Below are 144179 nucleotides of genomic sequence, written 5' to 3' on the forward strand. Positions count from 1 at the left end.
TACACATTTATTATCAATCCTCCCTCAGTTTGTTATTTACTGCCTGCTCACAGGTCAGGTCAACCAATTAAATTTTTTAATGGCCGATCATGTTCTTAGGTCATTTAATTTAGGGCAATTAAGTAAGTTGCTAGAAATTCCAGCACATTCCAGGTCAATTCATTTAGTTTTATAATTCTTCTGAAGTTTAAATTTAACACTTTTCTGCTGAATTACAACTCTAATTAATTATCTTCTATGGTATGCATCAAAAGGACTCTTCTCCTATCTTTACCTGCTAGTAAATGACGGTGTTTATGAAGAGGAATGTGCCAGATTTTTCGTTTGCACTAAGGGTCTTCTCAAGAAATGACAGTAAAAGAGGCCTAATGGGGGTGTGAGGTGTTTTGTCTCCAGTTCTAAGGACCCTTCTCTACTGGTATAATGGACAGTTATTTTGACAGCAACGATGTAAGATTTTGTGAGAGGCGAATAGGCAATGAATGACAAATGTTCTGGCATTTAGAACCCATTATATATGTACACACACCGTTTTTTGTTTGATACACTGTTCATATATTACAACAGGAAGAGATCTTTCCTCAGTCTTCCTAGGGACATGCCTAACTCTCTCCCTGTTCATAAGACTTTTTAGAGGTTCATATTGTTTTCTTCTACCAGCTCCATTGTTTTTAAAAGCCAGTTACATAAATTGAAGGGGGGGGGTGTGTGCGCGCAAAGAATGGGATTATTTTTTTGTGTTTCTCTGACAAACAGGTATTTCCAGAAGCATGTTGACATTTCATCATCCTCTGGACTCTTCTGGTCTATGTTTTGTGGGTGATTGCTTCCAGTCCACAGAGTCACAGCTCCATTCCTGTCCTGTATTAGTTTAAGCACATAACCTTCTTGTCCTGCATGAAATTAGGATGAGCTGTTTCAATTGCAAGGACGGGGAAATGAGCAGTGAGCAGAACTGTCCGAGGCAGGTATTTGCGCAGCTTCTACTCCTTGACCTGTAAAACACAAAAAAAAATTACAGGAAAGTGATTACTTCTAATCAACTACAATTGTAACATGACAGAGGCATTGCTGCTGCTCCTGCATTTTTGTCACTATTTTTTTTTTCTTTTTTACTTTAGTATTCTAGTCTTATTTTTCTTCCTAAGAATTTATCCAGTTGAACAGCCCCTGCGTGCACAGACGCTGCCGGGGTGGCAGGGGCTGCCTGGGGGGCAGCAGGGCAGGGGCTGGCAGCCAGGGACGGTCCCACCGCCCCAGCCAGGGAGCGGGGCAGCCCCGGCCACAGTGTGCACCTCCCTGGGGAGAGGGACAGCCAGAGGCCAGGACGTCAGTCCATGGGTGGGGGTTCCTAAAGAGGCAGACTGGCAGCTTTGCTCACAGTCCAGGCATCCCAGATGTTTTCAAACTGCAACTCATCTGCTGCCTGAACCTCCAGGTGTCTGTCCATCCATCATCACCTAACTACCCAAACGCCTGCAACCTGAGGTTCCACCCCAGGGCTTGTACCCAGGAACAATCCCCAGCTCATCCAGCAGAACATCTGGGCAGCCACATCTGCCACCTCCCAGAATGCCTTTGCTGCTCTGGCTTTCTCCAAAAGCCTAATTTTTTTTTAATGAGGTGAGGGACACACCTGTCCTGCTGTCGGGGACGGCTCAGGTAGTGATGCTGGAGTTGAGCAGTCATTCCCCCTACACAGATCCGTGTCCGAAATGCAGCACTGCTGCAATGAGGTCAGTCGAAAGGCAGCTGGTGAAGAAGAAGGTACGGTGAGCGGCTGGGGAAGGAGGGGGAAGGGGTGGTCTGCACTGGGAGGTGATTATCAGTTCAGTGAAAGGGTGGAGTAATCAGAGAGAAAGTTTTCGGGGCCAGACAAGTTTGGCAAAACTCTTAATTTCTCCTCTATTGAATTTAGCTTCCTTCTGGAGGCATGTTTCTACCCTCTGTGGCTTGCAAGGGAAGAAATTACGGTTTGTTTCCCATCCCACCCCCACCATTCACCTACTGAGCAGCTGCTGCTTATTTTCGTGCCCTTGACTCCAGCCGCAAGCCCTCTCTCACTACCTCTCCCAAACGGCACAGAGATGCTGCTGGCTTCTCCCCAGTGAATCCATTGGTGGTTCCCACCTCAGCCCGGGAACATCACGCTCTCTGAGCACACGGAACCTCCTTCTGCTCCCTCCACGACCCTCCACCCGGGTGTAAGCCCTCTCCTCCTGCAGCTCTGGGCCCTGCAAGTCCAGGAGAAGCTGAGATCAGCTCATCACCGTCACCACCTGGGCTCTGCTCAGCGAGGTGCCTCTGCAGGTGCCTCTCTGTCCATACGGGTGTTGTTTAAGGCTCCTTCTCGGGGGCAGCACCTCGCTGCAGCTTGGGCAAGCGTCATGTGGTTGGCACAAGTTGCTGTGTGATCTTCTGCTGCCCTCTCTGCACTTCCCACTAGCTCCGTCTTATTTTTATTCAAAGAGAGATGAAGTTGGCTGCCGGCCCAGGTTTGCAGCTGGTGTCTCTAGAAGAAAGCTTACAGAGGGGAAAAAAAACAAACAACAAAAGAATCCCACAAACCAATAAACAAAATAACCCAAATTCCATGCTGAATCTGCAGACTATGCAGTTGGCATTGTCCAGCCATGTAAGACATTGGAGACTGAGGAGGAGGTTAAGGCTATAATGACTTTCTCCTGTGGTGGGGAGAGCAGCAGTAGTCCCTCTCTGTCCTCTGGTGGTGTCCAATAAACTGGGAGTCCCAGGTGGGAGCAACGCTTTTAGTTACATGGCTCTGCTGTGCAGTGCAGGAGTTAGAGCCTGAAAAAAAGGAAGAAAAAAGGATTTTGCTGATGGTGGCTTACAGAGAACACGCTACGCCAGTGCCAGAAAATATCCCCGCTGCCAGAAATAAATAGCTCAGTCTTCCAAAAAAATGTCAAAAAAAGCATCTTGTTTTCCAAACCAGCAGAGCACAGAAGGTACAGAAAGGGTGAGAACACACCTTTCCTACCACTCAGCATGGCACTTAGGTAATACAAGTGGACTTGCAAATGATAAGCGTTGCAACAGTTAAAGGCAGTGATGGGCCAGCAAATTGTTTCAGGCAAGTACCTTCCACAGAGGCTTGGCAGCCCCTTTTCAGGGTTGCCTTTGAGGAACTTTGGGTGGAATGTTCTATGCAGTCAGTGAGCAGAAACGTGCCCTGCGGCCACCTATCCCAGTACTTCTGCCCAGTGGATGGGGTTATTTGGAGAATTCATCTGTGTGGCATTAAGCCAGAGAGACTCTGCCTTGAGTCTCTGGAAAGGTCTGTGTCTCCGTTCTTACAGGTAGCAGAGCTTGCAAAACTGTTAAGTGTTCATTTTTTTTAATCATTTCACCAGTCTTTCTGAGGAACATGATGCTTTTCCAGCTATCCCTCTTCCATGAGGTAAGATTTCATGGCTACCAGCTGCGTCAGAATACTCCTCTGCGCTGCTAGGACTTGAACAGATGGGAAGCTTAAGAAATCAATTTTAAGTCATTAATCCTGCGATTGGATACCCACAGGAAGAACCTCATTCATACCAACAGACCTTTGCCCAACCATATGGTCTTGCTTAGACGTTAGGCTGCAGGACTGGGGCCTGTGAAGAACTACCCTCATCCATTGAAGAGCTTTCCTGCTTAGCGACACATGAAAAAACTTCTCAGCTACCACACACCCACCAGAATGTTCAGCAGGGGAAAAGGTTGTACGTAATTTCTTTTTTCCTCTATTTTGCATTCACGTGACACAATTTCTAAGTTAGTGGCTCGCACAGTTGATGAGCAAACAATAGAGCAAAGTAATTTGATAAGTCTTAAAAATATGAAAGTGTCAAAGAGGAAGATAGGTAATTAATTAGGAAGATTTGGTGCAGAAAAGCATAGTCTAGACACGACTTGATTTAACTCACATGGAGTTTCGTTGATTTAAAAACAATATGAAGAGATTGTGATCTTACCCCACACTGTAATAAAGTTTAAACAGAACCATTCTAAGGAATACCAATAGAAATTACAGAGAACAACCAATCTCTTTGCATTTATGTTACATTAATTTCAACAGTCCCAGTTCCTGTTTTGTCATTTTCAATTGTCTAGGGGCAGGAGAGAAGTCTTTATGCTTAACTGTAAAGCACTAACCATGCATCTCATGGAAAATAAATAAAAAATGAATCATGATAGGCATTCTGGTATATTAAGTAAATCAGCACATGCCTACTGCATCAATAATCATTCTTACTGAATATCCTTGGGTGACTGAGGCACCAGCGGGGAAGAAGAAAAAGCAATAACAGATCTTCAGAACTGGGAGGAAGCATCAACCAGATAATTGCATAAGCACGTGTACAGCTTAAAACCCTGGTATCTTACGAGCTGAAAATAATCCTTTAATAGTTACAGTAAAAACAAGCTATGGTAATCTGAACATGAGTCCTGCACATTATGGCCGTTTTTCTGAGATCTTCTGAAGTCAAGATCATGATGGGATCCAAAACCTTAATTCCTAGGAGTAGTATATTGCTCTTGCACCACTCTTAAGGTACGATTGGTGAAATTACATCTGTGTTTTCTAAGGTGGGGTATCGATGGTGTTCTGGAGATGAGGCCCATGATGGCTGCAATGAAGTCAAGCAGGATCTCAGCCCCTGAGCACCAGTTAGGAACTATGCAATAATCTGGGGGCCCCAGCCCACAGGACGTCCATCAGCAGACAACCAAGGTAATCACGTGGGGAGGATGAATTCAAAGTACCTAAAGACCTCACTGCTCCCCAGGTCCTTGGAGACAGGGGAAACACACTCAAATTACTTTCAAAGCCATGGAGAAGATTTTTGTCCTGTTCTTGATATGATTTCCCTCTCTTCCCTCCATGACAGCTTCATTGTGTGTAGACGTACAGAGGGACACAGAAGCCTCTGGAAAACTTCTGTAGATTTTCAGAAACACTGATGTACAGCTAATTTCGCGGAAGCTTGAATGCGTAAGAGTTGTTCTCATTTCTGTACCCCACAGAGCAGCACCATCACTTGCCTCCTGCTGAGATGCCCATCACAGGCTGGCTCAGGCAGTTGCTGTTTACCACAGCGTGAGAATGAGACAGACTCACAAGGAGTATTAAAACATAGCTCTTGTCAGACTAACTTGATTATTCCTTTCAGTAAGCACTACAGAATAAGTGGATGAAGGGAATGGGACAGTATAGTAATTCCTGATTTCGATTTCAAGAAACTTTGCTTGTAAAATTAATTCAATAGACTTGGAGTGGAAGTGGGAAGCTGCAGTTAGAGATGATTGACAGGTCCTATTGAGATGAGGAGAAGGGCATAGGGATCACTGCAGAGACAACATGAGTTTTTCAGAGACAGAAAATAAAAAAAAAAAGAATTACGTGCCCAAGTCTCAGTAAAGGCCACAGGGAATTAGGAATCTCTCACCTGTGCCTTTGAAAAATCTCTCTCATATGTTTTATTTGCCATCTTCTCTAATTATCTAAGATAAAGTAAGTGGGGTGTTCATGAAATTCAGTTAGAAAAAAAGAAAAGAGACTCATGAGTAATTAGTAACATAGAGAAGGTAAAATGTGACTGAACTTTTGAAGAAAGTGGTCTGGTTAGAAATAATTGAAAAATCTGTGCTGCATATTTCCAGAGGGCTGAAGTAACCAGGAGAAAGATGTAAAAAAAAAAATAATAAAAAGAGTCAAGAAAAGTGACATAAGCTTGCAGCATAAGGAGGCAGTGAAAAAGATCATGCAATAATGAATTCTATATATGGAAACATCCCATCACAGTGCAGGAAGGGAATAACCTTTTTTTTCTACCTCTGTCCTTCCATTACTGATGAAAACTAGAATATGTGCGTTTGCGAGTATCTCTTTCCCAAAAGAGTATTGAACAGTTGGAATAAGTTCACAGAGAGTAACAAGACGTGTTTGAAAAGACAGACCTACACTTTCCAGGGCTCCTCTGGAGCTTTCCAGGTAGTCATTCACACAATGACTTAGCGACTAGTCACAAAAACAGAAGCCAAGCCTACTTTCTCTTCAGGGACCAAGAGGATGCTGCTTCATTTTTCCAAGAGGACATTCAGGACTAGCATCATAAAACCTGAGCAACCGTTTCTTTTTCCCAAAGACTGGGCTTAGCTCTGCAAGATGGTGAAACCAAGCTTTCCCTTGGGAAGGGCACGCAAAGGGCTCCCTATCCGGAGATGGAAGCACCACATGCCATGTCCTGGAGGGGCTGGGGCTTCTAACCCTTTGGGATGCCTCCGAAACCACACGGAGGACTAATTTTAACCCCATCTTCTTTAAGCCCATTTTTTGACTGTATGGCAGGTGTTCAATCACTCAGTCGTCTCAGCTGTTGGTGTCAGAAGCTTACCAATATAATTTAAATCAAGGGTAGGTATAAATCAGAACACTTCAGGGCCAAAGTGTCAGCGATTGTTTTGTGCTGCATTGAATCTAATTCTACCTTCAACAGAAAAATGACACCACATGAAACACACAATTCACCTAAATAGGAAGAGAAACAGAAAAAAAGCTTTTTAGGGTCATTGATTGATGATTTTCCACACTTCATCCTAGGCCAAACTAGCAATCTAGTAGAGATGAGAAATTTTCCATCAGGTGTTGCCTGCTATCAAAATTTACATTTACTATGTACAGTATACATTTATGAAGAAAACAATCTTTCAGAAATTTATCATGAGGAATCTAAACTTTGAGCATATTATGAATTAATCAATATTAAACTAATGAATTGCACGCGTGTTAAGCAGATAGTAGATGAAGTGACAGTATTTCAGCATCAAACGTTGCTTTGGAATCTGGAAAGATTATTTATTGCCTATTTGTGACCTCCCTTCCTTTTATGTTAATTTAATTTACTTCTTGTTACTGGTACTCATCTGGTCTGGGGTGACTTCTTGCTAAAAATTACACTGCATGTAATTGAAGACCTCAGCATGCTCAATACTAGAACTTCATCTAATATGTGTGTGAAAGATTATCCAATCCAGGATCTCAGAACTAATCCCATCAAGCTATTTCTACATTCCCTTTTTCTGTCCATAAAGGAACATAAAATAACATTGTGAGGAAATAAAGTCATTTTTAAAAGTAATGCAACACAGAGACACAGAAATGCCCGCTACCTCCACCTGGTCTATTATCATTTTTCACAATCCCTTTTCCTTTCTCATTGTCCGAGGAGAAGAGATGGCCCAGCAAGAAGGGGAGGAGCCCTTAGGGAAGGAGAAAAATCTCAAATATTTATTCTCTTGTATTCATCACCAACTGCACTGACTCCATTTGTGCTTCTCTGCAGTGTGTCTTACCCAATCTAACGCCTGGGGCTGAGGAGTGCCACGGTGCCGGGCTCCGAACAGAGGGGAGCACGGTTGGCGCCCAGTTTATCTTCTGGGAACCAGTTGTACTCTGCTTTCTCGGCACCCTGTTCCACGCTGGCACGAGGGCAGTTTCAAAGAAGGAACAGTGTGCTAAAGCAGCACAGATCGCCACCTTCTGCTGTGGACCCACATGTAAGGACACCGGGATTTAGTCCCACGGGACAGCTGTTTTCTGCGCAAGCAGTGATGATCCAGCAGAATAAAACAATCCCAGCTCAGGTGCAGCGATGCAGGATGTGCCCATGTGAAGGCAGGTATCCACTACAGCAGCCTGCAATAAGCAGTATACCCTTGTGAATCCCAGCATCACCATTTCTGAACTGGGATGGCCACTTCAGCTGCAGCACCAACACACAGCAGGCGTGGATGGCGACCGGGACGCCGACAGCGACAGCGGCGCATTTATCGGTGAATAACGTCTTTGTGGCTCGCTTTGTCAGATGTCTGGGCAGCGCTAAAGGTGTTGGATGCCCGACAGTCTGAGGGAGAGGACGAGCCGTAGAGTGACGTGACTTTGCCATCCAGCTTCTGCTTTTGAAGGTTGTTCAAACCAGCAACATTCCCAGTATGCCCAGCTTCCCCCTGTCATTTTCCAGTGTGAAGACTGTGGTAGTCCCTTATGAATTTGGGTAGGTGCCTCCAAGCAAGGAACAGACAAGCTCTTAAACACAAGTGATTGTACGAATGTCCACAGTAACAATGGAAAAGAGGGGGTAGAGCGGAAAATATGAAACAGGTTGAAAATTACTTCTAGATAACAGATCCTGGAAAAGTAGAAACTGCTTGAAGGCCTGTAATATCCAAGGTGACGTAACGAAGCTATTTTTACGGTGAGCCATACCAGTGGTGCGATCCTGCAAAAAGCTCAGGGTTCCTTGGGGATTTCTGAGCATCCCAAAGAGCTTGGTTCAGGACATGAGTCACTTGTAGAGGGAACACAACATTGCCCTCTCGTTACCAAGTACGCTAAATTGGGTTTTCCACCTCCAGTAGGAAGTATATTTTTAAATATCATTACTCAAACAAAGACAGCATTAGCAAGTCAAATGATTTTGCATAAGCACTTTTTTTTTAAAGGAGGACACAAAATTATGCTTTTTATACAATTTAGCATTTTTTTTAGTTCCTTCAAAGTGAATTCTAAAATTCTACTTCAGAATTAATTCCAATTATTCTAAGACTTGTAAATTTTTGTTAGTGGAAGAAGGTCTGAGAAGTATTCCTTCAGTAAAAGACATATTAGTCCACCATGTAATTCTGATCTTTGTTCACACATTTTAAAGGTGTAAACATCACCGAATGGCAAAACCGTGTCTCTATTCCCCATCTGTTCAGTTAGAACAATAAAGTCTATAAAAATTGGTGCACATAATACCCATTATGAGGTCTTAAAATTAACTTTTACGGTGAATAAATGTGGGCAACGATAACAGCATTTTTGCAGCAGATTCTGATACACTAGTCTTGTGAAATATTAGCTTAACTGGGAGACTACTTGTAAAGGAAGATTTGTTTTATTTTTATCAGCTGCAAATCTTTAAATACAATCTAGAATATCGCATTCTATATTGCTGAACATGTTAAAAATTTAGAATTAAACTTGTCTGGAAAACATAAAGAGATGGTATTCCATGTTGAATTCCCAATACGACCGCGATTTAAGGGGTTGTGTTGGTTTAGAAAAAAAAATTTGAAAAAGAAATAATTCAGTTTCTCATCAGAATTACTTTCCTTCCAGAAATATGCTTCATTTTCATGTTATATTACTTCTTTGTATTTTACCTTTTTATTATTATTTTTTATATATTTTATCAAAGCAATTATTAATTACAATTTATAATAACAACTGCTGAATAAAATCTACTCAGTCTTTGATGACACTAAACTAAATAGTTCAGAATTATAACTGTAAAATATAACCCTATAAAACTTGAAATTAATATAAAAATCATAATTGAAATATTGAAAGAAAAATAAAAACTGTATTTATTATTTAGATTCCTTTTTAAATTTAAGATTGACAACTGTCAGTAATTTGATCTTTCTTTCCTTTCCATAAAAATGCTATGTTTTAAAATCATAAAATTCATATGAAGTGGAATTTTAATGTACTGACCACCTCCGTTGAAGTCCCACAAAAGGCACAGATTCCCACGGTAGATTATTCCTGTGTGTAACAAAGCGAATAGCTGGAAAGAAGAGGAAAAAGAAGACTGAAATGGAAAAAGAAAAAGCAGCTATCAGAGGAAAGTAAGAAAAATTGAAGACAAAGGGAAACAATGAAATCCCCCAGCTCTTATCCCTTCTGTTTCTAATACGCCGTTCTCCTGTAACACCTGGGAATTTCCCACCAACCTCACCCATCTACCTGCCCACAAGCTCCTCTGTTCCACCGAACGTCTCAGCTTGCTTCCTCCCTAATTACAGGCCGGAATCTGAAAAGTGTAGATTAATAACCATACAGATAGGGTTGGAGCTGGAACTGGGTGAACTGGGTGAAAAGCGTGATGGGAATTAGAAAATACGACTGAATGGATTCTCGGGAGACGTTGTTTTCTCCCACTCTCCCTCTGACTATAACACATCCCAATTTTTCACTCTGAAAGGAGGAGGACAGTGTCCACTGTGCAATTTCAAACCCAAAATCTTAAGATGCTGGGGTGGTTGCTAAGGAACAGCAATGCAGTTTATCTATCTATCTATCTGCCACATCGCTCACACGCCCTGTGAGCACATGGGAAGCGGTTAAGGTTATCATAAATCTTACGCTGCCCATGCGTTAAGATACGTATTAAGATGATATTCTCTTCTCCTCAAGAATGAATTAAAAATGCTCTGAGAAATTTCAGGTGGTTTGATAAAAGAAAAAGAAAAATTAAAAGCTTACAAAAACGTCTATATACGGACAAATTACAATAGATGGCAGGTCAAACAATCACCTAAGCATGCAGTGTCCTGGTTTCAGTGGGACAGAGTTAAATTTTTTCTAGTCGCAGCTGTGCTTTGGATTTAGTGTGAGAATAATGTTGATAACACATATTGTTGTAGTTGTTGCTAAGTGACGTTTACATTAGTCCAGGACTTTTTCAGCATCCCATAGAAGCTGAGAGGGAGCATAGACAGGACAAGCTGGCCAAAGGAATATTCCAAACCACAGGTGTCATGCTCGGTGTATGAATGGGGGTCAGGAATCCACAATCGCTGCTCAGGATGGGATGGGCAACCGATCATCGGGTGGCGAGAGCGACTTCTCTAGTATCACTTTATTTTGTATATTCTTTTACCATTATTATTATGGTTCTTATTATTATTACTATTATTATTAATATTACTACTACTCTTATTATTATTTTCCTCTTCCATAACTCTTCTATTTAACTGTCTTTATCTCAACCCATGAGGTTCTTTTCCCCCTCCTTTACTCCCTCTTCTCCCCTACGCTACGGTGGAGGAGTGAGTGAGGAGCCATGTGGTCCTAGTTGCCACCGGGGCTTAAACCACGACAGGCAGGTACCGCCTAAAATCCTGAGAATAACCAGGAAGGCAAAATAAATCTCCAAACTCAATGGTAAGGTTTAACGGGAAGGTTCAAGATGCTGTCTGAACCTAAAAGCTATCATCCCAGACGGAAAGCTAGCCTAAACAAAGGTAACAGAACACAGCGTAAGGTGTGAGAAGTGCAATGAAGACAGACTAAAAAGGCTAGCAGAAAACTCAGTGTGAGAGTTTCAAAAGCTCTCAATAACAGTCTAACTTTAGACTAAATAAAACAGAATTGTATCCACTGGAGGTTAGTACGTCATGGTTAAATAGTCGGAAATTTCATCAGGTAGAGACTAGGAAGCCGAAGATAGAAAACGAGAGAGAATGAGAAAAAGGAGTCCAAGAAGCAAGAAACTTTCAAAAGAAGGAATGGGTCTTTTGGACCTGAGAGAATGAAGCAACCAAGGACCATAAGGGCAGAGCCGAGAAGCTCTGTGTATGTGTATGTTTATGTGGGTGCACACAGTAATAATTTCAAGGCTGTGAGAACTCAGCAGCTCTCGCAAACTCCAGCGGTCCTTTCCCATTCCAGCTCTGGCTGGCTGAACCACAGTCGTCTTCTTGCCGTTGCTGTAATGAGAAAGGCATTGATTTTCCTCTGTCTGGGCTGAGAAAATAGGTTTGTCATATAAAGTTGACTATTCATAGAAAACTTCTCATTTATAAATGTAGTGCACACTGCTGCGATATTTTAAATCTTCTATTTCTAAGCTGATTTTTGTGAACTTGTCAAATCGGAACTGCTTTCAGCTCTGTTAGTAAAACCACTCAGTTCTTTAGTTCATTCCCTGCTGCTTCTTATCGTCTTGAAGAGTCTGTATGGTGGTTCCAACTAAATGGCAATACCCTAAATATTTTTCACCCACTCTTGAAACATGTTTTTTATTTTGTTTTTTTTTTTTAGCATAGTTATGAAAACAGTAAACAAAAAGTAACAATTTGCTTGATTCAATTTTTAAAAAAGAGAGGAGATAAGATAGCCAAGAAAATCTACCAGATGGTTCTTTTAATAAATACATTAAAGTCTCTTTTATTTTTCTCCAATTTGAGCGACTAACATAACAGAAACTTTCAGACCATCAAACCAGTTTTCACAATCTGCCATAAATTTGCATTTCACAGAAATAATCCTGACAAGCACTAATAGATGAACGTTGTTGGTGCAATAATAAAACAGTATAAGGCATATTTACACCATCCTTACATACAGAACACTGTACACACAAAAAAATCACAGATCCAGAACAAAGTAAATTCAATCCCTTAGACGTTTTACGTTTATAGGCTTGGTATCAAACAAACAATTCTCCAAGCAACAGACAACCTCTTGTTCTTGTGTGATTTATTTGTAACATTGTGCTCATGCAAAATAGGTATTTGCTTTATTGCATTAACATTGAAAGAACACTGGGAATTAGTTCTGAAACCAGTTCGATCCAATTTTAAACCCTGTTTCTCTTCATCCATAGCAAGTCTGAGTCATTTTTATTGGTGACATAAAACGAGGCGTTAACTGATGATTGAGATTTTTATTCGGTAAGTTCCAAAACGATAATGAATCTCAACGGATTACAGTTCGAAAACCATCTTTCTTGACCATGCACACTTTTCTTTGCTATTACGAGGTGGTTTAGATGAGACGCCTTTTGTATTTTTTAAGTTTCTACCTTTTTATATATATTTTTAAAGAGACCGTGTACTATCCAACATCCACTGTTCACAGAAAGAAAAAAGCAGCAGGAATAGCTCTGGTGGCAGAGTTGGCCAGAAGGACATCAGTAAGTTAGTGGCAACTTAATAAACATCAAATGCCCCAGAGACACATCATGAAAGAGTTGATTACTATAACCCATATTTCTGTAAGAGTTCAGACTGCCAGGGACGTTTGCGCTCTGGAAAGTAATCTGGAATGTGGATTTTTTTAAAATCTTGGATACATTTTCTCATTTCTTCTTCAACGCTCAGCTTCTCGCATACCTTCTTTTTGGAAAGGTTTGTTTCTCTGGACTTGCTAATGAGAGTTTGAAAGAGTTCACTGTTCCTGCGTTTGTCTGGTGGTGGCATCCACTGCACCGGGGCCTTCTTAGATGGACGATCCAAAGTCAGAGTATTTGGCTGGTGGGCTGTGGATGGCTGAGTGCTGGTGGCGTTTTCTTGGGGGGTGCTCGCTTCCGAGTGGCTGTCACAGCTTGAGGTGGACAACTCATTACAGGAAGTCCCACTTTCACTGCCCTTGTCCAAGACTTTGTCATGCTTCCTTTCTTCGTGGTCTTGCTTGGGGGAAACGGTGCGCTGCGGGGGTCCTAATACAAGGCAGGAAAGAAAAAGTATTAAACAAGCACTGGTTTACATAGAAAACCGATCAGCTACCATTTAGAAAAACACAACTCAAGAGTCTCGGCCGGCATAAATTGGTGGTGTTTCCTTTCAGTTGAAAGAACTATATATACCAGACTGGTACACAGTTTGAAGTTTTCTGGTCCTACACGTGTGTTCAGTTGTCAAAATTCTCACTCCTGAAAATGTTTGTGGCGAGAATAACTTCACTGCCTGCCTAACAATCCAGGTAATGAGATGTGCACAATGCTCACAGATTATCTGCACTGGAAATCCCTGCAGGCAAATTTAAATGAGCTAATTTGCCATTACACCTCAAGAAGTTTTTTATGAGAGATTAGATTTTGTAGTATTAGGAAAATGCTACCATAAAATTTGCAAACTCTTTGCTCAAATAAAAATATTCCTAGGTCTCAGATATTTTTTGGAAGCTCTACCTCACCTTCCCAGAACAGCCTACTGATATCATGCTCTGCAGATGTCAACTCTGCAGAAGCCCTAGACAGAAAAAGGAGTATTAATCCAAGAATAACAGAGATATCGCTCACTGCTGACAGTCTTTATGCTTTTTTTTACTTTTATCCCCTAGTGATTTCACTGCACTTCTTACTGTCAGTTATTATCCCAGACTTGCCTCAGTGCAAGCTCAGAATTCAGTCGTACACCTCTTACTGCTCAGGATGGCAGGGAAAAGAAGGTTATGAAGTTATCAGCGAAGAGGCACTCTGCAGCGGCAGGGAGAGCGGCCTGATGGCCCATCAGCCGGCACCGCTCGGCGCTCCACACGCCTGAAAATCAGATCTAGGCTGGTATTCTCTCCAGATATCACTTGTGCTTTGAAGTCTTAAGCAGAGTATGAACGTGAAAATTAGGTGGTAGCCACTAAATCTGTACAAGCGTTTTCATTTCTGAAGCCTTATTTCAAAACTCCAGCTGTGAAGTGAAACGATGCTACGCTGACATTGTATAAACGTCACGATCTTAATTTAGGACACTATCTACAGCTCACAGAAATATCTACAGAGTTCAACAGGCGTTGGATCAGACCAAAGGGAAAATTTGCAAAAATGTTTAAACACCTAAATAAAAACGAAGCATGGGACTTCAGTGGCAGTTGTCTGCTACAAATCCCAAAAGAGCCCAAACAGTTTAGGTATCTAAATGTCTTACAAATACTAGATTATCCTTGCGGTTTACCCAAACATCACCAGCACCAACCACCTTTGCTGGTACCAAAACTCAGGGTATGACAGCTCAACCTTGAGTTACTGAGACAGAGTTTCAAGGAGATTTTTGAGTCCCTTAGTATTCTGTTTTTCAGAACTACAAGCTAGAAATGTAATTACAATTATAAAGAATACAGGAGCAATATGAACACTCTAGTGTCTTTTTGACAGTGCAGTTTTATGATTCAAAGGAATCTAAGAAAACTGCAATATTTTACATAACACACAGGGGAAAACAAAACAAAACAAAACACAAAAGCAAATAAATAATAATCTAACAACACCAGAACTCCACAACCTGTTCTTTTGTTTTAGCCAGCATCCCAGGATGAGGTGTCCCATTTCTGTAGTCCACCTACAGAAACCCATGGATAATCAAGATCCAAAGAGTAGAGGCAACAATCCATCATGGCTTGCACTTGCATTATTCCCAGTGAAAAACACAAGTGATTTTTCTACTTCATTATATTCAAGCCGAATATTTAGTGCATGGATGCAGCACTTTCCTCCTCTTTCTCTTCCAGAAATACGTTCACCTTCTTAAATAGATTTACATGCCTGCCTTCCGTTGTTGTATCTGGCATTTCATTTCATACCTCAAACCATTATATGAATATGCTACATCTAGAGTCACTTGGCGTTATGGATTTACTCTGTCTTTGCGGCATGTGGTTATAAAACTGAGTAGTTAATCAGACAGTGATTTCAGTATTGTTACTCTGATTTTCAATAACATGGTTAATATTATCTAATCTAGTTTATGACCTTACCTTCTTCAAATGTAACAACGCACTCTATGACTAAGCAGCTAAAGTTTTCTGCTAGGAACACCCTGTAGTCTTCAACTCTGTCTTTCCTGCCCAGTTTTTTTCTGTAACTTCATAAATCAAGAGATTATTTCTAGTTGGCCTATTTATACTTACTTCTTTATTGGTAATCCTTGCTTCTCAAGGGCTCAAACCTGCAATGTACTAAGGATCTATTTCAAAAAAGCCCTGAAATACACCTTCAAGAATATAAAAAATTCCATTTCCTGCTACAAGATTATTCAGGAACCTGACAATAGGCAGGTGTTTAAATACTTTTTTGGATCAGAGCCCCAAGGTTCAGTACCTTACAGCACTGAGCTCTGCATGCTTCACCGAATCGCCTAAATCCACAATGACTTTAATCCAAACACAGGTTTCTCCCACACCTCTCCTTTGAAAAATTAACAAATCCTCCCTCACAAAGAATTCTTTATATGCTCCTGCACTTCTTTCTCAATAATGTGTTATTAACAGAAGCAACAGCTCTGCTAGAGAGGAGATTTTCTCACAGTATTTTCTGCCTGCTGAAACCCAAAAGAATTTATAAATACATAAGGACGGATCCTCAAAAGAAATTTTTTTTAATTGTCAACATCAGGGATTTTCAGATAAATTTAGCTATATCTCTAATTCAGAAAACATCTCCTTATTGCCCTCTATGCTGGCACACTCATTTGTGGCTGGGATTGTGTGATTAGATACTGTCTCCGCTGCACCTTTCAGAATTAACACCAAAGACCTCCAAATAGCTCAGTCTAATTTTTCAGGAGTGCAGAATAGTTCTTAAAAACTCCGAGAAAGTATATTTGGTCTACCATGCACATAACTCTAAAAAACGACATGTACTTACAATCTGTCCCTCCTGCTCCTGCCCTTTCTAGCATCTCCCACCTGCTGCTGGTTCTCCAACTTCTCCTCCAGGCAGTTCCCATAGACACTGAACTTCCCACTTCTTTTTCGCTTATTGCTCTTAAATGACTTCCTTTCTCTTAGAAAGTAATCGCTCCCTTTACTCACCAGCTCTACCACAGCAGCTACTAGACTCCTAAGTCTAGTAGAGTTGAGACAGTATCTCAGACACATTTCTCTGATCAGGAAGGCATAGTACATTTACTTGGACTGTATTTATTTCTCATCTATGTTGCCCTCTGCACACATTTTAGGCAACGTTTCCTGGCAGAACTGACTGATAAAAGAATCACTTTCAAGCAACTGCTACAAAATATTAATGGAAAATGAACTTGAAACTTATAAACCTAATTCTCTGCAGTGAAAATCTGCTTCTACTGGTTACAACAATCTAAACAGGAACCAGAAGTTTCCTTTGGCTTCCCTGTTGAACAATAACTGGGCAACAGAGCTCCAGTCAAGAACACAACATGACAAACAGCACAGCAAGCCATCCACTGGCCAATATCTATTGGCTCAAAATTGTAATCGAGTATGTCAGGAAGTAAAAAAACCAGCTTAGATAGGTCTAAATTGCTTGTGGATATTCATAAAGTACAATCTGAATAACTACTTGAAGATTTCTTTAGCTCTGTCTCCTGCAACAGAGAAGAATACCACACTGGAAACATTAAAAGCATAAAATAACAGTATTCTGTTTATCTATATTTCCATTTTTGTGTACACTTATTTTATTAAATACTAATACAACAGGCTTAAAATAAAGGAAATCACACTCAAACCCAATTAACCTGACTGCTCCATTCTCCTCTCTCTCTGTAGGTCAAATGCCCAGTTTATTTTATGTGCAGTGGCAGATGCATGAATTAACTTCTTCCTCATTCACCTACTTGATTCTTACAGTGTCTCGAAGATCGTTTTTTGTTTATAAATCAGTTTATTTTCACTGCAGAAGGTAGAAGAGGTTGTGAACATATGCATAGATTGCTGAGGTTAGCTATTTTAATAACAATTGTATTGACATGAGGAACGGAAAATCTTAGCTGTGGCATACAACAGTTATAGCTGGATGTAAGATAAGAGTTGAAGCTGATAAAAACATAGTAATTTATAAACAAAACATAACCAACATTTTAAATGTGTTCATTATGCAGTACCTCAGGCAGAATGGGATCTGTTAAAGAGATGCTGTCTTTTACTGTTGGTTCAGACAATATACATGAAAAAAGAGAAATTAATTGAGTTTTATTAATGCCCTTGACAGCACTATAAAATTAAGCCTGTTTGTTGACTTAAATAAAAAACTAACCCAGTTAAGAAAACCCCAAGTTAACAAACCCAAAATCTTGAGGTTTTCTATGATGAAATTTTAGTGAAAACTAAGTTCTTGGAGGTATTTCATCTTCATAATTTTCTGTTTCTTCAAATGTACTTAAAAAAAAAATGTTCTACTAGATATAATCTATTGAATTAATCAAATAATCCAATTAAGAGTTCCTTTGAACTGATAATAGCTATAAACAGAACTAACTCTTGCATAAACTGTAAATTTTTAGCGAATACTTTATGTTTATTGAGAACGCATTTTAAAAATATTGAAGCAAAACTGTTAATAAAATTATGATGTAAAAAAATCCATGCTTTTAACTGAATTAATCAAAATTAAAACGGGAGGGCAAGATGGTTTTAAACTGACAGATTACATTGGAAGGCTCATAAACATAATAGCAAAGAGAACAAAAGTTATTTTTATTTGTATCTGTAAAAGAAATGGTATCTAATCCAACTAAATCCAAAATACTATTTACAGTTCAATTCATAATTTTTACATGGTTGAAAATATTGGCAGTATGTGATTTGGAAATGATTTTGCATGAAATGCGATTTTTTTCATAGGCAAAAAAATCCTTATTTTTATAGGCTACACAGGACTTTCAGTCTGGTACACAGCTATGTTAAACTCCTGAATGAACATTTCTTCCACCTACTATCTCAAAATTACGTTATATTCAGAGTGAACATAAAATGAATCCTATTCTGGTTTACGTTTTAATGTTAAGAATCTAAGTAAAATTAACTATAACTAATATACAGTCATAGAAAAAATACTCATCAAATCTCACATTATGACGGACTTATCCATCTTGCATATCCAGGGGTTTTTATTACCTTTCACCAACATTCAAAGTATTACACTACACCGAATGCTTAGAGAGAAGTCAGCTGTGAAATCTGATGACAGGTTACGGCTACTGTGGGAACATTTTCATTACCAGACTTTTGAGTACTTAATATCACACTTCAATGGTAAATGATTATCTTTTATGTCTAATTTCACTTTGATTTTATTTTTTAAAGAGATTATTTTTAAGAGCTATGAAAGGACAGCTCTAAACCCCTGACATTTCCTGTGGCGTATTAATGGTATTTCCAGTTTTAGAAGAAAATCCTGTTCTTAGAGCCCAGCTGAACACCTGAATTCTCTCCCTGAGACCAGCAAGGGATCCAGCTTGCCTCGTAGCACTACAGCTGTCGGTTAAAACTAACTTTATGGCAAGCAAACGTACAAGGGACTTCCTGACCCCTGCACTCTGTCCTCTTTAATGCACTACAAAATCAAGATAAACCCACTGCTTGCATTTAGCAGCCAGAGTTTAAATGTTGTTTTTTTAACTTCATACGGTTTGTCAAGGAAATGTTTCTACTTATTTTAGGTATTGCAATTTACACCTAACTTAGTCTTGTTGGGAGCAGGGGCAGAGGGAAGGCCATGCCCCACTCACTTTCTAATTTAAGGCTAATATGCAGGCCTACACAGGAATTAAGTGCCACGCAGTCCTTAGCTGCCCCTCTGCCTATGGATGAATTTTATGCATTATGAACATCCCAAGCAAACAATACTAATAACTAAGTATATAATGTGAGAAATATCTAAGTGCTCTTGACAAGCTCTGCTCTTGACAGCTCGCACTCCTGGGAAAAACTGAAGAGTTCAGTGTAGAGATTTCGGTGGAACAAAACTTTGTGTGGGTGTCTTTATGCTGTGTGGTTTCAAATCACTTCTAGCAAAAAAAATAAAATATATATATTCAGTTTCCAATTTGGGTCTCATCTGGCACAAAATTTCCAGCCACATTTTGGATTAAAGGCTTGATCCAAAGCATGCTTAGTATATAATGGTGAAGCATTTTTCAGAAAGGAGGATTGAAACTCAGCGTTTCCTATTTTTCTTCCTCCTTCCAGATGAGTGATGAATGACTATGGATAGCCAGATGCTCACACTTTCATGTTCTTTGACCCAACTGAAGCTCGGCTTTAGTCAATGCAAAGTAGAATAGCTTCAATAAAATGAAGAGAATGTTCCCTTCACCTTTGATTACTTCAGGGCAACATATTCATTTGGAAGAAGCGACTTAACTTCCCTCAGGCACAAGAGAGAATTAGTATCTGGGAAGCTTTGATTTATTAATGTGCTAAGCCCTGAACTGTTGGGTAAAAGGCCAGCACTGTTGACATATCAACTTCAGTACTTCGAGCGGAACCTGAATTTTATGTGATTTAGGAAAGCCAAACAAGGCAGCTTGCAGATGAGACTGCCACAGAGAGGTCTTGTGAATCTCAGCAGGGCTTCCCTGACATGAAGAATAGCACTTAGGTTACTCACATTTTATCAAAACAGTTTTGTAAATATGCCCAATGTTCTGGTGAAGCTTCAAATTTCTATCTACAGGGCATGTAAATTGGTTTGGGTTCACTAACAAACTGATTCTGAGCTGTGAGTCTGGGTCCAAAACTGCATTCACTTAAGAAAAAGTTTCGGACTTAAATGTTGACCCCATTCAAGTCAAAGACAACACACTCTGTGACCTTAAGTCACAAAAAATTAATTCAAAAATAGTGCCTGTTCATTCTAGTGAGAACGCAAAAGATCTTAGAAGGAAAGCAATTTAATGGTGAAAGCAGAAAGGGTGAAAAAATAGTCTCCTCTTACAGGGGAAAGAAAAAGAAAAAGAAGTTAGAATGATTTCTGTAACTTTTCAGTACTTTACTCAGAAAGCATACTTTTACTGGCACTCCTGGAAAATTCATCTTTAGGTGAAACCACGAAAATTATTGCAGATAATCATTTACCCCCAATATATTTGAGCAAGAACATGTGAAAATACTATGTTCTAAAGAAAACATGACCATAGACTTAATTGTTGTCTTTGCTAGAATATAGAACCTATTGCAATAGCATGTTCAATGAGTCATTGTAGAGAAACTAAAGAAATGATGGGAAATAAGAAAAATAAATTATGGCGATGATGAGAGATAAAGGCAAAATATTGATTATTCTGAAACGTTTTACTACATTCAGAATTTAATAGGAAATGCAGATTTTCCCATAATATTTCCTGTCCTCTACTGCCAAGCCCATGAGGCATCTCACATGCTTTGATTCCAACACAAAATTCCAAAGTGGGAACTGTACGCTGAAGCCTTCTTGGTAATGTTTAGGAGCATTACGATTTTTGGGAGTGTTTATTTGCTGTTTCACCGGGGGAGGGGTGGGGGGGGGCGGTATTTCAATAGGAAGAATATGTCTGTGATTGCACTCCTGATGAAGCCTTTTATTTAAATCTCCTTACCTGCCATGGAAAGATAAAAAGACACTGTGTAGAGATTGCGGCTGTATTGGGCATAGCTCCCACAGGGGAAATTACCCTTTAACAGTGTTAAACTCGATGGTGTGTGAATGGTTACGTGGTACTTGAAGTGAATGAACCAATTCATCTTTCAGATTAGGACCACATGCCTGTAAGTGATAAGTGCTTTGTCTCAGAAGAAAAAGAAAAAAAGAACACAACAACATAAAAATATTTTTCTGTCACATTTACTACCACCTGATGTTAAACTACCTTCAAGAAAGGGTAGCACAGAATGAGTTAAATAAATCAATGAGGAAAATTTCTTTGCTTATTTCCAGTCAGGCTGTATTTTAAATATTACCATTATTTACAATATAAAAAGACCAATTAATATATATAGAGGGAACTATTTTTGTTATTGGAAATGACAGAAGATATACAATAAACAGTCCTGTGTCCAACTTGAATTCATTAGATTCTTCGCCCTAGTCTTGTTTTGAACAAATAACAAAACCAACAAACAACCAAAACCAACATGCCTTCCACTTGTTACTGGTCCAACTGGGTTTCGTGGTAGGCAAAACAGTACTTAATCAGGAGAGACGCAGTGAAATCCTGACAGAGACAATTTGTTGTATTTCAGTAATACCAATGGAGAGTCCACAGGTTTTTATTAAATATATTAATCTTTCAATTAATCTAATCAAAATTTTGTAGTCACTCTGAGAAGTGTCTTTTCTTGGCAGGTAAGCAGATAGGCTAAAGGTAACAGGAAAGATCACTAATTTTTCATATCCAACTACAGAGTCAAATATTGAAGAGGATGTTTTTATTTTGTGGAGCTAGAGATGATGATGATGATGATGATGATGATGATGATGATGATGATGATGATGATGATGACGACGATGTGGAGCTTTCGCATTGATGCTATGCCAGAGATACATAAAGAAAATGAAACGTTTTAAACAGATAAGATACAAATTGAAACAACATTAAAAGACTGAAAGTCAGAAAACCACCAATATCTGTTTCAAGACTCTATCTCCAGATCAATACGTTACAGACAGAGATGTCAACCCTCCTAATTATCCTTGAAGACACCACTGTTTAGCAAACAGATTGCAAGACCTTCTGCAAAATCCCAGAAGCAAATTTTAACAAGTCTCCACAAGGCTCACAGCAAAAGGAATATTGTAAAGTTATCTGACAAGCTCCTAGCAGACAACACAAACTTCCAGAGTCAACCAGATGCTCCACATTTTGTATGTGAGTTATTCAGAGAGAGGACTCACTGAAGCAGTATAGAATTTTCTTCCTGAAGGAAGCTCCGGGTAAGTCATCACATTTTCCAGTGATGGCCACATGCCGTATTAATCTTCGCTAACAGCAGAGTAATAGCAAAAAATATACAAATATTATACTAGCTGCAGTAAGACTGAGCTTGATCTTGAGACTGAAGGGCTTTGGTTATTTTAGAATGAAAGCAATTTGACGCAAATGCATTTTACATGTAGGATGCTTGGTTTGTCGTCTCTCCATCCATAGAAATATTTCACCCTGGCCCCACATCTGAAAATGTAGGTACTTAAAATAATTTTGATGCTTGAAGGAAATCTCAGAAATGAATGCATTGGTATACATAACAAATGAGAACAACTTTCATAAAAAACATGCCTCTCCCATAGCTTCACTTGCTACAGTAAGCAGTTCAAACTGTTTGTGTATCTCAGCAACACCTGGTATATGAGCTTGTCTGTCATTTCCAAACTGTCAAGTAGGTTCAGGCTCATTTCTGTGTGCTAATATCATTTGCCCTTTTTTGACTGGTTATTTTGCAGTGCCTATCAGTTAAGAGCTAAAAACTTTTATTTTGCCCATGAAAAGTGCTTATTGGTTGCTTATTAGATGTAATATTTTCCCTTAAAGAAATAGTTAGTTGATATTAAACTCTACCAAATTATCTTCAAATTATTAACGTGGTGCCTGAAAGTTAATTAGAATTATCTAGAGCGATATTCTCAATTTACGACAGAAAGGAGTCAGGAGAATGGTGTCAAAAGCAGGACATTTTATCATGTTGCTCCCTTAAGACTTTGGTGCTTCTTTCCCCTAACTGGTGCTGGCAGAAAGTTTACTTCGTTAACACTGATCACTGGAAGAGCGACCCAGATGCCAGGCTTCCAGCTCCCACTCTAGCCCTTGCAGCTAAACCGACGAGTACATTCTTATTCTTTCAACACCAGGATACCGGGCACTACTAGAGAATGTCAGGGTCAAGGATGCAAATGGCTTTAAGTTGTTCTTTCTTAGCCATTTCCTTGAAATCACCTCTAACACAGGCTTAAAGTTACAGGAGGAAAAAAAAACCAGACAACATATTTACAATCGCTTTATAAGGGCATAAGTAACGAAAAAGACAGACAACTGCTCCATCTTCGCATTGCAGAAACACACCCTAGATGCATGTCCCTCCCAGGATTCACAGGACAAACTATAAATGACTGCCTGACCTGTGGGTCTAGAGACTCATTTCTATTTCCATACTGCATTCAGAGAAAACAGCTGTTGGGCTGGGGAAGGATGCTGACTTTTATATCCTTGTTTATCCCTGATACAGCCCCCCGATCCTTGGGGGTCCCTCTGAGGTTACCAGATGGTATCATTCCCCTTCCTCCCTCCCTTCCCCTTTCTTCTAAGGACATATTTATTTGTAAGTCATTCAGGAATTTCAGTCTGTTGTCAACCACATTGCTGGCAGCTGCCTTCTGCTTTGTAAATATTAATATTGGTTGGGCATCTGCTCAACTGTGAAATAGTCTTTTAGCCACCAGGTCTGTGTTTGGCAAAGCCCTAATCAGAGTTTTAGGCAACGTGAAGCTGACTCTCTTTCCACCCAGATAAGCAACGCTCGTCTTTGAACCACTCGCATTTTGTTTTTCCTAAATTAGTTTTAACTTCTCAGCTGTCAGATGTGGCTCCCTATGTGGCCACATAAATGCTTGTGCCAGAAAAAAAGGCATCAGAGGGAAGGGAAAGAGTATTCAAGGGAAGGGATTGCACTTTTCAGCGATGGCTTATGGCAATTTGAAACACACCTGAGGCAATTACTTGCCTTCTCGTGACACACACATCTGTTAAATACACTGACTTAATAATGTCCTCGTCAAAATATACTTTACTTTCAATAAAAGTATACATTGAATGTAAAAAAATGCCACCTCAAATAAGATCGAGTAGTCAGAAACGTTATTTTAGTGGGACTGTCCTGGTTTCACCTGGGACAGAGTTAATTTTCTTTCTAGTGGAAGAAAAAAACCTGAACAATAAAAAAGGGACAGAATCAACCACCACCTTTGTGCCTTGCTTCACCATTCAATTTCAGATACAAAACCAAAACTTTTCCTTGATAATTCTTATATCTGTTTGTCTAGTATCATCTCACATTACTTTGCTTTGTCAATTACTTTGTCAATCGCTTTAGGTAAAATGTGTAATCTTCATTTCTTCCTGCCAGCTCTTTCAGTTTTACAGGTTTCCTTCCTACCGGCATGCAAAATAAATTAATGTGAATTTACAGAATATGTATAAAACATGCTAGCAGAAAGTTGTCAAAATACCATGCACTGGCTTTGGCACTAGAAGAAGTCTCCCATTAAAGAAATATTTCAGACACCAGCAATCTTGGCAGGGTTACATGATACTTATGATAGCACTTTAGGCAATAAGCAAGTGTGAAACAATGGGAAATGCACACTTGAATCAAGTCTGCATTCTGCTTTTGATTACTGAGAACTAGCAGTGAATGATATGGACTGGGTAAGAGTCCACAATGAATTATCCTAAGGGTTCAAGCATAAGAGGGCAGCAATTTTTAGTATACTCAGACTATATTTGTATAGTTTTATGCCTTTCCTTGCTGGTCCCTGGGATAATAGAAACTTCTCAATCTGCAAGAATTCTGTGAAAAGACCAGAAATGTTTGCTGAAAGCTTTCCCTAAGTAACAGTGATGGTCATCAATGAGGTCTTTCTCACTTCTGTGTACCTAGCATGAAGTACATTTTAGACTAACATTCCAACTGTAGCAGTGCCATTCATCTATTTTATCATTAAGGTCTGGTACATGAAAAATAAAGTAAAACAATAAGAAATTAATGGGGCATTGCATCCTAAACTATGTAAACACATGCTGATAAGAACACGCTATCTTTAGATCCAAATTCCTAGATCAGCCTTATGGAGCATTCAAAGCATTCACTCCATGTAAATAGCTACAGAAAATATGAAAATATATGTAGAAAACCAATCTTATTTATATGGTAAAGATTTAAGTAAAATAACAATAATTGCATATGTAAAGGATAATGAATTTGCCACACACACAACATCTTGTCTTCTGCAAAAAGCAAAATAGCTTGCAAATCATTTGCATGTAAAAATATTATATATCCATACTTACACAAACAAACTATTATGACTTTATGACATAAACCCACAAACAGATAAAAAAACTGAAGGTTGAATTCATTAAATGAATTCTCCTTGGGAAACAGAGATTACAACTACAGTATAGTAAAAACAATGTGAAGTTCTTAACAGAAATCCTAAGTATTTGCAGAACAAACTAAATTTTTGACACGACAGAACCAACAGCATTTAAGGGACAGGACTACACTGGTTACTCTTAGAAATTCAAAACATACAGGGATTCCTAACAGCGATATTTGAAATATTGCAAAATTTCTTCAGACACTTCTCAGGTAATACTGAAGATAAAAGCGATGTTAAGTATCTTGAACTAACCTAAATGTTTCCTCTTCACTTAATCCTGTAAGAGTAATAAAAAGGAAAGTCTAACAAGGATTCACTGCTATTACTGAGGTGGCCGTTGTTATTAATATTCATTCTATTTCTCTCGCAGTCTATATGTTCCAGTAACAGGCTGCATTGTGCAGAATGTAGTTGGGCTGCATCATCATTAATTAATAGATGACCTTTGCCCTGACCAGGTTAAAATCTAAGAAAAAGACATGAAACAACAGATGGGAAGAGACAGACAGATGGGAAAGTACCAAAAAGTGCAGTGCTGGTCAGCATGATAGGCTGGTTGTCTCAGACCGCCAGCTGTCTAATCTTTTGTCAAAATTTGTAAGAGCAGCAGAAAATCAGAGAGTTTTAAGGAGGATTTTGAAAGATAATATAACACAATAGCTTTGCAGTTGTTAGTGGTGTCTTTTCCCTCACGTAAGAAGCAGCACCAGAGGTGACATGAACATGAGCAATAGAGAAAGTCACCATAGTCTGGTTGGGGCTAAGAGTTAACATTGCAACAACAAAAGACAGGGGCTTCACACTCAACCGAAGGCCTTGAGTGTGAAGATAGGCAACCCCTGTTTGACATAAAACTGAGAGATTTAACGTAAGGACTGAGAAACAAGGGTCAAAACAATAAACTACAAAATTTTAAATTTTTTTCATCAACAAAATGCAGATGCTCTGGAAGGAGACAAAGTACTATTTTCCACAGCTCGATACATAAAGTCTGGGTGGAAGAGGTGGAAAATGAAGACCCATTCTTAGAAATACAATTTAACTCTTCATATTTCCAAGCAACCCCATTTAAGACTCAAAAATCCACGTTGCTTCCAATATACACAGAAGGGCCCATGAGCAATTTCCATTCAAACACAAGACCCTGCTTCTTCAGTGTATCAGAGTGTCATCTGGATATAGTTGAAAACACCATTTTCCGGAAGACTTTTCCATGTTCTTGGTCATGCAGCTACACAGGTCTATGGAGCAACCAGGTCCTGGTTGGCTTTTCCATGCTTTCCTCACCACTTCTTCTAACACTTTCTTGCCTCACCCTAGCTCTTCCCAACTAACTCCTCCTATCTTCTTGCAGCAGAAATCACGGGACAACTGACACCAGTTTGAGCAACTTTAGGCTTGTAAGATTAGTCCTGCAAATACTATATACCCTTCTGATTCAAATTTGCTTACACATGCAATGCATAATTTGTGAGCGGAGAGACCTTGCCGACAATACTTATTTCTTAAATCCCCCATCAGGAATATTTTCAGCAAGGTGACTTCTAGTTGTGTTCAATAGCTGCATTTACATGTGATGTTTCCATCCCTGATCAAGTAATAAAGACTCTGGTTGCTAGTCCAGGTGAAACCAGCATTACAAAAGGTAAGATGAAGAGGAATTAATCCTCCTCTTATTCCAAATGTTTCAGATATCTATCAGGAAACACAATCAATACACATAACTGAGATATTTAATCACTTACCACAGTTTGCAATGAATAAATTATGCCCTGTTCAGGCTGAAATTTGTTTGTTTAAACTCATTCTTTCTTGAAATATTAACTACATTTGCAAAGTTTTTAAATAATAAAAATGTTAAATAATAAAATATGGACTGATTTTTTACTGTCCTGCAAATTGAATATCAAATGAGTACAGAAGGCTATCTAAAGAAGGTGACAGTGTTCTTTAGGGAAAATTTCATTTCTTACATTGTTCTTATAATTTTTTTTAACAAAATATACCAAATCTTGAGATACTCACAAAACATGTCTTAGCAATACTGAAATATAGGTACTATCAGTTGATATCTAATTTAGCCCCCATGGAGACAATGAAAACAACAAAAAAAAGCCCTACAAGAAAAAGTAGGAGATTTTAGAGGAGAAATACACATTTATTTATATATTTCACCACAATCCTACATTTCAGTAAATTATCTGAAGAATGTTTCAATTAGGAGCTGAGTGGCTTTTGTCGATTTGCATAGTAATAAAAAGAATGAGAGCAGGAAGGAAAAATACATTAAAATTCATCTTGGGAGAGTGAACAGACAGTACTATTGAAAATTTTTACATCAAATTTCATTTGCCAAACAAACCTGCACAATTTTCATTTCAACATAATAACCTACCCTATAGTAAAAATACTACACAGAAAGGAATAACCTCACTCTGATAATCACTAATAGTTCTACCTCAGTTTGACCAAAGGCACAGTCAATAATTGTTTTACTAGTGTTTCATTAAAGCTAATTTACTTTTTCTTATTTTCTTTTCCCACCTTTGACTGGCTCAACAGAGCATTGACCAGCAGATGGAATAATTATTTTGAAATATCGCACAAAAAAAGTCACTGTGTTAGAAAAGCAGCATTTGATGAATTTTAGTAAGTGATCATTTATAAGGAATATAATCTTATTTTGTGTTAATTGGCATTTTCGTTCCATTCATGTAAGAGCTATCATATCTTAGTTGTACAAAAAACTAAACCACACAAAATTACGAAAAAGATAAATGGCAGTTGATATGAAAACACATCTTTCTTCTAATAGCCACAAGGCTTGCGAGTATTTACTCTTTCAGGCTACAAGACTCATTTGTTGCCTTACAGGTGTCGACATGAGTCTACAATAACAGTTGCAGTTCCACATTTGGAAGTTTCCAACAGCAATCCAAATTGAAACCTGCTTCTGATGGCAGCTGAGATGGGTCCTTCTTTTCTGTCACCATCCAGAGCTGACAAAAAAGACCAGTCTATATGTGTAAGGACGGCCAGGGGGCAATGATGTGACTCCAGTCACAGATTTCCAAGTGCAATCTGTACAGTTAGTAATCAGGGAAAGGGCCATACGCGCTCTCTCTTCTCACTTTTTGTATTCCTTAAAAAGGAACTCAGGATCAAAATGCTCCTCTTTTGTTACATTCATTGGCCTCTTGTTTCTCCTACTATTACTATCTTGATTCCCTTATATGCTAGTTTAATTTAAGCAAGCTTTACCAATGATAGCGTATCTTTCCTATTCAGCTGTACATTGAGCTTTCAAACACAACAAGGCAGTTACCCTGAACAAATTGGTTTTTTATATGAAAATGTAGTTTCCTTCTGCTTTTCAATGTCAATGTGAAAGGGTGCTTCTATCTCAGCGCCTGAGTTTCTCCATCTGTAAAATGTGAGTCATTCCTTCTGTAAAACGCTTCAAGATTTACTGATGAAAATATACGACAACCGGATACTAGTAATAAACTAGAATAAATTCCACTGAATTCTTACAAAATAAATTCCAAATTTATTTGGGGCTTACAAAAAAAAGTACAGCTGGGGCAAGAGAAAGTAAAATCAAGACCATAAATTAGGTAACAGGTTTATCTCATGAGACTGTATAAGAGGTCCCCCCTGTACATTCTTATTAGTATTTCTGGTCTGCGGATGCATGGCATGCTACAGGATTACTGTGGTCTGACAAACTGAGCGACGCAAAGGAAGCCAAAGTCCTCACTGAAAAAGCGGAATGAAGATCCAGTGATCCCAACATTGGTTCTTCTGGCTGCTTTTGGTTGACTGATTTTCACTCTGCCGTCAAAAGTTTATGACATTATCCCTTCTTAATTGTTTTTTATTAGCCTTAAAGAGTGCGAACAAATATGGAAAAGAGGAAGAAAAATGTGCTGATATGAACTCCTGCATTGTTCACACACGATACTGTAACTTACTTAAGATCTAGCTTTCGTGTTATCCTTAGTATGCACGAATGGCAGAGCTTTAGAGCTGCCTGTATTCCAGGCAAGGTCACAGACGGGAGATGGACACTGACAGGGACTTTTACTGATAGAACAAAAACTTTGAGATGTCCTTTGAAAGAGACTGTCTGCATTTAAAACAAAACAAAAAAAGGAAACGTGTAGAGAGCGCTCCCTTTTCTGATATATTCTTCCGTTTCCCCACAATTGCAGCTTAGGGGCTTCACAAACTGGGAACAGTGACTGCAATATGGTGGTATTGCGTTATTCTAGCTGGGTGTGTTCTTCATAATTATACTGACACGAAGCAAGAGGCACAATCTTGGCTACATGTTCTATTTTTTTAGAGAAAAACTTTAAATTGGATTCCTTATGCCAGTTGTGAAACATTTTCCAATTCAAATGCCACCAACTGTTCCTTGCACATGAACACCAAAATAAAATAAAAGACCATTCTTCACAGTAAACTTATTAGCTTCTTCAGTTTTACTTTTCAGCCTTCTGCCATTGATATTTTTTGTTTAGAATTTATCCTCTTCAGCAGATGTTCATAGTAAAAAATCAGAAAACACGGGTATTTGTAATATTCTAATGATAGTAGTGCATTTTAAAAAATATGTAAGGGCCTAGAACAGAATTGCTTATTCTCTTGCTCAAGGTGGGTTTTGGCTTTTGTTTCCTGTTTTAAGACATAAGCTTTGCCATTTCAGCAAGTCGGATGCTTGTTGTATTTTTATACAACAATGTAAAGAAAGTGGGGAAATCAATATCGATAAAAAAAAATATTAAAAGTCATTAAATTAACTTCCAACGCTTTTGGAAATTATCTGTTTTTCTTCTTAAAAGTACTTTTTCGAAGAAAAAAAAAATACAATCCATGTGCTTAAATACTTTTGCTTTTGATGAAACCCATATTTTTCACTGAAAAAATATTTCAGCATTTTTCTGAACACAATCAATGCGATAAATATACCCTCCCCATCCTACCTCACCCTGTGTCTGTGACACAACCAAACCAGTAGTTCTACAGATCACTTTTATCATATTTGTCTGAAGCTATTTAATGTCTTCATATGAAAGAATAAAAGGGAGAAACAGGCAAATAATAGGAATAATTTTAACATGTATGGTAAAGTAATTTGACTATCTCTGGATTATGCAGTATCTATGGTTAATGCATCCAGTACTAAAAATATAGATATAGAAATATGTTTCTACTAATGGCAAGACATTATATAATATATCCATATAACACAAAAAATGCCACTTTTTTCCTCAGCAGGTGGAGGCAGGCAATTATTTTACAATCACCATCTCCTTTGCTTCCTACTGCTATTGTCACGCTCAATAATGAGAATTTCAATTCTAGCACATTCATATGGATACATTTCTGATAGCCTGGCTCAGATTCCGAGCGGAGTTGCACCACTGTGAATCCAGCTTCCCGTTAGCGGAGCTGATGAAGGAGTTCTGGTCTTTCACTGCGCTCACAACAGAACAGGAGCTGGGCTCAGCGAGCGCGTCTCATTTATTCTCATGTATTAACCCAAACATGTGCAAGGGAGCCGCACTCCTATATTCAGCAACGCTACAGTCCGACCTGCAAGTTCTCAGCTCCTCTTCTTTTTAGCACCTTCTAAAACCTCTTGGTTTCCAAAAACGTGGAAATGTTTTCGCAGTCATATATTCTGTGTTGGAACCATTGTGTTCCTCTTGCAGTTCATTTCTTACAGTTCGTGTATTTAGACGTGTTTTTTAAAACATAGCTGCTGGGAAAGGATTCATCATTTTTAGATGATGAATTATTTTCTGCCTTGTGAAACAACCTCAGTAGGCGGCCCAGGCACACGCACACGGAAAGCATAAAGCCTAGGAAGGGGGAAACTCTGCTAGAGATTGCAAGTGTTCCCAGAGTGAAGCGATAGCTGAGTCAGGTTTCCTAGGGTGACATTTTGGACTTGGCTGTCTAAGTTCCAGCACACATACCTAAATCTTCTTTTTTTTGATGTGGCTTTCAGTCTTCCCCTAACTGGAACACAGCTTAGAGATATTTGCTTCTCTCCTCTCACGTAAGCAATGAAAGATTTCAAGGTTTTCCCTCGCCATGTTTCTTTGATAAAGACTTTGCTAAGCACATTGAGCGTTTTAGTTTAACAAAAATACACACAAAAGCTTATGGCTGGGAAGCGAATGAGCGAAAGAGGTTTGGAAATGGTAGTGTATGCAGTAGTTTAACAGAGACAAAGCTAACAAAAGTAACGTGGGATGAAAACCATCACAAAATCCTTCTCTTAACTGGGACATGAGTAGACATAAGAATGCATTGTGCTCCTTTCCCCTCCTGCCCACCACTGCAGGTTCCTAACGTCACTGGGTGCCTGTCCAACCCTGCTTTGAAGCATCCACAGAGGGAAAATGGGCGACCACCTCCCACAAAGAGGTCCACTTCAGCGCTGGCCATGTGGGTGGTAGGGCCAGGAGTCCTGCTTGTGGCTGGATGCCCTCCCCCGTGACCAGGCTGGGTGTCGGGACAGGGTCAACCAAGGCAAGAGGGCTCTCAGACGAGAGAGCTGGGAGCTACTGCTCTCTAAGGAGGAGCAACGGTGCTGACCTTCAAACCTGCTTCCCACTCATTTCTGCTCAGGCACACAAGCTAGACAGCCATTTCAGTTATGCCTATTGTTTTTACTTGAGCTTTTTTTACAAAATAAATGAAACTCTTGCTTGGATCAAGGGACACCCTGAGAATGGGCTCAATTTATAGAGAAGCAAATATTGCCTGACATGCACAATTCCAGACGTAAGAAACAGCGATAGTCACTGAATGGCAGTCCGCAGCATTAAACTAACCCCCTCTGTGAGCAGCATGTCTTTTCAGGATTAACAATTTATGAAGTTAATGCACATCTAAGTATGCAGCTGTCCTTTTCTATTTTTAATAACCAAAAAGAAAATGTCACCAAGTAAAGGGGAAAAAAAGCTGCTTCTCAGCTGGGACTGTATATAAAACAGTGGCAGCATTATCCTCTGTGCTGTAAAATGGTACTAACCAGTTTTGTCATGGAGCTTAAAAATACAAGACAGACCTAAAAATTTAAACTCTCTTCATTTTCCCTGCATGTTATTATGGTGTTCTTTGACTGAACTTACTTTAACTGTGACTGTAAAACGAATATGACCTCATGTGCGTGACTTGGTATAAAGAAGCATTAAACAAAGCTATTTGAGACATTCCAGGATTTCATTGAATTTTCCTACTGTTTTATACAAGACTTAATATAAATAATCCCTTACTTTCCTTGGGCATTTAAGTATGAATGATCCTTAAGTGCTCTGCAAAATTATATACCTGAAGGAAAAACTTTCAGTGTTTAAATGCAGCAGCCCTCTGAGTGGGCTTTGTGTAAATATGTATTTTTTTCTGCTTGCCATGGGTTTCTTGGACTTCGGTGATGGGTGTGCTATAAATACTTTGATAGGAATAGAACCTGCAGCTGCATGAAAAGATGAATTCTGAGCAATAAATATTTTGCTAAGACATCAGTACACCACCTCATTCATATTGTGAAACTTGTGCAGCAGTGATCTGCAAAAAGGCAGCCCAGAAGGGGACTGATACAGGAATACAGAGGTAGCTACAGACTTGAGTAAATGGGAGGTGAAGATGCACTGAAAATTGACATGTTGAGCTAGAGAAAAGTGACAAGTGTTTTTTGTTAGGAATCATTCTTGAGATGAGTCTCATTTAATATCTGTAGTAATGCGCTCTGCACAGGAGCATGCTGCTAAAACGTGGTGTTGACACAAAGCTGTAAGATATTACTGTTAAGAGGGAAGATCAGGATATCATACCAGAGAAATGAAGTGATGCTGAAGACCTAAATGATAGAAACAGGACTTTAAAGTGTCCTTCCAGTACATGAAGGGGGCCTACAGGAAGGATGGGGAGGGACTCTTTATCAGGGAGTGTAGTGATAGGAAAAGGGGTAACGATTTTAAACTGAAAAAGGGGAGATGTAGATTAGATATTAGGAAGAAATTCTTTACTGTGAGGGTGGTGAGGCACTGGAACAGGTTGCCCAGGGAGGCTGTGGATGCCCCATCCCTGGAAGTGTCCAAGGCCAGGCTGGATGGGGCTTTGAGCAGCCTGGTCTGGTGGGAGGTGTCCCTGCCCATGGCAGGGGGTTGGAACTAGATGATCTTTAAGGTCCCTTCCAACCCAAACCATTCTGTGGTTCTGTGATTCTATGAAATGTAACAGTACAAAATGCATCTTGGACATTATTAACAAGAATTTCTTCTTTAAGCATCTGAGTGGAAACAAAAGGAAAGAATTGGTTGTGCTAATTGATCACAGTTCCTCTGAATAAAGTAATACAGTCATTAAAGGAAAAGTTGTATGCAATTCCAGAACACAAGTGAGGCATACCCGGAAGGAAATACTGTACTGCTCTACAAGATAAAGGTAAGACCTGACCCAGAATATTGTGTTTAATTATGGCTTCCCACGCCTATGAAAGACAATTTCAAACTACAGAAATTGCTTCTAGCTTTTTTTCGCCTTCGTCTTTTTTTTTTTCTTTTTAAATATGAAAGCCCAAAAGAAGAAAAAGCAATGCAAACAGAAATGACAGTACTGGTATAAAATAAGTTGGTTTTAACCAATTATGAATTCAAAAGCTTTTTAACAAGCAAAACAACAAGGTTTTGCATTTTGATAAATTTATAAACAGGATTATGTGTGGTCGCTTGGGATAGTACAAATTCAGTAAACTGGGAATTGTCTTCCAGCCACAACTATGATGAGACTCCCAAATCAGCTACAGCTTTGGGGTGGATCTGCCTTGATAATTTCCTTATAGGTGCTTCTCAAAGGCACTTGACAAATTAGACGAGAAGAGAAAAGAATAAAACCAAAACCAGGTTTTCTTTGAATTGCTTGCGCTGTGGGCTACTAATTTTTTTTCTGGGAATTGCACACCTAGCAGCTTTGCAGACCTTTTTCACCCCCAGGACACTCAGTGAAGGAGTCAGGCAGAAGCAATCTCAGCAATTTCTCCCAGCCTACATATAAGAGCGCAGCGTACCAGCTTAAAGACAAATAAATGCCACATGCATTCTATCATGCCTCACAATGAAGCTGGTCAGTTATACACAAAATAATTTTTATAAATCCTGCATTTTGCTCAGAAAAAAAACCAAACTAACAAAAAAACCCCTCTACCCAACAGGTCTTCCCGAGAATTTGCTCTGCAGTTGGCAGTAGCAGACGTATTACACACGCCGTGCTGCGAACATGGTAATATCAGCCAAGCTCTTGGTACAGCATGTGGGAGCAAGACAGCATGCCATCCCTGACAAGAAGGGGCTACAAAATACTCTGAAGCCAAAGGAGAGTAATAATCCAAACCCAGAATGGAAAAAATATTTCACAGTTCAAACTTCATACTGTTAAGACACAGCATGAGACTGTGTTAGAGCTGCTGGATTCAACCAACTTTTATTGTCTGTTTAAAACTATATGTGCTGCTCTTGATCTTTTGGAAACTGTCTTAACAGCTCTGTTTGGGTGTAACGACAGCGGGTCCACCTTTCAGTGAAACCTTGTCATCATAATTGGTGAGTATGTATCTTACATGCTGTTGATTTCATAAGACTTCATCACTTCCGTGGCTGTCAGTCTCAGCACTCGCAATGTTATGTTTCTTCCTCCCACAGTCTAATTTCTTTAGCACAGGGCAGGCAGTGGAGCATGATGTTTATGCTGCTATCTCTGCTGCTGTTGCTACTTCAACTAATGCATCTGTGATACAAGTTGTGAAATCATCATGAGAATAATGACACATCATGAAGCAGGCTACTTTACTATACAAGAACTATTCAGTAACGGTATTTTTAATGTACATTTGATTTCCCATCATCATTACAATCTGCATAGAGCCGGCTATAAGTCTAGAAAGAAAACAAATAATTGTATTCCAGTGTCATTAGTGCAACAGGTTATGAAGGAAATTCATAAACACATATGAAAACCTTTCTTGCAATTCAGTAAGGTAACTCTTTTGGGGTTATGTTAATAACCTGTACATTTCCCTAGTTTATCGGCATTAGGTACCAGTTACTCTAGAAAAAATAGTATACTATGTCCACTTCTGGGGCAAAACGTAACATACTTCGCTCCTTTGAAGTTCTCAGCAGCAACTGAGCGTAACACAATATTCACTGCCGCTGGACCCTAAATACCTGTTCACGGGAGAGGAACCTTAAAGGTTTCTTCCATGTTCAGCCTGAAAACCCTACATTTATCCACTAGTGCTATGATTCCAGGGGGCAAACGTAGACTTCCCAATCCCTCTGGAAACCAAAGCAATTAATCTCTTCTTTGCAGTGTATTTGTAGGGCAGATACCAGCATACATCAATACAAGTGGTCATCAACAGGGGCAGAATTCAAGGGACATATTAAAGTAAGAAGGACAGACATCCCTGGTAGATCTTGCTGAAGGGGGACAGAAGATTTAAAACTTAAACTCCTCCTTGTTTTCTATGAGCCTCTGGAAGAGGTTATTGCCCCCTGAAACAGCGAAGAAAATAATGTGCTGGCACTTCAGCTGCCCCAGATCACAGCCCAATAACCAAATCTATTAATAAAAAACAATTTCAGTGTTGGTTTAAAGTAATAATCACTAATAAATAGAATTCTTGTTTGGTTCCATCATCATACATCAGAGATGTTCCTTGTATCATGGAGATATTTCTAATGCAAAGAACAGTGAAGCCTGTTAATTTATACCCTCTATTTTTCACAGGCTCTTTTGCTCAATAATCCTGTAGTCCATAGATAATATTCTTGGTGAGCAACTCTCCTGATACGTAGAAAATACTTTAATCCTAATGGAAAATGTTTAACATAGTGGCTTCATAGTGTCTATAATTTCATCACTAACACTTACTGAAAATTAAAAGAAAATGTAGAAAGGTATAGCACCTCATTAATTAGCACCACAGCATGTGCAAAAAAACCCCCAAATAAACACAAGATATTGTATATTATTGAAAGATTTTGTGAAGATTATCTATTGTGACTTGTACCAGGATGCTAAATATTGGATAGTGCCTATGTAAAATAGTTCAATTTCACTGATATCAGTGCTGTTATAACTGTTGCAGAAATCCATTTGGCCTTATTTTTCTGTTTCAAATTTTTAGGTAGCCCAGTCCCACTTCTACTACTCTGCACAGACATTCCAGTGTTTTATTTTCTTCACCCTATAACCTAAATTAATGAAATACAATGCAATCTTTGGATTGTAGCACAAGGCTGAATTGTGCAACGGAAACTTCTACAGATAAATATATACTAGTAAATATACGAAAACTCAGCTACCGGTGAAAGAATGTCCAGATTTATAACTGCTAGCAGTCTTCTTTGAACAGTTATACCCAATGCCCAAAAGCTCTTTTCCAGACAATGTCTCGACACGGCTTTCGAAAGAGCATGGGTTGGGGTCTGTTCCCACTATGTTGGTTGCACATGGCCACAGTGGTTTTGGGTGAAGAAACTTTTGGTGTATAAATGGGGACTTTTGATCTCAGGCACAGCTCTTATTTTTTTTTTTGTTGGTACAATGAACACAGACCAGATGTCCAAAATTGACATAGCCCTCACTTTTGCTTAGCTTTCTTCCATTCCTTTGCTGAGGAGCCTACGAAATACTTCATGAGGGATCAAAGACATACAACCTAAATGGCGTTGTACGAGCACATCTGCCCATGTCTGCTTTGATGCTGTTTTTCTCTAATGACCAGATGCAGAGAGAGATAGTTAACAGGCATTAAGCAACCCTACAGCGGCTCTGATACAACGGTTGCTTTGGGTTAAGCTTCCCACACCATCCCTCCATGCCTTTAATGCTGCAGCGTGCCCCATAGTCACTATTCTGAAGTCTAAAGATACCTACTGGTACAAGACGCTCAGGATGAGAAGTGAGGGGACAGTCCTTCCTGCAGCGCTATCTCCAAATGAAAGAAGTGTGCATTTTACAGTTTAGCAAAATATTACAGTTGAAATCATTAGAAGCTTCTTGCAAAATGGTTTGAAAAAAAAAAAAAAAAGCAATTCTAGCTTGAAAGCAGATTTGCATACAGGAGCTTAATTTATCAAGCTGTGGGATGTATTTTGGAAAGAGAGAGAATACAGGTAGAGAAAAAGAGAAGGCTATTTAAGATGATTATGCCTTCCAGTTACATACACCTTCACGCCCTGTATATTTATCTTCTGACATGTAAAGCTTCTATTTTCCAAATAAGAAACCTCAACACCTTAATTGAAAACAAATACGTTGAAACACAGAGGAAGAAGCATTTCCTAATCCTGTAAGGTAAAGTGGTAAAAAGCCAGCTATAGCAGGATAATAAGATAAGAAATACAGTTTAATTGGTGATAAAACGTCAATATGCTAATAGATGTATACAAGCAGTCCACTAGATTTAATTAGGCTCTCTCAGCAAGCAATAAATCACATAAAAGACGAATTGAAAAGGAAATCAGCTGACTGCTGTGAAACACTCATGGGCTGGTTTACCAAAGCTAATCTTTGGGTAAATTAAGAACCAGCACAGACATGTTAAACACAGGATTTGAAAAAAAGACCAATGTCTAATATTAGTACAGCATTACGAAATTACACATGAAAATCTAAAGGCACTGTTGATCTGCTCAGGTTTTAATTATGATCTCATTTATTGATATCATAAAAAAAAGTACTAAAAAGTATTAAAAAGTTCGAATGATGGGAAGCACTGGACAGGAAAACTGGGCTGCTTACGCACAGCCCTGTTCTAGAAACTGATAATAATTACTGTGCAGCACGCGGATGCTGAAGCTTCACCCTGTGTTCAGCGGGGCTCCATGTAGCGGCCACTGTACACACCATCAACTGGATTAAATCCTACAGTTCACAGGGCAGGAATGGAAAATGAAATGCAAATGAATCAGCGGCCCCATTTGCAGAATCAGGGCAGAAGAGTAGCAAGTGCAACACACATTGGCTGAACACACAAAACCAAGTAGACAGAGGGGACACGACTATGAGAAAATAAAAGCAGTGTTTCTTGGATTACTGCAACACAGAAGAGTGAAAAGCCCATAGACTGTAATACGGCTCTCTGAACTAAAATTCTGCTTTTAGGTTGAGATCAATGATGGGATTTTCTATTTCCATGGCTCTTCATTAAAAAGATGTCTGAAAAGGAGCACATGACATTTTATAAAGCTTTAAAAGCAAATGAAACACAGGCCACATGGAAGCAAAAGAAGGGGAAGTTTTGTGTTACTGTTTGGCGGAGGACAAAGCATGACAGGAATAAGAAGATACAAGAAAACACAGCTTCTGATCAAATCTAAAAGTAACAACCGATTTTTTTGGTTTTGGTTTGGTTTTTTTTTGCGAACTAATCACGATAGTCACTATTTCTACTCTATTTAAAATGGATCTGGCGAAACTGGGATAGGAGAGAACTGACACAGAGTGCCATTTCCCACAAGCTAGACCTGCCCTAGTCACGTGCAAAGCACAATAAATAGTCTTCATGTATTCAAGAGTGATGCCATGACAGTTTGCATTAAGCAGAGAGACAGGCACTTAGTCTGCGTGTTACAAATAGGATGGGACTGGCGAGAAATGGAGGCTGAAGAAAAGTTTCTGGGTTTTTTGGCTTTCAGGAAAAATTCTAGATTTTTTTAAACTTTTGGTCCTAATCCGCCCTCTGTGAAATTACAGGGAGGAGGTGGAGAGGAAGTGAGAGGCAAAGTTCTACAAGGGTCTGTGGATTTAACTATTACTTCATGTTTGCCTTTTTTTTAAGTGTATATTAATATTCTATGAAATTAGCTCTGTAGTAAAAGCTCTACAGCGATTAGCAGTGAATAATGGAAAAAAGCAGCAGCAAATAAGCTTTCCATTTGTAATGTTGTAAACTCCCAATTTGTGTCTCTCTGTGTGAGATTGCCTTAATGTCATATCAAAAATACTTAAAACTGAAGGTTAATAACCCGTCTCTATTAACTTTCTTTAGCTGCTGTAAAAATAAGTTGAATATTTGCCTTTTTAATAGTTGTGCTTGATGTCTGCATAAAGTCAATTAAGGAAGAGAAATTTTGTACTCTGGTTTTAAAATAATTAACTGATTTTCATCTGTTTCCTGCAAACATTAAATCTCTCTCTGTTGGATGCCAGCATGATCCCCTCTGTGAAACTCTGACCTCTCAAGAGAAGCCATATTTACCAAGGAAAAAGTGGTCCTGGAGAGTTCAGTATAGATGTGAATTGGGTAGCCCGTACATCAAGCAGGTCTGGATTTTTAATTCCATGCTTGACAAAGCATGTGCTCTGGCCGCTCAGAAGAACAGGCTCTCCTGTGGCTGCTGTTTTTCCAGATGTGCTTCATCCCTTCGCATAGTGAGTGCCATACTTCAAACCCAGAAGTCAAAAACACACGGATAACTAAGTCTACAATACTACTGAAGAGCAAAAGTAGTGCTTAATGCAATGTGCTCCACGCAGGAATATGGATTTGTTAGCGTATGTACAAAACTCTTTCACCATTGTAACAACCACTGGCTCTGTGCTACGCTTCCGTTTGAGACTATCCAAGTTACCGACGGCTAACACATTACACCGAGAATTATCTACGGCATATTTTCAGTGCTACACCTGAGCACCAGGGCAGTGCTAACACGCATCAAGTGGATCGCTTCTGGCATCGGACAAGCTTCATCAGCACTCGCCTGGAGATGTGCTCCACTGCACTGTGTAGACCTGTCCTATGAGAGGGAAAGAGTGTCCAAGCTCCACTATGCCTTAAGTAGCTCATTCGTCTTCATTTGTTTTCTATTAATTTGGAGATGTCCTTTATATTCTCAACGTCTAGAAATGGAAGTGTGTCCACGCAACCTCTGCATGGTTACTATGTTTTATATGCATTACTACTGTGTCAGCAACCAGTGAGTCCACACAGGGGGGTAAAATTTGCCCAGTGATTACTTTGGTATTGTGCAGTTTTTGGAAGACTGGAGCTTGTCACCTAGCACTTTCTGATAAACAAGGTCTGCTAAACTTCTATTTTTCAATAAGTTTCCTGATAAAGTCAGTGTTTTTTCCTATTGGATAAATATATGGGAAAGGTTTAAATCTTCACCAAAGTTTATTTGATGGATTCTTCTTTATTATTACCTTTAAGAATGCAATTTAGATGTTAAGAGCATAACCTTCTGGCAGTATTAAAGCACTTGGCTATTCAAATTATTCAGTGAAACAACTCTGGGAAAATTCTTTCGTTAGGATCTCCAACACACACATGCTGCCATTTCTTTAGTCTCACTTAGAATACATATAAAGATAGGATTTTTTTGGTGTTAACTTGAGGATTTAATTAGTTTGATTATCTAATTCCAGTTCAGTAGGGAAAAATTTGCTGATTTGACCTTGCTGTGACAGAGTGCTTTATATTTGCTCAGTTTAAAATTATGTACAGTAGCCTAAGTTTGGTGATGTCTTTTCATAAGTGTTCTATTAAAGCCTACTACTGCTGTCACATTTTGTGAAATAAATACTTTGGTCTACAACTTTTGATGGATAAAAGTACATTAAATTCTCACCTAAATCAGTTTTTCTTTCTAGCAAAAATCTTGCACTGAACTTTTCTTGACAAAGTTACAGAACAAGAATTAAGTCTCATTTGATGCTTGCAAACCATCCAGTAAATTGATTAAATAAATTAATCATTACAAATTATTTGCGCAGTGGGAATTGACTATTTAAGGGAGAATTTGGCATTTAAATTCTGTTTTAAGCTGTTTACGTAGAAGAAAAAAATGAAAACAAAGAGCACCGTTAGACCTGATCAATACATGACAGAGTAACCCAGCTGAGAAAGCACTTTGGTTATGGTTACTGAAAACTGCTCACACATTTCTGTTGATGCATATATTGAGTCTTTCAATAAGCACAGAAACTACCTCAAAAGAAAGCTTATTGGGTGTTTTCTGAAAGTGAGTCTGCATTCAGATAACGAACAGCATATACCACCCAAATCACCTCTGGTGGTACCTCCGAAGCATTTGCTGGCAATGGAAGAAAAGCTATTTAGTCTACAAAAACTAGAAGACTGGATAAGGTGTGCCTGTATGATCCAGAGCTGTTTAGCTAACCGTTAGAGGTTACCTTCATAATCCTCAGCAAGACTGCAGTAAATTTACAGGATTGCTGAGGCTGAAAGGGACCTCTGGGGATCACCTAGTCCAAACTCCTGCTCAAAGTTAACATCAACTACAGCAGGTTGCCCAGGGCCATGTCCAGTCAGGTTTTTAGTATCTCCCAGGATGGAGACTCCACAGCTTCTCTGGACAGCCTGTGCTAGAGTTCAACCATTCCCACTTTTACTTGTGTATCCAGAATTCTGTATCACACTGGCAGGGAACTATAGGTTCTCTGAACTAAGCAGTAAAGGTACAAGGGCACTACTTCTTTTACTGAGAATGGGAATTTCTCATATTTGATAAATAATTGTTAATTACGTTTACTCTATCAAGAGTTTTGCATGGGATCTTTAAGGGGAGAACCATGTAGAAAACCAGAAGAGGGTCAACGAAGAGCTGTCAAAACCACCCAGCTACCACCTGGAATATGTGATCCCAGTTAATGCCTCCTGGATCAGAATGTGACCTACTGAAATTCTTTTGAAAAAGGAGCTGCTTTACTGTGAGAGGATGGTGCATCTAGCCTGATCTTTTGAATCGGGTTGTGGAGAACACCTTTTCTCCACTGCTTTTGCATAGGTTACATCAACAGCACTAGACTGAAAGTCTATTACACTTACAGATCATCTTCCAGAGAGAACATCCTGTTCTCCACAGCCTGCTCACCTTCTGCTCAGAGGCTGCCTCAGGAGAAGATGAGCAAGCACATGTGCCAACAAGCCAACACACTCAGGCAAGGCTTACGGGCTTGTACTGGTTTCTAGAGGCTTGAAGTGAAAACCAGTGGCATACACTGGTTTCCAGTCAGCATTGGGGCCACCCTTAGCAGACAGCATGCACACAGATACAGAGCCTTTGTATTTCCAGTGCAGAAGCTGTGCCCAAAATTGGCATTAATGTAAGAACTGGGATGGGGGAGAGAAGGAAGAGCTTTCTTGACAACTTTCTCATGGAGATTCATGACAGAGGTGGCCACCAAAGTAGCTGCTTCTTACCATTTTTCAGGCTGCTGGCAACTCATCAAAATTTACGAACCAGGTAAGTTAGCTTTGGGGAGAGCAGGGAGGATCAGATTATTCCAGTCTCCATTTCTAGTACAGAACATGGGAAAGGGCAGGAGATACAAGAGCGTCCTAATAGGTTATTACATTATTTATCTCAAGAAACTACATCTTAATATATTGTCACAGTTACTGTGTTTGCTTCAAAGCTTTTTATTCTTCTATTACTGTACTCCCCATTACCTATGCTTTCCTTAGCCTTTCTTTCAGATAAAGAAGTAACATGATACTCCTAAAAAAGAAAGGAAAACTTTTGTCAAATTGTCAATTCTGTCAAAATATGAAACCATTTTTAACAGCCATACCTGATAAATACAAAGAAGAGGAGGAGTGTGTACATGTGGACAGCCTCATACCTAGCATTATTTCTTTCAAAATATTATGTATTACTCTAACCCTACATGTGTTCATCAGAAATGTGAGATTCAGAAAAGAGTTCAACGTATTCCTGGTTGAGGTATCTTTTTTTGCTACCTATGGTACCCATGTGTCGCTGCATCACTGCTTATATGGTATCACTACTGTACTGTCAAGAGAAGTGTTTTATTTACTAATAGAGGAACATGGACAATAAACATCTATTTAGAAAATGGAAAATAAGTGACTCTGAGTTCAGTGCCTCTTGGAAGTATTTTGGATGTTATACATAACAGTTCATTTATTTTATTCATCAACTGTTCATCTAAATAATATGAACGAGTATGTTCTAATAAAACTAAATTTAATACCTATAAATATTCAGAAGGAAAATGCTTTTCCTTTGGGGCACATATTCATTCATTTGTTCTACCTAACTAGCATCAGCATCCAGACAAATCCCGTGATGAGAAATTGATACTATCCACGCATGGTGTAAAGTTTGTAATTTGTGACTGAATACTGGTTTTTGTAGATATGAGGCATCGATTTCCCGGTAGTGATCCTTCCATAAGAAGCTGATGAATTCTGAAGGTTAGTACTTTCTGAAGTTCTGAAGGTTTTAAAGCTTAAAGAAATTTTTAATAAAAAATTGCAGGGGACAGGAAGCCTGAAGGAGCTTTTTTAGGCTGGATGACAAGGTACGGGCTGATATTTTGAAATCTTTGAGGTTTCCTTTTTATTTCAATTTTTTAAACATTTTAAGTCACATAACAATATATGAGTAAAAAAAGGTTGATAGCTATACCCTTTGATGACAAATCATTATACTTTGTGGATATTTTCATTTAATCTGTTAATCAAATACAGATTTTATAAAAGTCTCAATTTCTCATGTCTTTTAAATAAATGAGAAAACATCAAGAATAAGCATGTCATCAAGCGCGCAAACTCAATACATAGATATAGGTATATTTTCCTAGATGTAATAGACTGAATTTTGTAGAGGAAGTTACAAGTACAAAGAGTAAAAAGATTAATGAGAAAACAGTTTTACAGAATCATACAATCTTTTCAGTTGGAAAAGACCTTTAAGATGATTGAGTCCAACCGTAAACCTAGCGCTGACAAAACCACCACTAAACCACGTCCCTCAGCGCCACATCTACCTGTCATTTAAATACCTCCAGGGATGGCATATCCAACACTTCCCTGGGCAGCCTGTTCCAGTGCTTGACAACCCTTTCAGAGAAGATTTTTCCTAATATCCAATCTAAACCTCCCCTGGTGCAACTTGAGGCCATTTCCTCTTGTCCTATCGCCTGTTACTTGGCAGAAGAGACCGACCCCCACCTGGCTACACCCTCCTTTCAGGGAGCTGGAGAGAGCGATAAGGTCTCCCCTCAGCCTCCTTTTCTCCAGGCTGAACACCCCCAACCCCCTCAGCCGCTCCTCATAAGGCTTGTGCTCCAGACCCCTCACCAGCTTCGTTGCTTTTCTTTGGACACGGAAAATATTTACATTTATAAATATTTAGAAAGCCTCTTCTTGAAGGAAGAAGGCTATTTACCGAACACCTTCCAGTTTACAGAACTTACCCCAGTGACTATAGATCGAAGGAGTGACAGGACTAGGGTATCAACACTCTGACTTTTAGGACCTCAATCCAAATTTTATCAACAACTACTGCACAACAAACAGCACAAAATAAGCACTGTTTTGGTGAAATGGGTGTTTACTTCCTCCTTACTAATTATCCACAAACAGGCTAACTGACTCATTATTAACTCAATTGTGTGGAAAAACGTGAGCTGGAATTTCTCTGCTGTGGATAAACTCCTTTAACTATTCAAAGTCAAACAGCTACACACTTCCTATGTAAACAAAATTTTACAGGCTACGTTCTGCCTAAACATCCTAACCCTTGAAAAGTGAAAATGTAATACGCAAAGATTGCTTATAGATATTTACAGAGAAGTAATTATAATTGTTTATTGAGCCAGATGCCAACCTTCCCAATTGTGATGGGTAGGGCCATACTGCACAGGTAGTCCTTATGTCTCTGATGCAGTCTGTTTACTTACAAAAAACCTCTGAACTGAATAAATAAATCTCCCCACAGTGGAGACCAAGAAAAACTGACACTCCAAAAAGATGTGTTAAACCTTTTTTTTTTTTTTTTAATTTCAAGCAATGCTTAATAATACCAATAACTAAATCTCCTCTAAGTGGTTGATAAACTGTCTGATAATAGAAACTTACAGAAAGAATCCTAGTTGACTTAAATTATTGAATTTTACACTGAATACTAACCACAAAAAAACCCTAGTGTCTAGTAATAATAACCTGGTATCCTCCTCAGGAATTTTACAGTTACTGTAGTTATAGTCTGGATGCTGAAAATAGCAAAATAATATGATATAATTGGACTAAAAGGCAAGAATGCTAAGTCCTTTATTATAACTCTTGAAGTCACTAGCATGAGAAGCACCAGCATATCCTGAAGACATATTTTGGAAAGAATTATTTCACTTTTATATAAAACAGCAATTAAAAATCCTGTTAAAGTGATCTCACTTATACACACATATCTACTTCATGCCTGCCACTATATTGTGCCAGTAATCAGCAGCGGCAATCATATTTTTCTGTTTCTGTTTAGATACAGATGTATTTTCAGCCTGTATGATGAGACTGTTTTGAAATAAAACCCTTTTCTTGCCTGACAACCATGTCGTCCAAACAGAGGTGAAGCTTTTCCACCCTCTCAAGAAAAACAAGCATCGTTTGTCCTTGGAAGCACATGGACACAAAAGGCTTTATTAATGAAGAGTCAAGAGACTTCAGGAGACCAGTCACCTGCTAGACCAGAGCAGTCAGTAATAGGGAACTGAAGTAAATAATCTTACGCTTTTTGCAGTCATCAAAATGCTTAGTCCTAGATATCCCACTTCTCCCCACTATCCCTCCAGTTGCTATAGTTCACTCATCTGCAGCAGGTCTCCCTCAGGAGACAAGAACACAAATGGAAGAAAAATAGCAGAAATTGATTATTTGAGTACTGAATCACTTCCTGAAGAGTGGCTACAAGTGAGACAAAATGGTACTTTGCCTTCTTCAAAATGAGGTTATAAAAGCAGTCCCACAGAGTTTGAATCTTCTGCACGTAGCTTCAAATTCTCAATTCCCTGCTTTGTCAATCCCACGAAAAGTCTCTCCAGAATAAGAAAAAATACGCTTCCTTAACTAAATCTTTAACTATACATCGATCAGACCAAAAAAATACCCTTGTACTTGATGTAACCTAATAGCAAATGTGTGACCCAGATTGAGCTACCAGGCTGACCCAACAGCTCTGCATAGTATACAACTGATGCTAAACATTGCAAGGGTGGGGAAAAGCCACCCTTAGAGATCAATACAAAAGTCAATGGGGACTGCACTATAGTGTAGAAGCACATAGTTTACCTTCAGTTAACTTTAAGCTACCGAAATCATATTCCGTTCAGCATCTAATTACATTAGCACAGAGCTCAGCCCAGCCTCACACCAAAGAATTTATTCTGTTCCTTAAGCGATGCTGTGACCCTCACAGCTACAAACCCTGTATCGCAGTCAGGGCAAAGAACAGCAAAGACTGCAAAAGAAAGAAACCCTGTTCCTGGAAGAAGGCACCGAAGGTGTTAAATTTACTAGAGCAATGAAGAGATATATAAATCTTGCGGCATCATCTCAACGTCTTCAGTTTGAGAGGCAGGAAAAAATATTAATTCACGTGGAAATTCCTCCTGTTCTCCTTTCTGGTGCATAAGAGACAACTATTGATTTAACAGTGCTGATAAATGAATGAGTGGTTCAGTTGAGGGCTATGAAATGGCACTTTCCAAAGTAAATTCCAACTTGTGTTGGAGTCAGAAGCAAAATAGCTGTCAGAGAGATTTAACTTGCAAGGAGCAGTGTTTGGTAGGAGGATAGGTTAAGTATTACATGCTTATCAAAACACAGTAATTCAAAACAGATTCACACTTTAGGAATGAAAACTGATAGATCAAGAATGTTTAAATTATCACAGGTAAATAAAAACCACAAAATAGGAGTAATTCACTCTCAGTAACGCTTCAGGCTGTCCTTCTCTTGAGAATTGATTCGTGAAGAGTAGGCATACTTGTCCACTCCAGCCCAGTACTACTGAAATTGGCTCTTGCTATTCAAGCAATAAGGAAGCATCGTCTCAGATCAGGCGCTATAATCAACCATCTTATGAAAGAAATAGATTTGATTAGTTTTAGTTAAGACTGGCAGGTCTTCAAAAGCAGATAATGGATTGATTTTTTTTTTTCTTTTCTATATAATATGCTAAATAAAGGAATTACAAAGTATAATTTATAACCCGAAAGTACTCAGTAGACAGCTCTGAAACAGTGTTTCCTGGGTTTTTCTCTCGACTTCTTTTTCCTGTTTCCCACTGGACCTCAGCCTCAAACACAGGATGATCTTTCAGCAATAGGTCACTGACATGTTTCTCTCCTAAACCAAAGGCTTCGTGAATGATTACTGCTGTCACTTCCACTTTAAGAAAACAGTCAGTACATATTCAAATTCTAAAAAGAACCCCTGAATTCCAAGCCAATATTGACATAACCAAGCATTTATGTGATTCTACCAGCACAAGAAATGTATCTTAACTTACATCTTTCTATAACCTATTTTATTATTATTACATTTCTTTAAAGAAAGTATAGAAATAGAAATTAAGTGGCCAACTTCAGGAAAGGGTTTCCATTTTTTTTATTTATACAGTTAAAACCCCCCATGATTACAGATACTGTAATAATAAAGCTTAATAGTAACCCTTTTGGATCTGTCACCGCATAATATTTTGCTCGTTTTCTGGCCACTTTGTTGTAAGGAGGAAGATCACCATAGTATGACTTTGTTAAAACTGGTGAGTCTATGGAGTCTGCCTGAAAATAATCTGTTCTTCACGTGGAATGAGAAATATCTCACATTCTCTGCTGTAGCATGAGCTGCAAAAACATTTTAAAGGAACAATATATACACACAAGGAAGGAATTTGCTGGAGAGAAGGAGAAAAAACTCAAACAAAAACCCCCCAACCAACAACATAAACAACAAATTATACTCATAACTCTTAAATGGATGATTCTGGAGTTTATTGCCTGTAAAGAAGGCAAAAATCTATTGGTATCTTATTATTCAAGTGTTGGCTAAACTCAAATGACATATAGTAAGCAGGTCACCAGCAAAGTCAAAGCGGTATAAATTGCTAGATATAGAAATATAGTATTGGATATTCATTTCCAATGCACTACGTGACTTTACCAATTTTCTCATGTGAAACATCCCTGTAAAAGATTGAGAACCACTAATGGCAACTGGCAGATTTCCTACCGATACACACAGGCGCACACACACATGCTGCACTTGTCACCTGTGTTTTGAGCCAAAACCAGGCAGGAAACCATGGCATGAGAGGAACATGTCCAAGATAATGAGCTTTGCTGAGAGAGTGTGCATTTCTGTTAAACCAGACCCCGCACGTGTCGCAATGCCAAACGCTGAGCAATGTTTGGATCGGAGCTTGCTCAGAACTTGGGCAGGATTCATCTGCATCAGCCTGAAATCTACCACCTGTGGTCTAAGAGGGAAAACTACACTGGTACAGAAACCACCTGCAACAGGGATGCGCAGATCAGGGCCTCTTTAATGATCTCCCAAGGGGCTCAAGCTTACTCATCTCAAAGTACCCCAGACTCTCCACCCCCTGCCTTTAAATGACTTCTGAAAATCAGCAACTCTACCTGTGCAATTCTCGGTATCAAAGTACATACTGGTAGAGATTCTTCTATTAGAGAAGTTATGCAAGTATTTCTTCATAGAAGATTAAGAAAAAGTCCAACTGAGCAGAAGCAAAAGCTACAGAAGGAGCCCAAGAGGCTAACCCTAAATTCTTCATATGCTTTATTTGACTAAAGTCTTAATATATTTCATTTTATTTTATAAGATTTATGAGCACCCTTGAAGAAACAATATCATTTTCAGATAAAGTCTATCTTTATCTAATGTAACCAGAAGACAAATCAATTTTAGAATCCTAATTACAAGAAGAGAGATACAAGTCTAGACACTCAATCAAAACCAAAAAAGCAAGAGGGGCAGATGGCCTGAAATAAGAATTTTTTCACGCAGTGCAAAATCTCTTAATCCTTAAGACGGAAAAAAAATCAGACAGTTTCTAAATGTATTTGGCCCAAAAAGTTATATTTTTAATGTGATAGCTACTTCTGGTGCTTTTCTTTACATAGTGTTTGGTGTACGCTGCAATACATTTTCAAGTATTTCCATGTTAAAGTGGGAGAATATTTTATTTAAAATGTTTCCGGAGGATGAGGATCAACAATACTGCATTGTATTCAAAAAACCACCTCTGATAGCCTTTGTTAGAATTGCATTTCCTTTTTGGTATGATTTCCTATATAATTTCTTTTCAACCTCTTCCATTTGGTGATGTCACACTAAAATCACAAAGTATTTCATGAAGGCAAGGCAAGACGCATCCTTGAAAATTCAGGATTTTCCCTGGGAAATCTACACATTAGGTGATGGGGGCAAAAGATAAAACAGGGCAGTAGTTTTCTGTGTCCAGCTGTAAGCTTGAGAGAGGTAGCTGATTCTTAACATACTGGAATACAACTGGGTCATTATTTTTTTAAAAAGTTATATGCTTGCTTGAAAATTGTGGCCTAAAGATTTTCAAGCTTTTCAATCCCTACCATTTGGCTGTGGATTTCTATAAACTTCCAAGAAAGGTTTAGGTGAATTCAAGTTCTTATCAAGATCTGAAGTTAATGATAGCAAAATCCTCATAAATAAACTCCAATTTTAAAGTTCTGTTATACTAGCCAAATGAAGAGACTAGTAATTAACAACTGCTTCCTCATCTAGGAACTGCTCTGTAAAGTCTGTACAATCTCTTAAAACAAATGGCCGCGGTGTGCTAATTACGATTCAAATAGGTAGATGACCATTTCAGGTGATCAGGGGGTTCAAGTGCCTAAAAAACTGAATTGAGCCTATGACCGTAGTTATATGTCTTTGCAGGACTGAATCTAGCATGTTTAGAAAAGACTGAGTCAACTCCTACTACCACTGATGGGTGGGATTAGGTGGAAAAGAATGCCTGGCAGAGATGTTTAGTTTCTTTGATGTTATTTCCTTAAACACATATATACATATGAAATAAACAATTCCTTCTAATTGCTACAACCACCTCAGCTCTTTAGCAGATAGCAGGTTTCATTATTGGGCTCGTAAATTGACTTCTTTGACCTTATTTTGTAGGGAACAATCCAGATGGTCTAACCTTGCTGTTGGCAGCATTAGAGATGAAGCTGATCTTAATTCCATTTAAAGCCTTGCTTGCTCTTTGATCACACTAAACAAGGTTGAATTTATTTTACCTGAAGGTGTACCCCGTAAAACTCAAAAGAGTAAGTGCTACAAAGAAGCAATGGAAGCATTCATAATTTAAATGACAGCATGTTTTATACAAAGGACTGTCAAAGAATATGACAAGGCTATGAAGCAAATTGAATAGAATTGAAGGAATCTAATGCAGTTGGTAGAGTTAAATGAGAAGGATTAAAATCCTAGATAAAAGAAAGGGCAATGTAAATGAAAGCAGTCAGAGATAGATGCAAAATCACTTTTTTGATTGCCTAGCACATTTCTAGTATTTTACAAATAAAAAATAATTGCCAATTAGGAGAAAATAGTTATTAACAGCATAATAAAAAAGATAATTGAAAGACAGAAACTCGAAGAACCAAAAGAGTTAGAAAAGAAGATGGGGCAGCCTGCAAACAATATTTCAGTTATAAGCTGAGGTTCTTTTAGTGGCTGAAGTTCTGAGGAAGACGTGTAGGGGGTCTTACACACCTCATGTGGTCTTGTGTAAGTGTCAGCAAAAATATACTGTATGAAGATATCATGCAAGTGAAAATGGAGTAGCTTAAGTTGTGATTTTTCCACTAATTTCTCGAGGGGTTTTGTGCAATATTATAAAACATTGTTTCAGGTGTTTTATTTGATTTGTTAATGGTAAATAAACGGAGTTCTTCTTCCTCTCTCTAAGGCATGCACATGCACACAGCAGTCTTATTGGAACAGTGGTAGAAATATCAAAGTGCTACAAAATTGTTTAGCTAAATATAAAGCTTTATGCTCTAATTACCAGCAAGCTCACAAGAGATGAAACTAGGGTAGCGAAAATGAGAAGAGTCACTGAAATGAATGAAGCCATGAGACATCCCAGGGATGGCTTATATCTGTACCCACGTCCCTGAGATGTTCTCATTTGCCTGGCAATATCTCATTAAGATGAATGGGCCACTTCACAAATCTTTAGAGAGTTTCTGAAAGGGCACATAGCCATGAAAGAGAGAAATGATAGCATTTACCTTCTGCCCCATTTAATGGGTATTTACTGGCATGGGGATCAGGTGCTTCACATTTTAAAAAATAGCAGAGAGAACCACTCAAGTTCTTTGAGATTTTTCATTCTTCTTGCCCAAATTTCACAAACCACCTCTGAGGGTTTTTTGTTTTGTTCTATTTCTTCTATTTAACTAGTTTAATGTTTCAAACTCTAGGCGGTAACAACAGGAGAACTATAAAAAGTTTCTGTTAATATTGGTAACTCTCAAATATAGCTTCACTACAGGTCAGTGCTAACCTAAAAACAGGTCTCTCTGAAAGCCCATTAAAGCAGACCACTTCCTTTAAAGTACAGATGTACCTAATGCACCTTCTCCAGCTGATCTGAAAGTTGTTCGTTCTTGCTGAAAGTTAAGATTTCACGCTGACTGAAATGCAAGCAATCCTTCAAGCAGCAGGATAAACCTGCTATTAGACTGGCTTAACGTAAATTTCAGCCTGCTTATTAAAAAAGAAGTGGTGGTAGGTAGAAAGAAGTGGTGGTAGGTGAAGTTCCGGTACAGCTCTAATTAGGCTAATGTAATTTCCCAGGGAGCTGTAAGTGCTTACAAAATGCCAAGTCAATCTCCTATTCAAAATAAGCACAGATGGTACGCTCCATCCACCACATGGTGGGATCTAACCACGCTCCCTTCCCTCTGAACCAAACTGTCTCTGGATGAAGGTGAAGATTTCCTTGCTGCCTGGCACAAATGAATTTTTCCTGATGGAAAAAAAGAACATCCCACAGAGTCACTACTACATTTTCTCCTAATTCTGTACAGATTCCTCCTCTGCCTTGCCACAGGGAATTATAAAAGTAAGTCATGGTGCTATGCCTTCACTACTAGTTTGAGGAGAGAAAGGACTTTAGCGACACCTGCCATCTCCTCCAACACCTGTAAAGGAGAAGAGATCAATTGACCCCACAGCTGGTTGTTGGTTATGTATGTGACGGAACAAAACTCCTCCTGATAGAGACTGATCATGTAGTAAGATGTAACCTTGCAGCAACATGTTGCAGTCTGGGAGACTGCAGGTTGCACGTTAGGAGAAACTTTTGCACCAAGACCGGCACACATCTCCCAGAGAAGCTGTGAAACCCCTTCCTTTGCAGTTTTCAAGACTCAGCTGGACAAAGCTGGGCTGACCTTATATGAGGTTGGCAAAAATCCTGCTTCAGGTAGTAGGTTGAGCTGGATGACCATGGGAGGTTCCTTCCAACCAATACTTCTAACATTCTGTGAGTATTACACACTTAGAGAGGTCAAGTTGGATACCTTAAGGCAACAAGTGGAACTGTATTTGTCAAACTGTCAAACGGTACCGAGGCACTTAAATCTGCTCCTTACCTGTGGGACCTTTGGGGTTATGGATTTAGTTCTAGCTAGGTCCTTTAAGTATGCCCTGATATTCATCAAACAGCCAAAATGGACTACTAAGTTTGTTAGCATAATAAAGCTTTAGCTTTAAGGAATCTGTAGCTCCCTTAGTGAGTTTGAGAACATGAAATCTGCATTCCTTTCTCATGTTTTTCAAACCATGGTCAATGCCACAGTGTGGTACAATGCCAAAAGGTAACGGACAAGTTTTTTTTCCTGAATTGGAATTTCTCATACCCATATTTTAAAATAATATGGCAGTCAAAGCCTCAGCTGGTGATGTAACACCCCCATCATATGAAACACTTATCACTATTTTAAATTCGCAGAAAGGCAATTATTTATACAGCTACATAAATAATAGGTTTATTGAATAGCCTAGCTGAAATTTATCTATAGTACTGAACATATATGATTTTCAGCCTCATGCTCTGGAAGATCAAGTCTTTAGCACCACAAGGTTTTCTGGTGCTAGAAGACATATGCATTATATTGTACAATTGTTTTAGGAAGTATTTAAAAGATTCTGACTTTTCTTGAAGGATTTTCAGTTAAGTAGTAGTAATTTTTAAATATCCTGAAGTGTGCCTAATAGGTTATGAAGCTACAAGCTTCATAGAATTACACTCCAAAAAGAACAATAATCCAGAAGACCACTTCTCTATACTAATACTAATTCATATTATGCTTTGGAAATCTAGAATTATATTATTTTTGAAAATAAGTGGTTTAAAAAATGGAATTTTTTAAATGGAAATGGAATAAAAGTTGATTCTTTCAGGTAAACAAATTTCAAACTGATTTTTTTAGAGAAGGATTGCTTACGCAAGCAATTTTGCAACTAAACCTATTAAAAATATCACTTGCTTTTGCACACTTTTCCAGGCTGTTATTAAAAAAATGTTATCTCCAAATATGACAAGCCTGAGTTCCAACAGTTTTATAAATGCAAATTCACCCTAAGTGGACATAAATTCCAACAAAATATTTTAAGAAATACTTTTAAAGTGGGTTTTACATAGAACTTCTTCAAGAAGTGGGGTTTTTTTCTCCCCCAGCAATCTCATAAAATATTTGTAATACCGAAGTATCAATTTTCTATTAAATACATATTACATGAAGATTGTTCAATAGATGTGCTCATTATTTAATCACTGCTTCTAATGTCTCAGTCTTTTCCGTTTAAGAACTGAAATGAAAAAATAAAAATACACATGTTAAGCCAGTTAGGTTTAAGTCAACTTTGCATGATTAACTGTGAGAATAGAGAAATTAGCATGCTTGTTAAGCAACTGAATAAACATTCAGTCTTCATGAAACAGAGCCATATATCTATGGGCATTAATTCTGTAATTAACATAAGTGACAATAACAATGTAAAGTAGCCGAAGGACATATTTACTAAAAGAGTGATTTTAATAACTCACAGATAAAGGAAGCAAAGTTGGGATTATCTCTTCTTCCTGTCTTTTAAAAATTCTAGTGAAAAGAACAGTTCATGTGGAGCCATTTAACTTTTCTTTTCCTATGTTGATGTCAGCTTTGCAGTTATACTTGGCATAACAGCTTTGATTAAACATTTTATATAATTGTAAGCTTCCTGAGGGGACTCAGAATGGAACTATCAGGTGCTTGGGTTACATTCCAGATGGCAAGAGATTTGCTCAGCTTCACACTCCTCTTCCCACTGATGATACTAAACCACAGTGGAATTCATTTGCAAGTAATTCCGGGAACCATCAGGTTGAATTTCAACAGAATTAAAAAAATCAGCAACTCTGCTTTTAAAACAAAGCAGATGATTTGTAGTTGTTTTTTAAACAATTCCCAGGCTTTCCCTTGAGTAATTTTGAAACCCATGTCTGCAAGCATTACAATCCAAAAGCACTGCTGTTGCATTAAGGTTACCAGTGAACTGAAATGGCCTTCCACAGTTAATCTTTTCCCACTCCCGATTTAAAGTGTAGCTAAATGGATGCTAGATTCAACAACATCTAGAAGCAGATAGGTATGGTAAGGGAATGTGGAGAAGGTAGCCGAAAGTCAGATTCATTTGGGCTACTATCACACCCGGCCACTATTTAGATAAATTTATTTACCTCAGAAAATTAGTTTCTGCAAGAGAAGGGAAGCTAGGAGGGACCTAATCTCAGCTGCAGAAATAGCAATGCCAAGGTACACTTTAAGGATGTTTGGAAACAAACCTGGGGACACTGCTGTTCTATATTCCAGAGAGCTTTACATGTTCAGGGCTTGAAGGACAATCACAATAATCTTCCTCAGAAATCTCTAATGAACCTTTTCTGCTGTTTGCCATTTCCCCAGTTCTAGTGAGGATTGTTGATTGGTCATACTTGTTTCCAGCTTGCGAGTAGAACATTTTCACGCGTGCTTATACATGCATAATGATAGAGCTGGACTGGCTTCTGGAGTTCTCCTCTCCAATGAAAATGGTCCTCTAGAATGGGACTTGAGCACAGTGGAGGTATTTCCACCCAAAGCTTCATCCCAAACATTCTCTTTGGCAACTGAAGATTCCTAAACTCACTGTTCTCAGTTCAGATCCACTGGTACCTATTCAGCCTGAATTGGACATTCTTTTATTTTAGCACCCTAAAAGACCCCATCTGATGGATTTTGGGCTCAATGCACAGCAACAGACTGGCTTTCCTGCTCCCATGCTCAGTAACACATGGCTGTGACAGCTTGAGGATGCCTGAGGAAGAGCAAGCAGATATGGAGGACCGAGTACTGTTCTTGCATTTCATCAAAAGACTGATAATAATAATAATGTGATTTTCCTTCAAGAATTCTTTGAAAGCGTGGCTAGAGATGCCCAGACAGAGGAGAGGAGTTTGAAAAGATACTTTTTTCCTGACCTGGAACCAAAGTTTTTTCTGCGTGCTGAACAAAGTTATAATGCAGAATGAGATCCGAATTAATGCTAACAACTCTAAGGAAGATACTGGCTAAAAATAAAGTCTCCTCAGTGCTGCTGCTATGTGCGGATTCACTCAAAGTTATTGCAACAGGTAACAGTAGAAGTGGTGATGGTAGTGAAATTAATGCCTGATAACCAGGATGAAGAACAACAAATACAAAAAGAATTCGGTCACTACAATTCTTTTTGTTGACTCTAAATTAGCCACTTTTTAACTAATATAACAAGGCAAGGTGGAAGAACAAACACTTACACAAAATTTAGACTGACCTGATGCTCATGCCAAAAGCTACTGAGAGAATGGCACAACTTTGAATGGACTTCACTGTTACACCAGTAGACAGTAGTTTTCAACAGAAGATTCAACAAAATACTGTCTGAGAGAATTCATTATCCTCTGTACAACAATCAAGCAACTAAACCGTGGGTAGTAATTTGAAAAAGTAACATGAGTATCTAAAGTCAGACTGTCTCACCAAAGTAAGATAAGCCCAGGCAACTCCCGGATCTCAGGTTATTTCAGGACACGACTATTTCAAACCCCACTTCACTCTGCGTAAGCAGAATAGAGACCATTGCACTGGAGCACCTTAACGTAGTAACAGTATGAACGCAAAAAGATTAATTCTGTGGAAAGACCTCTGCCTTCTTATCAATATAGTTCACAGATATTACCTTTGGCTGACAGGAGAAGAAAATGCAGTATTTCACAATATGGGATTCTTTGAATCAAAGAATTAAAGTAATGTTAAACGGAGTAAAGGTCAGATGAATCTGATCTTGGAAGATCAGGATGATGAACTGCAGCAGTTTAAAGCTTCTGAAATCTCAAAAAAAAATTAAAAAGAAAGGTCAATAAAGGATTTAGTCAATTTGCTGATGAGTAACACTTTAATGAAAAATAAATCTTATGCTCCATCAGATGATTAAAATGTCATGCCTGAACTACATTACAGATCTAGCAACATAAATGTGAATTAAAAAGAACTCTCTTTCACCTCAAATATATGTAATATTATGGGACAAGTATTGGAAGTTTTAAACAGTAATGTGGAAGTTTAAAGACTGTTGCATGAAAATTATGCTTAGAAAATAACATCGTAATAATAGGAAAGGTCACATAAAGTTAAGTTAAAAAATGAATATATACTTGAAGGATAAAACTTCAATTACATTTTAAGTTTGAATTCTGTTTTGAAATTACCATGACAGGCACTTAAAAGTATTTGTATACAGTACTGATATTTTTTGTGTACTTAGAGCTGAACCTTAGTTCTAAGATTTTGATACATCGGTTTTTTTGTTTTTTTTTTTTTTTTTTAATTTTTTTTTCTTTAGAATATGAAAATACCAGTCCTGAATGCTGGTAAAGTAAAGTCTTCATGACATAAGTATCAGTTATAACCCACTGTTCTGACTGTTCTATTGATTTTTAAAAAAAAACAAACCAACCACCATTCAAGTAATGACTTAGTCTTACGGGACAGGAAGCAATCCGACAGACAGTGCTACAAAAATGGCTATTTTATGCCACTCTGGAGACTTGAGCATGTAGAAGATTCAGAATCCATTCAAGGAACAACTACTTGACTTTAAATAATAAAGGATTACCTCTTCCGCAGTTCTTAGAGAAATCTTTGTTCAAGAGAAGAGTCAAAAATGGACAGAGCTCTTTTATCCTGGAAGAAAATCTTCAGGAACACTATATCAGGCAGGATGGTGGACTTTTGCAAGTGATAATTTGCTTGTAATTCAACTGATTTCAATTTACGAATTTCCTTTTCTCTTATCTACTTAGAAAACTCTTTACAAGAGAAATATTTTCAGAAGAATCTCTGAAATTATTCTCTTTACATAAATAAAACTGCCAACAAATATCTCATCCCTTCTAGAAATGGCTGTGTAATTATGTAACATCCAAAAGCTTGGAAAGTTAGATTTCAATGTAATAGTTATTGAGACTTCATTTGATGTCCATGGACTTTAAATCTGTCAGTGATATATTAGAAAAAGTAACTATGATTACTCTGTTTATGCAAAATATTCTCTTTTTCTATTAGAAGTATATAAAGCAGAGACAATAAAAAAAAATATTAAGCTACACTAATTCTTCATATAAAGCTAGTTTGGAACCTATGCATTATATATCTGTTCATACCTGTGTTTCGTCCCTGCAAGACTTGTCAGAAACACCTAGGAGAGATCATATTCTTAGTTCACCTCAGAGCAATCATTATACTTTTATGAATTTGTGTTTTATCAGTCCTTCTGAAATGCTGTAATGAAACATAGCGGAGTTTGCCTGTTGTTCTTGGATGGACAAACCAATAGGTATTTGGAGAGGTCTGGGGGCTTGTAAAATGCCAAGATGTTACGATGCTGCCACACTGATGTCTACTCAAGAAACAGCTTTGTCATGCTACCCTCTATAACAGTGGGTAGCATGACAAAGCTGTTTCTTGAAATTCAATTAATTTTTAAAAACTTAGGCACCCATTGGGTGTCTTCTGTATTTTCAATCTGGCAAGGTCTTCTCTGTTCCATTTAAAACCTTTCCCCTAGCTCTGAAGCAGAGAAGATGACTGTTACCTACAGTGAGATAAAATGGAAAGTCCCATGACGAAATCATTAATCACATGAATCATTTCATAGAGAGATAAGAAATATTCCTCCTATTTTTAAGAACCGTAATCAACCTGAGGCCAAGGCTGCCTGCCTGACCTGCTAGTCATTACAGGTAATCAGAAAATTTGTGGGGAAAGATGTATTGATCATGAAACCATCTTAATGCATATAGTTTTTTTTCTTTTAATGCAGACTTGTATTGTCTGTTGCTTTTAAATGTTTCAGGAGACACACATGAACATTTCAAATAAAAATGTGTCAGCTTCTTGGGCATTTACATTACATATACATTTCAAAGAGCAGTTATGGGTCAGATGGCGTGAAGCTGCATAGAGCTGCAGAAATGAATAAAACCTCTGTATCTTCTCTTGTGCACCCATCTGGGAAGAACAGCAGCCCCAGTACTGAATAACACAGCTGTTCCTTCTGCATTTTTGCCCTAAGAGAAGTCTCTGGGCTGCTTGGACAATCTTTGGGAAGGCAGAAGGAAGTGAATTTTCTGGTCCCTTTTAACAGATGTTGCTGGAGGGGCACATTATCTGCATGCTGTGCCTTTGGGAGGTCATTGAAAGGACATGGATTTTTCTGCAGGATTAAAAAGAAGACAGGGAAGTAAACCAGCAAGCTGGATTTGCTAAAATACTGTTTCTTGTAAGAATCAAGTGTAAATATACCTGACCTTCCCTCTTTCAGATGTTCCTGTGTAAAGGAATCTGGGAGAAAAGTAAATCTCCAGCTACACTAAAAAAGAGAAAGGAAATTGGGAAGATAAGGAAAGAGACATTTTTTTGTTTCATGACTAAGTGAAAGAAAGGACAATTCATCACTTCTAAATACGTTACAAATATTAGCACAGTCTTTACGCTCAAGGCAAATGAGACAGCTCAGATTCACAATGAAAATCTCCCACGGCAAACAGTAAATACAGGTTCGGCATTTTTAGGACAGAGGTTCTGGAACCGCCTACCCAAAAGATCCATCAAAAATTTACTGACGTTGGCAGTAGAGCAGCTTTCTTCCTCAAATAGGACTACAATGAAAACCCACAAATGCTCAAGCATTTCTAAGAAAAGCGACAATGTATGTTCATTTTTTTCTGAATGGACTCTTGCATCTATATCATCTTCCTACGTCAAAAATAATTTTGTCATAAGAACTTTTACAGTGAAGAGAAAGACGTTAAATATGATGAGAAAATATAGCCAAGTATGTAATACAGCAAGCAAAGGGAGAGCAAGTCACTTTTGGATGCTATTTTAGGGCAATGTTTTTATTAATTAAACCCACAATCACAGAGCATCTGTCAGCTATGGCAAAGCATTAAGGAAGTATGAATGAAAGATTGTACTGTAGAGAAAAAAATGATGAGCTGAGTACAAAATTTTCTCCTGTAGACCCTCAGAAGAACAGCAGATTGTATCGTATGGGGAACAAACTAAATGTGTTCATACACCCTGTGCTGGAAATGAACACAGCCACATCTGGCTGAGTCCAGGGAAAAAAGCTACCTTGTACTTCTATTCTCATGGGCAGTGCGGACTGACACTTTTGGGTGGCTGAAACCACAGAGCTAAGTATTCATTAGAGAATAAGTGCATCACAAATGTAGGTAAGCCCTTTCTGAGACAATGAAGCATTTGCAGGTGTACGTTTTCCAAATGTGGTTTTTTTTTGTGATTCAGACAATTTAGCTGAGTATATTTTTGCCGGAAAAAATCATTAACAGCCTACCTGGACTGCTGTTCTTCCTTATTTTTGGCATAAATCTTGGAAATGTTTGTCAATAATGAAACCAAAGAGCAGAAAATAAAGAATGAGACTATGTAACTGCTTTTCAAGAAGTATCTACCAAAACACTCACATCCTGAGGTTACAGTTTAACATGTGCATTTTTCCTTGTACAAACTTTGTATAGTGAATAACAGATGCAAGTAATGTGACTTTGACATGAATTTTAAGCAGCTAATAAGCTAAAAAATATTCTTAAGTCCCAAGAATTTTCACATGCAACTGGAAAGCTTCTGTGTAATAATAATATAATGAATATTTTGACATAGAAATCACAACATGATAGCTTTAACTTTTATTCATGGAGGCGTTTTAAACTTAACTTATATCCCTAATCATTTAATTATTCCCTGTGCATCCCAGCGCTCCCTATGTAGCACCCTTTAATCATTTCTCATTTGTTATGAACTACAGGAAAGGTTAACACTGCCCTTTCATATTCCGTGCACTTCTTTTCCCAGAATAGCCAGATATTCATTTCCTTCAGCTGAGTCCCTAGTCATATTTGTTGTTATGTGTGTATTCACAGTACAGTGCCAGACAGATTTCCACTGTCAGTCATATTGCAGGTTGACGCTGTACCACCAAAAATATACAGCACCCCTGCTTATTGAAGAAGACAAGAAACTGAAAAGCGCCAATGCATTCTTAAAAAAGACTTGCAGTAAAGTAGCTCTAAATCTGAGTAACTGCTATAACCAGGAAAATTCTTACTTCCGCGGACTAAGCCTGCGGCAATATAGTGGTGAATTGAGACTGCAGAGTTCACTCATCTTTTCCTTTCTGCTCATTAAGAACAGCTATTTTATTTTCATATTTCTACTCAGTATCTTTATCCTCTAACACAATTATACATTGGAGATCAAAACATAGGGAAAAATGTTTCCTTAACAGTATCAAATCAATTATTAAAACTGAAGTTGTTTTTATTGTCTTGGCCTCAAACACTTACAAAGCTTATGAATTTCCCCTAATTGTGCCCGAGGAATTAAAAAATGTGATGCTTATGTGCAATTCTGCTATTAACATACTTTATCTAATGACATTTAAATTAAATATTTTGTGTGCGGTTTATTCCTAAAAGTCAGGTTTATTTTTTATTTTCCAGGATAAAGCAGTACTAGTTTTACAATCCAATTAAAAGCAATCATTGTAGCGGACAGTTTCCAGTTGAATACTTCCCTCTCAGCCTAGGTGTTTACATGTCCCTTGGCATATGTCTCCTTTCCTGTAGCAGCAACATTTCTCCAGCCAACAGTGTAAGTTGAAGCAGGTTATGAAGTACTGTGACTGAAGCTGTGAAGGCAAGGAAGTAAAAGATGAGGAGGTTCTCATGTGTCTTTAAATTTCTTCTTATTACTTCCTTTCTATATTTCCTCTTTCCCATCGTAAAAAATCATTATATACTCAGCAATCATCCTGGGCCCACAGATGCTAGGAAGCAGATAGCAGCAAATCGCCGTGTCTCAGGAGAGCCTGTGCCCAGAAACACGATCAGTGCGTTTGCCCAACAGGCCAATGCTGCTCAGTACAAAACGCTTCTCTGCCGCATCTGCCATAGGATAAAGCTATAACCAAAATGCCTCCCATGAGCTCTCATATAGTATTCACTGAGGTGCAGGACAAAATAAAAAGGAGTCTAACTTAAAAATTACTCATGCAAGCAACTTGTAACTCTGTACAATGCTCTTCTCCCGCCCAAACAGGCTTTCTCTCCAGATCTTTTTTCCTTATGAATGAAACATCTTGCAGTCCTAGCATGATTCATTTTGTTGAATAACATAATATATATGATTAAAAGTTTAATGATATTTTGATACAAAAGAGCATTTGCATAATTACAACAGAAAGATATGAAGCTAATATTAAATATAAAATTTTGTCACTCATCGTATACATTAAATCCAGTTAAGCTTTCACAGAGCATCTGCAAAGGTTTCCTTGAACTCTCCCAGTGTTCGCTTTGTTGTGGACCGGGTTCATCCCTCTAAATTATGACAGCTGTCAGCAACTTTAAATTATTCAGAGTTAATGAGGTATAGGAAAGCCCGCGGCACTCCTAAGGTTAGAAGCACAGACGTGGTGTTCTGTCACCTGTGGAGGCGTGATGCCTTTATGGCCACTAAAGGAGCCTTAAATTGCTAATATGCCACTACAGCACTGAACAGTAATGGCTCTGAACCCCACAGTTCACGCCACACTGTTCTGGGTATTCTGTAAACAGAGAAGTGGATCTAGTTCCTGCTACAGAGATAATAATCTAACACACTAATAAACTAACAGATTATTAAATGTGATTTTTTAAAAAATCTTATGACTGGTTTATGACTTCAGTTATACTGGTACCAATCTACTGTAACCTCCCTGTAATTCATTAATCACTATTTCTTTTCTATAAGGTTCCAGCATAGGTATGACGTACGTCTTTTATAATGCATTATATAAAAAAGCAAATATCATTGTTCCCATTAATTTCTACTACAACTATTTACCTCCCTACCAAAACTGGTTTAAACAGAACACAATCATTCATATATTTTGACAGATAACTGACAAATCCACTCTTACATCAATCTGTTCAAGCTTCTGGATTCCAGCGTGCTAACAAGACATCCGGACATCCGCAACAGGAATAAAAGTGCTCATTTCTAGACATGACTGCTCAGGTAACTGATGCTTCATCTATCACGTGATCTGCTGGATCAACCATAGCTTTGGGCTACAGACTTAGCTATTCCAATTCATATAAAAACTTCGCATTGTAACACAAGGCTATGAAGACACTATGATAATTGTCTCCTCCCTGTGTGTTGTCTTCACCGAACACTGTCTCAGTCATCTGCTGCCTCCTGGCACTAAGCACTCCTGTAGGACTTTTCTCACCTTTCTCCCTCTTCCCTTCCCAAGCATGGTGATTTCCAACAATAGCTCTGTTTCACTGAAATGGTGAAACTGTGCACTAAGAGAAGTCTTCTGAATCCAAGACACTACACATTCACTGGAACTAGGAAAAGAGAAACGAACTCACTATCTGAAGAAACAGAAAATTACTCTGGGTCATAGAGACAAGAAAGTGAAAAATCAACTCTTTTCCTTGCTTCACCCTCATTGCCTCCGTATGCATGCAGAAACACCTGCTGGAATACATACACACGGAAGTACAAACAGGATTGTTTTCGGTCTCTTGTAAATGAATACAAATATTTGCAATGCATTCTAAAAAATAAGAAAAAAGATAAAGTAGATATTATTGTATAGTTAATTCTTTTTTTTACTTGAGATTTAATTCATAGCAGTACCACAGTCACCTCTCTGTGAGAGGAATCGCTCTGTGAGAGGAATCTTTAGTTTCCCACTTGGGATACCTTGACTATCTGAAATGGACAGAAAATTCCCCTTTTTCAATTAGGTTTGTTACAAATTCTTTGCAGTATTTCTATAGATCACTAAATTCCAAGCATGCACCACAAGAAGTCTGTATGAAAGAATGTACTTTTCCCATACACAGATCATTCCATTGAAACAGATTTTTGTGCAGTTTTGTAAGGTGGAGAGCAAGGCTTAGCAACAACTAGCGGGTCTCTTCCAAAGACAGAAAACTTACAATTAAGAAGAAAGTGGAAAAAGATATGTACCAATACCAGCCAGTAATGCCTATCAAACCATGTCCCACTGACAGCAGCCTTACTATAGAATTCCTCAACGCAAGCCGAACATTTTGCTGATAGTTACAAATGACAAATCTCATATCTCATTTAATCATATTACACTTCCTGTTATTATTAACATCGTTTTCTGCTAATAAGGCCATTTCCTTTTGCTAAATTTATAAAGAAGTGAATGATCTTCTCTATGCTATATTAAAGTAGATACGTGTACTGTATTTTTGTTGTCCATTAGGCTAATACTTTATTCTGAAACAAATCCCAAAGGTCTCATATCGGTGGACAGCAGATGAAACCGATGAACACATACATACCTAAGAATGGCAGCCTTCACTCGTTTTAGTGGCTGGAAAACTTCCCAAAGTAATATATGTCTTGCTCATGTATTCATCACTCATTTGTGATATACTCTGAGTAGTTCCCAAGTTAGAAACAAACCTACCCAAAAATGGAACTCAATGTATGTTCCCTTTTCAGGGAAGATTTATTCTTCTGAGAGTTTCAACGGAAGCCTTGGGACCATTCATTCAGCACTGCTGATCACTGCCTGTGAGGCTGTGAACTTCTTTGACTTTGTGGAAAGTCAGTGACTATGGAGATACTCAGGACTCTGATGCTAAAAGTGACCTTTGATAATTAGTTGAAGATGGAAAAAAAGCAATTTATTACATGCATGAATAACCTTATCTTAATTGCCAGCAAATGAAACCAGCCTTTTTTTTAATGCCTCAGACTTCCACATATTTGCCATAAAAAGCTGTATCTGTGGTACTTGCAGGCAACCGAAGCTCAGGAGAGCCAATTAAGATGAGTAGAGCCAAATGGATGCTTTTTGACACAGGCAAGGACAGACTGCGAAAGAGTAAATGCTTTGATCTGAACCGCAGCCCGAGTAAGAGGGCACGTGTCATGAAACCTCATTACAAAGTACTGAATCTAGCACAAAATAGTTGCCAGGAGAAGGAGGCTGGGCTCCACCTCCGTAAAAATGCGAGCATCAGCACTGTGCCAGTTCAAGATTTTCATTTATTTCCACAGCTGTCTCTAGAATGAAATGAGATGTTATTGTAACATTGATGGAATATTCAAATAAATTTTAATTAAATTTGGAAAAGCCCTTCTTTGACTTCAGAACCTGCTACTTGTACTGCAAATTTCACTTGCGGGAGTTTGTGATGACTTGGTTTCCTCTGTGCTCTTTCATAGGATTGTGTGTAAAGGCCTTGATTTTGAGTAGGGTTCCTGGAATGTCAGTTTGCAATCTTAGATTTCCGTTCCAAGAAATTTTTTGTACCCTTTTTTTCTCTCTCAGTATATGTACCCACTTCTGTTTCCATGCGCACACAGGTCTTCCTGAAACCCCAGAGTTTCAGAAGTTATAGGAATATGGTTGCTTTTCCAGTAAGTTTCAGTTCAGTAATAATTACAAAATTTAACAGCAGGGTTTGCTGTTTCAGCTTGGGGCAGGTTGCTTGAAGTTTCTGATATTGGCCTCCTGGACAAATACTAAATCACAATTAAAGGTCCCCGACCCTCTCAGTGAGTGAAAGCCAGAAGCAAAAAGAGAAGGAAGAGACATAAAGGAAAACCAGATGCCTGCAGCTAAAGTTTGCCTCTTGTTGCATTCAAGCAAACACACTGAAGCAACTCGGCACAATTCCACCAAGGTTTTCAGTGGGATGCAGGGATGCAGTGGGATAGCACTCACAGCTCACTGCATTACCAAAAAAGTGGATGAGCCTAAAAGCCACAGAATTGTAGCACCCAGAAAGGTTAATTACCTGACACTTTTTTGGAAACAATGAAAACACAGCTCTGAGTTATGATGACATTTCTTACAATTTAATGTAGAATTTGTCAATTCTGCAGAAACAGACATGTGACTGAACACGTACCATAACGTGAAACTTATACCTCCTTATTAGTTCTAGTAGTCAGAAAGGGCCTTTCTCCCTAAAAGTGTATTTACTCCCTAATAATTACTGTTCTTCCACAGTGGTGTGACCATTTTGGATTATGAAAGTATTATGGAATATTTCAATTCTCATTACAATGTCCATACATGATGGAGATATTCTGGTATATTTTAACCGATAGACTTACTCAGTAGGTGAACTTTTAGGTTCTGCCTCATCTATGAGATATTAAGGGGATTTAAGTTTGAAAAAATAAACCATACCTGGAAATCAGATATTTAATGACTAGTCTGGGTAGACAAAGGATTTTTAAACAAATAATACTAATTCACAGAAGTATAGAATCATAGAATATCTCAAGTTGGAAGGGACTCATAAGGATCATTGAGTGCAACTCCCTGCTTCTCGCAGGACCACCTCAAACTAAACCATATGACTAAGTGTTGTCCAGATGCCCCTTGAACTCCAACGGGCTTGGTGCCATGGCCACTTCCCTGGGGAGCCTGTTCCAGTGACCAATCACCTTCTCCATGAAGTATTAGACTTAGAATTACAAGCATCCAAATTCACACGGGAAGTCTATAGTCATAACATCACCTTTAATGTCTTGACAGGAAGAAAAGACTAGGATTTGACACCATTACTGAGGTGTGCTTGTCAATCTTTTCTTTGTGACTTATAAAGGCCAGTACTCATTTCAAAATACAAAAAATAAGGCCTAACTTCTGAGTAATCAGATTAATCCAGGAGCTTGTTTTTGACTGGTGGATGAACAGGATCAAGATGGGGTGGGGGAGAGTGTGTCTTGGGAAATCAGTCATGGGACACATCATGAAATATGGTGTGGGTAAAATGTTATGTTGGGTTTTTTTTTTATAAAAAGATGTGTATTCATGAATGTTATACTAATAGAGTACTAATTCTATGTGGCTCTTAATGATGTTAACTTATAAATTTATATCAAAACACTTAATAAAAGTAATCCGAATCTGTGCAACTACTTTACAGATGGAAAAACTAGGACACAGGACTGAAATCACTTGACAGAGGGAGCATCCAGCAACAACCCCATATTGACTTTCTATCTCAAAAATCCCACAGAAGTTTTCCTTACCCAATACTGTCCCAAAAGAGGTATCTCTGCGCTTACGGATTTTACTCATAAACTGTCCGAGTTAAATAAAAGGCAACTTGTTATTATGTGCAGTATCTTGCAATTTGCTCACATATTTTTTTCTAAAAATCTTGTTTCAATGCTTTAACCACCTGATAAGAATCATATTCTGCAAGCTTCAGATCTGATCTAAATATAAATACCTGTTCATATTGTCTTTCTCATTATGTAAAACTTTCAGGACTGTAAAATTAGAGTGAAAACACACAACACACCAAACAAATTCTAATTGCTTTGAATCTGTGTCTTTGACACCCAACAAATTAAGTAAGGGCGAAGTATAAAAACAGAAGGGAAAAGTAGAAAGGATAATTTCAAGGTAATGATTAGATTCATTATTTATTTGTCACCAAGATAGAGTAAAACTTTAAATAAACAGAAGACCCAGATATAGCATATTTGATGCTAATTTAGCAACGCAATATACCAAGATCTCCCTTTCAGTAACACTTCATTGTCTTTGCCCTAAGCAATGGAAAAAATCAAGGGGTGGCATAAGATCAAAGTGAGTTTATCAAGTAGAATACTTTTTCATTATTTAGCATAAATATTTGGCAATCAGCATCTAAATTTTATGGTGTAATCCTGGGAATACTTATGTACAAGCTTAAATTTACTCAAATGCTTAAAGTTTATAGTGTGCATAAATCTTTGGGATCACGTCTGAGTCATCCATTGAATCCTTGTGATATAAACCAATGTGTCACTATATAAAGTAAGGTATCACTCTCATTATTTTTGGGATAGGAACTTTGTCTTGGAATCTCATTCTGACTACCTGGGATGACAAGGCAACATTTCCAAAACCGCACAAGAACACTTCACATAGGAAAAGCTGGTCAAGAGAATAATCAGAATTTTCATAATTACAGCTCAAGGTTTACAAATCTCAGTGATTCAGGAATATAAAATCATTTGACTAGTTATTTTCAGGTTATAACTCTTGCCTAGCTATGACCTGTCACATATGACAAGAGGTTAAGTTCTGAAAGTGAAAAAAACATTTGAATGGAAGTACGACCCTACTCAAAGTATAAAAATCAGCTTATATTTGTAAAGACTCAACTGTACTTCAAAAAGATGGTATTCACAGACAGCTTCCGTTCATTATGGAGCGTGCTTCTAATTTCCTACTGCTGACTCACAGCAATTAAGCCGGGAAACATAGTTGAGATAGAAAGACTCTGGCAGACAATTCACCGTTGGCAGATAAGCTTATTCACAATGGTGAATTTGGCTCTAGGGGCAAGAAATGAGGTGTCATGAAATCCTACAAAATGAAAGTTTTCATGTGCTTTAATTTGAAAATTACAGAAAATGGAAAGAGGTGTATGGAATAATTATGCTGACAACGCTATGCTTTTAGTTATAGCAGGCAAAGCCATAACAAAAACAAGCAGCTGAAAACAGAAGTAAGGTTTGTAAAGCATTGGGTTTCTTTCCACCCTGAACATTTCTTTAATGATGGAATAATCTCTGTCACCTACAGAAAAGAAAAGGTTCGGGTAAAAAAGTGCATTGGTCTGTCAATATTAAAGCAGCATATGCAAAGAAACAAACAAAGTATAAAGTTGCAATGGTGCAAAGCACCACAGAATTCAAGTCAGAAGTGGGGCTTCTGCGTATGATCTCACGAGATAAATACTCAGAGACATCAAGTTTTCAATAGGTAGGCAAATATACACCCATAGAAGTTTGGGTAATATTCTGTTACAGCAATTGTAGACACTTTTCCAAGCCCATGACCTTTAATTGCACGAGTTTTTTATTTCTTTATTCGTTGAAATCAACTGTGAAACTACGTGGGCTCAGTACAGAATGGGAGGACAGAGAAGTTGCCGACAGTTGATAATAGCCCCCCATCCCAATGTTTGCATGGCCTCAGCTCATCCTGAGCCGTGGCGATTACAGAAGTGCAAGGGCCCAAAGGAACTGCCTGTACCAGCGAGCTGGGACAACACATTGGTACCATCATCACCATACTTTCATAAGCATGTCCACGACAAGAAGTAAAAGAAGAAAAAGCTGCTTCAGCTTTTTCATCCATCCTAGAGTAACTTGTTAACATTTTTACCTGTATCTACAAAGAAAATAATCGCACCTTTATAATTTAGATTGCTTCATTCTTTTTTTCCACATCCAATTTATCTCAGAAAAACTCTTTTAACAGGGAGTTTTAGATAAAAAAAAATATTTGCCACCCAGTGTTAAATCCCAAGGTTTTTATCCTTCTAATTGTACTCAGTTTTTAATGTGGTGAAGAATTTATACAGCTTTCAGAAACACTGCAACAATAGATGTTACTTGGGGTTTATACTGCTCTGCGTTTAATACCTTGTCAGTTCAATCCAGTTGCCAAGGTATACATTTTTCCTCGGCAAATGTTTTCTAAACTACGAGAAAGGAAACCATGCATAATTTGCTTCATACAGCTAATTCTTTAGTAGTCACTTTGTCCATTACACCTCTTCTGTTTCAAAAGCTGGGTTTTTCAAAAACGGTTTCGTTTTCAAGTAAGTGCACTTCAACGAAGGAACAAGTACAATGCATGTTACTGATATTTCAGATCACCAGTAATACAGGGTATTTCATCATGTAAGATCATACGTGTCCAAGAACACTAGGGTTGGTTTATGTTAGAAATGGACCTTGCAAGAGGATTGTAATCATTGTTAAGGTATAAAGTGCAAACTATTGTCTGGGCAAACCTTCCAGCGCACATGAGCTGTCCCTGAAGTCAGAGATTTTCAACCAGCTGAAGCAAGAAACAATTATTTCCCACTTTGCCCCTGAGCATTTAGAAAAAAAAAATAAAAATAAATGAAATAAATCTCTGATTGGTAGTGAAGTGAAGAAAGAAATACTCAGTGCTAGTGGAAACAGTGCACAGGAATAAACACTATGTGCCTAGTTTTCTAAGTAAAAGTAGGTGCCTGAAAAAAGATACACACAATTTAAATAACTCTATTTGTAAGGCTAGAGAGCTTACGAATATTTTTACAATCAAATGCAGAAAGGGGTGTATTTTTTTTTCTTATGCAGACTATGCTAATATCCTTCACCGCCTTATTGCCATTTAAAACTTTCAAGCACACAAGCAATATTATTTAGAACTAGGACACTATTTATCATTCTCAAGGTCAGATGCTTATCTACAGCCCACTAGACTTTAATCAGCGCCACTGCTCTGTGAGAATAAACGTCTCAGACTGTGGATTCTTTTTCATACTACGAAGAAAACATTAGGGTGGGAAACTTCATCTCTCCTGAATTCTATAAAAGCACTTGTAGTTAGTTCCCTGTTACTGGTCTCTATCATTTCATTATAATTTTTTCCCTTCTCTTACTTTTCATGTTGTTATTGATCCCATAACAAACTTATTCCAAGTTTATAAAGATCCGCACTTAACACCCTTTTTCACTGTCACAAACATTGCAGTGTTTACTCATCTTTAGAGGAAAAGATATTATACCCTATTTTTAATTAACTTTCTGCAATGAAAGAATTTCAATATCATTGCTCACGGACCTCAGAAGTCCAGACAGGAAATCACAGAGACATCTGAAGCCTGAGATGCTAACGTCTAAAAAAAAATAATAATTATTTATTCTCATTTTTACTAAAAGAGTGGTGTACAGAGTTAGAGCTAAGGGACAGTCCAAACATGTCAAGCACTTGTAAATCCAATGACTGTTGAAAAAAACGAAACCTATTGACTAAGAATCATGAACTTAACTTAAAATTAACCCAGTTCTGAACACCCAAACATTTGACACTGTGAAACTGTTTTATGTGAAGTATTCATGAAGGGGAGAAAAAAAATAAAATCCTGCAAATAAATTATGAATTATTTTCTCAGCTCTTTTCAGGACACCAAGTGATGTGCTTTGGTGTCTCAAAGTTTTCTCTGCTTTAAACATAAAACATTATCATATTTTAAAATTTAATGAAGAAGTCATAAAGATATTACAAAGGATCGGTGAATAATAGTTACTTCAAAAGTATTTTAGGTAGGCAAAGTTTAATGTTGGCTTTAAAATAAATAGTTTATCATTTGCCAACAAAATTGTCTACCTTTTTTGGTGAGACATTTTCTTTTGGGCAAGATGTATTAAATTCTAGTCAAAATACATAGTTTGCAAAATTATTGCCCAAAGTATATCTGGACATCTGCTTCCAGGCCTCATGCTTTGGTGTGCCAGCATCTACATTTCAAATATTAACAGCAAAATATTTTTCTATCTTTATATATAAGTAGAGGAAGGATAACTATAGGATCACAAGTATTCAGACACTTTTCTTTACCTATTAAAAAACTTAGTTTTATTCAGATGAAGTTTTACACCTAAGAGCATGAACTTACTCCCAGATGAAATCAAGTTAACACTAAAGGAGGTAACCTCATTATCTTAAAATAGGCATGCAACTTCATTCCTTCTAGGTTCCTCTGGAAGTATCCCTCTCCATCAGCTAAACAAAACTAAACACAGATGCTTTAAACCTTACCTAGATTAGATACTTAAGGGTGGCCTAAAATTTGCAGTGGGAAGATTCACCATGTACACGTTAAAGCCATAAGCATGTCTTTGAACATTACTCCAGATACAGTTGTTGGTATTTGGCAAAAATTGAGGAATGGACAAGCTCAGATACAACAAGAAGATTTTAAAATCCAAATTAAAATAGGATGGCAAACTTTCAATGGCTTGAATTTACTGTGACCTAAATGCAACAATATCATGGAATTATTTAGGTTTGAAAGGACCTTTAAGATCATCAAGTCCAACCGTTAACCTAACGCTGTCAAAACCACCACTAACCATGTCCCTAAGTGCCACATATACACATCTTTTAAATATGTCCAGGGATGGTGCCTCAACCACTTCCCTGGGCAGCCTGTTCCAATGCTTGACAACGCTTTCAGTGAAGAAATTTTTCCTAATATCCAATCTAAACCTCCCCTGGTGCAACTTGAGGCCATTTCCTCTTGTCATATCGCCTGTTACTTGGGAGAAGAGACCGACCCCCACCTGGCTACACCCTCCTTTCAGGGAGCTGGAGAGAGCGATAAGGTCTCCCCTCAGACTCCTTTTCTCCAGGCTGAACACCCCCAGCTCCCTCAGCCGCTCCTCATAAGGCTTGTGCTCCAGACCCCTCACCAGCTTCGCTGCCCTTCTCTGGACCCGCTCCAGCACCTCAATGTCTTTCTTGTCGTGAGGGGCCCAAAACTGGACACAGTATTCGAAGTGCAGCCTCACCAGTGCCAAGTACAGGGGGACGATCACTTCCCTACCCCTGCTGGCCACACTGTTCCTGATACAGGCCAGGATGCTGTTGGCCTTCTTGGCCACCTGGGCACACTGCTGGCTCATATTCAGCTGGCTGTCAACCAACACCCCCAGGACCTTTGCCACCGGGCAGCTCTCCAGCCACTCTCCCCCAAGCCTGTAGCGCTGCGTGGGGTTGTTGTGACCCAAGTGCAGGACCCGGCACTTGGCCTTGTTGAACCTTGTCCTCGGCCCATCAATCCAGCCTGTCCAGATCCCTCTGTAGAGCCATCTTACCCTGAAGCAGATAAACACTCCCACAAAACTCAGTGTTGTCTGCACATTTACTGAGAGTGCACTCAATCCCCTCATCCAGATCATTGATAAAAATATTAGACAGAACAGACCCCAGTGCTGACTCCTGGGGAGCACCACTTGTCATTGGCTACCAACTGGATTTCACTCCATTCACCACAACTCTTTGAGCCCATCCAGCCAGCCAGTTTTTCACTCTGCAAAGCGTATACCCATCCAAGCCATGGGCAGCCAGTTTCTCCAACAGAATACTATGGGAAATGGCGTCAAAGGCTTCACTAAAGTCTAGGTAGACACCATCCACAGCCTTTCCCTCATCCACTAAGTGGGTCATCTTGTCACAGAAGGAGATCAGGTTTGTCAAGCAGGACCTGCCTTTCATAAACCCATGCTGACTGGGCCTGACCACCTGGTTGTCCTTCATGTGCCACATAATAGCACTCAGGATGATCTCTCCCATAACCTTCCCAGGCACCAAGGTCAGACTGACAGGCCTGTAGTTCCCTGGATCCTCCTTCTGGCCCTTCTTGTGGACGGTGGTCACATTTGCTAGATGCCAGTCAACTGGGACCTCCTGGATTAGCCAGGACTGCTGATGAATGATGGAAAGTGGCTCGGTGAGCACTTCTGCCAGCTCCCTCAGTACCCTTGGGTGGATCCCATCCAGCCCCATAGACCTGTGTGTGTCTCAGTGGTGTAGCAGGTAGCCAACTAATCACAGCACCAAAGCCATCTATTCTCACTAGCAAGCCATCATTTCAGATCATTAAATTTACATCCGTGTACCTAAAAAACAATTTATTGGGATGTGGTTGAAAAATTGCTTCTAGATAAATATTTTAGATATTAATAATATAATGTGACTGTTGTTTAAATTTTGTATATTGCGCTATCCATTATTATTTCTTAATTATGTTTTAGCACCAGCAAGTAATTAATTTTCATCATACTTTTCTACTTGAAAGACTTCAAGAACCTAAAGGCATTCTGTGAAAGCTTTGAACTTTTGATTTCCTTTGTACTTTCTATTTCTCTCCCTGTTCTGCTGGTTCACTCTTACATATTGAAAGATATAGCAAAAAGGTCACAAGTGAAAAAGACAGCTCCAGCAGTGCTAAAAACAATAAAGTATTGGAGTAAACAGAATGAAAAGTAAATCTTTATAAACATAGTTCATGAAGGCAACAGAGACTGTTGTTGAAACAATTTAGTAAATTGTTCTTTAGTGACACTGTTGTCACTAAAGCTTACATCTCATCTCTGAAGCTACTAAACTGAACATCTTTGGCGTTCCAGTTTTCTAAACCATGAGTAAAATTAATTCTTTAGTGGACTTAAATTACTAAGCCCTGACGTTTTGCAAATTTCCCCAAGAATCTCATGCTTTTCAAATGAGAACCTTTCCTTTTATTCATTATAGACCTCTTGGAAACAGAAACCATTAACTATTCCCAGCTAGGAATGTTATTTTGTATATAAACAACTAAAATCACCCAAGTATCTTAAATTTTAGTCTTCTAAAAGGAAAAAGCCACTAAGTCTATTTCAGAGCATTTCCAAACAGCCATGACTATGTGATACCCGGGTGGAATAATCAGCTTTCTGTAGCAACAGTTCAACAAAGCACGTGTAATATCTTCCAGAAATATTGTTATTTAGGAACAGGGTGTAGTTTTCAAACACCAACGGCAAGACTTGACATTTACATACTTTACTATGGATCACTGTTGGTGATATACTTACAGTCATGTAGTGTACTGTCTTAGCTATATTTTGTATACTGCTTAATTTAATAGTGTTACTTTCAATGTAGAGCATGTGCCCAGCTATAGTAATGATCTACTGGTGTCATTAGCTAAGCATTTAAAAAGAGCAGCATCAGCAATATTAACTGCAATTTTTTTCATGAATCTATAAAAAACCAGCCAAGTTCCAAAGAATTACAAAAGGTATTTAGTAAGCAGCAAATTCTATTGGCAACAGTTTGCTTTTTCAGTGTCAGTCAAGAAATGACACATGGACAAAACCAGACAGGCTGCTGGCCGGCAACAGGGAAGGGAACAATAAAGAGGACAATGTTAAAATAATCAAAATCAATGTTTACCATGTCTAGCTGTTGATGGCTCCTGAAGAGATTCAAGAACTAAAGAAGGAAAGGTGAAAAGAAACCTTAGTATTGATAAATGCAAAGAAAGAAGCAAGAGTGGTAACCTTGGACTTGCTGATTTTCTCTCTGAAAAAGACAGCAGACTCCTACACAGACAGGGAAATGAAAGCAGGAGGCAGAAAATGTGATGTATGCATAAAAGTCCACTTTAAATTATTTGAGGTATGAATATCCAGATGAGATGCCACTGCTGTATATGCAGAATATTGTTTCTGGCCTATGAGGAAATAGCGTGACACACAGTTCCTCCCTGTGAAGGTGCAGCTGGTGTGGTTTTGTTCATATTGCTAACCACAAAAAGTCACACTTGTTTGCTGATGGCTTCTTCTGCAAGACATGTCCCACTCTACAAACTCAACTCCAGGCCCATGACAGGAAGGGTGTAATCCTGTGGAGGAATGAGCACAACCATCAGGAGTGTGGCACTGCTCCTCAGAGAAGGAAGCTGTGCTCCCGAGGACAAGCAGCAAGCACTCACAGCGTAAAGGGCTGCCGCAATCACTAAAATAACATTCTTGCCTGGAAGTTAGACCAGCACAGCTGGGATGCATTGAGCAACTCAACATAAGTGCTTCTGCATCATGGGATTTGGTTTCAGAATTCTCTGAATTCAAGAATAATTTTGAAACGAGATTATTCCCAAACCAAAACATGCTGTTCTTTCAACCGCCCATGTCTGCCATTATAAGTGCTAATTGTGCCTGCTGTGCTGAAGAACTAGGCATAAGATGATCCCATAGCCAGTTACATTTCTAACTACATCATCTGTCATTGACTGAATATTTCAGTTCCCCAAATTCAGCAAACTGATGAGGGTACTGCTGCCCCCACCGCTGAGCTCTGATGAATCACTGAATGCTACAACATTGGCCACTCCTTCAACTACATGTTGTGAAGTCTGTGGTTCATCTGTGCAGTACTTCATCATCCTCATGATGCACCACTGCAACACACTGCCAGATCATGCCATTCTGCCTGTAGCAAGTCTGGATACTCACTTCCCTCCTTGGCCAACCAAGGTCTAGAAATGATCACCACATATCCACGACCAGAACATGTTCTCTCTGAACATCAAGAGGAAAAACTGTTTGAAAAACTATTGAAAAGGGAAAAATCATATCACTATTCTTGAAGAAGAATGTTGAGCAATCTTAGCCACATTGCAGCATATCCAAAAAATTCTGAGTTTGGAAGCATATCCATAAGGAAGTGATAAATGAGTGTAACACTAGACAGATTACTCTGTGTGACATGCAAGATGCCATCCAAGAAGCTGTTGTCTCAAATCCGTGTTGATGCCAGTGTGTTGATGCCACCCCCGGACCGTGGCAGACTCTTACTTGAAATGAGTCAAGATCACAAACACCTACTGTAGCAGTTTCTGCTCTTTGTCAGGTGTGACTACTGAGTTACCAGGTCCTGTCATATCCAGCAACAGACCTGCGTTTCTAATGAATTTGAGGACTTTGCCAAAACCCTCACTCATTTAAGCTATCACCCTCAAACAAGCAGGCTGAATAAATGATGCAGACAGTTACAAGTGCCTTGTAAAGAACTCCTGAGGGAGACTGGCCAACAGGGCTTGTCAGATCCTTCACCTGCAGCACGTCATGTCCACAGCTAGACAAAGACAATCTCTCAGCAGCAGTGCTACAATGTGGACTCCACCTGCATCTCTGTTGAATGTAGGGGGCTTTATTCCACCACTGAGAGGCCCCAATTCACAGCCTGACTCTCCTTATTCTTGTTACTCAAGAGAGACACATTGCTGCTGTTCTTGGAGTAGATGGGAAGTTGCAGTCTCCCAAGAAACGTTCCCAGTTGAGGGAGATATTAGTATTGCAGATATATGCTGCATGTCCATGTTGTAGAGATGTGTATTTCATATAAGGAGAAGGAATATTTATGTACAAGGAAGCCTACAATTTTGGCTGATAGAATGAAAGTTTACACAGCACGTATGCAGAGGCAGATGGAAGAGGTAAAACTGGATTTAAAGATTGTCCCAGAAACCTTCTAGATAGAGCAGGCAGTAGAGGCAGGAAATAGGAAGTTATACATACCTAGCATGTATAGTTTTGCATGCTGTGAGCAATTGTACAACAGCTGACCATCTCAGTGGTGGTGTAGAGCTGGCTATGCATGGAATTACCCTGTGCAGATGTTTAAGCTTCATCGCATGTAGGTTAATCACCACGTCGCTCTAGTAAAGCAGCTCTCTGGATCTGCAGCAGAGCCACTCCTGTCATCAATGGCCAAGGTCCTGGCTAAGGTATGAGAAACTAGAGGTGGAGAGGTTTTATTCACACTACTGCAGGAAACCCGTCAGTGTGTGCACTACAGGTTTCAAAGAATCTGGGAGCACAGGAACCTTAGGAACTTTAGAGGAACCAAAGACTGTCCAGATGATTTATGTTCTTCTCATGTGCTTGTGGTGTTGAGCATGGGAATACTTGGAGCAAGTGTGGAGAGAACGCCACCTCTTCCAATTCCCACCCACTTTTTCTTTCACTAAGGGACCTCTGCCAAATGTGCCTTGATGAGAGACGCACACATTTCAGCCCCATACAGTTTCAGAGCCAGGAGGGATGAGTAGAATTTAATGCATGCCTCTCTACCAGCTGTTGGCAGGCAGGAGATCATTGCAGGAATAAGCAGACAGAAACAACAGACTTAAGAGCAGATTAAGATACCTGTGCCAAACCCTGCAGCAGGCTTGAGGAGTTGCAGCTAAAGCTGAAGATACAAGTATTGAGAGTGAGTGCAAGAAAGAAGGAATAAAAGTAATTGTTTGGAAAGGTTGTTATTGATGGAAACTTTTGATAAGATTTATATCTTAGCTATCTCAATTTTTCTTCTATAGACTGGGAAAAAAAGTAAGGATCATGGTCCAGGGTACTTCAGAGATCTTATTCCACCTCTGCCTTCTCCCTCTTCTTTCTCCGCCCTGCTTCTCCTATTCCTGTCAGCTCGGCCATGCCCTGTACACTTATGGTGACACCTTCATGGTATGGAGCTTACCAATCCACTGGGGCAGCATCCATAAAGTGAAGCTGATCAGTAAGAACACAGTCTGACCCTCACCACGTAACTGCTGAGGCAGAGAGCTGCATCTCTGCTTTCTGCGTGGTTTGTGCACACTTTTCAGGCTTGTAGCAGCGTATGCATTTTGGCGAGCTTAAAGGAAGCGGTATTACTTGGGGTGGATGCCTAGGTCTCTCAAGTACATCTTGTGTAAAGTGAAATTAGCCCATCTGGTCTGAAGCAGCTGCATAATGACCAAATGTAGGCACTTAGCTTGTGTGAGGTGTTTAATTGCGTCATAGACAATTAATTTCCTATCTTTCTGCCTTCAGACTGAAACAACTTAAACCTTCTTAAAATCAACGCAGAGGAAGTCTTAAAACACACAGTCAACAGAAGTTGCAAATACACATGCGGGATGGGTACTGCTGAGGACAGTGATAGTAGAGGCAAAGTCTGAAGTCTAAAATCTGAGCAGATGTATGAGTGTGAATTACCACTGAATTGCTATCATAACAGAAATAAGTATATATATCCTCCATTCTTTATATATAATCTTTTGCTAAAGATGACAATGAAGGTACCTAAGAAATTGAAGACAAATAGTTCAAGAGCAGAAATTTTACTGACTTTACTGGTGGTTGCATGCTGGTAATGAGGAATTCTGAAAACTAAAGACTTGAATGTGAAATACCTTATCTTTATTGCCACATGTTCCAAAAACAAATGCTACCTATGGTCTTACTACCAACATCAAAGCTTTTGAAATTTTTGTGGAAGTCTTACATTTTCCATTTGGCTCAAAGACACAGAGGAAGACTCTTCAAAGCCTTTAGGAATATATCACAAGCAGAGTTACACGTATTAATAAGAAAATGCCCTAGCCTTGTAACAAAAAGATGAGCTTGCACATTACAGCCAAGTCCAATACGTTGAATTACAGGTGGACTAACAGGCAAAAATACTGATACCAGCTTATTTCCACATCAACAGAAGCCTGATATTACATATTAGATGAAAAAGTTGGAAATCTTTCAAAGAAAAATTTGCTTGGTATTTTAAAAGCAACTATCAGTTTAGCATATTATGTGGAACTAAAGGCCAGAGGAAAAGATTACTATTCAAAATGCTCTTTTTTTTTTTTCTTACTCAGATACTCTCTGGCAGAAACGGTGAAAATGTAGATTTTAACCTTTCAGATATCTATTTCACATGATTTCACTGAGTGTAATATTACACTGTCATATTTCTCTGTGAGGCAGTTGATGATGTTGATGAAACAAATGGCATCTTATGATTACATAGGTAATGCCACTGATTGACCAAGAATTCAATTAGAGACATTTCATAGAGAGAATCTGAAAGATTTCAAAGCTTTAACTTGGTAGGTAAAGTCATCCTGGGCAGTGTTTTGACACATTATTATTTCCACCATGGAAGTAACCAAAAAACTCAAAGCTGTTTACAAGAAGTGGAAGCTTGATTAGATCTGGAAAATAACTCAAGTATCCTGGAATATAACTCAAGTATAAATAACTATGCTAAGCATTTAAAATGTTGGGGGGTTTGGGAGGGTTGTTTGTTTGTTTTAAGAGGTTCAAAACCTACATATTAATAGTACTATTTACAATTTAACTTACTTTAAAAGCAACATGAGTCCATCTCATAAGTGGATTTCCATTATACTATTCCCAAATTACTGTGTCTAATATAGTCTATAAATAGAAAACCAACTCACACAGATTGGCTTGCACAGATTGGGCTTTGTGCTTGAGAATCAATGGGTCTGGCAGTGCCAATGATGCCTTCTGTCAGAATAAAATATAGTTCACAGCCAAAAATTACATATGCGAATATATGTGTACAATTGCCACTCCAAAACTCATGGCATGTTACAGTAAAGCACTGAAAACAACAAATGAAAATGTTAAAATTCTGAATGAAGATGTGAAAATACCATAAAGTGGGACTTAATTAATACTTTTTGTGAAAGGGATCTGAAATAAAACTGTGTGAAATTTAAATCTCATGCTACGTCCTATTTACTGCAGAGTGCACCTACTTCACATAAAATTCTGAAGTGGACAGACTTATCAATTTTGTGCAGAACAACTACATTGCAGCAATGGTTTAAATTCACTTTGCACCAAAAGCCCAAGGCGAGCAAAATGTCTAAGTTAGTAGTAAGAATGTCTTTTTGCCACTAGAAGAGATAATGAATCCTATTACTAAAACGCAGCAGTAAGCCTAATTTTGAAGTCACACACAAGTTATAACTTTAAAATTAGCATTTTTAATTTTATTCCTACTTTTAATATAGTTTCCTAGCAAATTGGTACATAAAAAATGTAAAGAGGAAACAGCAGGCAACAATCAACTCTTGATTATAGGCTCTCAGAATCTGAAGGGGTTGTATAACCTGGGTAACACAAAATCACATATAATACAAGATAGAGGTAAAATTTGGCCGTAAGAACACACAGCAAGGGTGCAGCGGGAAAAGGGCAGCATTGCTGCTGAGTGTGGAGCAGGGAGATCCCCCAGCTGGCACCCGGCAAGCAGTCAAGAACATATTGCGGGCGCAGCCTGGGCATGCCTGCACTCCTCCTGACGTGAAACCAGCTCACGCAGAGCCTGATCCGGTGTCTCCGCATCGGCGGCACACTTAACCCTGAGACTGAATAATTCACCCTTGGATAACCAAGAGTTGACTGTATCTGCATGAGCTGAGTCCATTTATTAAACACGTCACCTGTGACTGTGGCTACAACAAGCGAAGGGAAGTTTTCCCTCACCATACGCTGTCTATTGAACGGGCTTCAAATGCTCAGATCTTCAGTGCATTAGCTGCTTATTCAATTTAAAGACTAAGTTAACATTTCTCATAACGAACTTTTACCCAGTATTATGGATATTGCTATTTTGCTACTGTTAGGTATTAATTTTTTACATAAGCTCAGCACAGAGAAGTAGTTTGCACAGAATTGACTAAAAGTATTTTCTTTCTCCTGTCCTTTTCTTCCTTTCTATTTCAAACGTTGAAATTTATTCATGTGATTCCTCACCTTAGTTTTAATTCTGCAATGCACTGCAATCTCCAGTCACTCAGATGCTTGTGTAGCCCTTATAAATGCCTTGCAGATTCATATTTTCTTTGATTGCATTACGCTGTATTTAAAGGAAATGGTAATCCCATATGGCCTAGCGGTAAATGTGAGCAGCAAATCATATATTTAAAGTGCACTAAAATCTTCAGGTGTGAAGGACTATAGAAGTTTAAAATATTATTACTAGGAGTCACCAAGAGAAATAAGACTAATTGCTCTTATACGTCCTCTTAATATTATACTGCCATTGTCTCTGGTGGAGACCAAACTATGCTGGCAACCCATCTGTCTAGCTTCAGTTAAAGGATCTAGAAACATTTTTACTACAGACTTTGTGAACAGCTATCAAACATGCAGTATGACTGAAGGGTGCTGCTGAATTTACTGCCTAGTTGACTGAGTATTATTTTTACTTTTTATTTAGTCCTGCAAAATGTAGAATTCTGACAGACTGCAATCGAGAATGCTCTTTTCATTCTAGAACATGCTAAATTTGTAACTTCACCTTAAAATTACTAATGTTTAATAAATCATATAATTAGCACCATTCTTTAACAAAAAAAAATATATTTTGCTTTTAAAACATTCAAATGTTTCAGAAATCTATGTAGCTAATTTCCTTGAATCACTACATCTAAGTTCAGTAACAATAAAATTCAAAAACAAGGCAACAAGCTGCTACTGTGTAAAAATTTACAAATGTCTTTTTAAAAAAGGATAATTTAGGGCCAAACATACAATGTAAAGTCATTTTAACCCTAATGCATGTAGCCGTATGGCTACCATAGTTAGTAGCACAGTTAAAATCATAATTAGACCAATAATTTTGTACAAAGAAATATGCTGCTATTATCTCAGTGGGAGATAACCCTGGCCTTTAACTTGAAATAACTCAGCAAGTTACCTTCCTGATAAACAATGCAATATTAATATCACAGTTGGGAGCAGTTCTCTGAACACCCACAGCAGGTATCAAATTTGTTGCTCAATTTCTGTTGGAAATTTAGCATTCCTTTCTAATGGGTATCTTTAGCTTCAAGTAAAAGGAACAAGTAGAGTTCAAGATATAATTAAAGTAATTTCATATTAAGATAAAGGACAAAACAATCCACAGAGCAGCAAATATTAAATCACAGAACGCAAAATTTTACAAATTATTCAAGCCACATGTAATGGTATGAGGTAAGACTCTTAGCCATTAGTAATACACAAATAAGCACATAAAAATTGAAAAAAAAACCACAAAGACTTGGGGAAGCACTTGTGCATGAGTGCAGTTTATGCTGAGATTATAAATTAAATTTCATCGTATATTGTGATTTCACAGATAACCCACTTTTTTAAAATAAAGTCCTCTATAAAAATATAAGTGACAATCTTAAGCACTTTCTAGATTTCTGAAGAACAAGAAACAATGCTCTTGTGAACAGGAAAGGGTGTCTGACGCTGCTATTTCTTCCACTTTTGAACATCACTGATCCTAACACGACCACTCTACACCTGTTAGTACACCACAAGATGAGAGGTTCTCTTTGTGACAATGCACACCGTTTGGTAACAGACTGAAAATCAAACGTAACACGGAGGCAAAGTAGTCCACTCTGCTCAATTTCTAGATTATTGCAAATTGTATAACCAAGGAATTCTCTTGGAAAAGCAATAAACTATACTTATCATGAAATTTTCGTATCTTAACATAATTTTCAACTGGCAAGTTGTAATAAATGCCATTAAGTGTTATGCTGTTCTTTTATTCTCAGCTTAATTTTACCCATAGCTCATTTTGGCATTCATCATGGCTCCTCTTCCCTTCTCTTAACAGCTGAGATACAAGACCAGGGGTTTAGCGCACTGAAAAACTCAAAAACGGAAAACCGTGTTTCCTGAGGAAAAACAAAATTGCACTCAGAATTTCAAAACTGCTGATTTTGTCTCTGATGTTTATGATGATCACGTTGTAACGAATTTTGTTTTACAGTGTTTGGATTTATTTTTTTTTTAAGCGCCCTTTACATTGCTTCTAAAGTAGCTTCGGCAATTTCAAAGAGTAAGGAGATTTTATAGCTATGGAGTGCTCAGCAGTTTATGCACCAGAACAGTCAAAAAGAAACTTCTGAAATCCCACAGTCAGCTGCTCTTATCTCCAGTTGCTTTTAATTCTACATAAAATAAAGTGAGATTAATCAGAATGTCAGCTGTCCTGCCTGTCAGTATTATCTGCTGATGGAATAAACACACCACAGAAAGTAGAGCCTGTGTATTGTAACATATTGATGTTTTGCTGCACAACAAAAAAAACCCCACAGTCAGTGATTTTGTGTTGCCTTTTATAGAATCCTTCCTCCCAAAATTCCTTTTGTAACCTTAGCGACTGTTGAGATCAGATATACATATATATATAAAAAATACGTCCAAAAGTTATCGTTAAAGGCCTCTATTCCCCAATATATTCACTATATTTTTCAAAAACACATGGATTATATTCTTATAAAAGTAATGCCAAGAAACCAATGAAGCATCTGCACAGTATGGCAAACAAGACTGAATCGAAAGCAATATTTCAGTAACCACTAGAACCACATGTCAAAGAAATAGTTTGTAGAAAGGAAATTTTTTTAAAAAAGCAGCTTTGCATTCACTCTGACCATGCTATTCTGGATCTCTTGGTTGTGACGGCTGCAGCATGGTTGCAACACGGTTGCAAAGACACAACAGCTTATAGAAAAAAAAAGAGGGGAAAAAAAAAAAGGCAGAAACAGAACAGATCAAGAAAAACCTTCCAGACAATATAGGGTTTAGAGGGTTCAGACAAGTCGATAAGCTAAGATCAGAATATCATAAAAGAAGAATTGAAGTAGTGTGAAATGTAATGGGGTGAAATGTAATACTACCAAGTGAACTGATTGCTAGGCTAATGACAAGGAAATTCTCAGTTGGAGACAACAAAGGAAGACAAAGATATGACTATCTTAATCTGGTAAACTAATGTCTGCATGATATGGCTTTGTGAAAATAATGAATGTTATCCTAAAATGTGTAAATGCCACAGCAACGATAATATCTCATTGAATGTACTGTATACAATTCTATCTTTCTTCAGAAAATGTACAGTTAAACAGGATCAGACGCAGAAAATAAAGCTACTAGATAGATCTGAGGAATGGCAGCACTATCAAATAATAGTACATGACAAAATCATATCTTGTTCATCCTACCAAACCAACACACAGAGAAAATATGATTGTTCTTTATAATGGAACATGAAGACCTATTTAAACTAAAGAAGTATCAGCACATAACAAAAAGAATAAATTGACTCTGACTAAAGCTAAGGCTGAACATTTTAAAGTGGTTTCTAACCAACAAAAGTAGTGACAGTGGACAAAGTGATAGGTTTTAAATTGATACAGATGTATTAGCAGGATGATGTACATTTACTTACTAAGGCAAAGGACCGGATCTGAGCATCTGGTATGTCACTCCCAGGCTTACGTCCTACTTTCCTGCAAGCCAATCAGTATGGCTGAAAGTTGCACAGAAAGTGCAATAAAACAGAAAGCTAAAGATATCTCAATGGGTCACTCGAGGAAATCTGTTATTTTATTTTTACCTTAAGATACAGAATGTATTCGTAAATGAAGACTGAGAGCAAATAATCCACCTCATCTAATTCTTTGTGATATTTAATTACTAATTATATTTTTTTCTTTAATGATATGTTTGGGTAATATTTGGGTTACCTTACCTTTCCTACAAAAGGAGATGCAGGATTATATACAATCATTAAGGTTCACTACTAACCTGCAGGAAGGAAGACTGATGCTGAGACAAGAGGAAATGTAGGCAGTGTCACTCCATTTCCACGCAGCCACACTAGAAAGAACTGAGAATCTTTAATCTCTGCAGACCACATCATAATGGGTGTGATCAGTTGTATTTTAGCTCACAGAAATAAAATTATTATTGTATCCCATTAATTTACATAGGCTTTAAAGTATGTAAAAAAATGCATCAGACTGTGACTGATTCCTTGTCAGACCTTAGACGGATCCAATCCTTTACACTCCTCCTCACCAGAACTACTTAAACAATTACGAATGTGCAGGTTTGGGGCCCACTGCTCTATTTCCAGGAATTATACCAGCCCCATAGTTATTACTTTTCAGAGATTTCACTCCCAGAGAACAGAACATCAATAAGGTGTATCCTTATGTCACCAAGCAAGCAAGATATATTGACAATTTTGAAACACAAAGATATGCAACACCAATAGTTAAGAAAAAGAAATAGGATTTCAAACCTTGTATGTTATGCTTGTTTTTCATAAGGCGTCTATAACAAAATGAAGCTAAAGGTTGCAGCTTTCTTCACTTGGCTTTTCCATTCAATAAATACAGTAGATGAATAAAACTTTTATGACAATGAAAAGTTAAATTGTCTATACGGACTGCCACCGAACACTACTGCCTTCATCTGCACGTCACACTGATTGCTGTTTATATTGCCATGACGAGTCAGAACACAATAAAACGTGAAGCAAAACTCATGATGCCAAACTGATCTATTCATACCAGACAAGAGAACCATGTAATAAAATCAAACTTTTGCAAATACTCTATACATGTTACTATGGAAACCTAATAAGCAGTTCTTTCTTTTTCTTTTCAGACAGTCCATTTTCATTTGCTAGAAAATGATATTTTAAAGTCCCTCGGGAACATTCAAAATCATTTGTAATCTGGAAGGATGAGTGAGGTAACATTTCTGATTTCCTTTTCCAAAACCCATCATACTTGGAAACACGTTCCACCTTCCAGCTTGGGAAAGGAGAATTACAAACTCGGAGCACTGACCAGATCAGAGATTCAACAACCTCTGCCTAAAGATCTTTGGCAAATAGTTCAACTAACAATTAATGTCAGGCCCCCACCCAAATGATTTTAAAAATTTAAACAGAAAGGAAGAAACATATATGATATATGGTTTGCAAATGGATGAGACTTGGAAAGAATACGGGGAAATTAGGATTTTGTCTCTTTCTTCACTGTATCATACAAAAATCTATAGCTATTTTGAGGGATTTTTCAATCAGTCTCTCTGACACAGTAAATAAATAGCGATTAGTACTAAAAGGTATGGATTCAAGCTAAGGGAACAGACTGTTTTAGGGCGGATGTTCCATTTTGGAAGATTTAATTTAACCAGTGGAGTGTGTACATTAAGAACTGAGATGATAACATATTAGGCATGTCCATCAAATCCAACAGGAAAGTACGTGTGAATACATTGTGTTCTCGGGTTTGTACTACCAGTTGATCACTTAAGTCATCCTCAGCCACTTAGAAAATGGAAAAGCTTTCTCTCACCTTGCCTTGCTCTTGTTTTCAGCCTCATATATCTGCTCTGGGTTTTTTTGTGTTTAAAAACTGTCTTAGCTCCCTTCCCAGGGACACCAGCTTGCTTTGCTCATGCCAGCCCCAGGAGAAACAGCATTGCCACCAGCTACCCACTATGTTCGGGTGTCAGAAATGGAGGAGCGTGAGCTACGCAGCCAACGACAACATTCAGCATCCCACACTGAAGATCGTCAGTAACGAGCTTCCAAAGTAAGAAAAAGAATAATTTTAATAGTGGTAACTTGGTTCCTCAGGACCAGCAATTTTGGATATTTAAATTAAATTGCCAGTTCTGGTTTTACCTCCTGTCTGTATACAGAGCTGTGATCATTCCAGACAAATATCCTGTGTCTTTTGTTGTTGACTTCTGAAGAAATGGCATGATTGAATATGATGTTCCCTTCCCCCTCAAACAATTCTTCTTGAATTTTAATGCTTCATGATTCTTTTGCCATCTTTGTAGAGAACAGTATTTTCCATAAACACTCAGTTTAATATTAAATTTCACAAAGTTAAAATGACAGTGAGGCAATGCTAAAACTACACATCTAAAACTGGAAAATCAAGTCTACAGAATACAGGATGGGAAATAAAAAAAAAAAAAGCTGATGAACATTAATTTGTAGGATAGCTTTTTTTGTGATTTTTTCAATAAAATAAATTTCCAGTTGGGTAAAATTGGCCATTTTCCCTTTAATTTCTTATAGACGTCTTTAAACAAAAGAAAATTAATTACATATAATTATGTAGTAATACTAGCAAAGAAATTATTGCATTTCAGTTTTATAAGTTACTGCCTCTAACAGTGGGAAGGACATAAATCTACCTCACTACCTTTGCTGCTATTACTATACAGTATATTTACACAAATTGTGGTAAATCTCTGAAATGAGGCAGAAAGTTTAAAAACTGCAACAAACAACAAAACAGACAAAAATTATAGACTCTAAAATCTTATTAGCTGTTATTTCATCTTTTTGCCTTTTTTTTTTGGTGTCTTTCTGTCTTAACAAAAATGCATAAAGCTTTACTATTTGTGTGCTGTAAGGGCAGCCACAATTTACCACAGGTACCATCCTTCCAGCAGTATGTCTTGTCAGTGCTCAGGTCTTCACATAGAAAGGTGACACAACTGCTTTCCATCTGAAGGAAACAGGCATTTGCTAAATAAAAAAAAAAAACAACAAAAACAAAAGACAGCTAAACATGGATTTCTGAATGACAAGAGCAGCCACAGCAAGCATGGGAAATCAAAGGGCCAAACACTCGCCTTGCTGGACCTGCTGCCAGCATCTGCCTGGGTTGGTGGGAACTCAGACATCCCAAGGGGTCTTGCTGCCCATCAGCTACTTTCTTCAATTTTTCAGAAAGGAGGCTGCATCCTATGGGAAATTGTCCTCCCGTACACAGCAAGGGATCTGCACATGTCACCAAGTCTACTGGCTCTGTGATTAATCCAGGGCAGTTAAAATGATAGCGTGAAAAATGCTAATTTGGCTATGGTTGTAGATGCCCCAATAGAATATATTCACAGACACTTTGCAGACTATAGCAGAAGTTTCTCACTTGCATCTGAACCTTCTCTCTAGCAGCCAACTTGGCTTTTCAGCTAGACTGAGGACTTGAATCTATGGCAGCAACCAAAAGTAGTAAAAGGAAATGAAGGATTTTGAGTATGTTGCAGAATTTTACTCATGAATGCAGTAAAATAAGAAAGCGTTAAACAGGGAAATTATGTATTTCAGCCCCTATTTTAAAACACATGAATTGAAAGAAAATGAAAAAAAAATGGAAGCATGGCATTTTATAAAGAAAGTAACAATCTCTTATCTCTGTGATGCCACCCAAAGAACTTGCATTGATTTGGAAGAGCATGTGACCATAGGAAGTAATAGTTAAGGAATGGAAACAAGGGAACCAGCTGTTTTCCATATGTCTGGCAGGATGGAGATGAGAAAACAAAGACAATTAAGAAATAACCAAAGCTGCTGTCTTTTAAGGGTTCTAACTTTGCTAGAAACGAAATAAAATGTGATAAAGTGGACAACGTTAAAAAAAACCATGAATACAGAGTCTTCAATTGCTGGTAGAACAATATACCCCATTTAGAGGCAATTTTATAAAGAAACAGAGATTTTTAAATTAAAAAAAAACAAACTCGAAGGTAATTAAAGAAACAGAAAAAAAAAAGCTAGGACAAAACGCCGCTGGACATTAATAGTAACAGCAAAAAAAGACCAACCTCAAAATGCACACAAAACTGAGAAAAGAAAGGTAAAAGAAAAACGGTATCACGGCAGAAAGCATAATGAATTCATCTACAAGCCTATGAAGAGGAAGATGATGGCAAAAGGAGAAAAAAGCTGTATAGGTCCAAGTAAGGAATAAAAAGGCAAAAATCAGGACAACAGGAGGGCTTAATGCATATTTTCAAAGAGTGTCTAAGACAAGAAAAGGCATTCAAAATTGAATGTATTATAGGATTCTTTTACCAAGTACAATGAGTCTAGAAGGATATCTTCCAGATGATGGTTGGAGTAACTCAAGTGCGGTCCAAAAAGCTTGACTAAGTGACTGGATAGCGTAAAAGCTGCAATGAGGAATGCTAACATTAATTTAGCAAGAGTAGCAACTCTGTTGTTCCTGTTGTGAAGGTGACGTTTCAGTATCGGAAGGCGGCAAGCAAAATATTGGGGAGGGGAAGCAGTAGTACAAACCCATAAGCAACACTGTCTAAAGAGAACGCCGCAGAATCACAGAATCATAGAATTCTGTAGGTTGAAAGGGACCTTTCAGATCATCGAGTCCAACCATCAACCTAACTCTGAAAAAAACCATCACTAAACCATATCACTAAGCACTATGTCTACCCGTCTTTTAAATACCTCCAGGGATGGTGCCTCAACCACTTCCCTGGGCAGCCTGTTACAATGCTTGACAACGCTTTCAGTGTAAAAACTTTTCCTAATATCCAATCTAAACCTCCCCTGGCACAACTTGAAGCCATTTCCTCTTGTCCTATCGCCTGTTACTTGGAAGAAGAGACTGACCCCTACCTGGCTACACCCTCGAACGTTTTCTTCCTGAATGCCAGATTATCAAAACTGGAAAGACTTGCAATTTTGTTTGTTTTTCTTTTTCAAAAACACAGCCACAGTTAAATTCAAGAGCATATTGCCTTTTTGAGGAAAAAGTTTGAATTATGGGTGTTAACATTTAACAAACAAGGGTAGTCCTTATGCTTACAAAGCCTGATCCTTGAAGGCAAACCTACTGCTTAAAATTAAATCATGGCTATGAGTAAAGACAAGTCATCTTGGTGGTTCGAAGCATCTTGTCATTCATTTGTTCTTCAGATCTAATCATCAAAACTGTCATGTGAGCAAGATAAACATCTCCTATTAGAGCGAGTTGCTCTCGGCTCACATGAACAAAAAGAAGAGGGTTACTGTTGCTTCCCAAAGTGCTGGGCACGGCTGTTAAAAAAAGTGAAAACGGCTGCAGAACGACTGATGAGATAATCAGATTTTAATGAGACTCTCCAATTATTTTTAAAATATAGATGTCGTGTTCCTTTGGTACTTACATTAAAAGTTTACAAATTACCTTTTTTCTTTTTAACCGGAATTTGATCTGCATACTATGCAGATTGGTTAGAGGAGTAACGGAAAATGCTATTATGTTAATTTTAAAGAAACTCTAGCACTGGGGTACCCAGTGGCCCCCTATATCTCCAAATACTGCATATCATCCAGTCTGTGAACTGTGTGCTCAGGAAGACTAAAACTCTGGAAGGAATTCACTCGCTCTCCATATGACTTCCTTTTCTCAGACTTCCCAAAGATCCGTACAAAGGGAAAAACACAGTTTATCACCTGACCACACCATGAAAAAGAGCAAAACAAAGAACATAAAAAAACCCTCTGAACCCAACTGCAAACCTCCCCCAATTAAAAATTCTGCATAATACTGTTCATCTAAATACTCACTTTTTCTCAAGACACCTCATACCTTTTTCCTCAAACAACTCTGTGTCACGCTTCCTACTGATGTCAAGAAGCCTAATTGGAAAACAAGTTTTTGTTTTATGAAAACCTTCAAGGCAAGATATATTCAAATTCGGAAAGAAAAAAAATCATTGTTGCAAGGTGAACAGGTATTTCCCTTGACAACCTAACCTGGTGATTAGAAAATTTGTCTGGGAGATGGGAGGTCTATATGCAATCATTTGTTCTCTTTGATTTAAAGGACTGGCAACTTCTATTTCCCACATAACTGCCCCAAGCAGAAGGCCCACTCTCTAGCACCAGATTCCTGACAAAGTCCAACTTTGCACCATTTGTTGCTTCCCCTAACTAATAAGGAATTGTCTAAGTGGCACTATCAAATATAATTTGCATTACATTTTTATAGCAAGCCATCTGCATCTTCTGCTCTGGCAGAACTATGTAATAAATTACAGGCAGGACTATCACTTTCTGTGACATGCAAAAAATGACAGCAAATAACAGCAGCGTATTTTGCAAAAAAGATTTCAGTATCTCTGAACGTTGTGGTAGAAGCCAGGTAAACATTCTTTTGGCCTGTCTTCCTTCCAGCAGTATTAATGAGATTCTAGCTACTATGGCAGATCCAGTAAAAACCAGCGAAAGAAAATCTGTTTTCCTGTATTTCAATTTGTTTTTATCCAGCTCATTCAGTAGGGATGTAGCAAAAAATAAAATAAAACTGAATAAATAAGGCAGAAGCTGCATACAGCGAGGTCCCAGGAGACACCAAGTTTAGTTAAATTTTCTTTAAGAAAATGTATTCATGGCAGTATTCTTCCCAGCCTCGGGCAAGAGCTTTCCTGATTTTCAAATGTTTAACTCCAGTGAGTGAGATAAAGGTATTGCATCAAATTTATCTCCTGTTAAGTATAAATTGGACTGAAACTTGAAACAATGATGTTATTTTTGAGCAAACCCCACCATGAAGAGACTCTTCAGGAATTTTACACAGAGAAAGTTATTTCTTCACCAGCTCCTGACTTCTTGACATCTTTCTTTTTCAGGCTCTTTTGTATCTTCTTACTTTCAGCTGTTTCTTGTAATATCAGTCATTTGTATATCAGGCCTCCTTTTTCTTCTTTTTTTTTTTTTTCCCTACTGCTACTTGTCTTTTAAGGGATTGAATTTCTCCTGATAATGTTATGTGACCTTTTTTTTTATTAACTGCAGAGTCTAATGATATGTGCTGTTTTTCAAAATCCTGTCTACTCTTTTCACAGGATTAGGTGGATGTTTTCTTTTAAGGTTATGAACACAAGATTGAAAGAATGAACATTAGAGACTCCAAAAACTCATGACGAAGGGGTTTTTGTTTGTTTGTTTTAATAACCCTGTGTTTTTAAGGACCTCATCTGTAAATTTCAAACATTGTATCACAATTTCAGGTTGAATTTCAACTCCAAGCTTCCAGCTTTTAGTTTTCACCTGTTACCGCCACATCTACACTTCCAGACCCATTTGTCTAACCATTATCTCCCCTTAGCCCCCACCATCAAAGTTTCACAGACTTTTTGGTTAATCAAAATACTTTAATTTAGTAGACTTCCAGTCTTCCACCCAACATGCAATCCAGGAGTGCATGACAGCTCATAGGCACGTGTATGTGCCCTGGCTGTCTCCTAGCTCTAACACAGCAATATCTAGGTGCACCCCATCACCTCTCAGCTCTCTGTAGCCACCTCTCCAGCACCTGGTTTTCTTGGAAAGAGAAGGAATCTGTGTTTTTCTCTCGTATTGACTTCTCAGTATTGACAACATATGGCTCAAAACTGTGAGGCAATCTGCTCGGAGTCTGGATGCACTCTCAGCTCTAACTCAATACAGCATTTCATGGAAAGTTTCTGTGAATGCAATTCTTTGGGGACAGCACAGAGAGATAGCCCCAGTTCAGCTCACCTACGGCCAGTGCAAGCCTGGTTCGATCAGCTTGAATAGATTTTCATTTGTACAAAGGAAGAGGGAAAATAATTTGCATCTTCCTTTGCCCATCCATATGTAGCTAATCATAATCCAGTCTCCCCTCTGCAATTCTTTGAGCTATGTATGTAAAAGAAAACATGAAATAGAAGGATTTTGTGCCCCCTGGACAAATTAAATCAATTCCCCTATCACGCACTAGTGCTAAGGCACTGCCATCTAGTGTGGGAAATCAATATAACAAAGAGGGAGGAAAAAAAAAAAAGGAAAATAAAAGATAAAGAGTATTTTCAACATGCCAGATGAAATTCTATGAGCTTCCATCAAACGTCTTGAACACCTACACACCATATTCATAACACTAGTCATTCTACTTTATGAAAACACACATAAGCCCTCTCTTTTACAGCGAACTGCCGGGCTGGATAGACTGCAATGGCTTCCATTAGACTGTACTGTGTCACATCAGCCAGGCTCAGCAGAGCCCTTTGTCCCAGTAGCCTCATTTGGAGCAACTCTGTGGAACTAAAAATAAAATTCTACAGTATTTAATGGCAGGAATCTCTTGGTAGAAAAGAACTTTTTCTTAATTACCACATATTTTATTGCAAATTTACAATTTCAAGACTTTATTCTCCAATTCACATTATATGGAAAGCACTGCAACAGTCTGCAGGACCAGAAAATAAGGAGCTTTTGAGGTTTGCCTCTGCATCTGTACTAGCTGAAGATTTTCTCTTGACTTCCAAGAACATTCCTGCCCATCAGCCCCAGGTTTCCATTGTTTTGTGTCCTTTGCAATTACCTACAATTGTTCAATGAACATGCAAAGGATCTGACCTGTTTCCTTTGGACGAACTTTGTACAGATGAAGTTAAGTACACGTGACATGAGCCAGTGGAGCACAGATATGATAATTTTACAAAACTTGCAGAGCTGACATTAAGATCAATGAGTACAAACACCTTTATATTACTAATCTCTTTACTACCACTATGCTAATCAAGGCTTTTAAGTACTCGGTAACGCTGTAGTCTACTTCTTTCCAGAACTGTAGCAAGATAGTGTTATATACTATTTGGCTGGTGCAGATATTCCTTATCACCCTCATCACAACAAACCCCTGTTTAGAATACAAGCTGTATCAATGACTCTGAAAGTCCACATACCAAAATTCTGCATCCTGATAAAAACATGGTCATTTTTGTCTCCAATAATGCTGGAGAAACACTGTGAATCCAGAGAACAAGACAGTTAAGAAAAAATAGCTTTATGTGACACTGAGAGTACTTTCCTATCCAATAAGAATTGGAACATCACAATCTTAAAAGAGAAATATGTAAAGGGAAAATCATATTTAAAATGTAGAACTGAGAAATAAGACTATACAAAAAGAAGAGTTACTTTAGTATAATCTTCTACACTTGATAACATAATTCTTACGTATTTGATGTAGGATTTAGCACTACACAAAATGATTACTAAATCAATATTTATATTTTGGTAACTGCATATAGCCTGGATCTTTACATATACATATTAAATCACTGAACTGAATGCAAAGACTTCAAAAAGCTTTGAACCAAGATGAAACAAACAGTTCTTAGTTTCTGCAAAATAATTTAGGAATTATTTTGTATTTCAAGCCATACTGTAAAATAAACAATTTCAGCATTCTAAGCGTTCTAATAATTGCCACAGATCACTGAAGTATTTGTTTAACTTTTTAAATATGTACAAAATAATGACAATTATATATGATATGCCAATACCTTTCTGAATTATATTGGTACAAACATCTATTTCATGGATGTTGTAAAAAAGAAATAAAGTATCTTGCCAAGTATTCAAAGCCTGTCAACAGCATTGTAAGGAAAACTACTTTTCATAAAGAACTTTATTTATGCGCCTCCCAAGCCACCATAATATGACTCAGTTACAATATTGAGCCAAGATATCACAATCTAGATCATGTCTTTTCTTTAAATATTTAGGTTGTTAAATATAGATAGATAAATATATGTACATTATATATGATGCATAAAGATTATGATATATTAGATTTAAGAAATATTTGGGAATACTGTGTTGCTAAATTACTAATGTAGTTCCAATGGTAGTCTACAAGTAAGGGTGGAAAGAGGGCACTGAAAAGATAGTGAAAACATAGCACAGAAGATACTAGGCTCCCGATTCACGTGATCATATGTGTATTTCAGGTTTCAACTTTAAAAATATAAAGCAATCATCTGGCCCTCATGGTTGTGAAGAAAAGCTTGTAGCTCATGACATAGACATAAGCAGAGTTACGAGGCCAATTAATGTCTGGAGAAGAGCCTGAAAGAAGTCCTGAAATGATGAGCGCACCCACGCAAATCACCGAGGAGCTAAGCTCCATGATCCACTGCTTCCAGGTCACCACACCAGCTTAGGAGGAGGAGAAGAGATGTGCTGAAACTCTGTGGCTGCTGTTCCTCAGAATCCCTTCCTCCCCTCTCTAGGGAACCCATCTCAACCACTATCCTAGAAGCAAAATACAGCCAAGCCACATGGTTTTGAATACACTGTCACATAAGTTCTGTATCGTATTTAATGTGGACATAAAGGGACAGACAAGTTAACACAACCAAGACATCCAAATCTTCTCCAAGTGTACGTAGCTGAGCTCATAGCAAGGACATCAGTACCAATCTGCCTGATCCACCCATCACCATGAATGCTGATGGAAATATACTGTACCTTAACAACACATGCCCTGCCCAGGAGAATGACTTTATAGAAGAAAACTTATTACCAGCCATAACTGACATAATTTCATTGACAACAAAAGTGTTTTGACAATCTACAACTGACATAAGACCTGTCTCAAGATCTTTTTATTACACTGCTTCTCTACGACTATATATGTATATTTATCTATTAGGTGTCAATTCAATACTTCTGTTTTAGTTTGTTGTCATAAGAGAATTTTTAACAGTAAAAAGAGTCTCCAGACACACCACTTCAGCAATCTTTCCAGTGATGTGGGAAAAGCAAGAGGAACACTCAACATTTTTTCTATAATCCTAGTTACTAGGAACCTTATGTTCCATTCTTACAATAAAATTTCAAGAAGAAAAAAACCCAAATTGTTTAAATATCCTAATAATTAACTATCTTGCTATTATGTTATGCATTCATTCAGCAATGAATTACTAAAAAGTAATTCAGCTTTGTTCATGTTTACTTTATGGGTTGTTTTTTTTTTTAAGTTTTCCAGGCTAACAAAAAAATTCTGTTCAGCATTTTTGCAGTTGTTACATAAAGTGATTCAAGCTATGCTGGGGGGTAAAATACAGAGCCTGAAAAGCTCCAGCAAAAAACTGTGTCACATTAAGGAAACTCAACACTGATGAAAAGTATCAAAATGGGGAAAAACCCAAAGAAATCCAAGGCGGTCTGACACCTTTGTGTCAGAATAGAATCTATTTAAAACTATCCTTTAGATAGAATCTACCTAAAGAATGACTATAAAAATGGTAAGAGGTTCAAATAATAGTGATTTGCTAAATTTTTAATATTTCTTTCTTCAGGCAATATGTGATCAACAACCACAGTGGTATCCAAAATTAATTTTGAACATTTTTTCAGATATTTTCTTATCTGGGGCCTATTTAACATTCTGCAGTTTTGAATTTGGGCCAGAAAGTCCTGTAAGAAACTTCCTCCTAAAGCATTTGTTTGAATTCTTACCACAAGTAGGACACATACAAAAGTAAGTAAAAAGATAACATAAAGTTAAGGCTTTGAAGCTTGTGGTTTTCAGAATAATCAGAATTTACAGCTCTCTAGCATCTACTTCCCTTACCTGCTGCAGTTTACTCTTCCGTTCCTGAGAAGTGATTTCAAATAGCTAATGCCAAGTTAAATCACATCGGAGAAGAGAAGCACAGGATAATTTAGAAGGTTTCTAGTCCAACCCCCTGTTCAAAAGCATGGTCAGCTGTGAGGTCAGACCAGGTTACCTGGGCTTGATCCAGACGAGTCTTAAAAATCTCCAAGGATGCACAACGCGCACAGCATCACTGCACAGCCTGTTCCAACACCTGACTACCTTAATGGGGGAAATGTTTTTCCTTTTATCAAGGAACTCGTAAATCTATTAAGAAGCTTGAAAGCTGAGTGTGTTATATAGCCACCACATGTAACATTTAATAGTCTTAATTTACTGATCCACAGTCCAACACCACATACCTTCTTGAATAGAAATTGTGGCAACCCACTCTGAACCAGCAGTAATTATCCAGTAACTTGCAATACTCTTGCTATATGACTGCTTGACAACACAGTAAATAGCTTTTACCACTGTTGCTTTCACTGTTGTAAACTGATTTAGTTGAGCAAATTAATGACTGAGAGCTGCTAACCACTGCTAGAAATCAAGGTGAACTTGGGTAAAATGTCAATTTCTGTATTCCTAAACCTCTAATATAACCACAGGATAAGGAAGAAGCAAAACAAGCGCAGTTTACTGCCAGTCACAGAGATGATAAGAAGAACTAAATTTTCCAAACCAGCAGCTTAAACTTAAATTTGTCTACCCCTGGTGCTTGCCCAGTACTCAAAGTACAGATAGAAATCCTCACTGAACTTGGCCAGGTTTTCTAAAAAGACATTCAAGATCGCAAGCATTGATTTGGAGGTCTGTTTTGGACTCATATAATTCTCAAATGTGATTCGTTATATGGTTCATTAAAAAGGATAACTATTTTTGCTAGCAGCCTCACTATTGACGATTGAGGATAAGCCCGATTCCAAAAACATGTATGAAGATATTTAAAAAAACAAACAGTGCGTCCTCTGAAACTTCAGAATATTATTACTGTTTTCAGAAAGTGCTGCTAAGCAACCCTCCAAGCTCCTTTGTACCTTTTATGCATCTTAAGTGTGACAATATAGAAAGGCCTGCATATACTCGCACCATAAATATTAATTAAAAACTCAACATTTTTACGTTGTCCAAAAAGCAAATAAATTTTTTCCAATGTGTTTTCTTCCAATTTACCAACTGCTTATAACAGGTGCTTTTTTCCCCCTCCATATTTTGCTGCCAAATGTAAAGAATATTTAGCTTAACTGTATTAAATTGAAGATTACTATTAAATATATTCCACTTCAGCAGCACAGTGCAGAAACACAAATAGCGTGCCATGCCACTGAATAAATATTAGTTAGATGCCACTGAATAAATATTAGGTGCTACTGTTGCCTTACTCCTGTCTTTGACCAAGAGCCCCTTTCTTTCCCTGTATAAATATAACTCAAGGCGTTATTTCTCATGTATTTTATGTCACAAAATTTCATGAAATTGTGGAAAACGACCGCACCCCCAGGCACTGCCCTGGCATTTTGAGGCCCTGACACTGACCTGTCATTATGGCGCCTGCCCAGGGGTCCTTGGCGAACATGGCCACCGCGGCACCAGGCCCAGAGGGGGCACCTCCAGGCTGTACTGTCCCTGACAGACCCCCCGGGGGTCCCCACACCCTGCCCAGGCCGCCATTTCACCCTCAGCAGTCCCCAAGGCCTCAGCAGGGCCTGTCTCCATCTCCCCACAGCCCTGCCCAGCCATGGGCCCCGCCATGCCAGGCCCGGCCAAAGGCACCATGAGGCCCGCGCCTGTTTTTGGCGGGGGAGGAAGGATGTTTGGGCTCGCTCCTAAGTCCCCGTTGTACCCCTCAAATCAGAAAAGCAAAAACTGTCTGCTGAAGACATGGAAATCGCACAGGCGACGCAGCTTTTATTCATTGCATCCACAGCAACGGGATTTAGGAAGAAAGCACTGCCAGAAGTCAGTCACCAGGGATCTGATTAGACAGGCAGCATTTAACCTAATCTCCTCTACCGCGAGCGCATTCTTCTTCCTGTAATTAAATGTGATCACAGATGCAATTATTTAGGGGCATAATTCCACCAATTTAGACACCAAACTACTTCAGCTGAAGGTGGAAAAGGTAAATATTGAAAGGGCAGGAATAAAAATGCGAGCGTTGTTATGACTGGAGGCTGGACTACTGGGCAGGTAAAAGTCACAGGAAGATATAAACCTAGCAGCTTACGAGGTAAAACTTCAAAAATTTCAATAGTCCTCAAAATATCACATACTGAATAGCTGAAACATTTCTGAAAAGTTCGTCCCTTCTATCCTAAAAGATTACAGGATTATTTTGAAGCCAAAGGATATCGCTATCTGTTACTCCAGATGTTTTTTGGGGGCTGGTAGCAAAACCACATAGACTTTGTCTATCTCTGTCTATAATATTTATAAATTTTATATTCATTTATTACATCTGCAAAGACAAACCCACAGTATGAAGAAATTCCATAGGAAATAGAAAATGATTGGAAATAGATGTTTGCAAGCTGTGACAACACTAAAACATGTAAATATGCACAGCTTTCTGAGGGATTGCCAACAGAGAAAATGAAAGTTTACAAGTACTAGGAAAGTAAAAATTCGAAGCAGGACTGAGAATTATGCTGGTCTTAGTTATATTCCTTACGTAATTTTGGTTTACTCTTTTTAAAATGATAAGGCTTATCTACCCGTACAGATGCTGACAGTTCCTGCTCTGAAGCAGCAGTACTTCGAATGGGTAAATCACTTGGAAAGGCAGGTGTGGGATTTGATGCCAAAATTTTGGAAGTAGGAGAGGACCAACACAACCTTACTTGAACAACAGTGCCATTCTATCTTGCGTCATAAATAGCTGAATTACTTTGTTCTTTTTTTTTTTTCCCTAAAGTCAATGTAGCTTTAGCAATATCGATCACACTTTCATAAGGGTGTATTTTGGTATTTTTAGAAGGACAGTATGAGAGATATTTATATTCCCAAACACTGGAAAAAGACAAAAATAGGTGGAAAGGCAAGAGTAGCCATGCGTCCACTTTGTTTCAGATCAGCTCAAAAGCCAGAGTAGGCATTAACAACAGAAATAGTAACAGCTGAAGAGAACAATAGTGAGAAGTGACTGGCAGGTATGGTGGTTTTAATGGGTATTTGAGTAACAGACAGGAAAAAAAGTCTGGTTTAACTAAACTGTTTGTAAGAGGTTATGAAAGTACCTGTTTTGGACACAATTTACTTATATAATCATATGTGTATGCAATTCAGGGCCTTTTTTCCTCCTATTATTTAACAAATATAAAGAGCTTCACAGATACCTGACACATATAGGAAATATTCACTGATAAAAAGCCTTTGGAATGATAGCATACTTTTAATAACTTCCATTGAATACACTAACATAGTTGCAATCCTTACAAAAGCCTAAAAATATCTATGTTCAACAAAACATAAACCAATGTCACTATTAAGTTGCAGGAGACTGTTTACAACAAAATGTGACAAGAGTCCCTGAGCACCAACTCATCTCTCTTTGGGAGTATTTGTTAATACTACTAAAGGGTAAAACCCGGTAAGGATGGAAGATAAGACAATAAAAATGCATCTGAAGGCTATTGTTGTTTGCTTATATAAAAAATAAAATACACTGACTTATTTCATTTCTGAATCGTATCTTTGCGCTAATGCAAAGAGAATGTTTCTGTATGTATTATGTATAATATGACTGAGCATATGCTAAGTGAAGTCCTGCAATATTTTATTTGATTAATAAAAATCACTGATGGTGTTGATTTCTCTCTCCAGTTTCTCAACCCACTCCTTGTCCCCCAGAGGGGATGTGCAGCACATCTACTTCAACGCATTAGTTATTGTTGCTGCATGTACTTGCACTTGCGATTGAGCTGTTGTCTCTGGATTGAGTTATTCAAAAATATTTTTTCTAAAAGGCGTTGCAGTATTCCCTTCAAAAGGGAGCACCATTGTTTTTTATTCTATAATCCATGCTAGTTTTCTTTATTCACCAAGCGCATGTCATTGGAACAGAAAACAGGTCAGGCACACATGACTCGAGCAGCAGAAAGCAAACCTGACAGCCCAGAGGCAGTGGCGGCCACCCGAGGCAGTGGCAGTTCCCCAGGGGCAGCGGCCCCTGTCCCTGCAATTCCTTTGCTCAGAGCCCGCCCTAGCCTTCAGGGGAGAACGAGAAGGGAACAACTGAATTTTGACCCAGCTACTCTCAGCTGCAAAATGTTGATGAAGGAATCGTTGCACCAGCTGTAACTGAGAGCAGTCCTGATGCAAGTTATGGCCAGGCAGGCCCCCTAGGGCAAAGAATGGGTAAACACGCTGCTCCCTATCTTTGAATCCTGTTTTGAGCAACTTTGGGAAAGCCAGTATCAAGATAGAAGTCATTCCATAAAGAAGAAATAATATTTGCATAAACGTTTTTAAAGCATTCTATTCATCTTGTTGCTAAAACCATGAAACTCTCATTAACATCACTGTGATATTTACATATGTGTGGTAAAGTCCTGAAATTATTTAGAGATGTGATGATATAAATGGAGCGACACCTTGCAGCAAGGTGCGCTCTTTAATTTAAATATGTCTTCTGTCAAAATGTAACAAACATGACAAGTTTTGTTACCACAATCTGATAAAATGCAACTGAAATTGGATGCCATTAGTTTCTACAAGTGCCATGAAAATTACAAAACATCACTGCTTACCTCCTGTCAGGATTATGTGTACTAGAAACAGTCATGACACCAAATAACCACTCCTGTAGTTTAAATTTCACTTCTATGTGAAAGACTAGCCCAAGAATACTTGCTGCTTCAGTCCCAGTGAAGGTTTGCCTTGCGGCTGTGAATGGGACTTGAGTGTGAGTTTCACACATTGTTAGTCCCTATTTATACGATTAATCCCATTTATGTCAAAGAAAAAAAGAAAAATAATAAATTCACTGAATAATCCTGAATTTACATGAGGCAAAAGCTAAATGTGCAATGGCCGTTACTGGTTTAAAAATAAAAATCATACAAAACATTTAAAGAAAAGTACTTAAACTCTACTGATAATGATAATTTCATTTTAGACATAGCACTTTTTTCTCCTAACATTTAGTCAATATATGTTTTAAGTAGAGTATAAATTACCTCTTCTCAAAAAGAACATGCAGTTTTATCAAGCTGGAGTGAACAACCTCCCCAGGAAATCCATCATGAAGCATTTGATTTGCTAAAGCAAAATGAAATTTGCCTGGTAATTTTTTTAATGGTTTTCCAGCGGACTTTCAGTGGCTCAGTTTATAAAAGAGACATGATTTGAGAGTGCCTGCTTTAAGAAATAAAGATCTCGTGAGCAGAAATGAAATAAAATCATCCTTGGATATAAAAATAACATCTGCTCACCAGGTTAGGATGATCGCTGGTCTAGTGACTCCAGCTTTTTTCAACAATTATACCAAGTCAAATAATCAGCAACCAAATAATCAGTCCATGGTGTGGACAAGCCCTGCAGACATGACCTGGTCAACTTAACTCTGTAACAGACTTCTTATGTGACTCTGGCAGTAAAGGAATCCAAAACTGGAGACAGAAAATTCAGACCATGGCCATGCTATTCACTTCTCCTGCGGCAACACCCAGGATCTGCCAAGCTGCTGAGACAATGTAGGGCAATGCTAAACCGTCTGTGAGCTACACCGGGCACCACACCGTTCTCAAGAAGTCCAGGACCCCAGAGGCGTGAGATGGGCGCACACCACCTTACAGGCTTTCCTTCTTTGCTCCTCTAGGTATCTGGCTCACCAAAGATCATAGAATCACAGAACTGTCTAGGTTGGAAAGGACTTTTCAGATCATCTAGTCCAACCATCAACCTAACACTGACAAAACCATCACTAAACCATATCACTAAGCACTATGGCTACCCATCTTTTAAATACCTCCAGGGACGGTGACTCAGCCACTTCCCTGGGCAGCCTGTTCCAATGCTTAATAACCCTTTCAGTGTAAAAATTTTTCCTAATATCCAATCTAAACCTCCCCTGGTGCAACTCCAGGCCGTTTCCTCTTGTTCTATCACTTGTTACTAAGGAGAAGAGACCGACCCCCACCTGGCTACACCCTCCTTTCAGGGAGCTGTAGAGAGCGATAAGGTCTCCCCTCAGCCTCCTTTTCTCCAGGCTGAACACCCCCAGCTCCCTCAGCCGCTCCTCATAATACTTGTGCTCCAGATCCCTCACCAGCTTCGTTGCCCTTCTCTGGACTTGCTCCAGCACCTCAATGTCTTTCTTGTGGTGAGGGGCCCAAAACTGGACACAGTACTCGAAGATCTCACCCTTAAACAGATAACACACCCAAACATGACCGATTACTGCTGGTCACTTTGTTCAGGCCACACCGATGTTCAGCTGGACCAAGAAGGCGGCGCTGTCTTTCTGCCACTTGTCTCCTCACATCTGTAGCATTTTACTTTTGACATCTGTGAGAGCTGCCTGGGCAGTTTTTCTTTTCTGGGGACCTATGTTTAAATGTGGAACTGTGGCAGAAAGACGGTAATGTGAGAATCAATGGACTTCCTCTTGGTGCAATGTTAAGTGAATTTTTGTTGACCGCACAAATCCTCATCACATTACAGCAAATTTGGTATTTCCTGCAAAGGAGAAAACCAGCAGTGAAATACCAGACATATCGCACTGAGAAAGCGAATATACTGCAAAATGTATTTTATCAGCAGTAATGTTTTAATTTTAAATCATGTGCCTGGAACAATAGTATAAGGAAAACTTTTGTACACATAAATTCTGCACTTGAACAGCAGATAACTAGAAGTTCATGTTGACAATAAAAAAAAATAAAATATGATTTGCTCATCCTACTGTAGAAAAGTAAACATTTCCCTGCAACTACCGTCATAAATCCTTGAAAATGTATGAAGTGATCTGACACCAAGAAGCAGTTTTCCTGCAAAATATTACAGATCCAGCCAAGTCAGCTTCTCCAGTGCTGTCACTTTGTTCCCAAGTTAATCCATAAGAAGTACAAGTCTGGGATATTGTCAGCACTGGTGTGTTTCCATTTCACAACATCAGAAATAACAGCTGCATATTGCTTATCTAGTATTGATCCTGGTATATAATATCCAGGGTAGTTGATTTTCTCAGTTAATCTATAATTTTACTTTTAAAATACTGCACAACAGTTACAATCCTCAGCTCCAGATATTAAAATGGCTCTACAGTACTTAAAAATATAATTTCATTGTAATAAGAGCAGGAACTGGATAAAATGATTAAAATCTGATCACAAATCATTGTATCGACTTTTGTGTATTTATTTCTATTGAAGCGCAAGAAAAAATGAAGAGGTTCCTGGCACAGTTTTGCACTGCAGCAGTGTCTTCACACCAGCTGTAGAGGAACGCAGCTTGTTTTCATTATTTATTTATTAAAAAGCCAAATTTGTTCAAACTTCTTTTTAATCTCACATTTTAAGATCATTCTTAAATAGAGTCTCCTGGTTGAAATGATGACTAAAATCAGAGTACCAGTTTCAGCAGTCTAGATTATCACACCTTACGTCAAGTGGTGGCATAAGAAAGATATTCTCATATTAGTAATTTATGACAGTACACTTTGATTCATCCCTTTACATTCAGGGACATGTATTTTGGAAGAATGACAAGATAAAGAGTAGTCTATTATTTATTTATTTTTAAACTGTATTAGAGTTGAGCTGGAATCATAAAGCAGAATATCCTGAAGTTTTACATCAGTTTTCCAAAGTCACAGGACTGCCTACAGAATCTCTCCTTAAAGGGCTTTCTTTGCTCAGTCGTCCTACCAGAAACAACGTTCCTAGATCCTGATACCATCAGAAACCCGCAGCTTTTCTGCATCGTGCTTGGGATACCAATTTAATCCTTCACGTCTGCCTGTACCACCAAAAATGTGTACTCTAATCTTTGAGGCTCTGGTTCAGGCTCAAAGTAAGTTGCCCAACTTCACCTTAACATCCCACAGAGAGGCAATACCCTTGGTTTACTTTTGTCTTGGTCTCCTCAGCCTAGCACATTTCAGATATGTTTGTGCCATATAAAATAGCACAGACACACTCCACGTAGCAAAAACTCCACGAAATACGGAGTGGTGGATGGAGAGCAGCTTGGCGTGGTCACAGAAATCACCTGCAGGATGGCTCTCGTACCACTCTGCCCTCAGAAGAGCAGCTTAGGGTTATCTGCCAACCCACTGTCCCCTCGCTCTCCCAGTGGGATGTTGAACTGGATGTGGCATTCACAAGGCAACTAACACCTCAAAGTATTTTACACACGTTTGTTCCCCATGTATCAAGTGTCACCTTCTGTTTTCTTCTCCTTTTCATTACAAAGACAGAGACAACGTTTGTTGGGTTTTGTCGTTGTGGGGGGGGGTTTTGGCGGGGTTTGGTGTTTTTGTTTGAGTTTTGTTTTGTTTGAGTTTTGAGGGGTTTGAGGGTTTTTTTCAAAATACCATCTTGGTTCCTAAAAGTTCATTGCTTCCGACTGCTTATTCCACGCTGATTACAAAATTATTATCACTTGTTTATGACAATTTCCACAGCAACCAATATAATCTCAGAGTGCTGTGACTTCAAGTGGAAAATAAGCACCATAAATTCATGCAAATGTCACCTGCTACAAACAGAGGCAAGATACAAAGAAACAGAAACTGTCACATGTGAAACACTGGTGTCAAAACAGAATACATGTCAAAGTTTTTTCTTTAAATCTTACTGCATTCTTCTTACAATAAACACATCAGTTCAGCACAGAAAGCTTCCAGCTGAGCACGATGCTCTCAACATCCACAAATCAGATTGCGTAGCAGATGTTAAATGTAAAATCCATTAAGACCAATTAGATTCTACAGAAGAAAAAAAAAAAAGGAATAACACACACAGGCAATCCTGCACACACAGGCAATCCTGCATTACACAACAGTACTGAGAGATACAGTGAACCACAAAAAAAAAAAAAAACAACAGAAGCTTAAAAATGTAAATCGCAGCCTTTCCTCACACAGAGACCGGCTAACAGGAGGTATGTTACACTGCCTGCAGCCACGTGAAGCAAGGTCTCCTGGCTTCTGCGCTCCTCTCTCCAGCTAGAAGCAACTTCGGTGAAGGCCATCACCTGTCACACACCAGCAGGTAATTAATCAGGGGTCCTCTACGGCAGCTTGAAACTAAGCAGGAAAAGAGTCTGAGCCTCTTTCCCAAACTACATACGAATTTTACATCACGTTAGCTGACACAAGTCATCCTCACGTGTGCTAAGGTGAGAGCTTCAATAGCATGGGGCCAAGTTATCAGGGTGGGGGGGGGGGAATAAAAAGGAGAAGTCCATGGTACACTCTGATAGAGCCTTTTCACTACCACATAAAAATTTACTCCTTTCACTGACCATTAAGAAATGGGATTTGTAATGGACACGTGGAAGAGATCTGTGAGCACTTTTCAGAACTAAGCCACCAATGCAAGGTGAAAGTTAAATTCTGGCCGTGTAGTAATTGTGTAGCCAAATGAAGCTGTCATTGCATACATGATAGCTTGCACGCCACTGGGGGCACAGAACCTCATGTTTTTTATAGGAATTATGCATACTAAGGAGGAAAGTCTGTCTCTGTACTTGTCAGGACACGTTGCCAAAGGCTGAAGCATTATTTCCCAGTAAGCAGTTTCAAACAACCTCTGGTTCTTCAATCAGAGTTAGTCTGCAACAACTAATCCACCCCTAGATATTAAGCAATTCATAAGTTAATTAAGTATATATGTAGTATCCAAGGTGAATTTCATCTGCTGGAACCTTTAAGAGTATGAACTCATTTCTATTTTTTTTTTTAAAAAGTGACAGATGGTCATTTCACCTCAAAATACCTACTGAAGTTTGAGGCGTACTAGAAACAGACCTGAAATCTGTTCCACAAACCATAGATTAAACCTTTGGCCTTCAAACATTCCTTAGTAGCTCTCAATGAGAAACTCATGCAACTGCTCCTGACCTAAGGAAATGATGAACGGAATGTGTATATCCTCACATGTTTTTTCCAATCACATTGCTATCTACTGTTAATAGAAAACAGATTTGTCCACAAGTCCTCAGGAGGAACGGTGAAAGAGAAGTTTGTGTGGCTGCTACAGAATTACAGACCAGCAACTAATACAGGGGCTGGTTGCAGATGCTCGTGCTGCAAATAACAAATGCAAATGCAGCTAGGGCTTTTTCCAGTGGAACATAAAACTAAGGTTTCTTCTCCGCTAGCACCAAATTAAGTCTCGGGTGCTGGCCAAAACCGGAATAGGCTCCCCAAAGTTTTTTGTCTTGATATTTTTGCCTGTAAGGAAGGCACGGTCCAGGGTTGAACATTCTCCATGAGAGCTCTTGAAATCAGCAACCTCCTAACCAAAACAGCCCTCTTTCTGGGGTTCATGGGGACGCGTGGCAAAGAATAAATTGAAAAGTGAGTGCTCTTTCTCTTTGTGTATTAAGCTCTGTTTGTGAGTGAGGAAGGAATATGGTCCTGGCTAAAGCTGTTGGAGAACCTACAGCCAGTAACCCTGACCACTCTTCCCACCACTAAGGCTCCCAAGGTTTCCTCTCCCTTCGATGGATTCTTGTGCGGCAGTCCAGCAAAGCAACATCAAGCACCCAATCCATCCAGGGCATTTAATAATAACAATAAAGTACTGTTTCATCAATGGCCTGCTCCAACTGGACATTTAGTCAGTTTGAAAAAACAAAACAAACAAAAAAAAACACCAAAAAAACCTAAAGCATTGTTATGCTTGTTTCTCTTCCCATTTTAGTGATTTTTAAATTCTGTCTCCGTGTTGCTATATTTCAGAAAAATCTACCTAACTAATCCTACAGAGATTTATAAAATTGTTAAACAAAAAGCTTGCTAAATGCATAACAAGCAACCAAAATTCAAATATGCTCCTCATCTTTTCAGCCTACTTTTATCTCAGCCATTTTTTTCACTCACAAGTAAAAAAAAGAACTCAAACATGCCCAAAAACATTAGGCAACAACATACATTTTCAGTTAAGTGTATCAATTTAAGTAATTAAACTGTTTTACTTTTCACAACATCATAAGCTGGAAGACTAAAGATCAAAACAAAAATCATGATGTACAACATCCACTTCATCCCTGGCATTATTCCACGTAAATCAGTGGTATTACACCAGGGATTAATTTGGAACACTGATCTGAATTACAGCACTGTTCTATACAGCAACTTTATCATAACACACACGTAAAAAAATAACACAAAACATTATGAGCATCACAAATGCACACAGCTAGTTATGCACCTACAAATCTACTTCTAAGCAAACAGAATAGACTATTTCATAGTCTTGATAATAACAATTAGGAATTTCTACTCATTAGAAAATCAGCACGTCCATTTTTCTCAGAAAGGAGATTTAATAATCATGTAAAATACTCGATAAAAGTCCACCCAGAAGAATGTAAAGCTCCTCTACAGCTGAGGTTTTACATTTCCTAATGAAGTATGACCAGCGATAGGTCATGCAATGAATCTTCAAAAACTGCTCTAATATAGTTCTGAAGATTGATTTGAAGTACTTAAGCCTGCTCAGCAAAGGGTGCTCACCACCTATATAATATACAGCAATGTAAACTATTTAATGAATTTCTCCTCCGAGTAGAAGACCATTCACATTTCCCTCCTCTATTAAAAACCGTGCCTAGGTCCACTTTCGCACGCGAGACAGGTTGCTTCTGTTTAGCTGCCCAACTGGTGAAGTTAGTTAGAAGCTGCATCTCCCACCTCACCCCAGAGGCAGATGCTCTACCAAAGCATTCTCCTGCCTTCAGGAAGCCTCAGACCAGGCAGGAGAAGTGAACGGAGAACACCTCTCTCTCCCACAGGCTTACTCGACTCCCCAACACATCTGTAATGGTTAAGGCTGCCTCTGCCTTTCAAAGGCAAATCTCCACCAGGGGCTGGTGTTTTCTCCATCCAGCTGCGGTTTCATTACCCGACACCGCTGCCCAGCCAGTGCCCTACATAGCACTACATACTTGGCCACATTGAAACTCATTCGTCATCGCTCGATTTCCCTATTTGCGAGTGACCTGAAACAGTTAAGGCTACCCACAGCCAACTAGCGAAGTTGCTTAGGAGCTACGGAACGGTTAATTTTCTTTTTTTTTTTTTTCCCCATTTTTTTTTTTTCTTTTCCCACCTCGGAGCCAGACTCTTTCTCGCTCCTCGGGAAGTTGGCTGTGCCCCCGCCGCCCCTTTCCCTCCCGGGGACGGTGCCCAGGCGCAGTGCGCTCACTTGGCAAGGAAACGCGGCCATAAAATATTAAATATCTGCTTTGCTCGGGGCTCCGCCGTTCCCAGCCCCGCACCGCGGCTCCGCAACCCTCCGCGGCGGAGACCGCCCCCCCACACCTCCGCCACCGCAGCGCCCCGGTCCCCGCGGGAGACCCCGACGCGGGGCAGGCGGTGCGGGGACGGGGGGGGGGGCAGCTGGTTTTCCCCCCAAACACTCGGCACCAAAAGGTGGGGGAGGCTGGTTCTCCCCCCAAACACACTCGGCACCAAGAGGTGGGGGAGGCTGGTTCTCCCCCCAAACACATTCGGCACCAAGAGGTGGGGGAGGCTGGTTCTCCCCCCAAACACACTCGGCACCAAGAGGTGGGGGAGGCTGGTTCTCCCCCCAAACACATTCGGCACCAAGAGGTGGGGGGCAGCCCCCGATTGCCGCAAGGAGTGGGGGAGCCGCTCCGGACGGGGCATTCGGCAGCCCTATCGTGTGTCTTCCCACACTCCCCCCCTCCCCCCCCCCCCCAAATATAATCTGAACTGTGGCGGTGACAGCCCCGAAGGAGGGGGTAAAGGGGGCAGCCCCCAATTTCTCTCCAGCTACATGTTGCTTTGGGACAGCGAGGGTGGAAGTGCAGGGGGGTGCAGATGTACTTTTGACTGCACACCGCCATGCACCCCCCCGGGGATGGGGACGCGGGCGGAGGGGGGTGGCAGCACTTACTGAAGAAGATGTACTCGGTGTAGCTGCTCCAGATCTTGTCGTCCCTGTACTGGTTGATGAAGGCGGCGGTGCCGGTGGAGTTGCAAGCCACCATGTGGAAGCCCGCCTCGGAGAGCCGGTCGAAGGCTTGCTCCAGGTAGGTGAACTTGAGGTAGAAGCGGGAGGTGTACTTCTCGGGGGGGCGGTCGGGGTCGCGGCTCTCGTTGAGCGTCTCCCCGAAGACCTCCTTGGCCAGGGCGATCCTGCCGCACACCATGATGCGGGCGACGCGGCGGAACTTGGCGTCCGCCTGGTTGTCCCGCACCGTGGTGTAGGAGCCGCGGTAGCCCACGGTGAGGAAGCCCGAGCGCTTGTCCAGCGCCGCCCGCTGCAGCCGGTCGCTGCTGCCCTGCGAGTTGCTGTCCTCCAGGTCGCTCTGGCAGCCCTCGTCGTTGAGCGAGCTCTGCTTGGTGACCTTGGGCGACAGCAGCTTCACCAGGTCGCCCAGCTGGAAGTACTCGGCCTCCCGCAGGAGCCGCTCCTTCTCGGGGAAGTGCTCGGGCAGCGCCAGCTGCTTGTCCCGCAGGTAATCCAGCACGTACCTGAAGAGGAAGCCGTCGCGGTCGATGAAGAAGCGCGCCCGGCTGTCCCTGGGCAGCTGGCGGGTCGCCGCCGGGCCACCCCGGCATGGGGAGAACATGGTGGCCAGCGTGCTGTCCGGGACGCTGAGCAGGGTGGAGTGCCTCGTCACGTACACCTGGCCCCCCACGTTCAGCTCCACCACTTCGGGGAACGGCGAGCCCGACGGCCCCGACACCATATCGCTGATGGGCAGGATGCTGCCGCCCGCCTCCTTCAAAGCCATGGCTGCGAGCGGGCGGCCGCGAAGGAGGGTCTCCCTCCTAAAAAAGCCGGCCTCCCTCCCTCCCTCCCCTCCACCCACCCCACCCTTCCTCCTCCTTCTCCTCCTCCTCCTAGTCCTCCTCCTCCTCCTCCTTCCCCCGCCGCGCCCGGAAGCGCCTGGACGGAGCCGCCGCTCCCGCCGCCCTCCGGCACGGCCCCGCCGCGCACCCCCCGCTGCCCCGGCGGCGGGACGGGACGGGAGGGGCCGGGACGGAACGGAACGGGCTGGGCTGCCCCGATCCGACCCCACTCGACCCGCCCCGAGCGCTGCCCCCGGCCCCGGCGGCGGGGGGCGAGGGGGCCCGCAGCCGCGCTGGCCTCAAAGCCGAGCGCTCGCCGGAGCCGGCGGCCACCTGGCAAAGCGCTGCCAGGCTCGGCCCAGGCAAGAGCCAAACCCCTGCCCCGGCTCCTCCCCTCGCCTCGGCTGGGTGGCTTTTTTGGATTTATATTTTTTTCGCCCCCTTAAAAATCTCCCAAATCTGCCTCTGCCTCCCTCACAGTGTCGCGCCGGTCGGCACTCGCAGAGTGCCAGAATCATGGTCGCCCGTCCGAAAGTAGCATCCTGCAGGATGCCTGTGACAGCATTTTTCACCATCTTCCCTAATAACAGCATGCTTTTATCATGAGGGAAAGGGGGGGGATTTGATTGAGGGCACAAAAGGAACCGGTGTTCAGCTGCGCTGGTGGTACAAATCTAAGAGACCCTGGTGGGACACAAATGCTGTACTTGCTGTCCTGCTGCTTCGCTGGGGCACAGCACACTGGGCTCTTGATTTTCAGAGAAGCTTAACGGGCTCTCCAGTTTGACGGTGGAACTGGGGTGATTCAGAGCAGAAAAGAAAGTCATCTGCCATAAGGATCCAGATGCCAGACACAGATTTTGATTTGTAACACATTAGCATCTGGATTCTTGGCCGTGAAACAACTAAATTTGCACCTTATTTAAGCAGTAGATTTTAACATTTTTATTTATTTGTTTTTAGCCGGAGCCACAAGTCACCTGCATCCAGATTTCTGATGCGTGTACTTTCAGGCTGTGCTGCTGGAATGTGTTAGAGCACAGACTTGTGCCCATGTGTTGGACTGGAGATGTACAATTCTCTTGCCAGTAGAAACTGAGGCCTAAACCTGGCTACATTTCTCTGACTACCAGTGCCAGATCTAAGCGTGACTCTGTTGTGCTGGGTGGTTTGTGCATGGGAATGCTTTAGCTTTGGTTTTTATGACCCCTTAAAAGTTAAGGTTTAAACCCTTAATCAGTTCGCAGGTAGATACAGCTGCAGTCTGTTACCTCCTCATTAGTGCGTTAGTGCGTGGCGATCACAACGACCAGTCATCCAAAGCTTTTCATGACGTTCTTTAAACTGCTGGTGTAGACTTCACACTTTCAAAGCGGTAACGTAGATGTCTCTACAGCACTTCATCACACCTCTCTGAGACATCTCTTTCAAGATGGGATGAATTAGTCTATGGCGCTACCTTCCTCCCTCCATTTGTTATAGACAAACCCTAAATCGGTGTTTAGAGAGAACTCCTACCTTTTATGTGGCTCACTCATTGGGTGACAAATGTTGTAAAGACTGAGCAAAAACTCCTGGAGAACTAGAGAGGTTGTGCTTCAAACATAAGTATTACAGGGGAGTGAAAGGGCTTGTAACAGAGAACAAAAAGTGCGGGAAAGATTTCTGCCATGCCTCTTCTTCACCACTTATCGAAACTGATGAATGGTTTTGAAAATGAGGATGACTGCTAGAAACTAAGCAATATTCTCTCTCTTTCCTTGGTTATTTTGTTTGAAATGCTTTTAAAGGTCAGAAAACTCATTCAAACTGCTGGGCACCAAGAAAGCAGGGCATCGTTGTTTATTGACCATTTTGTCATATATTTCTTTATGCTCAAACCCTTAAGGCATGAGAGGATACAGTATTCATTGGCTTGTTCTTGCATGCAGGGGATATCGTTTCTCCTGAGGATTCAGCTGAAATATTTCTGCTGATTTCTAAGAGGACAGGTTTCACATTCACCCTCTTCTTTGTAACATGGGATACAAGTTTGCCCATGTCTAAGACAACTCGTGCCAGAGAACTGCATGGCTGTGACCCTGCCGCATCGCAGCGATGAGCAGCACTGAGCTACTGCCATACCCAGTGCGGTGGCATTTGCAAGGGGACAATGCCACTTCTTCTTCATCTCCAGAAGCCCACAGCCGCAGCAGAACTGCATCTTCAACCTTCTCTCTAGTGACTCGTGTTTGTAAGGATGTGTAATCTAAGGATATGTAGCTTCACAAATGTTAGAGTGAGATCATTTACCACCATTGGCAGGTTGCATAGAAGTCATGCATAAAATAAATGTTAACGTATCACTCAGGAAAAGAAGAAATTTATTCTCAGGATTATGGGGGAAATAAGGGGAGAATCAGTGCTTCATTCTTTCTAGGCTCAACAGCCATTGCCTGAAATGAAAATTGAAAAATTAAATTAAAAAACCCTTATATCAAATGCTTGCAGTCACTTCTCTATTAAGCTCCTGTATGCTGTCTATTATTTGATTAACTCATGGTTTCCTCTGTGAATAAGTATACGCTAGGCCAAAAATGCCTTTGTTTGAATTGATGAAAAAAGCTCATATAAGCTCCAAAAGTAATTTTTCATGAGAACAGGCAGAGAGGACATATTTGTGCTCTGGGGGGTAAGAAGCATCTTCTGACACGCTTACATGATGCGTAGCACAACGGCATCCTCGTCCTCCTGTGCCATTTGAGTGCTGTCTAAGGGCAGTACGATGGAAACATGTAAGTCTGCAAGCACATAAGTAAATATCCTTAAGCTTCAGATATGTGAGGGTTTCTGATGCTTGAAGCAGAGAAAAATAATTGCAGGTGAATATCTGCCATCATCTGTTTGCTTATCTCTGGGAGTGTTTTGAGATAGGGCTGAAGACTTGATGTAAGGAAGAATTTCTCTTAGAGATACCCTTAGGTAGGCACACTGGTGCAAGCAGCAGGCAACACCACCACCCCTTTGGAAAGCAGCCTGGAGGGGCACGGCCAGGACACGTTCCTCAGTAAAAAAAACTTCATTTCACTGTAGTCCTTCCTGCCCTGGAGTCAGTCAGTGTGCTGGTCTGTGCAAGCTACATGATAAATCTAGATTTATCTGAAAAGATCATGCTGAGAAGGGGGGAAACGACAGAAAGGAGGGTCAGGGAGATCATCCAGACCACATCATGTAGATCAACCAGGTCATCCTTATGAAAAATTCATGTAGATAAAAGTACGCGTTTACTGCTGCTCAGACTGTCCAGTTCTGAAGTGGAAATTACGATATCGGGAATTAACACATTTACTTGGCTTATTGCTCAGTCAGGCTTTGAACTAATATACCTGGCACAAGGCAACTTTTTTACATTTTAAAAATGTTTCAGTAATCTCTTGTGAAATTGTACTCGGTAAAAAACTGTTAAATAAAACATTTAGGGTTCCTGTGCAGGAGAGGTTGGAAGTGAGAGTTTCCTTCCCAAGAGACTTGTTTTAAAAATGTTCACTGATGCAATCCAAGGTGATTCCTGCCATTACAGTCTTATTTTTTAATGTCATTGGATAACATGAAATGAAGGATACATAACCACTTTTCAAATGAAATGTAAAATACATCTTATTTCTCTACTGAAAAAGAACAACAAAGCAGAGAATAATGTGTAGGAGAAGAACAAACACTGGAACTGGACACTTAATTGGAGGTTCTTAGAGAGAGAATGATGAAAGCTCTGTAATCACCACAAGTGAATAAATTAGGTGAACTTTTTCAGTAAGGAGATTTTTCTGTCAGAGTCCCAGTGAAGTCAAAGGGAATTGTTCCTCTGTCCTGAATCGCAGGATCAGGCAGGAAGAGCAGTTCATCATACAGAAAAAGTTCCAGATGATTACTATGAGCAGGTCTGCAATAATTACAAAAATCACCTAATAAGCATTTAAGGTGATTATGTTGTCTTTCAAAAAGTCATCAGCCAAAAAAATGACATTAAAATTGTAGACAAGAGTGTGACAAACTGCCAGCAGAATCGTATTTCTAACACTGCTGTACTCTGGCTCAGTAAGCCCTGAAAGTCTTGTCCACTTTTATGATTCTCTGTTCCATTTAGTTCTAATTTCTGTCATTTTCCCAGTTATTAATATTTTCCTGTGAAGAATCCTTAGATCTTACTTGTTCCTTTACATCTTGCTCTCTGTTGGCTACAAAGCATCATCCCAAAGGAAATGGCTTTTCTAAAGACTCTGAGCTTGTCAATTTTCCATCCACCTAACAGTTGTCATTTCGGTATATACATAACGTTTGCTACTTATTAGCTCTTCTCCATTCTACATTTTCCTCCTGGTCCCCAAATTAATCTTCTAGACCTTAAAGATATTTATATGTAACATCGCATTATTCCAAAATGATTGGAACTCTGTCCTACAAGAATTTAGAAATGTTTTTATTTGTGTAATTAATTCTCAGAGCTAAATGGAAGCACTCATACGTGTAAAGTCAGCGCTGTGGGAATTCAGACGTTCAGGACCGAAACAACATTGCTTACATTTAGATTAGTATTACAGATTATTTAGTTGCACTGGTGGGACTGAAATCAGAAGAAACGGGTCTGCACGCTTGATTCTGACAATGTGGGAACTTTCTTCTTCGCAGTCCATCACAATTCATTGCTCTAATTTAAGTTGCATTTTGAAACATAGCTAGTAGTTATTGAGGTTTCAAAGATTACGCATTCTCAGGGGGAAAAAAAGGTTTGGCGAGAAGGTTTTGTCAGTCAGGTTAATCAAGAAAGAATTTAGCAAGCTTTTAGTCTCAAGGACTGGAAGTTTGAGTCACTAATAGCTAATGTATCTGTTTTCTGACAGTGTTTACGGAGGTTACCACCGTGAAGTCAGCTCCCTCGTTCTGTGGCTGAAGTGATTTCTTTGAATTATTCATGGCAACGGCTGCCTTAGCTTTACCTGGCGAGCTCTTTGGGTCCAGAGTCATTTATGAAAGTTAAAATAAAGCCCGTTCTTTCATACTGTAGCTGTTTGGAGTATTTCCTACATTATGCTACATCACCAAAGAAAAAAAAAAAAACAAGAGAAAGAACAACCCCAGGAATTTTAAGTCAGTCTAGCTTCATTAAAATATTTGAATTATATTAATTTATTCAAACGTACATGAGAATAATTTGGTATTTTTTGTTATTAGATTTGTTCAATGAAGAATGCACAATTTCTTTTTCATCATTAAGGTCAGCGCTCACAATTAGTATTCCCAAAGTACTTGGGCTCATAGTTCCTTTTCAAAGCAGAAATGTGTCTTCTATGTGAATTTACACTAACTGAAATCTAACTAAATTCTAACTTCAGTGTATCAAACTCTACATTTAGCATCTTCTGCATATAAACACCCCCATAGCAGGAATCTGTTAGCTTACTGCTAATTAGGCCTAATAGCCTGAACAGTTATGCAAGTGTATCCTGAGTATGACAAAGACATTTTTCTCACTTTTCTCAGTGTAGGCTGTATTTAGCATTTGAATGTACTATTTTTTCCTTCTTCATTCATCTATCTTTTTGAAAAACATCTTTTAAATGTTGATCAATGTGAAGTGATCTCCACAGAAGTACTGCGTATTGATGTTCCGCTCAGCTGCTCATTTCTTTCTTATTCTCAAGCAGCAATTTCCCAGAGCCTGCTAAAATGAACAGCCCGACGGAACAAACTTATATATCTGGTACTGTATTGTTTCCTTATAGTGAAGTTAGGTTATATTTCATGAACACCTGGCTCCTGAATATTAAAGCACATAATATGGTCACTTGCTATAGCAACACACTTTATGTAATTACGTACCCTTTTGCTTTCATCGGAACAGGGAATCTCGTATTCTCTCCCCTCCTCTTCTTTATGAACCTAAGTTGAACCAAATCCAGAATCATCAGGTGCCGCTAGCACATCCGTGTCATGGTACACACTTGTGCTGGAGCAGCTACGGTCTGACTGGAACTCTTTCGTCAATAAAGATTTTGATTTTCCTGTTTGTGATGGAGTCTACGTAATCACAGCTCCCTTTGGCTTCAGCGTGTGTTTGTGGTATTTGGGAGTTCTGATAAGTAGGCACTTAATGGCTGAGTGGGTATATATCTACAGCCTAGCACACAGAAATTAATGCAGCAGTGTTTATTTCAGGAGCTCCCTACAGTGGTACAAATTATGGCTCCACTAAACTCAGTATAGATTTTTCCTGTGTGCTGTAGGTTATCTGATATTGGAATGGACGATCATAATGATATTTTCCTTCTTCATTAAGGGAGGAAATATCAAAGAAAATATAATGCACGATACTTTTCCAGTATAGGATTACGCTTGAGTCTTTAGATGCACAAACCCAAGAAATGTCATGTTTTTCGCCCTATTGTGTGTCAACATTTCTGTTGGCTAAGTGAAAAAGGAAGAGGAAATGTCGGGCATGGCTCTGAATCTGCAGAACACTTAAGGCCAGATCTGTAATAGGATGTACGAGAACCTATCCTGATTCACTGAAATTAATGTGAGTGAAGTGCCTAAACGGGAGGTAAGTGCTTCAATACCGTTTTGGCACTGGACATATAAACACTTTTGCAACCTTTGGAGAGCCCCGTTGGCTATGATGAGAGTACTGATCAATGTAAACGTATCCACATGCAATGCAGAGATTATACTAAGTCTTTGCTTCTGTGTCAGTTATACTATGTTTCATTAGTACGAAACAATATTTATATAGAGCATTAAATAATAATTTATAATGCTTTAGAGCTTCCTGTGTACTCATTTCATTCTGCAAGAGACAAAATAGCACAGTAAAATATGACTATGTGTTTGTAACTTCCATATATATTTTCTTCTTTCTTTGTGTACTTGATATTTTCTTCTTGATGTTCCACAGAAGAACCAAATCAGAATATAAAGATAGAATTCCTTTGTCATGCGGGGGGCTGCATTCACAAAAGAAAGCTGCAGAAGGCATTCTAACGATAAATTAATGATAGCTTTAAAAGAAAAATTATGAAAGTGACAAGGCTCCAAAGAATAGCACAGTAAATTAACCCACATGAATGCAAAAGTCAGTATTAAGTACAAGTAACAATGTGCATTTGATTTTGCAGCCAACCAAACGGTTGACACTATCAAAATAGTATTCATAGAAGCCATAAAGGAAAAAGAATAAAGTCAAATTTGTAGTGGTGGACCACCCAAAAGGATTTAGAGATGCTGCCTCCCACATTTGAGAAGACAACATAAAAAAAAAAGTCAGGATTTTCACAGCTGTTAGGGAAAATAGACAAAAGGAGACACAAGAATGCGTAACACTGTAAAAGGCACATTTAAGCCAAAACATTGTACTGTGTTTTTTTCTTTCCTGTCATGTTGACAGTTTATAACTGTTCTCCATTGTGATTAACAGTCTGGGTTGTTTGTTTTTTTGTAAGGAACAAATATCTTAATAGGCATATAAATATATATATATATATTCTTTATATTAAAGTATGAGATGTAAAAAGCTGTTAATGACCTGTAAATAATTGCTTCACTGTTACGCGGTTTTCATATCAAAATAGGCAACTGTATTATATATGTATTTAAGATATTAAAAGTCACCCAACTGCCCTGTCTACTGGGAATTAATGCTTTGATTCCTGTGGACCCGTTCTGATTTAACATTCAATAGGTGAGGAAAGACTTCTAGAAATTATCTGAGTGCACCAGTAACTCATGTTTGTTTGGTATCCAACTGTTAGAAGAACATCTTATCATCAGTAAGGTAGTATCTGATAGTCAGCTGAACCTATTCAAGCAAATTCAAATCTTTCCTGAATGTGACCCCTCTAATAATTATGAACGTAGAGAAGATGAAAACAAAAAGATAGAGTAAATGCTAACAGGAAAATGTGTTGGGTTTTTGTGATGGAAGTGTCCTATATAAGAGATTAATGGGGAATTTATAGGCATTAATATACAGTAATGTAACAATAATAAATGCTGCTAAAATGCCTATGTAAAAATGGAAAGAAGTCTACCAGAGTAGGTAGGAGAATGAGAGCTAGTCATATGAAGAAAAGTAGGATATTATGGGCATAACTTAAATCTGGCTTGAAGATTACATTAACTGGGCTATTAACAACAAAAGATAGAGGTTAGATGGAGCCAGCAGAAATGTGAAATGTGAATTAGAAGCATAGAATCATAGAATTGCTGAGTTTGGAAGGGACCTTTAAGATCATCAAGTCCAACCATTAACCTACCCTGACAAAAACCACTTCTAAACCACATCCCTAAGTACCACATCTACCCTTCTTTTAAACACCTCCAGGGATGGTGAATCCACCACTTCCCTGGACAGCCTATTCCAATGTTTAATAACCCTTTCAGTGAAAAAATGTTTCCTAATATCCAGTCTAAACCTCCCCTGACATAACTTGAACCCGTTTCCCCTTGTCCTATCACTTGTCACCAGGGAGAAGAGGTCAGCCCCCATCTCTCTATTCTGTGAGATGGGAAGCCTGCGCCTTCCTTATGAGCAACAGCCCTTAGGAATGAGATTACAGAATCACAGACTCACAGAATGGTCAGGGTTGGAAGGGACCTCTGGAGACCATCTAGTCCAACCCCCCTGCCAGAGCAGGGTCACCCAGAGCAGGTGGCACAGGAACGCGTCCAGGTGGGTTTTGAATGTCTCCAGAGACGGAGACTCCACCACCTCTCTGGGCAGCCTGTGCCAGGGCTCTGCCACCCTCAAAGTAAAGAAGTTCCTCCTCATGTTTAGGTGGAACTTCCTATGTTCAAGTTTGTGCCCATTACCTCTTGTCCTGTCCCCAGGCACCACTGAAAAAAGCCTGGCCTCATCCTCCTGACACCCACCCTTTAAGTATTTATAAGCATTGATACTTACATAGGTTACTCCCTCCCCTTTTAATTTGGGCAGAGAATTTGGAGAATGGTAAACAATGTTGTAATATCAACTTAAATCAGCCAGCAAATTCAATATGGTGAGGAAATGTTTGGGTTTTCCTTCCAGCTGGTCCACTGTGTGCTATGAGAAAAGGGGAGTCAAAGGCTTCCCTTCTGCAGGCTTTCCCATGGCATGTGTTTGTACGGCCATCGATTTGCTTGTTCCTTGGGTGAAGAACGGTGGCAACCTGGTCATTCTGAAGGTTGCAGTGTCATTTGGGGTTGAATTTGAATTGGTCTCAGAGAATAAACTAGTTACAGGAATATGCTATACTCTGCCTTCTCCAGAAAGAACAGCTCGAGTGTGAAATGACTGAGTAAATGAAAAGGCATACAGAAAGGTCAAGAGAGCTGTAGGAGTAATGGGAGATTTTCTTAACCTAGTCATAGGTTTGAGAGAATCAAGTGGAAGAAATGAAGCTGGTAGTAGGTATGTGGAAATAAAACACAGCCTCTATTTTCTACATAATGAGTTTCAAAACACTTTTAGCACAAATACTGCTGAGAATGACAAAACCCACAAGTATGGAGAAGTATGGAGGATGTCAAGCATAAACCTGAGATTAAAACTAAAAATAGAGGTGAAACAGAGGTGTGTCCTATTAAACATCAAACCAAAGTGTTTCAGCAACTAATGATTAAAATCCAGTGGGTTGAGGTACTGAGGAATACAGAAGAGATTTCAATGCAATTATTGAACATACTAAAGGTACTCGGTGCTTCAAGCAGGTAATAAATGTAATATAAATACCTATACATAAAATACTAATAAAGTATTAACACAGAATTAAGAACATGGCTACATAATTTTAGGTTTGACTTTAGGTTGACCTTGTCTTACTGTTGGTTTCAGTCTTATGAAGTGCACCTCATATTACAAATCATGAAACATTATAGGTGTTGCTCATTCTTCCATCTGCTGGAAACCGGGAATTGAAGGATCGTATTCCTAAAAGCCATGAAACATTCAAATCTTCAAACTGACTTTACAAAAAAAATACTTTATTTATTTAATCTTTGTGTACGTTGCAAATGCGTCTTAAATCTGTGGTTGGCAGCCGGTGCTCTGTCAGCTCTTGGGGTCGCCAAAAGGTACCTAATGCAAGCAGAATTAATGCTATGAGGTTGAAGTTTACTACGTAGTAGTTCATACCCCCTTGCAGGGGATGCTAATCAAAAAAAGTTGAAAACACCACGTTAGCTAAATATAAGATCTATCTTCCTCAGAACAGGTGTAAGTGGCCTGTTTTTATAATTTCAGATCTTTTTACGATGTAAAATTATCAAGTAGTCCTCAGTTCTATTGTGGGGTGTTTGCAACCCTCGGGTAATGAAAGATACTGGAGCAACAACTGTGGCAACTCTATGCAGAAGAATCTATTGGACAATTCTGCACTGCTCCCATCCATTGTTGCAAGGATATGGTATGCAATTCCTTAAGGGGAGCATAATTCAGAGGAGTGGGGAGGCTGTTTAAAATTGTGCAATCACCTAAATTGACCTAAAACTAACTTTAGTTCTCATGTGTTGTGCAGCAAATTACTGAGAACACCTTTTGTAGCTGAATCGGAGAAGGAAGAAGAAAAAACTTTCAGTATAATTTTGTGGATTAATTTTTCAGACTGTGACCTACATAAATACTTACACACCGTCTTGGTTTAATTCCTGTCTTCCAAGCTGATGACAGGTTTTGCTGGCACAAAGAGCAACTTCACCTTTCCAAAGTGAAATATATCTTATTTCTAAGATGCACGATAGAAAAAAGAGAATTGTGCTAAGGCACAATATGATAAAAGAGCATATTCTAATTATTTAGCCCAGAAACCCTGCATTGCGTGTAAATAAGAGGAGAATTTGGCCTTTGGAATCATGCGTATCTCTGGGAGAAAAAGCACACCTTTTTCAGTAATGTTAAACAAGGAATAAGTGCAGCCAAACTTTGCACGTGTGGAAGGAATATGGTCTCAACTTGTTTATTCATGGCCTAGGCATTATGCTGTAACATATAATTAGATTTCTACTACATAGCTAATCATAGAGGCTGGTTTCATATGAAGTAGAGCAACTGGCTGCCATCCATGCATTTTTACTGCATTAAAAGAAAATTCGTTGATAGTGTCAAATTCACAGTATCTGTGGCTGAGAGTGTCCTACCCAGGAGCGCATAACACCATGTTTTAACAGTGTCATGACCAAAGGATGAACACCTTTAAACTCTTCTATGTGGAAAGGGGTAGAGATAAAATACCTTTGGTCTTCTTGAAAGCTTCCCACTTTAGTTTTCTCATGGTTATGCTTAGTGTTACCTCTATTAGTTCGGTGATGATAATGGGCTCAGGACATAGATCAGAACGGACACTGGCCAGAGGAGACAACTATTGAGAAGAGGTAATAAATTATGTGGTGGACCAGATGTATTCCTAATAGAGCAGTGCATCAAATACATTTTCCTACTGATGGGTAATAATACTCCCTAAATAGTTGATTGGGACTACCTGGTCATTGGGAGGCACATTTCTAGGGAAGAAAGTGATTGCTTTCCATAGCATGGAAGTCACCTTGGAAGAAGGCACCTCTGTGTCCCACTGATCTATAAGGATAACCATGTGGAGACAGAAAAGGAGAATGCATCAGAATAGCACAGCAGAACAGAGATTTATCTCTTAGAGACTTAAAACGCAAAGAAATTGAGTGAAAACCTAGCCTCCCTGAAACTGGCTGCAAAATTCTTGTTTACCCTGAAAGGATTTTGCCTAAGAAACCTGGAGTGTATCTCAACTAGAACTCTGATTTTTTAAAAAAAAAACTAAGTAGAGAAATTCGTCGTTATTATAATGCAGAATAATAATCTAAAGACTTTAACCCCGATATGAAATAACTTGCTTTTCCATCCTCAGCCTTTTCTAGACCAATGCTGGCTTGAGGGGATTTGTTACACTTGGATGAAATATGTGAGACAAAAAGCTCAATGAATCATGCAAAAAAGCAGTGAAAGTGCTGGGAGGTGCAGAGGGAGAGACTGCCTGTTAGAAAATTAAGTAGAAGGGAGAGTGGAAAGGAATAATTTTTTGAACATGTAAAAATATCACCTGAAACAAAAACCTCCAGCTCTACAAAAATATGCTCTAGAGACTTTAGGGAAAACTAATTTTAAATTACGGTTTTGCATGTCTTGCTTTTATAGAGGTTTATATCTGATCTATAGCTATTAACGATGAAATCCTCCCATGTTAAAAACCAGTACAGAGCCCATGTACTCCTTAAATCTCACTTAAACTTCCAATTTGGGTGGAAGTGAGACAATAAAATGCTGGGCACTATTGTGAATAGTGCACATTTTCCAGGTTTTATAATGAGATTGAAATACAAGTCATTTGTTCTTCAAATGAACAGCGAAATACTCTTACGATGGGTCAACAGTGCCCCATTGTTTTGTTATCACCTGCATGCTTTTGGGCAAATGTTTCATTTCATATTCAGTTGCTATACTGCATCGGCTGGTTATACAGAGAGTTGTCTGAGTTAGGTTACATTTATATTCAAATGACAAGTCATGATTCATTTTTTAAAAGATCCTTTGATAGCGCTAAATAGCCTGATTAGAAATATATCATTATGGTACATTATGTCAACCAAATCTTTATGAGGCAGCATTCAGACTGCCTTTAATGTTTATCTTCAGTGACGTCCAGAAATGGAGACTGAAGCCAAGCATGGTCATGCCGAGAATGGAAATTTGAGGAGTCTTTTTCATTTATAATAAACACACCCAGCTGGGAGCACAGCTGCTAACTAAGGAGCCAAAGCTCTAGCTTCCTGCTACCTGGGAGCATCTAATTACAAAAACCACCTAGACTGGCTCTCAAAACTACAAATGCAGGGTCAGGATTAATTTAGGCATGGTCCAGAATGCTATCAACATAAAGCATCTACAACAACATCGTATCATTAAGCAGTGGGGATATTTTATACAGTAATATGAATCCAAAGAGCTACTAAATGAAACTAAAGTAACGTACTTCCAGGGGTATCTAACTTCAAAATCCTAACTGACCCAGTTTGCCTGATGTCCTTTTACAAAGCCATTTGGAAAAAAAATAAAGGACACCAAGCCAATCCACAGTCTCTTCTTAAAATTGGAAGTTTCACACTTAGATAGAAAAATAGCCCTTTTCACTCCAACTTATTTAGCAGCTCTCGTTAAATGAAGATCTAGAAAATCAGATAGAAAAGTGCTACATATAAGTCCATCTTCCTTATTCTTGTTATAAAAACAAATGTTATGATAAACTAGGAAGTAAAATTGTCTTCACTATATTTAGATGTTCTTGTAATTGCAGCGCAATTTCCTGTGTTTTGAGAGATTTTAAGATAGTACAGGAAAAAGATTTTATAAAAAATAAAAACTGAGTGTAATCAGTGTCTAGTGAGATGCCAACAAACGTGGATCCGTCGTTCCAATAGGAGGACCCCTACTCCAGAAGTCTGCAAAAGGTTTCCTTTGCTTTGTGTGTGCATCAATAACTACGCTTCTTTATTCATCTACCAGAAATGTCCAGACTTTGTCAGCCCCTTTCCTCCACTGAATCCTGAACATTATATCTATCAGGTATATTTTATCATAGGATTTTGCCATGGGGCTTTTTATCTGGCAATTAAATCTGCATTTTGGATGAAACTTGTCTTCCAGGTTTGCTGAGCAAATCACTCAAATCTATCTTTCCACTTTCTGTCCATTTCTTCCTATCTTTTTAAATTTTTCCCGGTGTAGGATATAGCTTGCCATAAGCACTTAAAAATTAAAACATTTAATTATTGCACATATGTTGTACTGTATGAAAGAGAATGGGCAAACCAATTAAAGTCCAAATTTGGCACTTAAAGACTATAATAGAACTGAATGTTTTCTCGAATGAGCACGCACGTACTAAGCATGCGTGCTTAGTACATCAGTAAAGTAATCAATTAGCAAGTGATGAATGAATGCTGAAAGATGGTAACTGACAGGAGGATGCATGACATAATGCATAAGAAGATCCTTTCTGCATTTTCTCTGGTACCTGCCTTACCTGTTCTCCCATTCTGCACCTTGGTCTCCTGCCAGTCCCCCGTTACTATCTGCCCCTCTTCTTTAAGTTTCAGGGACTTCCCACTTTTCTTTGGGAGCATCAGGAGACCTTCTGTAGGAGCAACAGGTGAAAATGCTATTTTTCTTGCTTCTTCGCTTCAAGAATTGGAGGAAATGTTTGTAAAAGGGACAAATACTTCCTCTTCCTCGGTCTCCCCACCTCCTTTAGGACCTGCATAGCCGGAGGAACCAAGACAGGACAGACAGTTGTCCTAGAAGTTGTCCTGCTGCCTCTCAACATACATGCAGGAAGTCTGAGAAGCCAAAAACCTTCATGGAAAACTTTTAATGCTCTTGCTTTGGGATTACTTTGCCTGGCACTTCACCAAAGAGTGAAGCATGCAAGATTTCACAGAGGGGATGGGGAGATTTCTACTTGCTTTATCCCTTGAAGCGTTTTGATCACTCCTAAGTTCTTTGGCTTCAACATTCTGAAGATTCACCAACAGAAGTATTGTAGGACTTCATGAATTGCTGCTGTCCACAACGTCAAACCACCCCATGACATGTGGTAACGTGCTTTCCGTGCACTCCGCTCCTGTGCAGCTGCAGAAGGACGTAACGTTCAGACAAACCCAGGCAACATGTGCAGGCCAGAGCTCTGTTTAAATGAGATTCGGATACCCCCAATAACTACATATCACATCCGAAGGGTAGGTTGATCCACATTGATTTTCGGTATGGGGATTTATAGTCACCATGGTTTTGAAAAATGGACAGCACTGAGATAATATGTCTAAAGTGCTTATGGTCTTTTCATTCATGTTCCATCATAAGGTCATGGCAAACAGCAGCAACAGTTCAGGCATCTATCTTTCAGACAATTTAAAACCTTCATCATAGCTATCACTCTCAGCCTCTCCAATCGCTTACAATTTTATTTTCATTCAAAATGAGAGTTGAAGTCTAGGTAGATATTTTTTTAATTCATGCATTAAAGGATACAATTCTTTCTTGCAGTCTGCTTCCCAGTGTGTTTTTCCTTCATTACAGTAACTAAGAAAACAATCTTCTCAAGCAGTGTATTAACTGCAGTTTTGCCCGGTGTTCCCGTTCTTGCCGGCACCCCCAGCGCGTTCTGCCCTGCCTTCCCCCCGCTGCCTCCACCGCTCGTCGTGGGGCTTTTTGAGGGCTGGTCTGAACACGACTCTGAAGAACGCGTGGGGACGCACCTGCAGACTCGAGCAGCTCTGGAGAACGGGCTGGAGGTGGAAGGGAAACCGTTAAATGGAGGAGAACATTATTTGCCCTTCTACCTAGTTTTCTGCCATTAGGCTATGTTACAAGAAGGTTCAGGACTCAGGAATGAATGCTGACTTACAAGAATGCAAGGCACAGCCTGTAGATGCATTTGCAAGTGTGCTGTGTAGGATCAGAGGATAAAAGCAAGATTTATCATTTTTATTAATTAATCAGCTGCAAATCTGCTTCTTATAAGTGCGTAAGAGTTCTATTATCTTCTTTCTAGGCATCAGCTTCCTATTGATATTAATGAGAATTATGTGAGCTTAGTTATGGTGATATTAATTTAGTTATAGAAAAACATTTTTCTCTTCTAAGCGCTCTAACTAATTTTCTAGGACATACATGTACCCTTTTTTCATCAATAGATGTGCCTGTGGTTTGCACGAACGCTTGCTAAACACAATATGCTATTTATTTCAACATACAATATGGACAATGCTTATTTCCTTATTATTCTTATCACTTGGAACATTTTGATTCTGAATGTGTGATACACCTGTACTTCATTGGAATGATCTCATATTGAAGATTTCCTCCCGCAGAAAACAGAACTACAGATGCAAAGTGGGTTTTTTTTTCAGTGACTCATTTATTTCTACTGATTTTTAAAACTCTGTATCCAATTGTTATTATCTGGAGTTGTAATTCCCTAACCACACCTTATACCTGTGTTGCCCTAAAATTCTGCGAATTTAGGAGCTTAATTTCTGCTGTAGATGCATGGGGGGATAACTGTGTTAATTGTTCAACAGGCTCAGAAAAATTTCTAACAATTGTTACCAGTATAGTAATGGTATAGGCAAAAAGAAGTCAGGATTCCAACAAACCCCAACCTTCCAAGTGTTTCTTGCTTATTTAACATGGGAAATAACATCCCCGTTAAACCTGTTGTATACTCACAGCCAGATGATACCTTCCTGGTGCAATTGCTCCCTCATATACGACAATCTTCCATCTTGTTCTTAATCAGAGGAAAACTCAGACCACAAATGCAAGAAAAAAATCTATTTTAACCTACTGCAGAGATTAAATGGGGAAGATAGAGTTAATGGTACTTTGTTAGTTTTGAGGAAGGTTGTTACAGCAGCCAAAAGACACACACCTATATATCATAGAGCAGTGCAACATCGAGCAAAAAACGCTTCATGCTGCCAGCTTCCTGCTAAAAATCCCTCTTAAATCACAATAAAAGACTCAATCCCTAGCATAATACTTTCTGAAAAGAAAAATATGGCCTGCCAGTATCCTGCCTTAGCTGGGAGGTAGGGAAGATTTCATTCACTGTTTATCAGTGTTTATGTCCATGCCCTTTCTGTACAGATGGAAATGTAGTGAAGCAGAAGCTATTTGGAGAATATAAGCAGGCTGGCAAAGACTTACAGCAAGATATGAAAATAAAAGGCTCAGCCCTATGTGTTAGAAATGGCAATGCAAACTAGCTCCAAATCTGGGATGAATCCTTCACTTTTTCAAGTGCTGTTCGTTTTATTTTTGCAGTTTCTAGTTTTGGAATGCTATTAAAAAGAGTTCTTAATCAAATGGTTGCTTTATACTTCAGTTACATATAGATGGATAGCTGACCAAGGAGGAAGAAAAATAAGACGTCAAATTACTGTGTCTGAAGGTTTGTTGAACTTTCATAAGACTGTTTAATGTGCCAGTGTCAGTGGTGGCTTCTAGCATGTATTTATCTGGCTCCTGCACTAATAAATGAGCTCGATGTCTCCAGAGGGATTGACACAGCATGACCTTGGATGAGAGAGGATATTTTGCTTTCTATTAAATATGGCATATCTCTGCAGTCTTGCAGAAGCGTGTGTTTCAAAAAATTGGAAACAAGAATTGAAATCATTAAATACATGTACCCAAACATACAGAGGTACTTTTTCCGGAAGGCTAGACAAATCATGGATCCACAAAACGAAGGCAAGAGGAAACCCCTCAGACCCCTCTACACAGGTCCACCGTCTTCAAGTCGGTGCTTGGGACATGCAGCTAAGCTTGACAACAGGCAAGCGAGGACGAAAAGGAAATATAGGGATGTGCTACAGTCCCCAGGGTATTAACTTCTCCGGTGCCTTAACCTTTGACTCTGCCCTTCCTCCTCCTCAGGTGTACTGCCAGAAGCCTTACCCCTGTGTGCGCTGCAGTGCTGACCCGGGGCTTACACCGCTCTTCTCCAGAGGAAAGCCTACCTCTGAGTGACTGCCTCTGCCCCTGCCGCAGAAACTCTTCTCATCTGCTTGGCAAAAGCAAAGGGTTGAGCTGAAGTAGTTAAAGTAGACATCTCATTGTTATTTAATTTAAAACGAGATGAAATGCAAAACAAACGCTGAGAGTGAAATGTGTGTTTTAGGACAGAATATCTCCAGAGTCCCTTAAGCCCTTCACAATTAAAACATCATGACAGATTTTAGTGTTTTGGAATCTATTCCTTTCCCTTACTTCTTCCACAAAAACCTTGAAGTTCAATATAAGGAAAAGTTTTTAGGTCGTCTAGTCTGTCCCATGCCAGGCTTGGATTACGTTCACTGGTATTATGCCAGTTTTTTAGCCACCTCCAGAGCAGCAGCTTATTTTTTCTCTTTGTCAAGGATAGTGTTTTACTGGCAAGAATAGTACGAAAAAAAAATATTGCAGTATTTTCTATGGAGGCCAGCCAAAAAAAAAAAAAAAGACTGGAGTAAGGGAAAGAGACTGAGAAGAGAGACAGAGGAGGAAATAAAGAAATAGAAAAGAAGGAAAGAAATATGGCAACAGCACAGGAGAATAAATAAGACACTGAGAAACAAACAGAAAACTAGCAAGGAAAATAGCAAAAACCTAAAAAAGAAAAAATTCTTATAAATGGAAATCATTGGTGAAATAAAAAGGGAAATAATTTTTATAAAATCCTAAAATAGTGTCATGTTGGCCCACAGTTGCCAGAAAGACAAGAAGGTAAGAAAAGCTTGTCGTCCTGTTATTTTTGTTTTGTTTGGTTTTTTTTTTCCCCACTCCTTAGTATTTTCCTGCCCTGAACCAAATAAATTCTCTGCCACACTTTTTTTTTTTTTTTCCTGAGTAACTTTTTTTCCTTTTTAGCCAGGTATCTTAAGCAGTATTTTTCCAGATCGTTGTGGCATCCTCTCCCTACTACTTTCTTGCTGTTGTGCACCAACCTTTGTTATGCATCAGTGCAGTGATTTGCTCATAATACAATAGCCACAGTCTCTGGCTATCTATCAGTTTTAATACTTCTCTTTTAAATGATTTTTTTTTCCTGTTCAAAGAGATGGAAAATAACAACAGGGGCTCGAAGAGTGCACAAGGACAAAAACAATAATGATCTGTCTTTCAAATGCAATAAGAATTACTAGTAACTTGCTTACCTTTGGACATCTGAAATGATAATAAAGTTTTCATTTTTAATCTAGGAATAGAAGTACAGGACAGTCAAGGATGGGCAATAATTCTGAATCAGACCTCTTCCATAAAAGTATTAATTATTGCAGGGGAGTATAGCAGTAATCCAAGTTTGTCAGTATACACAAAGACATTAATAGGCACAGTAAAAAGGTGGACCTTTGCCAAGGAACTCAAGAGTAATTTTCCAAGCCTTATTCCTCTTAACTATCCTAAAGTTCTCTCTGCTTTGCTGAAATAGGGTTTTTGTTCTCCCACACAGAAGGGTGACGTTGTGGCCATGAAAATATTGGTCATTTATAAACAACTTTCGTTTTCTTTCAGAAAATTTTGCAAAAAAACTATGTTACAAATACTCAGTTCAGAAGTATGTATGTACAACTGTGCTTCTCTGTCACCACAAAACTACAAAACACTTCTCAGAATATGTAGAAACTAAGAATTTGTATCACAAGGGTTAAAGCAGAGTCCAAAGAATCACCGACGTCCCAGAGACGTGCAGTGACTGGGAATTTGTCAGGTGAAAATTCCCAGGACATCAGTTCTTGTTGCTCATTATTACAGGCAAAAAAACCAAACCAAGTCTTTTAGATTCCTTGTGTAGATAAATCCTCCATTTCTTTTTCATGGCAATATCATGCTGGCATCTTTTCTTTATCTGGTGGCAGGCAATGAGTTATTTAATAGAAAAGCAAGTATTTCTACTACTCTCCAACAGAAAAGCCCACTGTTTATAGAAGGAATTCTTGCTTTAAGCCTCCAAGTTCATTCCCTCTCTTTTAATATTGTTAAACTTCAGGTTTGCTTTAGCCTAAGGCTAGTTTGTTTTATATGGTATAAACTGGAAACTAAGTTTCCAGTTACTGGAAACTGTAAATTTCCAGTAAATTTCTCTGGAAATATTTCACATCTGATGTCCCCCACATTTTGCAGCAAAAATTGTGGAAGCACTGTCAAAGTTGCAATACAATTGGTACGATTTTTCTAATACAGACGAGATCTACATATAGGAAATCGTTTTGCTGCTTGCCTGATTCATACTGCAGGTATTTTCTTCTCTTCAAAAGCAGTGGCAACTCAATCAGCCAACAGAAAACTCGGTCTCGCACATCAGTGTTAGCAGTGATTTTCACGACATCTTTCAAAAACGTTTCCCTATGCGTTTTATCACAATTGGTAAAAATTCAGGATGGGTCCGCCAAATAATTTTGCTGCGATGTATGGGCAACGAAAAGAGCACGTGTTTCCTACATAACCCTTCTACCTGAGAGACCCAAATCCTCCACAGTCCTGAGGACCACAGTCTCTGGGGTGTTGGTGGGGAAGGGGCGCGAATTAACGGGAATTCTTAGAGAAGCCTTCCAAGAAACGCACTGGCCTGTATGTGAAAAAATACAGCAGGTCCTTGAAATACGTACATATAAATAAAATACAATCCCAATACCATCATAAGCTCTCAAAACTTATTAGCCTGCTTTGAATATCTGAAAAGTAAATCCTGCTAAATCCCACATATGCCTGCAAACCAGATACGGAGACTATAACGGAGTATAGCATTGATTTTTTTTTTTTCTTGTGTGGTTTTGCTTCTCGTATCGTCTTTCTCCTAACATTTCTCTAGGTGAGCACCTCTGAGGTAGTTTCATTAGTGGTAACAACAATGAGAGTGCTGTTTCAAGCAGGAAATAGTAACCATTTAAATAACACACTGCTTACAGCTGCTTAGCACGAACCAAGGTAAGATAATATAGTGGTTAAACTCCCCATAGCGATTACAACTTGCCTACATTTATGCTCCGTTCTAAATGCTGAATAGAGTCCTCAGGACAAAGCTGAAATGTTCAGGCTGTTGCTTAGATACTACTTTCACGGGCTTCATAGGAAAAATCTACGTTTACAAGCAAATAAATAGGTAAGAGTTAATAGGCTGAACCCACAACGGACAAACACAAATCACTTCTTTTACGCTATGTTTGGGGATGGAAGAAACAGCTGCGGAATACATAGAACACTCACGCTATGCAGAATGGGAATACCTGTGCTTTGCTGGGATGCCTCCTCCATGCACAGGTATTTGGGACCAGTCTATCCTAATGAAAACAAGTTACGTGAATTTGGGTCACTCGGTTTATCTATGTGTATTCTTGCTGTATGGGATACACACCTGAATATCGTGCGTGTTTGCTTATACGGGAGTCTCTTATAATTTGTGACCAACAGATCAAAACCAAGATCATGTCCTAAAGTTAGAAAATCACCTTAGTCACATACACTATGGGCTTTATTTCCTCACCCGGAGGAGTTAAATTTGCAATGGTTCGCATATTCTATTCAGAATGCCCAAATTATATCTAGTGAAAACTGCTTTACTAAAAATAGATGCTGTTCTGCATAAGTATTAGATTGGTTCCTGCTATGCCATTTCCTCAGTAGCAAAAAAAGAAAAAAAAAAAAAGAATGAAAAGAAAAAGCAATTTTGGTATGTATTCTGCTTTGCTAATATCCAAAAATTAATTTGTTAATTTTTTTAGCACCAATAATTCATGACTTGGAGCAACACACTGAACTAACCGGGGGTTATGTAAAAGCTGACAGTTGCAGCACCACAATATCAGAGCATTACCTATTATGTAGTTATGGTGACACATACTATTCTTGTGATACACACCACAAATAATATAGGATTTTTTGAGTAACTCCATTCTGCTCTATTGAGCAAAATGAAATGACTGCACAAATTACTGCTTTTTCCCTTTTGTTACGTTTTTTTTTGTTAATCCCCTGTAATACAAGTGTGTGCCTTCATAGGCTTTGCATTAAAAAACAATTGTGAAAATAAAAGAAGCAGAGCGGAATTCAATATCCAGATTATACTGGAGGAAAGAACAGATAGCAAAATAATTCTGAATTAAAAAAATAGTTATGCTTTGTAAACAAATTTCTCTCCTTGAACTAGCTTTTAGTTGTTTATTTGGTCCTGCCTTAAGCATTATTTTTTATATCAGCTTGCCATTTATTTCATATAATTACTGCAAAGACTCAAAAAAATCAGTCAAGATATTTAAAATAGCAAATCAATCTGATTATCCACATTAAATGTACTTTCCATCAATTTCCACTACCAAAGAGTATAAACTAGCTGCTATCTACCACTTCTGTAGCAACTTCAAGATTAATAATTACGTATATATGCCATTTTTTATATTTCTGAACCTGACTCTTTTACGTGGTAGTGAAAAGGGACAGAGTAACTACTGACAGCAGTAACTGTCTTTAAAATACTTACATAAAGAGTTATTGTAACAAGAATGAGATCCCTTACATTATATACTGTCTGCAAAATTATCCTACAGTAGATTATCATTTTCCAGACATGGGTTTTGGGGAGAGAGACTGATTTCAGTGTTTGCTTTTATGAAATGAGCCATGTTCAAATATTGTCCGTATAAATATATTTATAAAAAAAGAACTTCATCTGCTCACTGAGAGTCACATCTCAGCAGAGGTGATCGGTATTGTTTGATTTTGTTTTCCTCTAAAATGATATTATTACATATTATATTTTTATTAAATACCTTGCTTGATTTTTTTCTCAACTTTTCCCTAAAATAATGAAGTGCTGATAAGTTTTTTGTCTACAGAAATAGGTGATTATTTAGGATGTATTTTACACTAAAAAAACCCAAGCAAACAAAATGTTTAAATCAAGAAATCAGCGGCCCGAGCCATTTAACCAAGTCTTTTGACAATTTATAAGCAAACCAATCAAAATCATGTTATAAACTTTCCACTGTGAACCAGATAACATTCCTTTGTTCCTCCTCCCTGCATGGGACAATATCTTCCGCCCCTTTGAGGGAATGCTACATTGTCCCAGCTGACAAAGGGATGGGGGATGTTTATACAGAAAACCAGTTCAGCAACCCACAGCTATTTGATGATCGTAGACTTTGGGGAATAGACTTAAAAACCTTGCTGGAAGGGAGCCCACGAATGGGAGGGAAGCATCTATTCAGCCTTCAGGGCAGCCGACCCCGGTGTGTCACTGAGATCCCTGACGCTTCAGGTCAGGCGCCCAGCACGGCACTTGGCAGCTCCCTGCGGACCAGCCCCTGCGGAAATCGAGGGATGTATGCCCAGGTCTCATCCTGGCCTGGAGTCGGAAAGCCTGGAGGTCACCCCTCACAGCACAAGGGCTGGGCAGGCTTCCCACGTCCCACCCTGCAGACGCAGCCTGAGACACCCACTTGATTCTTCCTTATCCTGAACTTCTCTTTGCTAACCAAGGCCTAGCTCTTGCTGGATTAACTTTCCAAAAATACTATTAGTGTACGTATCCCTTGATAAAAAGTGATGAGAAGTAAAATCATCCTCACAGAAATAAATCTGATCGTTAGAGTACCATAGTGAGACTGAACAAGCTCATTATCCCGTGCCCTCCCCTTGCAGCAACGGCCAGCATGGAGAAGAGGTCTTTGCAGAGGAGTGCGTCGTGACTTATGCCTCTTGGTATCTTGACTTAGTGACGGTATAGTGCTACAGTTGGATGGAGCTTTTGAGTGCCTGGAATAATTAAATCATATATAGCTGTGGTTTTATTTACTTTTAATTAAAGTAGTTTGATGTCTCAGGGTTAGATGGTTCCTTTCCATTTTTACTGTCGGTGATGCAGTATATAATATTGGATTCATCATAAATGCAGGTACTTCAATTCATAACTTATAAATCAGTAAAACTCTAATTTTATGCATACACCATTTACTGAAATGTATTTATACAGTTAATTAATGTTAAAATACACTGCATGACAATTTCAGATAAGGTCTTAGCAGAGTGTATGTTACATCCATTCTCCCTCTAGTCGGTCAGTGGAATCCCTTCCTTCCCCATTAAACATTATGGTTCAGCAGCTAAAGTAATGTCCAGACAGGTTCTGCTGATGTCCGTAGTCAGATAGGCAATGGTAACAACTGCTGGTTTAAATTACTATTTTAATTATGAACTTTTTTATTTGATATTTTTACTAATAAATACTGAATATTGAGCTTGAAAATTAAAGACAAAAAGATACTGGGTTTGGGGTTTTTTTACTATTATTTTTGCAGGTCTCAGAAAATTTGGCTGGTTTCAGTGGCCCCAGTCTCTCCGGATGATGCAGATCCTGAGGAATAAATGTAAATCTGCTAGACTCACCTCAAAACAAGCAGACGTAGTTCATCAGAGCTTTCAGGCTCCTCTTCTGCTACTGAAGATCTTTGGTTATAGGTTCATCTTCAGAGGTGAGTTCATCTTACATTTGTTTCAGTCAAGAGATCCATCATGTCATCTATAAAGTATCATCAGCGTTTTCTTTTGCAGCCAATCGAATACAACAAAAGAGCATTCACAATGCCCCTCCTGCCCCCCATTTGCTTTACTCAATTTAGCTAAGTCTGTACTTAAATTTTTATCCATCAAAGTGGCTGTCCTTCACGAGGGCATGTAGACATAATGAGAGGCACTGTATATTTTTAATTTACTGGAGCAGTATCATTCATTCATTTGCTCATTCACTCATTCATTCATGATGTTATTCTTATGATTTTTATACTCGTCATGAATAATGTAGTCACAGAAAACTGCAGTTCAGCAAAAGTATGTCAAAATTTAAGCATATGAGTTGTCGCTTTGAAGTCACATATGCTAGGGGCCAGAGTGAACAATTTAGAAGCCCAATCATGAGCAAAAATACCCTAATAAATTTTTCACATAACATATTCACAGCAGATTCATCAACGAATGTTACTTACAATAGCAACACATATCTTACAAAAATGGAAACACAGGATTTTTTATTTTACAAAAAAGAAAGTATCCAAATAACATAACCACATAATTTATGTACCTTCGCCACGACAAAATTATACAAGAGAGTGGACCATGTTCTATAAAAACACTTCTAAGACACAATTTATCTAATTATCTCCTGCATTTCTACAGGAGAAGAGAGACAGCTCAACCCACAAGGTAGTACAAGCTTTCTCCAGGAGGGCTTTACCACCGGTAGGGCTTGCTTGAAATGTCTGGGTAGATCTTTCGGTCAACTCGTTTGTGGCAGGACAGTAAAAAGCTGACGTGACATGTTTGATGTGATCTCTTTTGACAAATAATAGAAACTCTTTGAACATGAATTGATTTCCATTGTCATGTACAATCTGTTCAGAAGCTCTCTCCTTGAAGACAAGAGTCTTAAGAATTCACCATCTGGGCTGAATTAGCTGAATTCATATGGAATAATTCAAGCCATTTACATTAGTCATCTGCTACAGAAAAAATATATGTATATGTATGATAGAGAGATATCTATTCTGCCAGTGACCCGTGTAATTTCAGTGGAATCCTCATCATGGAGCCAGGCATTGGGACTGATTTCTGAAGGGAATTGCAGCATTCAGAGGAGACGTTTTAGGGTGATAGAGCCCCAAGGCTCGAATGAACGCAAGCAGTCAATAATACAGCCAATTATGAGAAGCCAAAGCCAGCAGCAGCAGTTTTCCAAACACAGACAGTTCAATGATGACAGAGGCAGCTGCTAATCTTTTCCCATTATTATTAAAATTAAAGAAAAAAACAACAAAGCACACACACAAGAAACAAGAAACCGACTACTTGCAGCCAAATACAGGTCTCTGTTATTTTTATTTTTTCTTAACTCCCCAGACTAACCTGAGAGCTTTTTTGTCAATCTGGGCAAATCTGGAAGAGATTTAGAAGCAAAGTCAATGGGCCTTCAAATGCGATCTTCTGCTCTATATGAATTAATACTCTGCCTCTATGTGGAAAATCAGCTTAAAGTAACTTTAACTTCATTTTAACTTCATTTTAACTTTCATTTCAACGTATCACAGCAGCTTGGGATGATATAACCTTCCTGTCTCCATCAGAAACTTTCTGAAGGTGTGCGCACCAACATCTCATGCCTAAAAATTAGTACAAAGGAGGCAATATTCCTGGTGTGCTAACCAACAAGAGATAATAGCTGCGCACTCCCGGAGTACTGCTTGTGTAATAGGAATTAATCTTCCACGGCAGGAAGGAATGTATGTAAAATGTACTAGACTCACAACACAGGCAAGCCTAGCACCCTTGTTAGGGTGGCCAGCCCCGGCATGCAGCTACACTAACGAAATAATGTGAGAATTTCTAAAATGCTACAGAGAGCAAAAGGGTGGTAACACATATGCAGGCATCTAATCCTGACTTGCAGCTACGCTAATAAAATAGCAAGATAAGAAGTATTAGAAATGAGAAATACGATTGATAACAAAAGGGGGTCACTAACTTAAAGGAATTGCTGATGGGGGTAGAAATTACCAGTGCAACCATATCACAAATACTGAAGACGTATAAAGTACCAAAATTAGGGACAACAGGAAAGAGTAAACAGGGACAGATTATTTGGGAGTGGATGAGGGTGGTAAAGGGAAGAACCTGGTAAGCAAAAAAGGGAGAAAAAGGGAATATAAGCAGAAGTGTATCATTTAACTAGCTGTTTAGGGGCACCTGTTGGGCAGCCTTCTGTTGACCCTGCTTGGAAAAGGAAAATAAATCCATTATTGCTCTGATCATATGTATGTCTGACTTTTTTCCTGCGGTAAGTGGGGGTACCTGAGGTGTTTTCCCTGAAAATCACGAGGGAATACATGAAGGTGGTGGACTAATCCGAACAGTTGTGGTATTTAACTTTTAGCAGAATCCACATCCGGAGTTTGGCGCCTAAGCTCCCAATAAATAGGCTCATGAAGGCCAACAAGTTAAACAAGCAATTCCTAAAAGCTGAGAAACATTCAGTCCCTTCTGCTAAGCCAAATTCAGTATTCAGTATGGTTGTTAGCTGCCAAAACTGCTTGTCACTTACCCGTGCTCAGAGTATTAGGCTGGAAGTAGTACTGCCACATATCTACTCAATGCTGTAATGGTTATATGGGAGGGGGAAGCTCAGGGGCAGTTCTGTGTCTTACCTGAATTAGATCCACATCTCCCACAGCATAATAAGAAATTATGTCATGTGGAAGTCTCTTGATCTCTTCCAATATATTTTGTGCAAAATCCTTATATACTTAACTGGATCGGAATTAGCATTTACCAGTTTTCTATTTATGACCAGAGTTGCCCAGATAGCCTCATCAGGCTCATATGGAAATTTGGAGTATATAAGTTTTGAATGTGCCAGCTTCATGGTCAAAACTCAAGCACATGTCTGTTTTCTGTGTGTGTTAAAGTTCCAGCTGTAATGTGAAAGACCCCAGACGCTTTGTCTTGAGTACAGGAAACCTTTGGGTTGAGTTCATCGTTTTCTGGAATCTACAGGAATTTTATACCTTGCTGATTACAGCTGAACTTCTTACAGCTGTTCTGAAACAGAAGAAAATACGCAAGACAGAATTTGTTGTACAATCCAGAAGCTTAGCATATGCTGTTTACAGTTTTACTTTACCTTTGCTATAATAAGGCCCCAGCGAGTGATATGTGCTTTAGAAGCACTGAGTTTTTCCACAACTTTGTGGTTTTAAGTGGTCTCTGACTGTCCTGCTATGAAATTACAGAAACAGCATACTTTGCAGCAAGCTCCATTTTAAGTTTTTCCCCTTCCACTTGTAAAGGGAACCAAATAACACTCCATTTACTGTCTGCTAAATTAAACAGTTGTAGAATTGCTATAATGTTCCCAGTGGCTTCCATGTTGCTATCTACAAGCAGATAAAACTGAAATCTTCTCATAATGTCCTCCTGGGACAAAGGCTTGCTTTTTGTGTTCTTCTGAACATTTTCTGTATCTGCCATAGTTTCTTGCTTGCTTTTTGTTCAACCAACAATCTTTTGTGTTGTACGACCTCTTCCCATAAGAAAAGCAGACAATCTAATTTTAAGTGTTCATTAAAATGTGGTAAGACTAGACTCGTTAAATCAGACCTCTTTGGATATTTCGGTATACTATACAGGCCCTGATGTTACACCCTTATGGCTCATCTCAGATGTTTACTTTAGTCAAGTTATTGGCAGTTTTGCCAATAACAACATGTTCTCCACAAAATGTTGAGAATTATCTTCATATATTTTCACAATGAGAACAATCAGCCATTGTACTAATCTCTCCAGGGAAGCGGTGGATTCCCCAACATTGGACACTTCTAAGGTTCAGCTGGACAGGGTGCTGGGCCATCTTGTCTAGACTGTGCTTTTGCCAAGAAAGGTTGGACCAGATCATCCTTGAGATCCCTTCCAACCTGGTATTCTATGATCTTGATGTTAGAAGACAGAAGTTGTATTCACAGGCCTACAGCACGTGTACCATGACGAGAGGTGGAGGCAGCATTGTCTGACAAAGAGAAGGTTAAGGAGCAACCTAATAGCAGCCTACAGCTTTCTGAAGGACAGATACAAAAATGCAGGGCCAAATTCTCCTCAGCTGTTGCAGATGGCATGATAAGAGGCAATAGCCACAAATTGTGGGTTAGGAGGTTCAGGTTGGACATCAGGAAAAACTTCACCAGGAGCATGGTGCAGCACTGGAACGGGTTGCTCCTGAATGATGAGGACACACTTGGAAGTTTTCAAGACCTGGCTAGACAGCCCCATGGCTGACATAACCCAGTGCTGGGAATGGTTACGCTTTGAGGGGGAGGCTGGACAATGTGCTCCTCTGATGTCTCTTCCAAACAACATTTCTATGACTCTGTGATGTGGTTCTGTCATTCTTCCTTCTTAATTCAGTGGAAATGCATGTGAAGAAGTATTTTTTTTTTTTAAATGGACTATTATACTCATTGTTAAAATAGTTTGACAGCATTGCATTTTTTCTACAAACAATAAGGACACACATGAAGAGCAGTAAAGACTGTGGCTGTACAGTAAAGCTTCAAATCCATTCTTCCATTTTGCGTGAAAAACATGGTGATGGTGGAAAGGCAGAGAATTAGCTACATGGAGCCTTAGGTCCTAAGGGGATTACAGACTGAACTCTAAGAGTCTTGGACTTTTATAAGGGATGTTTTATTCTCTACCCAAAATCCTCTTTTGCCTCTTACCCTCCCATTATTCAAGAAGCATGACTGACTTATTAGCCGATGATCATAATTCCTTTCTTAACTAAAACTGAAATCTTAGTACTCCCTCTATTTAAGGGTGGAGAGAGACAATACTGGTAAAGGAACACTCAATGAAATCCTTTCCTCCACCTTCATACCTAATAGAAACTACTGCAGCAGGCAGACAGAATACTGCAATGAAAATGTGCTCTCAGCCTCCCTCCTTTCTCGCATCCGCTTCCTCCAACCATCTGATGTAATATTTTATTGTTTCCATAGAGGAGGTACCTGCAACTACACAGCCAGGGGCAGCCCAGCATGTAATGGCTGGGAGCAGAGTGTGTTTGCTGCCCTGTGTGCGGTACAGAGAAGGTGTGCGTATGGTGCATTATTTTAAGTTTCATGTGAAGAAGAAAATAAAACCTGCAGGAAAACATCAAGGCTGGCATTCACCAAGACAGCAAAAATCATCAGGTTAAATAATGAATTTTTCCTTGGACTAAATATATGTACTTTGTACATTAAACATTGCTTGGGGAAGGGATTTTACAGGCATGATTTACGGGATCAGTAAGCAAACATTAGCTAAATCTTTGTATTGCATTGATAGTTTACAAAAATAGCTTTAAAAGGAAATAAGGACACAGTTCATGATTCTCTTAAGGATAGACATGGACTTGCTATAGAGTAGACACCTCCAAGAGGGCGTTCAGAGTTCTAACAAGGAAAAGCTTTTGGATCCAAGAAGAGTTCTTTGGTGGATAAAAACACAGCTGCTGCACTAAATATGCATCTTGTGAAGAGAAAGTTGGGTACCGAATAATGAATTTTGCCCAAGCCTCAAGCTCTGTTGGACTTTTCCCTGTAAATTTCTGATGAATTGGTAGTACTGCACTAAAGAAATAGATTAGAAACTGACTGATCCCCTTCACAATAGTGACCTCAATTTTGTAGATGCTAAGAATCACAAACCAATCAAACAGTCTCCCTCTTTTCATTAGAGACAAGCATTTTATTTTACCTCTGATTTGTATTTATTTCTTCCCAAGGACCTCTTTAGATTCTAACACCAAATGAGACCGTTTTCCCTGAGGTATATTGTCATTTCTCTGCTTGTGAAGCGAAAAAGGTGTAAAGGAGGCAATGGCATCAGTTAATTTATTTACAAGTACCTGCTTCTACTGATTAATGTTTGTCTGAACCAGAAGGAATCTGCTTTCAAGCTTTTTCATTAAAAATGTGAAAGCAATTTTGCTAACACAAACTATTCTTTGTCAGGCATGTCACAGCTGTTTTACACTCCACAGAAAGTTGAAAAGTGTCCTTTTTTCCTATCCTTAAACCTAAACCCTGCTGTTGCCCAGCAATGCGTTGTTGGCCAGACGTGTCAGGTCTTGATAGTCCTAAGATCCACCCGCTGATATTTGTTAATGACCCTACTCCAAATTTACTGCACTGTAGCTCAGAGTAAAATCTGATCTTCTTTGCACTAGTTTCCCACCCTGAGCACTAGAAATGGTGTTTAGTATCATTCTTAGACTTGGAGAGAAGAGTAATTCCCCTTACTGCAGGAGCCTGTGCGTGGAATTGTACATTCTGCACCAGTTTGGAGGTCAGCCTACATGGTCTGTGCTCCCTATTACTTTAAAATGACAAGCCGGATTGACAGAGAGTGCAGGTGGTATGGCTTCACCAGAGTTAACAGAATACATGGATTTACATATAATGAGGATGCAGCTGTAAGAATGTACAGTGAGTGAGGCATTGCTACCATAGTAGTGTTTCTGTTGTAAATGCATACGATAGAATCATAGAATGGTTAGAATTGGAAGGGATCTTAAAGATCATCTAGTTCCAACCCCCCTGCCCTGGGCAGGGACACCTCCCACTAGATCAGGCTGCTCAAAGCCCCATCCAGACGGGTCTTGAACGCTTCCAGGGATGGGGCATCCACAACTTCCCTGGGCAACCTGTTCCAGGGTCTCACCACTCTCAGAATAAAGAATTTCTTCCTAATATCCAATCTAAATCTACCCTATTTCAGTTTAAAACCGTTACCCCTTGTCCTATCACTACACTCCCTGATAAAGAGTCCCTCCTTCATGATACGGAACATAGCAAATGATGTTTGTTTGAGGAAGAGGAGGCTGAGCGGAGACCTCATCGCTCTCTACAACTACTTGAAAGGACACTGTAGAGAGGTTGGTGCTGGTCTCTTCTCACAGGTAATTAGCGATAGAACAAGAGGGAATGGCTTCAAGCTGCAGCAGGGTAGGTTTAGGCTGGACATTAGGAAAAAATTCTTCACAGAAAGAATGGTCAGACACTGGAATAGGCTGCCCAGGGAGGTGGTGGAGTCACCATCCCTGAATGTGTTTAAGAGTCGTTTAGCTGTGGTGTTAAGGGATATGGTGTAAGGGAGAACTTTGTAGAGTGGAGCTGATGGTTGGACTCGATGATCCCAAGGGTCTTTTCCAACCTAAATGATTCTATGATTCTGTGATTCTATGATGTGGTATCTGGGGGCCCAGCCTAGCCATGCTTGGTAACAACCACACTCCTTGTACTTCTGGCTGTTTCCACTGCTGTCCACCCCATCCCTTTCACCAGAGCTGGGATGGTGCTGCCATTTGGCTTCCCAGTGCTACCGACCAGCAGTGGGCAGGAGAAGAGACGAGAGGTGGCTGGCATGCTTCCTTCCTTCTCGGTCTGCTGCTGGCACATCTCTCCCCAGCATCATGCAGGACCATGCCAACAACTTCTTTCTGCTGGGAGGCTGAGGTAGGGGGAAGGTGACCCGTGGGCCTAGGGAGAACAGTGGATAAGGGCAGTGTAGTGACAGAGTGGAGGGATAAAGGACTGAGGAAGAAGAGAAAAAAGAACCACAAAAAACCAGCCATATTTCCTTCGCATCCAGCAGCTTCTTGTGGTTTCAGTTGCAGCATACCCTCCTCCCCAGCAGTTCATCTGAACGGCCCAATGCTTAGCTCTGACCAGCCAAGCTGCAAAACTTTGGCTCAGATGGCTGAGGAAATTCATTGTTGGAGACTGGAGACTGAGTAAGACAGGCCAGCAGAGCCCCTTCAGGTGTCGTTTTGGTGTAGTGAGCATGCACAGCCGAGCAGCTCACTGAATCCCCTAGACGTCTCGCACGTCCACTAGCTGATGAATGATTGCCTTATATGTTGAAACCAGATATATCTTGATCACAGCATCTCTTTGTGCGTGCCTAATGGTGCCTGAACAAAATGACTCAGTACAGCAGGGTTACAAGAGCATCTCCAGTCATCACCAGTATAAAAATGCTAAGGACTGGTCCCAGCCTATCCACCAATCAGACTGATTAGCAAGTGGAACAAAAAAAGAGAAAGAAACCTCCCTTCCTCCCTCATAAAGTTTTCCAAAGTTCACTGACTTCTTGTGCAAAAGTTTTAATAATATTGGGGTATGTGATAATATCTATTATACTGGGTTTGGTGTGCAGTTTATGAACAGTTGAAATTGTATCTGCCGTCACTACCAGGAATTTATATGTCCTCAGTTTTCATAACAAACAATAAAAACACTGCCCTAACACCAGTGAATCTAGTGAAAGGATTTCTATTGACTTTGATGGGCAATGGATCAGGATCCAAATGAGGTAGAAAATTATTTTCTCTGCTTGCTGTTTATTAGAAATTGATCTAAAGAACAGCTGACTTTAAAAGAAAATAATGAAAATAGTTTATTCAGCCTAATTGCTCTGATGTTATAGAAATATTTGTCTAGGAGCAGATTAATTGGTACGAAAGAAACATTTTGGACTGACGGAAAATCTTATCTTTCCTTTTCCTTGCTATTTGATTTCAGTTCAAATTACTTAATAACGGAATGCAACTTCATAAAACGTCCTCTGAACGAGAAAAGGGATAAGCAAAACTATACAAGCACTCCTGTGATTAAGGCATTGACCCAGTTCTTTGTGTTTGTGTTCAAAAGTATAGAGAATAGCACAATTTCCTCTTCTCCATACTTCTAAGTAATAGAAAGCTTTTTCAGTGATCCAAGTTAACTGAAATCTGAGACACAGCAGCTTAAGTCAGCTTTGTATTCCTGAAATTGAAAACACTGAAATTGTCATTTGATTCTTTCTGGTCATCTTATCTACTTGTGCCGATGCCTGCACAAAAATTCCTGTCCACCAGTGATTTTTTTGATTTTATTTTTTTTTTTGGAAATGTGATCCAGTTAAGCACATTCTAGGACATACCGATGTAAACAAGGAAAGATTTTCCAGTTCTTCAAAAGTTTCTAGGACTGTTGAAAGCCTGCTTCTCCCCCAAATGTCCAGCACTCAGCTTGTATTGCTGTTTTTTCAGATGAAATGAGGATTCGTATCTCTGCTTTGAACAAGTAGGCAGACTTGTCAGAAAAAAAATGATCTCAGGTGAAAACTTTCCACCAGATCTATCAAACAAATCACATGTGCATCTGTTTGCTAAAATGGAGTACGCCCTATCAAGGACAAGGAAGCTACTATAAATAGTCGGTAATAAACAGAACATAAACAGCATATGATGGATTAACCGTTGTTAAGAGTTATTGCTGACCATGCACATTGGCTTGCCACATTGGAATGCAGAATAGAAGTACTAGTGGATTTTACTGCAAAAATACTTCTGGAACTCATGGAACTGATTATTACCCGCCGAAACGGGCTGACTGACAGAGTTACAGATGTTTGATTATTTGAAACTTTACAGACTATTTATAAAATAAAGCCCTTCTTTGGGTTAGCTCACAGCCACTGAACTAATACCTTGTTGAGGCCACTTGAGTAATTTACCGTCTAACAGGGAGCAGCGTACTGGATCCAGTTCTGCCAGCCAGGCTGATGCTGCATCGCTGGGACCCGTGGCTGCGGACAGCGAGTGTGAACCGAAAAGTCAGGAGACCTGCAGGACGTACTGAATTTCCCACAAGAAACCGGGACCGATCACATGTTGGGGACGCCGAAGGTCTGGGTAAGAGTCACTCCGCAGCCCAGACTTGGACTCTGGATTTCAGCAGCATTGATTTTTGGTAGAGTCCATTTCCTGACAGTTGCTGTGGGACAGACAGCTGAGTCTTCCTGCAGTTCATCCTGCCTGCCAG

General features: G+C 39.2%; 1 protein-coding gene across 1 annotated transcript; it reads right to left on the reverse strand.

Moving 5' to 3' along the window:
- Positions 1-11953: 11953 nt before the first annotated feature.
- KCTD8 (potassium channel tetramerization domain containing 8) lies at positions 11954-110206 on the reverse strand. The gene is made up of 2 exons (XM_074587951.1): positions 109309-110206; positions 11954-13277 (listed from the first exon to the last, which is right to left on the reverse strand). The coding sequence occupies exons 1-2, from the start codon at positions 110150-110152 to the stop codon at positions 12817-12819; spliced, it is 1305 nt and encodes a 434-aa protein (XP_074444052.1). The 5' UTR covers positions 110153-110206; the 3' UTR covers positions 11954-12816.
- Positions 110207-144179: the final 33973 nt, after the last annotated feature.

This window comes from Larus michahellis, chromosome 5, assembly GCF_964199755.1.
Source record: "Larus michahellis chromosome 5, bLarMic1.1, whole genome shotgun sequence".
Classification (NCBI taxonomy): Eukaryota; Metazoa; Chordata; class Aves; order Charadriiformes; family Laridae; genus Larus; species Larus michahellis.

Bases quoted from the DNA above. Each gene is read 5' to 3' on its own strand.
- KCTD8 (XM_074587951.1), bottom strand. From the start codon at position 110,152: ATGGCTTTGAAGGAGGCGGGCGGCAGCATCCTGCCCATCAGCGATATG. The intron at 13,278-109,308 runs GTAAGTGCTGCC...GCCTTGTATTAG, and splicing joins CACCGAGTACATCTTCTTCA to GACCCCCGCAGCGCACCGTT.